Source organism: Carassius carassius, chromosome 8 (assembly GCF_963082965.1).
Source record: "Carassius carassius chromosome 8, fCarCar2.1, whole genome shotgun sequence".
Lineage (NCBI taxonomy): Eukaryota > Metazoa > Chordata > Actinopteri > Cypriniformes > Cyprinidae > Carassius > Carassius carassius.
This window is the reverse complement of record NC_081762.1, coordinates 33,636,077-33,780,255: the sequence shown is the minus strand read 5'-3', so window position 1 is coordinate 33,780,255 and position 144,179 is coordinate 33,636,077. Positions and strand designations below refer to the sequence as shown.

At 42.7% G+C, this 144,179-nt stretch overlaps 1 protein-coding gene and 3 long non-coding RNA genes across 4 annotated transcripts in view; 3 read left to right on the top strand and 1 right to left on the bottom strand.

Annotated features, from left to right (window-relative positions):
* LOC132145724 (uncharacterized) overlaps nucleotides 1-8,409 on the top strand; it is a 13,193-nt gene extending 4,784 nt beyond the window's left edge. Inside the window, exon 2 of the long non-coding RNA XR_009434506.1 lies at nucleotides 8,287-8,409. This is a non-coding gene — a long non-coding RNA (uncharacterized LOC132145724). The remainder of the gene's footprint in view (nucleotides 1-8,286) is intronic.
* A 15,330-nt stretch (nucleotides 8,410-23,739) lies between these two features.
* LOC132145723 (uncharacterized) lies at nucleotides 23,740-36,846 on the top strand. The gene is made up of 2 exons (XR_009434505.1): nucleotides 23,740-23,972; nucleotides 36,724-36,846. It is a non-coding gene; the product is annotated as an uncharacterized LOC132145723 (long non-coding RNA).
* A 37,950-nt stretch (nucleotides 36,847-74,796) lies between these two features.
* Nucleotides 74,797-92,776, bottom strand: LOC132144817 (uncharacterized). Its single transcript, XR_009434414.1, has 2 exons — nucleotides 92,722-92,776; nucleotides 74,797-75,558 (listed from the first exon to the last, which is right to left on the bottom strand). It is a non-coding gene; the product is annotated as an uncharacterized LOC132144817 (long non-coding RNA).
* Nucleotides 92,777-141,870: 49,094 nt separating this feature from the next.
* Nucleotides 141,871-144,179, top strand: part of LOC132144816 (CMP-N-acetylneuraminate-beta-galactosamide-alpha-2,3-sialyltransferase 1-like) — a gene marked incomplete at its 5' end in the record, with an annotated part of 4,723 nt that continues 2,414 nt past the window's right edge. Inside the window, 5 exons of the mRNA XM_059555386.1 lie at nucleotides 141,871-142,116; nucleotides 142,329-142,519; nucleotides 143,255-143,434; nucleotides 143,718-143,763; nucleotides 143,894-144,013. Coding sequence (XP_059411369.1) covers nucleotides 141,871-142,116; nucleotides 142,329-142,519; nucleotides 143,255-143,434; nucleotides 143,718-143,763; nucleotides 143,894-144,013 — 783 coding nt within the window. The remainder of the gene's footprint in view (nucleotides 142,117-142,328; nucleotides 142,520-143,254; nucleotides 143,435-143,717; nucleotides 143,764-143,893; nucleotides 144,014-144,179) is intronic.

Sequence of the window (144,179 nt, the reverse complement as noted above, 5' to 3'; positions counted from 1 at the left end):
TCCTCATCTGTGTATGACGACACCACTTTTAAAAGACAACCAGACCCACAACCGAGCCAACTGTCACGGAAGAAAAAATAAATAAATTAAATACACAACGCAGAGAATCATACACGGGAACTTCAGTCATCCATCAACATGATCAAGATTGCCGTACTAGTAATCATCATGAACATCGCACAAAGTATAGACTCCAGAAACAACATATTCTTAGAGCTGATGAATATGTCAAGAAACTCCTTGTTTGCTGGAAAGAACGTTTGCATGCCACATCCACCTTCTGTAGGAGCAGGAATCCCATGGGTAGCACACCCCATTTCTGACTGTGATACCTGCACTCTATTTGGTGTTGTCACTAATGGAATTTTTAACCAAAGCACATGTCATGACGTGACTATTCCTCAAGCCTCACCATGTTGCATTCCAGGTTTAAGGTCCTGCAATTTGACCTCAACCACACCTGTTATGACAGACTTACTCTTACCAATGACATTTAGTTGGTGTGTTGAACAGCTATCCTTAGACTCTAAAGATTTGGGAAAAATTCCCAGTGCTGCATGTGGTTTCATAATGTCACGGTTGGTAAACCGTGATCTCGGGGTGTTTGCACTTTGTGGTGAAATCTGTGTGTTTCGCGTCTGCACTGATTAGCTTGTGGGCATCTCCGTTAATTGTCATCAGCAACAGCTGTCACTCATTACTCATCCACTATATATTGGCTTGTCTCACGTCTTGTGTTTGTGAGATCGTTGTTATTGGGTCCAATATTATTTAATATTAATGCTTCCACTTGGGCAGATCATTAGGAAACATGGTCTTGGGTATCACTGCTATGCGGATGATACGCAGATTTACATCACCACTAGTCCTGATGTCCATTGCTCATTAATAGCTTTGCGTGGTTGTTTAGCAGAGATCAGTAACTGGATGCATAACAACTTCTTGAAGCTGAATGGCTCCAAAACTGAACTGATGCGGATTGGTACAGTGGCAGCCACACGTAAGGCTGAGCAGATCAGTTTGATTGTTGATTCCTGCACGGTAATCCCCACTTCACAGGTGCGAAATCTTGGTGTCATTTTTGATTCACAATTATCATTTGAAGCACACATAAAACACATCTCTAAAACTGCATTTTTCCACCTGAGAAACATAGCTCGACTTAGACCTTTTCTCTCTTTTGCAGACACAGAAAGGCTTATACATGCCTTCATAACAACTAGGTTAGATTATTGTAATGCCTTGTTCTCTGGCCTTCCAGCTAAATCGTTGAGCAAGCATCAGTATATACAAAATTCTGCCGCTCGTGTGCTCACTTGTACTTCTCCTCTTGAACACATTACACCGGTTCTTTCACAATTACACTGGCTTCCCGTAAATGCGAGAATTGATTTTAAAATTCTTATTTTAACATACAAGGCACTTCATGGGACTGCACCTGAGTATCTTTGTGAACTCATCAGCCCTTATATTCCATCACGCTCTCTTCGCTCTACTAACTCTCTTTCACTTAACCAGCCATCATGCAAGCTAAAGACCATGGGGGAAAGAGCCTTTTCATATAAAGCCCCTAAGCTATGGAATGTACTTCCTCTGCACGTCAGAAATGCACCAACGTTGGATGATTTTAAAATGTTGATTAAGTCACATTTATTCAAGACTGTCTTTCTATAATGAATTGTTGTATTGCTTTTGGTGTTTTGTTTTACTTTATTTATTACTTTATTACTGTAGCGCTTTGGGTTAAGCGCATTACAAATAAAATGTATTATTATTATTATTATTATTATTTGTTTAATGTGGTTTCCCTGTCTGTCTGCTTTAGTGTTGTATGCGTTGGATGTCTGTGTTTACCTTTGAACCTCATCCACTCTTCGCACGTTCACTCAGCCACGGACATTTACCTTCGGCTCTATTCCCCGCAGTTCCTGTGCCATCCTCTCCTGCTGTCTACACGCCGTCATCATTAGGATTACTCACCTTCTCTCCGCCACCATCAGGATTCCTCACCTCCTCACCACCACCACGGAGTGTCGTCGTCTCAACATCATTGTTTGTTTGTGTATTTATCTTCATCTCATCTCATCTCATTAAACTGTTAATCTCGCATCTGCTTCCAGACTATCCTTATACCCACCGTCACATAACGATCTTACCAACATGGAAGCAGCGAGCACCAATACCCTCACAGTATGCATACACCACAGCGTCAAAAGAGAATGGATCAACAGCAGGAGAGCATCTCGAACACCGGACGCGCTGTCCAAGCGCTGGTGGCACAGGTGTCCGAGCTCACCCAGCAGATCCATCAACTCACGTCTCCCACTGCGCCCATCGCACCGCCTGCGCTGTCCGTCCCCCGGGAGATTCCCCAGGACCACTTCCGGCCAGAACCGCGACTTCCGACGCCGGAGAACTATGCGGGTGAGCCAGCGTTTTGCAGAGCGTTCCTAACCAAATGTTCTATGCATTTCGCACTACAGCCCCGCACCTTCGCTACGGATGAATCTAAAGTAGCGTTTACGCTCACATTGCTGTCTGGCAAGGCTGCCTTATGGGGGACGGCGGTGTGGGAAAACCACCACCCGTGTTGTGCCTCGTTCCACGCCCTTTCCGAGGAGATGAGGAGGGTCTTCGACCATGCCACGACCGGCAGGGAAGCCGCTCATCGACTCTCGGAACTCCGGCAAGGCTCTTCCTCTGTCACCGATTACTCCATCAAGTTCCGCACCCTGGCGGCTGCATGCCAGTGGAACGAAGCGGCGGAGTGGGATAGATTCCTGCATGGGTTATCCGACCGTGTTCAGCAGGAGATCTACCTCCTCGAGCTGCCCCCCACTCTCAACGGACTCATCGAACTGGCTTTACGAGTTGACGCACGGATTAATTGCTTGGGCCGCCAACCCAGTCCTTCAAGATCTACCATCTCTCCTGCTAGGGGGCACTTGAGTCGAGAGAACACGGTCGGTTCTGTCGACAACCACGAGCCCATGCAGGTGGGTAGAGCTCGGCTGTCCCAGAGGGAGAGGGAACGGCGGAGGTCCCAAGGACTGTGTTTGTACTGTGGAGGCTCTGCTCATAACACCTACTCATGCCCGGTAAAAGAGCCAGCCCGGTAGTAAATTTGAGGCTACTATCGGGTGGGATCTCCGCTTAGAAGTCCTCACCTACATCATCGACCCTCCTTCCGGTGAAACTGCGGTGGAAGAATCTACATCACGAGTGTCATGCCCTTCTGGACTCCGGAGCTGAAGGTAATTTCATTGATTCTTCACTTGCACATCACTTGAACATTCCTGTCCTTCCTGTGTCTCTCCCCATCCATGTCACCGCACTCAACGGCCAGGAACTGCCTCACGTCACGCACCATACAGAACCCATCACACTGATCACGTCTGGAAACCATCAAGAAACCATATCTTTTTTTCTCATGGACTCCCCTGCTGCTCCCATTGTTTTAGGTCACCCCTGGTTGTCCAAACATAATCCACGAGTGGAATGGGGTTCTAACACTGTCACATTGTGGAGTGAAAGATGTCATGAGTCTTGTCTGGTTTCTGCTTGTTCTGTTGTCCCTGTTTCTGTCTTTCAGAAGAAGAAAATGGTTTCTACACCTGAAGGAAGTGTTCAGTAAGTCCCGTGTTGCTTCTCTTCCTCCGCATCGTCCCTACGACTGTGCTATAGACTTAGTGTCAGGTAAGTCTCCGCCTAAGGGCAAGTTATACTCTCTTTCTATTCTTGAGAGGGAGGCCATGGAGAAATACATTTCTGATTCCTTAGCCTCTGGGTTCATCCATCCTTCCTCTTCTCCAGCGGGGGCGGGGTTCTTTTTTGTGGGTAAGAAGGATGGTTCTCTGCGACCTTGCATTGACTACCGAGAGCTGAACAACATTACTATTAAGAATACCTATCCTTTGCCACTCATGTCTTCAGCTTTCGAGAGGTTGCAGGGAGCATCCATATTCACAAAATTGGATTTACGCACTGCTTATCATTTGGTCCGCATCAGGAAGGAGATGAATGGAAAACCGCCTTTAATACCCCTAGAGGGCACTTTGAGTATTTGGTGATGCCGTTCGGGCTCTCCAACTCGCCCGGGGTTTTCCAAGCACTCGTGAATGACGTATTGAGAGATATGGTAGATCAGTTTATATATGTTTACCTGGATGACATACTGATTTTTTCTTCATCTCTCCAGGAACATGTTCAACACGTCAGACGAGTGCTCCAGAGGTTACTTGAGAATGGGCTTTTTGTCAAGGCGGAGAAATGCGTATTCCATGCACAGTCTGTCCCCTTCCTAGGGTATATCGTTTCGTCCGAGAGAATACGTATGGACCCTGACAAAGTTAAGGCTGTGATAGATTGGCCCTCGCCAGATTCCCGTAAGGCCCTACAGCAGTTTCTGGGGTTCGCCAATTTCTATCGACGTTTCATTCGTAATTTCAGCCAACTAGCCTCACCTCTGACAGCCTTGACCTCTCCCAGTAATCCGTTCAGGTGGTCGGACGCTGCTGAGGCTGCGTTCACTAACCTCAAGAACCGCTTCATTTCGGCTCCCATCCTTGTGGCCTTTGATCCCACACGGCAGTTTGTGGTGGAGGTCGACGCGTCAGAGGTGGGGGTAGGAGCAGTGTTGTCCCAACATGCTGCTTCAGACGATAAGGTACATCCTTGCGCGTTTTTCTCACATCGACTATGTCCTGCCGAACGTAATTATGACATTGGCAATAGAGAGTTGTTGGCGGTCAAACTAGCATTAGAGGAATGGCGTCACTGGTTGGAGGGTTCAGGGGTTCCCTTTATTGTTTGGACCGATCACAAGAACTTAGAATACATTAGAACTGCCAAAATTCTCAGTTCCAGGCAGGCTCGGTGGGCACTTTTTTTGTCGTTTTGAATTTACCCTATCGTACCGCCCGGGTTCCAAAAATGTCAAACCCGATTCTTTGTCACGTCTTTTTGATCCCTCCGCCCGTCCCGTTACTCCTGAGTGTATTTTGCCAGATTAGTAGTCTCAGCACTCGTATGGGAGGTCGAGTCGAAGGTCAAGACGGCCTTAGAAGGGGTAACGAACCGTTTATTTGTGCCGGAGGAGTTAAGGTCCGAAGTTGTTCAGTGGGGTCATTGTTCTAATATGGCTTGTCACCCAGGGATAAGTAGAACTAATGGGTTAGTTAGACAACGATTCTGGTGGCCACGTATGGCTCGCGATGTCCGCGATTTTGTTTTGGCTTGCTCAGTTTGTGCCAGTGGTAAGTCATCTAACCGACCTCCTAATGGGCTTCTTCAACCGCTGTCTGTCCCTTCGAGACCATGGTCACATATCGCTCTAGATTTTGTTACCGCCCTCCCGCCCTCTAATGGCATGACGGTCGTTTTGACCGTAGTGGACCGGTTCTCGAAGGCGGCACATTTCATTCCCTTGCCCAAATTACCGACAGCCAAGGAGACAGCGGTCACTGTTCTAGATCACGTGTTTTGGCTTCATGGCCTCCCGGTAGACGTGGTTTCGGACAGGGGATCTCAGTTTATATCCAAATTTTGGAAAGAGTTTTGCAAATTGTTAGGAGCGTCTGTTAGCTTGTCTTCGGGTTATCATCCCCAAAGCAACGGACAATCTGAGCGAGCCAACCAAGATTTAGAGAGGACGTTGCGATGTTTGGTCTCCAAGAATCCTTCTTCCTGGAGTTAACAACTCTCTATGGTGGAGTACGCCCACAATTCATTGCCAGTGTCAGCTACGGGCCTCTCTCCGTTTCAGTGTAGCGTAGGGTACCAGCCACCAGCGTTTCCCAGTCTGGAATCTGAAGTCGCGGTCCCCTCCGCTCACGCGTTTGTCCAGAGGTGTCACCGCACCTAGACCAGAGCCCGCGAGACTCTGCTCCGGATGAGGGAGCGCACTAAGGCCAAGGCCGATCGCCACCGGTCAAAGCCTCCCGTCTACGTCGTGGGTCAAAAGGTTTGGCTTTCTACCAGTAACATTCCTCTGCGATCCGTTTCTAATAAATTAGCTCCCAAATTTATCGGCCCGTTTACTATCACCAAGATCATTAGTCCGGTGACAGTCCGCCTCAAACTACCTCCGGCATACAGGAGGATACACCCCGCCTTTCATGTGTCCAAAATTAAACCCGTGTTTTATGCACGTATTAATCCGCCTACTCCGGTTCCCCCACCGCCGCGTCTTGTAGACGGGGAACCGACATATTCGGTTAATCGTATTCTGGACTCTAGACGGAGGGGACGCGGATTCCAGTATCTGGTGGACTGGGAAGGTTACGGTCCGGAGGAGAGGAGTTGGGTACCTGCTAGGGACATATTGGATCACTCCCTTATTGATGACTACAATCAGCAGGTAGGCCTTTCTGGGAACTCCAGGAGGAGTTCTTAGAGGGGGGGGGGGTACTGTCACGGTTGGTAAACCGTGATCTCGGGGTGTTTGCACTTTGTGGTGAAATCTGTGTGTTTCGCGTCTGCACTGATTAGCTTGTGGGCGTCTCCGTTAATTGTCATCAGCAACAGCTGTCACTCATAACTCATCCACTTTATATTGGCTTGTCTCACGTCTTGTGTTTGTGAGATCGTTGTTATTTGTTTAATGTGGTTTCCCTGTCCGTCTGCCACGGACATTTACCTTCGGCTCTATTCCCCGCAGTTCCTGTGCCATCCTCTCCTGCTGTCTACACGCCGTCATCATTCGGATTACTCACCTTCTCTCCACCACCATCAGGATTCCTCACCTCCTCACCACCACCACGGAGTGTCTTCATCTCAACATCATTGTTTATTTGTGTATTTATCTTCATCTCATCTCATTGCACTGTTAATCTCGCATCTGCTTCCAGACTATCCTTATACCCTCCGTCACACATAATTAAAAAGGGTAATGTCACTGAAGACAAATTTCATCATCCACACGACAAAAGAATGAGGATGTGGAAGTATGTATTAGGCAAACTCGATCATTCCCTAAGCTATTTAATTTGAACCAATGGTGCAGGATTTCCCCCCCAACAGGCATGTTTTGGCTATGCGGAACCTCAAATCTATAGTGTGCTACCGGTGAAGTTGAATGGCAGGTGCACCTTAGTCTATGCCCTACCTGCAATCAGAGAAAATGTGAAATCCACTCCAGTCCTAATAACAGACAACACCACCTTTCAAAATATTCCACGTTTAAGTGATTCAGCTCCTACCACGAACACAGAAGATCACTGCATTCCAGGACTCACTTGTGCACAAACATGGTGGTCCAGAACTCTTGGAACATTAATCCCATCTTATGGTGTCATACGAGCCCTGGATCAAGTTAGAAGCTTATCGAATTCTGTACAGAAACTGGCCAATGATACGGCTTTGGCCTTGGGTAACATCACAAACACTCTTGCTTCACACAAGATAATGATCTTACAGAACAGAGTTGCCTTGGATTACATTCTTGCAATGCAAAGGGGAGCATGTACCATTATCGGACCTGAGTGCTGCACCGGTTTACTGGATCCAACAGAGAACTTGAACAAAATTCAACAAGACATTATTGAACTTTCATCAAAATTACACCAGATGACTGAAGACAATTTGTCATGGTTCGGAAACCTGTTCGGAAACCTAGACAGACCCTAGCTACATGTTTGTTTCTGTGTCAACATGCCATTCGTCACTACAGACAATCAACACAGAGCAAGTGCTATGTGCCTGTAACGATCACAGGTTACAAGAATGAACTTTTAAATGTTCAATTTTTATTATGTGAGAGTTATTACAACTCTCAACTGGAGGACTGTGGGATTACAAATTTATAAAATGTTAAATCTAGGTTCCAATGTAATAGCATATGAACTGAAAACGTTTTGATATACATTTTGAGGTAAATCAGGAAAATCAGGTGTCTGAGATAATGTCCTTTTGTCTTTGTGCGCTTCCTTGCCATTTGGCTTTTTAAGCTTAAGGCACAGCTGTGCCTTTTGTCTCTATGATAATGTGAAGGTATCAGCGATACTGTCAGGCACCTCTGTATTTAAATGATACTGTTATGCTGATGAGATCAAGGCTGGGAAGATGCCAGTTACTGGCACTTTCCTGATTGCATTTGCATGCTTTGTTTAAAGTGTCTCCACCACTACTGTATGGATCCCTCCCACTTGAATGTATATAATCTACAATGTCTTAAGGACAAGTTAGACTTTTGATGACTACAGCGCCATGCAGAGCGTTCTCAATAAAGAATCCTGCTGAAGATCACCCAAGAGTCTCCTGGTCTTCTTTTCTGAGTTCCCAACACAGGTATAAAGGTATGTTCTCACAGACAGTACTTTGGGTTAAGATTCTTTGAAGGATGACATGCTAACATCACTGCTGAAGAACTGCTACACTGCTACCTTCAATAAATTCTTCTCCCCACAAGAACTTTGGTCAAGCTTACTTATTTTATGTATTAGAGAAATCTAGTAGATTGGAGAGCCACCCAAACTACTTATCAGCCAAATACAGCAAAATCTAACAATTTGGTGAGCCAGCCATGAGAGACTGACAAGAAGAAAACTCACCAACTGCAAAAAGAAGTGAACAAAAGAGTTTTGGAGATTCTACAGTTTTTGTGTTGAAGATCAACAGACTGTGTCTGTGGACATATGTTATTTGAATCAACTTGATCCTGTCTCAAAGATTCTAATTTGGTTAGTAGAACTATCAGCTCTCTAAAAATACTTTAAGAACACTTTTTTCATAAGTAAGCGGATCATTTGATGTATAAATGGAGTCTCAGGTGCCTGAAGAGAGCAGTGTCTGAGAATGGCTGATTAAATAAACAAATCGGACAGATAAAAACTAAAGGTTCCTGATTTTGAGCCTCTTGTGTAATACGGTCTTCTGTGTGATATCGAGATGGGTTTTCAGGGCATTAAATGAGTAAAATGAACATGCACAGTCTTTATGTAAACATGGCAATGGGCTAACTTTTGAATAATGACTATGCTGCAATCGAATGTGTGTGAGCAAGTGTGTTCTGGATTGAAATGAGGCTGTACACAGCTTACAGTCCCAAGCCAACCCTCTAAATCACTACACAAAAATCAAATTTACCTGGAACTTGTTCCAATTTTTGTAACTTTCAACTTGCTCTGCAGAAATCCTAAAAACAAATATAATTTAAATGAAACCTAAACCTCAGATTAAATAAATACACATTTAACTCAGTAGCACTATTTTTTTTTAAGAATTATATTTGCAGGAATGCGTGTCTCACCTTAGGAACAGCAATAGGAACAACGTGGACTCAATAGGCCAGTGAAGTTCCAACTACTTTTATGCAACAAAAGGTCGAAGAAATGATAACACAAAGAAAACTGACAGGACACAGATTTTCATCAAATGATGTGCAGCTGACTCCACCTAATAAAAAAACACATTTTCAGAAAGGCCAAACAGTAAGACTGCATATACATGGCATAATTTAATATCCTTTTTTAACAATCTTTAAAAACAAAAGATAACTTTATTTAAAAGAAAAAAAGAATTTTAACAGGCAGTGACAATGTTAAAAATATATAGGCTTAATTCAAATGAAATAACATTTAACTTCAAATTTATAAAACTTGCATCACTGAGGAAATTTTCATTAACACTTTTTTAATGTTAGTCTAATAAGATTATATTTACAAGAACGTTCTTGTCTTACCTTAGGAACTGGAATTGCGGGAAATATGTAGATTCGACAGGCCTGTTAGATTCAGACGACTTTTATGCACTGAGACAAAGAAAACTAACGTTACACAATACACATAACACAAAGAAAATAGATCGAACACGTATTTTCATCAAATAACCTTCAGCTTACTTCACATAGGGCCTATAGAAAAATACACAACTTAAAAAAAGGCCTAACATAAGGACTGCATGTGCACTGCATTATTTAATATCCTAACGTTAGAGACATTTAGATATGTTTTTACACTTCAACTGGTAGCTAATTGTGGAACATTATTTGAAACAGCTTAATACTTGCCTATTTTTGTAGCCATCGAAATAAAAATGCATTTATTTGAACTGCTGTCGAACCCAAGTGCAAGTGTATTGAAACACGTCTGAGTGCACGTTCAACGATGACGTAACTTTATGGTAAAGACCACCCCTAGAGGGCGAAGGATTGACATTAAAATATTTAATTATGGTTGAATCTATTTTTCAAGTTCCCTAAACTCTTTAACTTTAGTGTAGTTGTAAAAACTCAAAAAAATATTTACTGTTAACTTAAATCTATGATAGATGTTGAATGAACTCAAAAATAATAGTTAGCTAAACTTTTTTGGCAAATTTTGAGTACCAGGTACTTTCCATTATAAGTTACTTATAATATTTGTGTTTACAGTGTGGACATTTCAACTTTAATTCATCTATGGACGTCTTCACGAAGCTAAGCAAAGTTATTTAATTTTACTGCCTAGTGCTATTTTGGCGAACATGCTTCAGACACTGTTTATTGTAAAAGCTATTGTTCAGTTACGTTGCGAGGCATGCTATCGTATTACCACACTGGTAACTCAGTTAAATATACCCACAAGCCTCGTTAATCTGTGGTCAAGGCTGTCGATATTAATGGCTGCTGCTTCAGGCTCATCTATTGGGGATGCTTTCATCAAACATATCTGACTACTTGCATAGGAGGGATTCATGCTTTTGCTGGCTCAACTGTGAGCCTCTGCTGACTGAGCACGCACCTGATCAAACGGTCAAGGCTTCATACGTGTTACATTCGCCGTCGTACAGGGTAATAGTACGGGTGTTCGAATCCTCGAAAATGCTGGAAATTAATCCAGTGTTTTCAGGGTTAATTATATAAGTGCTTGGATTTACATTTACATTACATTTACATTTATTCATTTAGCAGACGCTTTTATCCAAAGCGACTTACAAATGAAGACAGTGGAAGCAATCAAAAACAACAAAAAGAGCAATGATATATAAGTGCTATAACAAGTCTCAGTTAGGTTAACACAGTACACGTAGCATGGGATTTTAAATAATATAATAAATAAAAAGAAAACAGAATAAAAAATAAAAATAAAAAAGAATAGAGCAAGCTAGTTAGAGGTCTTTGCACACACACACACACACACACACACATACATATACAATTGCATAATGAATGAAAAGAAAATAGAATATAAAAAGATTAGAAAGGTAGTTAGATTTTTTTTAAGAATAGAATTAGAATAGTGAGTGTTAAAGTTAGAGGGTCAAATAAAGATGGAAGAGATGTGTTTTAAGCCGATTCTTGAAGATGGCTAAGGACTCAGCTGCTCGGATTGAGTTGGGGAGTTCATTCCACCAGAAGGGAACATTTAACTTAAAAGTCCGTAAAAGTGACTTTGTGCTTCTTTGGGATGGCACAATCAAGCGACGTTCACTTGCAGAACGCAAGCTTCTAGAGGGCACATAAGTCTGAAGTAACAAATTTAGGTAAATGGGTGCAGAGCCAGTGGTAGTTTTGTAGGCAAACATCAATGCCTTGAATTTTATGCGAGCAGCTATTGGAAGCCAGTGCAAATTGATAAACAGAGGTGTGACGTGTATTCTTTTTGGCTCATCAAAAATTAATCTTGCTGCCACGTTCTGAATTAATTGTAAAGGTTTGATAGAATTGGCTGGAAGACCTGCCAAGAGGGCATTGCAATAGTCCAGCCTGGAGAGAACAAGAGCTTGAACAAGGAGTTGTGCAGCATGATCCGAAAGAAAGGGCTTGATCTCCTTGATGTTGAATAAAGCAAATCTGCAGGATCGGACAGTTTTAGCAATGTGGTCTGAGAAAGTCAGCTGATCATCAATCATAACTCCAAGGCTTCTAGCTGTTTTTGAAGGAGTTATGGTTGATGTGCCTAACTTGATGGTAAAATTGTGATGGAACGATGGGTTTGCTGGAATCACAAGCAGTTCTCTCTTGGCAAGGTTGAGTTGAAGGTGATGGTCCATCATCCAGGAAGAAATGTCTGTTAGACAAGCTGAGATGCGAATAGCTACCGTCGGATCATCAGGATGGAATGAGCATAGCAGTGGTATGAAAAGCCATGTTTCTGAATGACAGAACCTAATGATGCCATGTAGACAGAGAAGAGAAGTGGTCCAAGAACTGAGCCCTGAGGCACCCCAGTAGATAGATGTTGAGACTTGGACATCTCACATCTCCAAGATACTTTGAAGGACCTATCTGATAGGTAAGACTCAAACCATTGAAGTGTGGTTCCTGAGATGCCATTTGCCAGTAGGGTTGATAGGAGGATCTGGTGGTTAACCGTGTCAAAAGCAGCTGACAGATCAAGCAGGATAAGTACTGAAGATTTGGATTCTGCTCTTGCCAGTCTTAGAGCTTCAAGAACTGAGAGCAAGGCCGTCTCAGTTGAATGTCCACTTCTGAAGCCAGATTGGTTGCTGTCAAGGAGATTGTTGTGTGTGAGAAATGTAGAGACTTGTTTGAACACAGCTCGTTCAAGTGTTTTTGCAATAAAAGGAAGAAGGGAAACTGGTCTGTAGTTCTCTAAAAGAGATGGGTTGAGGTTGGGTTTCTTAAGCAGTGGAGTTATACGTGCCTGTCTAAATGATGAGGGAAAAACACCAGTGTGGAGGGAAGTGTTGATGATGTGAGTGAGTGCAGGTACAACTGCAGGAGAAATGGCTTGAAGGAGATGAGATGGAATAGGATCAAGCTGGCAAGGGCAAGTTGTAGGGTGATTAGAAAGGATGAGTTTTGAGAGTTTTGAGTGAAGAGAAGGATGTAAATGAGTGTAAGTTTGCTGGTGATATGAGCTTGACTGATTGTGGTGTGGAAAATTGTGCACTAATGTGTTTAATTTTATTAATGAAAAACGTTGCAAAGTCGTCAGCTATTAGAGATGAAGCAGGAGGGGGAGGAGGAAGACAAAGAAGTGAGGAAAATGTTTTAAAAAGCATGCGAGAGTTAGATGAATTGTTAATTTTGTTATGGTAGTATGTCATTTTAGCAGAGGAGACATTAGCAGAGAAAGAAGATAGGAGTGACTGATACACAATAAGGTCAGTAGTATTTTTGGACTTAAATAAGTGCCTGAAAATGCGCGCATTGGGTTAATATTTGCTTCTTACTGAATGGGTAACCATGGTTAATTTTATAAGCAGCTCTGCTCGAGTCTGCGCCTGTGGCTGTGGAGTGCTCTTTTAACACGAGCCCGCCGATAAAGAGAAAGTCTGCTTGGTTTGTTTTCCATGGGAGAGCGTGCGCTCGAGCATATATATATAAAAAAATAAATTAAAAAAATTCCCTGATCAGTCAAACTACATTCTAAGACCGCAATACATACAATCATATGCAGGGTTCCCCAGCATCAGGGTAGGTATTATTGGCATTATACTGTATAATCACACACGGTGTTGAATGCTACAGTCATGTCAGATCATGTGTCACTGGACTGGACTCTCTCGAACATCGGCATCACAACAGCCGAACGATGTAAACAAGAATTAATTTGTGGCAAAGTCCGCAAAATGCAGTGGAATCATCAGTCATCAATCTGGGATATGTTGCACATTCTGTAAATTAAATTCTGAATGGATTAACCATCTGTTATGCTACAAAAATCACATATCGAAGGATGTATGAACATGATGTGTCATTCTCCCACAAACATTAATCGTTATTGTGACAAAATCTAAGGACATCATTGTTGTAAGGACATTCATACAAACTGTTGTACCGGTCCAAATGCGCCGTCTGTTGGCAATTTGATGATTTGTCTAGAACAATGAAATTGCTAATGCACCTTAAAATCCAAACGTTTACAAGTAAGGGTGTCCGTGGGGTATCAGTGCATATGCTTAACTAAGGTAAGAGTATTTATGCAAAAAAAAAAAAAAAAGGTAATTTACCCAGTCTAAAGTGCTGGAAAATGAAATGTCTTTGAAAGTGCTTGGATTTACTCGAGGACGTAATAACCCTGGTGTACCTTTCTCTGAACAACAGAGGGCGACAAAGACTAACCATCCTCTGAAACCATCGGGAATCACTAGTGAGAAGTACTGGCTGCATCCGATCTAAGCAGCTGACTCGCTGAGGATCATGCGTGTTCGACTCACCAGCACTGTGCAAACCGATCGCAATCTGACTGAAGCAGTGCATACCAGGTAGAATATTGTCTGACTGAGACTGCGCCGACACACATGACCGTCAGGTGTGGCATCAATTTTCGCGAGAGTGTTTTGAGAGCAGCTGGCTGATTCAGCCTGCAGTTTCTCCAGAGTGACAGCTGGAGTGCTGATGACGCTGATGCCACAATTCTGCATTTAGAACAGTAAAAGCTTTTAACGTATTCAGCTGTTGTATTGAGTCACGTCATCATCCTACACCGATCAAAGCATATATACCACTCTGTATTATCATTTAAAAAAAACATATGATCATGTGAACTTTATTCTTGAAATATATGGCACCGTATTAAGCAGTGTAGTGTATCTGTGCTCACGAAATGTTCTGAAACGCCTGCGTATTTGACAATTATGCATTTTATTTACTTCATAGTGATAAGTATGTGAGCACCGCGTGAGTGCCATTAACAGGAGCAGAGTGTCCGGCTGACATGTCTGTTTCTCCTCATGAACCGATTTTGGACAGGCTTCTGAAGCAGAGTAATGGTCTACAGCTGATCTACAGCTAAATATAGAAGCGTTGGTTATAACCAGTGGATATTTTGTACTACGTACATTTAATAATAATAAAATACGACACTGACCGCAAGGGAAAGAGGGGAATGAGGAGGAGGATGAGAAGAATGAGGAGGAGGATGAGAAGGAAATAGAGAAGGAGATGAAGAATGAAGAGGAGGATGAGAAGAAGGAAATGGAGAATGAGGAGGAAGATAAGAAGAATGAGGAAGAGGCTGAGAAGGATATGGAGAAGGAGATGGAGAATGAGGATGAGGATAAGAAGGATGAGAAGGATGAGGAGGAGGATGAGAAGAAGAAAATGGAGAAGGAGTTGGAGGATGAGAAGAATAAGGAGAGGAATGAGAAGAATGAGGAGAAGAATGAGGAGGAGGAGGATGAGAATAATGAGGAGGAGGATGAAAAGAATGAGGAGGCGAATAAGAAGGAATGGAGAAGGAGATGGAGAATGAGAAGAACGAGGAAGGAACTGCTGTTTTCTCCAGCTGGAGAGAAAACCCTCGCTGCTATGTAAAAAAAAGGGGGATTCTGTTTATTAATGGAGATGGCGAAGTTGAATGAGAAGGAGATGAAAAAAAAAAATTATATCACCCCTTGCCGCGATACCTGAGGGGGCCACTGTTATCCCTCAAGCGAGGGACGAACTCCCCCTCAGAAGAAAGAGACTGCTGTTCTCTCTAGCTGGAGAGAACACCCTTTGCTTCTATAGCTGCAGGGGACTGCTGTTCATCCATCAGCAGAGGATGAACACCCCTGCTACTTAAATTGAGATGGAGAAGGCCAACTTGAATGAGAAGGAGATGAGAGAGAGAGAGAAAAAAAATATATATATAAAGGAAAAGGGGCTGCTGTTTTCTCCCGCTGGGAGATCACCTGTTGCCGCGATACCTGAGGGGGCCGCTGTTATCCCTCAAGCGAGGGACAAACTCCCCCTCAGAAGAAAGGGACTGCTGTTCTCTCCAGCTGGAGAGAACACCCTTTGCTATCCTTCAGCAGAGGTTGAACACCCCTACTACTTAAAATAAGAGGGCACTTGCTATTCTCTCCCTCGCGTTTCATAGGTGAGAATACCCCTCTCCTACCATAGGCTGCATTAAGTACATCTCATAACATTATCTTTCTCTTTTGCAGGAAGGAAACAAGGACAATTTCGGGGGTCTTCATGCTACTCTCCTACAACTCATACCAAGCTCAGGGACATGCTGCTAATTTGCAGCAAGAAAATACCCCTTCGCTGCTATTACTAGCTACCTTAATTATAGAGAGGCCCGCTATTTTCTGCCTCAATAGAAGGGAGAATACCCCTTCGCTAGCCAGTAGGCTACATTAAGGATATCTCAATAACACTGTCTTTTCTATTGCAGAATTTGAACAAGGTTGGTTTTGGGGGGTTCTTCTTCAGGCAGTAATACCTCTCATTATGTTTTGGGGGTTAATGTTAAAGCTCTTGTATGTTCAATTATTCTGGGAGCAAGAACCCCGATAAGGAACCATACCGCCAAATATAAATTGTGTTCAATAAACTCAAGTAAACTTGCCAAAGTTGTTCCTGTCTGAAATCGAGCGCAGCGTTAGTTCAGTCAGGCCACAGAGGCAAGGCTGTGAACAGCTGATGCGGTCAGCTGTCAAATCGCTCCAATCACCACCTCTCTCCTATTAGACACGGGACATATAAATACGTGGCACTACTGCTCGGTAAGTATGCTCAACGGCTCACAACACTCTCTCCCTCCCTCCCTCCCTCCCCATTATAAGCATGAGCACACGACGGCGAACCTTCTGGCTGTCGTCTTCTTTGTTTCAGATCACTAAGGCTTCCAAAATCTTAGATGGTATGGACCTCACTGCTGAGAGACACCCATCTTCATAACCAGGCTACAGGATAGACGTCCCACTGTCACAGCTACATGATTATCACTGTTTGCTTTAAAGACTTTATTAAATGTCTTAATTGTTATGTATTTTTCAATTAATGGTTCCGGGCAAGAACCCCAATAAGGAACAATACCGCCAAAGATAAATTGTGTTCAATAAACTCAAGTAAAATTGCCAAATTGGTTCCTGTCTGAAATGCAATTTTTAAAAATCTAATCATTTTTTGTATAATAAATACATGAGAACTATTTGCTCGAAACTAATATGGTCATGCAGTTACATACAATTGCATGTAGGCACATAAGTACACCCCTACAAAGATCCGCACAGTTGGTCAAACTCACCATCAGGACTGGACAGGAAAGAGGGTGCTTCTTCAGGTAGGCTTTGGGATTTTCTTTTTCCTTCAACACATGACATATTTCTGGTAGGATAATGTACTTAGAGCAAAAATGCCTCTAATGAGACACATGGATTTTAAATGCATAACATTATTTGATACGTTGGAGAGGTTATTTAAAGTAATGTTGCACAGTAGACTGATACATAAAGATACTGCTGTACCCAGCTGTTCTTGATACAATGATACAATAGCAGCTTTTTATTAATACCAAATTTTGGTTAAAACTTTATTTCTACAATAATGTTAATAAATTGGTAATAAAAATGTACAAGTGTAGTGAAAATGCCTATCCTCTGATGTCCATTTTAAAGCCTTTTACTTTTGGTCATCTTGACCAATAAATTGGATTTATCAGTTTATGCAATGTTTAAACTCACCTTCTAACTCACTTTTTTTTTTACAGTCTGAGCCTGGGCTGCCACTTCCTTCTGTGGACCGATCTAGAATGTTTGCCACTTGAATCAATTCCATACGTGTCTGTTGGCTGCTCAAGACAGCGCCTCTTTGTAGAGCTGCAAAGATTAATCAGCTAATCAATTAGTTGTCAACTACTAAATCAATCCATCTGACTTTATTTGTATAGCAATTTTCATGCAAACAAAATGTAACACAAAGTGCTTAGTAATAAATAGCAATATCCCCCATACACATCCAAAGCAATTACAGGAGGTGAGGGAGATAGATCACCCAGGACATTGACATGATTGATCATTTGAGTCATTTTTCTTTGTTTTTTTGGAATGTCCAAATAGGATTTAAGCTTCTCAAATGTGAATATTTTCTAGCCTCTTTAGATCTCTATGTGAAATTAACATCTTTATGTTTTGGGCCAAACAAGACGTTTGAGGACATCACCTTGACAACTGATAAATTAATCTTGAAAATGATTAACAGATGAATCTTTGATGAAAACAATCATTAGTTACAGCTCACCTTTTGAATGTCTCCCATCTGGAGTTCTTTTTTGGGCGGATCTCACATTTTGCAATCTTTTGTATAGCTGTGAGTACACAGTGACCTGCACAAGACATTTTATACATTTTTCAAATCACTACTAAAATTGTCCAATATGAAACAGTCATCAACTGGGTGTATTTCACTTACCCATGTATGGAGGCCTTGGTCCTGCAGCATGGGGTAGTACAGTACTATTCTCTTTGCCATTGCGGTAATTTCTGGCTTTGATGTATATCTGTGTGATTCTCTATCCCCCTTTTCCCTCAGGATTGCAATCATACTGGTCATGCTGTTTCGAATGAGCCGGCATCTGAGCTCCTTTGACATCTGGCAGCTGCATTGTTCGCATCTCTTCGACAACTCAAAGTCCTGTTGTCAGACCTGCTCAAGCTCTGGATTGTTGTGTAATACATATTTTGGAATGGATAACCTCACAACCTTTTCAGGGGTTGTGTACTTTGGATGTCTGTCACAATTTGTGATGGATTAGAGTAGGAACTGCCCGATAATTTTGAGTGTTCTTGGCCAGACTCCTGCAAAAAGCAAAGATTTTGTTGCAATGTAGCATTGACCCAGGGCTGTATAAACAGTGATACAACTTTATATACAGATACATGCCCAGGTATCAGATCAGTACTCAGTATCGGCCGATACCCTGAGCCCAGGTATCAGAATCAGTATCGGGAAGGGGAAAAGGGTATCGGAACATCTCAACTCTCTACTCCTCACCACAGGGCTTCTCATTGGCTGCGAGTAAATCATTCCGCAAAAACAGCAGTGCCTTGCGTTCTGAGAATATAGTTTCCCAGTTTGTATACGGTTAGAAGATGGCTGTGTCTCATGAGACCTTGTTATTTGTGCATGCTGTGACTATACAAATCACAACATGTAAATAGGAAAATATTGGCGTTATTTTGTCACTTTTTTGGGAGCAGTATATTAGCTGGAACCATTTACTTCCAGTCTTTGTGCTAAGCTAGGCTAGCAGTTGGTGTGTCAGACAGAGTTACGGCACGCATGCAGATAAAAAGGGTATGTGTCGACTTATCTAACTCTGGGGGACACAGTGAATAAGCTAAAGTCCCAAAAAGTCAGCGTGTTCCTTTAAGGTTAATGCCATATATGCTTCCATACAAAGATTCTTGCACTTGCAATACTTGCTTTGTTATGATGTGTAAGCAATAGTTGTGAAAGACAGGCTTATGAGTTTGATGCAATGTAATCAACCACAAATGTTAACAAGAGGGTACACAGGGGTGAAGAGAGCTTGTTGCAACATCAGGCGGAGGTGAGCCAGACAAAGAATATGATGAAAAAGAGGAAGAGTGCGAGATGCAGACAGCAACGTAAGCCACAGAGGAAAGACCACTGAGGTTATAGAACTTGTAACTATGTGCACACACACACACACACACACACATACACACACACACACACATACACACACACACACACACATATATATATATATATATATATATATATATATATATATATATATATATATATACAGAGAGAGACAGAGAGAGAGATGTAATGTTTTACATAAAATATGGTTAAATAACTTCCATGAAAACAGATGATCTTGCTGATTTTTTTTTTTAATGAATCCATGAAAAGCAGCAGCAGACACTGGAAATATTAGGTATGGTTTACTTTTTCCAATCCCAGTGTTTAGATCAGTGTGCTCATAATGTGTTTTTTTTTTATACTGTGTAAAACAAATACAAACTCACATTATTTTACTTTGGCCATTGTCAGTCACTCACATATGGGTATTATATCGCAAAACACGTTAAATCAATATGTTGTTTTCTGTGAAGTAAACAAGATGATTTTTTCATGATCTTCTCGTTATTTTGTCAAGTTAAGTCAAGTCACCTTTATTTATATAGCACTTTAAACAAAATACATTGCGTCAAAGCAACTGAACAACATTCATTAGGAAAACAGTGTGTCAATAAAGCAAAATGACAGTTAAAGGCATTTCATCATTGAATTCAGTGATGTCATCTCTGTTCAGTTTAAATAGTGTCTGTGCATTTATTTGCAATCAAGTCAATGATATCACTGTAGATGAAGTGTCCCCAACTAAGCAAGCCAGAGGCAACAGCGGCAAGGAACCGAAACTCCATCGGTGACAGAATGGAGAAAAAAACCTTGGGAGAAACCAGGCTCAGTTGGGGGGCCAGTTCTACTCTGACCAGACGAAACCAGTAGTTCAATTCCAGGCTGCAGCAAAGTCAGATTGTGCAGAATAATCATCTGTTTCCTGTGGTCTTGTCCTGGTGGTCCTCTGAGACAAGGTTTTTACAGGGGATCTGTATCTGGGGCTCTAGTTGTCCTGGTCTCTGCTGTCTTTCAGGGCTGTAGAGGTCCTTTCTAGGTGCTGATCCACCATCTGGTCTGGTTACCTACTGGATCCGGGTCACTGCAGTGACCCTCTGATCTGGATACAGACTGGATCTGGTGGCTACGGTGACCTCAGAATAAGAGAGAAACAGACTTATATTAGCGTAGATGCCATTCTTCTAATGATGTAGCAAGTACATCAGGTGTTATGGGAAGTGTTCCCGGTTCTGGTTTACCTAATTAATACAGCCTAAAAATCATTTAATGGATTTGGATATTAGAAGCATATTAGTGTGTTATGTGTAAACCAGGTTAAAGAGATGGGTCTTTAATCTAGATTAAACCTAGAAAAAATCCAGAACAATGTTAGGTAGATTATTTCAGAGTTTGGGCACTAAATAACAGTCCACCTCATCCAGCTGCATGTGATGCTCTAATGTTGTCTCGGATCTTAAATTTTGAATCTATGCTTGGATTGGAGGTGGCCACCCCAGTGTTTCAGGAGACTGCTCTTGCCTCTGCTGCTCTTATGTGTAAAGATGTGGATCTTACAGTGTCATACATAGTGGTGGAAAGAGTTCTAAAAAGGCTTCAGGAACTTAGGACTGAAATGAATTCAAGGTTGTCTTTAAAAAAGCCGGAATTGGGTTTCCTGACAAAAAACCTGGTCAATCCAGAACCAAAAAAATACTCTCAAGGTATAAATACAGTTACAAGTCAACAAGAGAAGACCATCACCCTGAAAATGTGGATGAGTTATGCTGGACAAAGGTGTACTACACCTTCGGATACGATCACTCAAGTGATGCTCAGACAATTCAAAGGAAAGGATAATCGCTCAACTGCCATTATCCTCAAAGGCTTACACAGTCTGACAGTAGCATCAAGTGGTTAAAAGAAGTAGAACATAGTGATGTTGAACAAGTCAGAACAGTTATTAGTTCTACGGGTTTGAGGAGGGAAAAGTCAATGTCAATGTCACCTTTATTTATATAGCGCTTTAAACAAAATACATTGCGTCAAAGCACCTGAACAACATTCATTAGGAAAACAGTGTCAATAATGCAAAAATGATAGTTAAAGGCAGTTCATCATTGGATTCAGTTATGTCATCTCTGTTCAGTTAAATAGTGTCTGTGCATTTATTTGCAATCAAGTCAACGATATCGCTGTAGATGAAGTGTCCCCAACTAAGCAAGCCAGAGGCAACAGCGGCAAGGAACCGAAACTCCATCGGTGACAGAATGGAGAAAAAAACCTTGGGAGAAACCAGGCTCAGTTGGGGGGCCAGTTCTCCTCTGACCAGACAAAACCAGTAGTTAAATTCCAGGCTGCAGCAAAGTCAGATTGTGCAGAAGAATCATCTGTTTCCTGTGGTCTTGTCCTGGTGCTCCTCTGAGACAAGGTCTTTACAGGGGATGTGTATCTGGGGCTCTAGTTGTCCTGGTCTCCACTGTCTTTCAGGGATGTAGAGGTCCTTTCTAGGTGCTGATCCAGCATCTGGTCTGGATACGTACTGGATCCGGGTGACTGCAGTGACCCTCTGATCTGGACACAGACTGGATCTGGTGGCCACAGTGACCTCGGAACAAGAGAGAAACAGACAAATATTAGCATAGATGCCATTCTTCTAATGATGTAGCAAGTACATAGGGTGTTATGGGAAGTGTTTCCGGTTCCGGTTTACCTAATTAATGCAGCCTAAAAATCCTTTAACGGATTTGGATAATAAAAGCATATTAGTATGTTATGTGTATGCCAGGTTAAAGAGGTGGGTCTTTAATCTAGATTTAAACTGCAAGAGTGTGTCTGCCTCCCGAACAATGTTAGGTAGGTTATTCCAGAGTTTGGGCGCCAAATAGGAAAAGGATCTGCCGCCTGCAGTTGATTTTGATATTCTAGGTATTATCAAATTGCCTGAGTTTTGAGAACGTAGCGGACGTAGAGGATTATAATGTAAAAGGAGCTCATTCAAATACTAAGGTGCTAAACCATTCAGGGCTTTATAAGTAATAAGCAATATTTTAAAATCTATGCGATGCTTGATAGGGAGCCAGTGCAGTGTTGACAGGACCGGGCTAATATGGTCATACTTCCTGGTTCTAGTAAGAACTCTTGCTGCTGCATTTTGGACTAGCTGTAGTTTGTTTACTAAGCGTGCAGAACAACCACCCAATAAAGCATTACAATAATCTAACCTTGTGGTCATAAATGCATGGATTAACATTTCTGCATTTGACATTGAGAGCATAGGCCGTAATTTAGATATATTTTTGAGATGGAAAAATGCAGTTTTACAAATGCTAGAAACGTGGCTTTCTAAGGAAAGATTGCGATCAAATAGCGCACCTAGGTTCCTAACTGATGACGAAGAATTGACAGAGCAACCATCAAGTCTTAGACAGTGTTCTAGGTTATTACAAGCAGAGTTTTTAGGTCCTATAATTAACACCTCTGTTTTTTCAGAATTTAGCAGTAAGAAATTACTCGTCATCCAGTTTTTTATATCGACTATGCAATCCATTAGTTTTTCAAATTGGTGTGTTTCACCGGGCTGCGAAGAAATATAGAGCTGAGTATCATCAGCATAACAGTGAAAGCTAACACCATGTTTCCTGATGATATCTCCCAAGGGTAACATATAAAGCGTGAAGAGTAGCGGCCCTAGTACTGAGCCTTGAGGTACTCCATACTGCACTTGTGATCGATAGGATACATCTTCATTCACTGCTACGAACTGATGGCGGTCATATAAGTACGATTTAAACCATGCTAATGCACTTCCACTGATGCCAACAAAGTGTTCAAGTCTATGCAAAAGAATGTTGTGGTCAATTGTGTCAAACGCAGCACTAAGATCCAATAAAACTAATAGAGAGATACACCCACGATCAGATGATAGGAGCAGATCATTTGTAACTCTAAGGAGAGTCTACACAGATGTTAAAGTGTTTCATGCATCCTACTCCTTCACCAAAAATGATGTACAGGAAATGCTAAAGTGTCTGCTAAAGTGTTTCCCCTCTCTTTTTGAACTCCTAAAATGTATGCAACATTACCTGTTTCCACTTCTTAGTGTGTCTGCCTCCCGAACAATGTTAGGTAGGTTATTCCAGAGTTTAGGCGCGAAATAGGAAAAGGATCTGCCGCCTGCAGTTGATTTTAATATTCTAGGTATTATCAAATTGCCTGAGTTTTTAGAACACAGCGGACATGGAAGATTATAATGTAACAAGAGCTCATTCAAATACTGAGGTGCTAAGCCATTCAGAGCTTTATAAGTAATAAGCAAGATTTTAAAATCTATACAATGTTTGATAGGGAGCCAGTGCAGTGTTGACAGGACCGGGCTAATATGGTCATACTTCCTGGTTCTAGTAAGAACTCTTGCTGCTGCATTTTGGACTAGCTGTAGTTTGTTTACTTAGCATGCAGAACAACCACCCAATATAGCATTATGAAAGATTATTTGTTTTTAATTAACTTTGGTTGAATGTATTTTCAATCAACTGTAGGCAACTGTACTTTGTTCGCAATAGTGTGAAACAACTGGCCCATATAATCAGCCTCTTAGGTCAACATCAGGTCAATAAATGGGCTCTCCATGGGAGAGATCCTTTCAAGTCATCAAAAGGTTACACTATCATTAGCTCTCCATGGGGTGTTATTGTAGTGTTTGTAGCACATTTGTTAACAGGTGTGGGATACACAAATTTATAAAATGTTAAATTTAGGTTCCAATGTAATAGCATATGAACTGAAAACGTTTTGATATACATTTTGAGGTAAATCAGGAAAATCAGGTGTCTGAGATAATGTCCTTTTGTCTTTGTGCTCTTCCTTGCCATTTGGCTTTTTAAGCTTAAGGCACAGCTGTGCCTTTTGTCTCTATGATAATGTGAAGGTATCAGCGATACTGTCAGGTGCCTCTGTATTTAAATGACACTGTTATGCTGATGAGATCAAGGCTGGGAAGATGCCAGTTACTGGCACTTTCCTGATTGCATTTGCATGCTTTGTTTAAAGTGTCTCCACCTCTACTGTATGGATCCCTCCCACTTGAATGTATATAATCTACAATGTCTTAAGGACAAGTTAGACTTTTGATGACTACAGCGCCACGCAGAGCATTCTCAATAAAGAATCCCGCTGAAGATTACCCAAGAGTCTCCTGGTGTCACGGTTCATTCATTAACTCTCTCTCGTCTAGCGTGTTGTTGTGTGTGTTTGTGTGTCTGTGGGCGTGGTCACTGATCAGCGATGATCAGCAGCGCCAGCTTGGTTTCAATTGTTTGTTCCCTTTATAAGTTCAGTAACCTGTGTTTCATGTTGTCAGATCATTGTTCTCCCTGGTGTGTTCCTGTACCTGTTCCCGTCTGGAGTCCCCGTGTTGTCATCGTTCTTCCCTGGATCTTCACTCAGCACTGGATTACCGAGCACCGTCACGAGGATTATTCACGCACCGGGATTCATTCGAGGGATCATCACTGGACTGAGCACCACCATCCGTTGTCCACCGTAGTCCCTGCATCGCCATTCCACTCTGCCTTGTGTCCGCCCACCTGTGTTGCTGTGCTACTTCGTCATTTCTGACCTTTGTGCTGTATTATAATAAACTACGCTTTGCATTTACATCCTGTTTCTGTCTTTCGTAACACCTGGTCTTCGTTTCTGAGTTCCCAACAGTTTTTGGCGCCGTGACCCAGATAGAGGTAAGTGTACCTCTATCTAAAAGAACCTTTAAAACCAGAACAAATGTGTTATCCTCTGCGCCGTCAGAGAAGAGTTAACAGACAGCTGTAGGGTTTGGTTAACTAAGTTAGTACTAAAGTGCTAGAAGTTTGTGTTATCCTCTGTGTTGGTAGAGAAGAATTGTTAATTTTTGGTTAATTATCCCAGAGCTTACCCTCAGCACGCACACATTTTTCTGAATTTAGAAGAGCATTAATCAGCAAAATGCGTCTCTATGACATGTCGTTAGCAGAAGTCACACAGCTGATGTCACAAATTCTAACTGAATCTGAATTCAACACCTTTGAGTCTGCTGTTACTTCTGAATTACAACATGTCAGTAAAAGCGATTTGAGGGAAGGTGTTTTGAAAATTCTAAAAAATATTATGGGACCCAAAATAGACTGGTCTATAATCACTAACTGTGTGCAAAGGAAAGAAGAAACTGTCAGTGAATTTACAATGGAATAGTTGATGATCCTGAAAGTGTGCTAGATGACAAGGGGCCATTAGTACGCATCTGGTCAGATGGCCTTGTAGCGGAGTACAGAAAAGCCTTGCCATTCCTAGATCTCACTTGGTCGAACAAAACTCTCAGAAGTACTCTAGACAGTTTAGCTACATGGGAAAGAGATGTGGATGTTAAGACAAAAGTGAGAGTAGCAGCAGCAGCTACATTTAGCACAAGGAAACATGACCATAGATGGCCTAAAAGAGAAGGCAAATGCAATTACTGTGAAAGATCAGGTTACTGGGAGAAAGAGTGTTGAAAGAAGTTGAAAGATAGTAGAAGAAATGTTATGCATAATTCTGCTCCTTCTCAGCCCGCCTACAATCCTGAAGTAATTCCTACAATGACCACAGAAACCTTAGGACAGCTTGCTCAGGTTCTTCTAAAAGCACAAAAAGAACAGGAAAAAAAACTAATTGTTAGAGTAGCTACCTTTACCCTGTAATCCATCACAATGACAAAATAATTTTGGTGAAAGGTAGCATACAAGAGAAAGAGATTGACTTTTTGCTTGATACAGGTGCAGAAATTACAGTAATTCCTATAAAATTGGCTGAAGGTTTAAACATCCCATACAAGAAAACTAAACTTTGTTTAACAGGTGTAATAGGTGAAGATTCTGTTTTGTATGAAACCCTGTCCATAGATGTACAATTAGGCCCAAAGACTCTGACTACAAAATTGCTATGTGCTCCATTAAATACAGGTGCAATTCTAGGCATGGATCTACTCAGACAAGTACATCTGACTTTAGACATGTCCTCAGAATCTGCTAGCATAAAAATTTCCTCAGCACAAGTTTCTACCAATAATGTAATAACTCCTGAGTATGCTTTCTTACAGAATCATCCAATTTGGGCTAAAGACAAAGATGATTGTGGGTTTTTGACAGGTTTAGAACCAGTCAAATTGACAGGAACTCCACCTCCTGTTACCAAACAATATCCTATCAGTAAGGAAACTATACAGGGGATAAAACCTATTGTGGAAACATTGCTGAAGCAAGGAGTGCTAGTTAAAACAAACAGTCCCTGTAACTCACCCATATGGCCCATCAAGAAATCTAATGGGACATGGAGACTCACCATAGACTACAGAGTAGCCAATAAACATATTGATAAAATCACCCCCCTAGTGGCAGATCCATCTACAATTTGTAATGACTTACCATTCGATTGTAAGGTTTTTTCTGTAATTGATATGTCTAATGGATTCTTTTCTGTACCCTTGCACTCTGACAGCCAGACATGGTTAGCTTTTACAGTTGACTATGAACAATATCAGTGGACACGTTTGCCCCAGGGATTTCAGAATTCCCCAACTTTATACCATCAGGCTGTCAGACGTGATTTGTGTGACCGAGAATGTCCAGTAAAAAAGTCCACTATGATTCAATATGTCGATGATATTTTGGTAGCCTCTACAGATCACGAGGTACATCAAACTGAATTGGCAGCATTGTTGGACTATTTGCAGAAAAGAGGACACAAATGCAGCTTTAACAAAGCTCAAATTGCTAAAAACCAAGTCACATTTCTGGGTCAAACAATTGGTGCAGGAAATAGATCTATTACACAGGATCAAACCGCTTCAGTGAAAGCCATACCTCCACCTACGACCATTAAAACACTCAGATCATTTTTAGGAACAGCAGGTTACTGTAGACCTTGGATTGAAGAATATGCCTCAATTGCTCAGCCTCTCTATGACTTGTTGAAAGGCCAGGTTAAAGATTCTGATACTGTTTGTATGGAAGAAATTCACCTCAAAGCTTTCAATGATTTAAAGAGAGTACTATGTCAAGCACCAGCATTAGGAATTGCACAATCTAATAAACCCTTTGTGCTTTATGTACATGAACACTTAGACTTTATGACTGCATGTTTAATGCAAGATCATGGGGGCAGTTTACGCCCAATTCATTACTATTTATGTAAACTTGACATAGTTGCTCAAGGCATGGGCCCATGTCTTAGAGCAGTGCAGGCAGTTCATCTAGCTCTTCAGGCTTCAACAGGAATGGTGCTAGGACAGACTATAAATGTAAGATGTCCTCATGCAGTGTCCGCACTAATGAATCAAGCAAAAGTCACTTCTGTCACCTCCTCTCGCTGGGGAAATTTGTTAACGACCCTCACAGCCCCGAACATTGTTTTACAAGGTGCACCAGTAACAAACCATCCTCATGTATGATGTCTGCAATGACTGAAGTTTTGTTAGAGGATGAAGGTGAAATAACTCACGATTGTGTTACGCTTACATATGCAGCTATGACTGACATAAAAGAAACTCCCATAGAGAATGCAGAATTGGAGTTGTTTGTTGATGGTTCAGCTCAAGTCATTGAGGGAAACAGACGAGCAGGTTATGCAGTAACTTCCACCACTGAAGTTATAGCTTCAGGCCGTCTTCCAGATCATTTTTCAGCTCAAGCTGCAGAACTAGTAGCCTTAACTAGAGCATGCACGATAGCTTCAGGATCGATTGCAAAAATCGTGTTGGCAGACTCCACCAGAAGGGGGACACACAATCATCCCAGGTCAGTGGGTCATGATAAAGTCATTCAGAAACAAGCCGTTAGAGCCTAAGTGGCACGGACCACATCAAGTGATGTTGATTACAGCAGCTGCAGTGTTTTGTCAGGGAAGGAAAACATGGACTCATGTTTCACACTGTAAAGTTGTTCCTCCACCTACAGGGATAGGATAGGACACATGGACCAGTGAGGAGCCCAGGAAAGAACCGAATGCAACAGGCTTCGGGGGCCAATCCTGCGGTGAATATTCCCTTTTAGGCATTCCCCCACCTACTAGTCCATCCTTACCTCACTGTTCTTTAGGTGTCGCGGTAATTAAGAAATAGGGAAAGAAAGGAACAACAATAGCAGACTCAAATCGACCAGAGGATACAACCCTAGTGTTTACAGTTTTTTTTTACAACAAATGCTGCTCTGTCGTTGTTTGTTTTCTTTCTTACTCTGTGCAGATACCACTTGATGGCTGTCCCGAGGCCCATACACACCGACCTCCTCATCTGTGTATGACGACACCACTTTTAAAAGACAACCAGACCCACAACCGAGCCAACTGTCACGGAAGAAAAAATAAATAAATTAAATACACAACGCAGAGAATCATACACGGGAACCTCAGTCATCCATCAACATGATCAAGATTGCCGTACTAGTAATCATCATGAACATCGTATAGACTCCAGAAACAACATATTCTTAGAGCTGATGAATATGTCAAGAAACTCCTTGTTTGCTGGAAAGAACGTTTGCATGCCACATCCACCTTCTGTAGGAGCAGGAATCCCATGAGCACACCCCATTTCTGACTGTGATACCTGCACTCTATTTGGTGTTGTCACTAATGGAATTTTTAACCAAAGCACATGTCATGACGTGACTATTCCTCAAGCCTCACCATGTTGCATTCCAGGTTTAAGGTCCTGCAATTTGACCTCAACCACACCTGTTATGACAGACTTACTCTTACCAATGACATTTAGTTGGTGTGTTGAACAGCTATCCTTAGACTCTAAAGATTTGGGAAAAATTCCCAGTGCTGCATGTGGTTTCATAATGTCACGGTTGGTAAACCGTGATCTCGGGGTGTTTGCACTTTGCGGTGAAATCTGTGTGTTTCGCGTCTGCACTGATTAGCTTGTGGGCATCTCCGTTAATTGTCATCAGCAACAGCTGTCACTCATTACTCATCCACTATATATTGGCTTGTCTCACGTCTTGTGTTTGTGAGATCGTTGTTATTGGGTCCAATATTATTTAATATTTATATGCTTCCACTTGGGCAGATCATTAGGAAACATGGTCTTGGGTATCACTGCTATGCGGATGATACGCAGATTTACATCACCACTAGTCCTGATGTCCATTGCTCATTAATAGCTTTGCGTGGTTGTTTAGCAGAGATCAGTAACTGGATGCATAACAACTTCCTGAAGCTGAATGGCTCCAAAACTGAACTGATGCGGATTGGTACAGTGGCAGCCACACGTAAGGCTGAGCAGATCAGTTTGATTGTTGATTCCTGCACGGTAATCCCCACTTCACAGGTGCGAAATCTTGGTGTCATTTTTGATTCACAATTATCATTTGAAGCACACAGAAAACACATCTCTAAAACTGCATTTTTCCACCTGAGAAACATAGCTCGACTTAGACCTTTTCTCTCTTTTGCAGACATAGAAAGGCTTATACATGCCTTCATAACAACTAGGTTAGATTATTGTAATGCCTTGTTCTCTGGCCTTCCAGCTAAATCGTTGAGCAAGCATCAGTATATACAAAATTCTGCCGCTCGTGTGCTCACTTGTACTTCTCCTCGTGAACACATTACACCGGTTCTTTCACAATTACACTGGCTTCCCGTAAATGCGAGAATTGATTTTAAAATTCTTATTTTAACATACAAGGCACTTCATGGGACTGCACCTGAGTATCTTTGTGAACTCATCAGCCCTTATATTCCATCACGCTCTCTTCGCTCTACTAACTCTCTTTTACTTAACCAGCCATCATGCAAGCTAAAGACCATGGGGGAAAGAGCCTTTTCATATAAAGCCCCTAAGCTATGGAATGTACTTCCTCTGCACGTCAGAAATGCACCAACGTTGGATGATTTTAAAATGTTGATTAAGTCACATTTATTCAAGACTGTCTTTCTATAATGAATTGTTGTATTGCTTTTGGTGTTTTGTTTTACTTTATTTATTACTTTATTACTGTAGCGCTTTGGGTTTAAGAAAAGCGCATTACAAATAAAATGTATTATTATTATTATTATTATTATTATTATTATTTGTTTAATGTGGTTTCCCTGTCCGTCTGCTTTAGTGTTGTATGCGTTGGATGTCTGTGTTTACCTTTGAACCTCATCCACTCTTCGCACGTTCACTCAGCCACGGACATTTACCTTCGGCTCTATTCCCCGCAGTTCCTGTGCCATCCTCTCCTGCTGTCTACACGCCGTCATCATTAGGATTACTCACCTTCTCTCCGCCACCATCAGGATTCCTCACCTCCTCACCACCACCACGGAGTGTAGTCGTCTCAACATCATTGTTTGTTTGTGTATTTATCTTCATCTCATCTCATTAAACTGTTAATCTCGCATCTGCTTCCAGACTATCCTTATACCCACCGTCACATAACGATCTTACCAACATGGAAGCAGCGAGCACCAATACCCTCACAGACTGCATACACCACAGCGTCAAGAGAATGGATCAACAGCAGGAGAGCATCTCGAACACCGGACGCGCTGTCCAAGCGCTGGTGGCACAGGTGTCCGAGCTCACCCAGCAGATCCATCAACTCACGTCTCCCACTGCGCCCATCGCACCGCCTGCTCTGTCCGTCCCCCGGGAGATTCCCCAGGACCACTTCCGGCCAGAACCGCGACTTCCGGCGCCGGAGAACTATGCGGGTGAGCCAGCGTTTTGCAGAGCGTTCCTAACCAAATGTTCTATGCATTTCGCACTACAGCCCCGCACCTTCGCTACGGATGAATCTAAAGTAGAGTTTACGCTCGCATTGCTGTCTGGCAAGGCTGCCTTATGGGGGACGGCGGTGTGGGAAAACCACCACCCGTGTTGTGCCTCGTTCCACGCCCTTTCCGAGGAGATGAGGAGGGTCTTCGACCATGCCACGACCGGCAGGGAAGCCGCTCATCGACTCTCGGAACTCCGGCAAGGCTCTTCCTCCGTCACCGATCACTCCATCAAGTTCCGCACCCTGGCGGCTGCATGCCAGTGGAACGAGGCGGCGGAGTGGGATAGATTCCTGCATGGGTTATCCGACCGTGTTCAGCAGGAGATCTACTTCCTCGAGCTGCCCCCCACTCTCAACGGACTCATCGAACTGGCTTTACGAGTTGACGCACGGATTAATTGCTTGGGCCGCCAACCCAGTCCTTCAAGATCTACCATCTCTCCTGCTAGGGGGCACTTGAGTCGAGAGAACACGGTCGGTTCTGTCGACAACCACGAGCCCATGCAGGTGGGTAGAGCTCGGCTGTCCCAGAGGGAGAGGGAACGGCGGAGGTCCCAAGGACTGTGTTTGTACTGTGGAGGCTCTGCTCATAACACCTACTCATGCCCGGTAAAAGAGCCAGCCCGGTAGTAAATTTGAGGCTACTATCGGGTGGGATCTCCGCTTAGAAGTCCTCACCTACATCATCGACCCTCCTTCCGGTGAAACTGCGGTGGAAGAATCTACATCACGAGTGTCATGCCCTTCTGGACTCCGGAGCCGAAGGTAATTTCATTGATTCTTCACTTGCACATCACTTGAACATTCCTGTCCTTCCTGTGTCTCTCCCCATCCATGTCAACGCACTCAACGGCCAGGAACTGCCTCACGTCACGCACCATACAGAACCCATCACACTGATCACGTCTGGAAACCATCAAGAAACCATATCTTTTTTTCTCATGGACTCCCCTGTTGCTCCCATTGTTTTAGGTCACCCCTGGTTGTCCAAACATAATCCACAAGTGGAATGGGGTTCTAACACTGTCACATTGTGGAGTGAAAGATGTCATGAGTCTTGTCTGGTTTCTGCTTGTTCTGTTGTCCCTGTTTCTGTCTTTCAGAAGAAGAAAATGGTTTTGCCAAACGTGCCCGTTGAGTGTCTGCACCTGAAGGAAGTGTTCAGTAAGTCCCGTGTTGCTTCTCTTCCTCCGCATCGTCCCTACGACTGTGCTATAGACTTAGTGTCAGGTAAGTCTCCGCCTAAGGGCAAGTTATACTCTCTTTCTATTCTTGAGAGGGAGGCCATGGAGAAATACATTTCTGATTCCTTAGCCTCTGGGTTCATCCGTCCTTCCTCTTCTCCAGCGGGGGCGGGGTTCTTTTTTGTGGGTAAGAAGGATGGTTCTCTGCGACCTTGCATTGACTACCGAGAGCTGAACAACATTACTATTAAGAATACCTATCCTTTGCCACTCATGTCTTCAGCTTTCGAGAGGTTGCAGGGAGCATCCATATTCACAAAATTGGATTTACGCACTGCTTATCATTTGGTCCGCATCAGGAAGGAGATGAATGGAAAACCGCCTTTAATACCCCTAGAGGGCACTTTGAGTATTTGGTGATGCCGTTCGGGCTCTCCAACTCGCCCGGGGTTTTCCAAGCACTCGTGAATGACGTATTGAGAGATATGGTAGATCAGTTTATATATGTTTACCTGGATGACATACTGATTTTTTCTTCATCTCTCCAGGAACATGTTCAACACGTCAGACGAGTGCTCCAGAGGTTACTTGAGAATGGGCTTTTTGTCAAGGCGGAGAAATGCATATTCCATGCACAGTCTGTCCCCTTCCTAGGGTATATCGTTTCGTCCGAGGGAATACGTATGGACCCTGACAAAGTTAAGGCTGTGATAGATTGGCCCTCGCCAGATTCCCGTAAGGCCCTACAGCAGTTTCTGGGGTTCGCCAATTTCTATCGACGTTTCATTCGTAATTTCAGCCAACTAGCCTCACCTCTGACAGCCTTGACCTCTCCCAGTAATCCGTTCAGGTGGTCGGACGCTACTGAGGCTGCGTTCACTAACCTCAAGAACCGCTTCATTTCGGCTCCCATCCTTGTGGCCTTTGATCCCACACGGCAGTTCGTGGTGGAGGTCGACGCGTCAGAGGTGGGGGTAGGAGCAGTGTTGTCCCAACATGCTGCTTCAGACGATAAGGTACATCCTTGCGCGTTTTTCTCACATCGACTATGTCCTGCCGAACGTAATTATGACATTGGCAATAGAGAGTTGTTGGCGGTCAAACTAGCATTAGAGGAATGGCGTCACTGGTTGGAGGGTTCAGGGGTTCCCTTTATTGTTTGGACCGATCACAAGAACTTAGAATACATTAGAACTGCCAAAATTCTCAATTCCAGGCAGGCTCGGTGGGCACTTTTTTTGTTAAGGAGTTAAGGTCCGAAGTTGTTCAGTGGGGTCATTGTTCTAATATGGCTTGTCACCCAGGAATAAGTAGAACTAATGGGTTAGTTAGACAACGATTCTGGTGGCCACGTATGGCTCGCGATGTCCGCGATTTTGTTTTGGCTTGCTCAGTTTGTGCCAGTGGTAAGTCATCTAACCGACCTCCTAATGGCCTTCTTCAACCGCTGTCTGTCCCTTCGAGACCGTGGTCACATATCGCTCTAGATTTTGTTACCGCCCTCCCGCCCTCTAATGGCATGACGGTCGTTTTGACCGTAGTGGACTGGTTCTCGAAGGCGGCACATTTCATTCCCTTGCCCAAATTACCGACAGCCAAGGAGACAGCGGTCACTGTTCTAGATCACGTGTTTCGGCTTCATGGCCTCCCGGTAGACGTGGTTTCGGACAGGGGATCTCAGTTTATATCCAAATTTTGGAAAGAGTTTTGCAAATTGTTAGGAGCGTCTGTTAGCTTGTCTTCGGGTTATCATCCCCAAAGCAACGGACAATCTGAGCGAGCCAACCAAGATTTAGAGAGGACGTTGCGATGTTTGGTCTCCAAGAATCCTTCTTCCTGGAGTTATCAACTCTCTATGGTGGAGTACGCCCACAATTCATTGCCAGTGTCAGCTACGGGCCTCTCTCCGTTTCAGTGTAGCGTAGGGTACCAGCCACCAGCGTTTCCCAGTCTGGAATCTGAAGTCGCGGTCCCCTCCGCTCACGCGTTTGTCCAGAGGTGTCACCGCACCTGGACCAGAGCCCCGCGAGACTCTGCTCCGGATGAGGGAGCGCACTAAGGCCAAGGCCGATCGCCACCGGTCAAAGCCTCCCGTCTACGTCGTGGGTCAAAAGGTTTGGCTTTCTACCAGTAACATTCCTCTGCGATCCGTTTCTAATAAATTAGCTCCCAAATTTATCGGCCCATTTACTATCACCAAGATCATTAGTCCGGTGACAGTCCGCCTCAAACTACCTCCGGCATACAGGAGGATACACCCCGCCTTTCATGTGTCCAAAATTAAACCCGTGTTTTATGCACGTATTAATCCGCCTACTCCGGTTCCCCCACCGCCGCGTCTTGTAGACGGGGAACCGACATATTCGGTTAATCGTATTCTGGACTCTAGACGGAGGGGACGCGGATTCCAGTATCTGGTGGACTGGGAAGGTTACGGTCCGGAGGAGAGGAGTTGGGTACCTGCTAGGGACATATTGGATCACTCCCTTATTGATGACTACAATCAGCAGGTAGGCCTTTCTGGGAACTCCAGGAGGAGTTCTTAGAGGGGGGGGGGGTACTGTCACGGTTGGTAAACCGTGATCTCGGGGTGTTTGCACTTTGTGGTGAAATCTGTGTTTCGCGTCTGCACTGATTAGCTTGTGGGCGTCTCCGTTAATTGTCATCAGCAACAGCTGTCACTCATAACTCATCCACTATATATTGGCTTGTCTCACGTCTTGTGTTTGTGAGATCGTTGTTATTTGTTTAATGTGGTTTCCCTGTCCGTCTGCTTTAGTGTTGTATCCATTGGATGTCTGTGTTTACCTTTGAACCTCATCCACTCTTCGCACATTCACTCAGCCACGGACATTTACCTTCGGCTCTATTCCCCGCAGTTCCTGTGCCATCCTCTCCTGCTGTCTACACGCCGTCATCATTCGGATTACTCACCTTCTCTCCACCACCATCAGGATTCCTCACCTCCTCACCACCACCACGGAGTGTCTTCATCTCAACATCATTGTTTATTTGTGTATTTATCTTCATCTCATCTCATTGCACTGTTAATCTCGCATCTGCTTCCAGACTATCCTTATACCCACCGTCACACATAATTAAAAAGGGTAATGTCACTGAAGACAAATTTCATCATCCACACGACAAAAGAATGAGGATGTGGAAGTATGTATTAGGCAAGCTCGATCATTCCCTAAGCTATTTAATGTGAACCAATGGTGCAGGATTTCCCCCCCAACAGGCATGTTTTGGCTATGCGGAACCTCAAATCTATAGTGTGCTACCGGTGAAGTTGAATGGCAGGTGCACCTTAGTCTATGCCCTACCTGCAATCAGAGAAAATGTGAAATCCACTCCAGTCCTAATAACAGACAACACCACCTTTCAAAATATTCCACGTTTAAGTGATTCAGCTCCTACCACGAACACAGAAGATCACTGCATTCCAGGACTCACTTGTGCACAAACATGGTGGTCCAGAACTCTTGGAACATTAATCCCGTCTTATGGTGTCATACGAGCCCTGGATCAAGTTAGAAGCTTATCGAATTCTGTACAGAAACTGGCCAATGATACGGCTTTGGCCTTGGGTAACATCACAAACACTCTTGCTTCACACAAGATAATGATCTTACAGAACAGAGTTGCCTTGGATTACATTCTTGCAATGCAAGGGGGAGCATGTACCATTATCGGACCTGAGTGCTGCACCGGTTTACTGGATCCAACAGAGAACTTGAACAAAATTCAACAAGACATTTTTGAACTTTCATCAAAATTACACCAGATGACTGAAGACAATTCGTCATGGTTCGGAAACCTGTTCGGAAACCTAGACAGACCCTAGCTACATGTTTGTTTCTGTGTCAACATGCCATTCGTCACTACAGACAATCAACACAGAGCAAGTGCTATGTGCCTGTAACGATCACAGGTTACAAGAATGAACTTTTAAATGTTCAATTTTTATTATGTGAGAGTTATTACAACTCTCAACTGGAGGACTGTGGGATTACAAATTTATAAAATGTTAAATCTAGGTTCCAATGTAATAGCATATGAACTGAAAACGTTTTGATATACATTTTGAGGTAAATCAGGAAAATCAGGTGTCTGAGATAATGTCCTTTTGTCTTTGTGCGCTTCCTTGCCATTTGGCTTTTTAAGCTTAAGGCACAGCTGTGTCTTTTGTCTCTATGATAATGTAAAGGTATCAGCGATACTGTCAGGCACCTCTGTATTTAAATGATACTGTTATGCTGATGAGATCAAGGCTGGGAAGATGCCAGTTACTGGCACTTTCCTGATTGCATTTGCATGCTTTGTTTAAAGTGTCTCCACCACTACTGTATGGATCCCTCCCACTTGAATGTATATAATCTACAATGTCTTAAGGACAAGTTAGACTTTTGATGACTACAGCGCCACGCAGAGCGTTCTCAATAAAGAATCCTGCTGAAGATCACCCAAGAGTCTCCTGGTCTTCTTTTCTGAGTTCCCAACACAGGTATAAAGGTATGTTCTCACAGACAGTACTTTGGGTTAAGATTCTTTGAAGGATGACATGCTAACATCACTGCTGAAGAACTGCTACACTGCTACCTTCAATAAATTCTTCTCCCCACAAGAACTTTGGTCAAGCCAAACTACTTATCAGCCAAATACAGCAAAATCTAACAATTTGGTGAGCCAGCCATGAGAGACTGACAAGAAGAAAACTCACCAACTGCAAAAAGAAGTGAACAAAAGAGTTTTGGAGATTCTACAGTTTTTGTGTTGAAGATCAACAGACTGTGTCTGTGGACATATGTTATTTGAATCAACTTGATCCTGCCTCAAAGATTCTAATTTGGTTAGTAGAACTATCAGCTCTCTAAAAATACTTTAAGAACACTTTTTTCATAAGTAAGCGGATCATTTGATGTATGTAGTGTATTCATAATAACCAGTGTAGCACTGTTTAAGAAATGTTTGGCTTACGCCTTTCTCTTGAGTCTGTAGGAACCTTTTAAATGATTTAGTTAATTCTCCAGAGACTGTAGGATCTATAGAAAAAGTGTTTATAGCTTGGTCCAGTCCTCTTGAGTTTATAAGAATCATTCAAGAAAGAGGTTTAGTCCGTTCTCATGAGACTGTAGGAGCCATAGATGTGCAATTATAGGTTTAGTCCTGTTCTCTGGGTTCTGTAAGAATTGTTTAAGAAACAATTTAGTCCGTTCATCAAGAGACTGTAGAAGCAGAGGCTTGGTCCTTTCTCTTTATGTCTGTAGGAATTGTTTAAGAAACAATTTAGTCCAGTAATCAAGAGAGTGTAGAAGCAAGGGCTTGGTACTTTCTCTTTGTATCTGTAGGAATTGTTTAAGAAACTGTTTAGTTCTGTAATCAAGAGATTGTAGAAGCATAAGCTTGGTCCTTCCTCTTTATTTCTGTAGGAATTGTTAACAATTTAGTCAGTTCATAAAGAGATTGTAGAACCAGAGTCTTGGTCTGTTCTCTTTTTGTTTGTAGGAATTGTGTAAAAAAACAATTTAGCCCATTTCTCCAGAGACTGTAGGAGCCATAGATAGAATTGGGACTGATGTTGCTGCAAGAATTGGGAATTCTTGACTGGCGGGGGGGGGGGGGGGGGGGTTCATAGTTCAGTGTTGCCTGGGGCAGAAGAGGAGAGGGGGGGCAAGTTCGGGAGGGAGTTCAGCTTCCTGACAGCCTGATGGATGAAGCTGTCCTTCAGTCTGCTGGTCCTGGCCTGAGACTCCGCAGTCTCCTCCCTGATGGCAGCAGACTGAAGAAGCTGTGTGATGGGTGAGTGTGTGTACCTGTGATGCAGAGGGCTTTGCTGGTGAGACGGGTTCCATAAATGTCCTGGAGGGAGGGGAGAGAGACACCAATGATCTTCTCCGCTACTCTCACTATGCGTTGCAGTCTTTTGGCAGGACGCGTTGCAGGCGCCATACCACACAGTGATGCAGCTCGTCAGGATGCTCTCGATGGTGCCTCTGTAGAAGGTGTACATGATGGGGGCCGGGGCTCTGGCTCTCCTCAGTTTGCGGAGGAAGTAGAGACGCTGTTGTGATTTCTTGGCCAGTGCTGCGGTGTTTTCAGTCCAGGAGAGGTCCTCTGTGATGTGCACACCCAGGAACTTGGTGCTGCTCACTCTCTCCACAGTCGCACCATTAATGGTCAGAGGAACGTGCTGAGTGTGTGCTATCCTGAAGTCTACAACAATCTCCTTTGTCTTCTCCACGTTCAGAGAGAGATTGTTGTCACTGCACCACTTGGCCAGGCGGCTCACCTAACTCCTGTAGTTTGTCTCATCTTTGTTGCTAATGAGACCCACCACAGTCGTGTCATCTGAAAACTTAATAAAGAGTTTGGAGTTGTGTGAAGGTGTGCAGTCATGGGTCAGCAGAGTGAAGAGGAGGGGGCTCAGCACACATCCTTGGGGGGCCCCAGTGTTCAGTGTGATGGTGCTGGATGTGTTACTGCTGACCCGTACTGCCTGAGGTCTTCCAGTCAGAAAGTCCAACAGCCAGTTGCACAGCGAAGTGTTGAGCCCCAGCTGAATCAGTTTGTAAATGAGCTGTTGAGGGATGACTGTGTTGAATGCTGAACTGAAGTCTATAAACAGCATTCTGACATATGTGTCCTTTTTGTCCAGATGTGTGATTGCTGAGTGGAGGGTAGTGGCGATGGCATCATTGGTCGACCGGTTGGACCGATATGCAAACTGGAAAGGGTCCAGGGGGGGGGCAGACTTGATGTGGTGCATGACTAGCCGTTCAAAGCACTTCATGAGGATGGGGGTAAGTGCAACAGGACGGTAGTCATTGAAGCAGGATGGAGATGGGTTCTTCGGAACTGGAATGATGGTTGTAGTTTTGAAGCATGTGGGAACAACAGCCTGACTCAGTGAGATGTTGAAAATGTCTGTGAAGACATCAGTGAGTTCTGCTGTGTACACGTCCAGGGATGTTGTCAGGACCGGGAGCTTTGCGTGCATTGATCCTGCTGAAGGATCTCCTCACGCTGTCTGAGGTCAGCGTCATCACCTGGTCGCCGGGAGGAGGTGGAGTCTTCTGTGCAGTGGTGCTGTTTTGTTGCTCAAAGCGAGCAAAGAAGGTGTTCAGCTCGTTCAGTAGAGAGATGTTGCTGTCACAGGTCCGTGGTGGGGGCTTGTAGTCCGTAATGGTCTGTATCCCCGTCACATGTTCCTAGTGTCTCTGCTGTCGCTGAATTGATGAGCTATCCTCCTGGAGTGCTGTCTCTTAGCCTCTCTGATGCCGCGGGACAGGTTGGCCTTAGCTGTTCTCAGGCCCACCTCATCTCCAGCTCTGAAGGCAGCGTTCCGTGTCTTCAGGAGTCTGTAGACCTCCCCTGTCATCCATTGGCTTCTGGTTGGCCCGGACACTGATGGTTTTTGTGACCGTTCAATACACTTGTTGATGTAGGCAGTGGCAGTATCTGAGTACTCCTGGAGGTCAGTGGTGTTATTGCATGTGGCAGCCTGCTTAAACATGTCCCAGTCAGTTGTGTTGAAGCAGTCTTGAAGAACCTCTGATGATCCTTCTGGCCACACTTTAATCTGTTTGTAAACTGGTTTGGCGACTTTAATGAGTGGTCTGTATGCAGGCATTAGCATGACAGTGATGTGGTCTGAGGCTCCGAGGTGGGGGAGGGGGAGGGCTCTGTAAGCTCCTCTCTGTGTGGTGTAAACAAAGTCCAAAATGTTATTACCTTGTGTTGGAAAGTTAATGTGTTGGTGTATTTTTGGAAACACACTCTTTAGGTCAGCATGGTTGAAATCCCCAGCTATGATGAGAAAAGCATCAGGGTGTGCTGTCTGCTGCTCACTGATGTGCTGGTACAGTTCATTTAGTGCGTCGTTCCTGTTGCTGACGATGTTGAACGGGGGAATATACACCGAAATAAGCAATATAGCAGTATATTCCCTCGGTAGATAGAACGGCCGGCACTTAATAATCATAAACTCCACCAGGGGTGAGCAGTGTTTGCAGATCACAACAGTATTGCGGCACCACACGTCATTGATGTAAACACAAAGCCTGCCACCACGGGTTTTTCCTCCCGCGACGAGAGCTCTGTCTGCTCGATAGCACGTCAGCTGGTCGAGCTGAATAGCGCAGTCTGGAACGCTGTTGCTGAGCCATGTTTCCGTGAACACAAAAACACAACAGTCTCTTACAGTCCTCTGAGTTGAGCGTAGTAATCGAATGTAGTCCAGTTTATTGTCCAACGAGCGTACGTTAGCGAGTACGATGGTGGGGATAGATGGCTTGTGTGGGTTAGCCATTAGCCTAGCCCGGATACCTCCGCGTTTACCCCTCTTCTGCTTCCTCTCACACCGCTTTTGGCACCTTAGCTGTGGGCGAGATGCAGTAGTGGGGGTCGGTGATGGTGAAGGCCTCCTTAACAGACCGAGATCCCGCAGCTGTTCTGCGTGCGCGGAGTTTAACCCTCTGGAGTCGATTTTGAGTCATTTTCTCCTGAAAACCCAGAAAAGAACTTAAATTACACTTTCAGTTTTAATCGTACAGATAAGAGCAATACATCAATCGAATCTGTAAAGGGTCTACTTTTTTTGGATACAGACACAATAACAACAAAACTTTGTGCACTTATAAAATAAAGATAAAAAAACAAGGTGTGCTGTCTGCAGCCTTTGTCTGCGCTGATCTTCATTTACAAACACGTCATTAAAATGAACTGTAACTCCGTGAATACTCAACGAAGAGACATGAGAGAGATATCTATAGAAAGCTTGACATGTCTACTTTTAAACTAAACAAGTGCCGCCGAAAACAGATATTCTGTGATAAAGTAATCCATATGAAAACAACGCGATGTCTGTTTTTCATTCTCCCTTCATTATATCTAATGTGACCACGCCCCCGCGCTGAACACGCTATTCAGATTCAAACTGAAGCGCGCGGCTTGAATACGCCCATAACAGAAGAAAAAGCAGCCAGAATGTTCTACAAGATTTTATTTTACTGTTTGCTTCTCGATGAGAGGAATAAGACATAATTCACCCCAAAAAGATGTCATGTGGTTGAGGATTTGAGAAATGGATTTCCTCAGAAAAAAAGAATGAAGCACTTTATTCAGCAGAGATCATAAACATGAGTAAGTCTCTTTTTATTTATTTATATACTTGTACTAGTTTTCACATATAGTGTAAACATTTTACTAGTTAGACTTTTTCCAAAGACTTTTTCCAAACTATAATTCCTGACTAAATATATAATCAAGTGAAACATTATGAAGTTTCAATAACAATATACAATACAATACCATTCAAAAGCTTGATGTAAATAATATAAATGTAACAAATAAATAACTGTAGGCTAACAAATGTAAAAACAATGCTGTTCTTTCAATTTATTCCCCATAAAAAACAAAAAAATATTCTCAGCTCTTTTCAACATTAATAATAATAATAATAATGATAATAATAACAACAAAAAATGCTTTTTTGTAGAAAATAAGATTGTTAAAAGGATTTCTGAAGGATTGTGTAACTGGAGTAATGATGCAATACAATTTGTTTGAAAGTCAGCTTTGATTGTTCCTGATAAACTGTTTAACTGCTCCCCCAAGTGGATATTAAAGTATGTTGTGGGATAATTAAATATATTCTAAATAAACTACAAATATAAAATTATATAGATTTATTTTGTTCTTGCATTCTTTCTTGTAACTCCTTCCTCTCAGTGGCACAGATGACTGAATGGCTCATTATGCAGCTCATTATGCAGCTCATTATGCGGCCCTTTGTCTTCTCAGGTGTAAATCACAATGATATTCATGATAGTTGACGCCTACTCGCATATGACTTTTACCAACAAAAAGTGTCTTAGAAAATTTAAATCAATATATTGTTTTCTGTGAGTGAGTAAACAAGATGATTTTCACATCATTTAGAAAGAAAAATTCTAGGCTACAAGCTCCAGTTCTCAAAAATCCTGGGAACCATTGTTCTTTATGTGTTTTATGGCCTTATTCAAGTGATTTAACAGTTTTAGTTTTTCACTAACCACGCATAATTTTTTGTTCTCAAAAATACAATCATGTACATGCATGCATTTCACATATTATTATAGCCCAGTTTGTGCTGATTACAGTGAGATTAGACTTTACCCATTTAGATATTTATAAGAAACTGAAAAAAGCACAAATGTCAGGGCATGACAAAACTTCTCCAGGCCCCAAAAATACCCTTAGACTCCAGAGGGTTAACTGTAAAAATGCGGTTCTGCCTACATCGAGCAGAAACTCGCGACTGTATTTGCGCTTACAGACAGGTAGACGCGATGATGACGTACAAAAACACTGCGACTCACAAGACAAAAAACACGAAAACACCGTTCTGTCGGGACAGAGATAAGCCACTGCGTGTGGACGCGCCGCCATGTTATACATCTAAAACACATATACTGAAATTGCAAAGGACAAACTGAAAGTTAGACTTGCTCCTGTAATTATTAAGAACAGAAGGACTGAAGTTGAAACTGAAAATGAAGTGGAGTATGAGGAAGATGGTGAACGACGAACTCGCACAGTAAAAAAGGTAATAAAGAAATATGTTCCATACAGAACATACCAGCCAGCTACTCCAGATCAATTTGACAAATGGTCAAAAGAATTACCAGATGTGTAAAAGCAACCACGGAAAGTATGGAAATTTCTTCAACGCTTGCAGAAAATCTACAATTTACATCCACTGGACAGTGTGATGATTGTTAATGTGAACTTAAGAGACAATGACCAACAATGACTTACAGAAAGTGTTGAAAGAAGGATCGGTGAATCTAAAGAAAACATTGAAGCTGGATGGGAAGCGGTTAAAACCTTCTTATTTGAACTGAAACCTGCAGAGGTTAATTGGGCTAAAATTACCTCTTGTGTGCAGAAGACAGGAGAAAGTGTTGCAAATTTTGAAGAACCCTTCAGACAAACTTGGATGGGACATGCTGGTTTGAACAACAACACTGAAGAACTCTTTGAAGACTTACTAGCATTCCTCTTAAAACCAAATTTGTGAATGGACTGAAACCAGAGGTTTCTAAAACTCTTAAAATCAGGTATGATGACTGGGACAGCACTGGAACAACATTTATGCAGATTGTAGAATGGTCAGCAAATATCGAAAGAACACAGGAAGTCGATATCAGAGTTTTACAATCCAAAACCTTGTCGTGCAACAACAGGACAATGGGATACAAAAAAGTAAATATCAGAGACACTCAAGAGAGAAAACTCAGGGAAGATTTAGACATTGTAACGAGGAAGGACACTGGATTCATGATTATAAGCTGAGTTTGAGACATCAAAGTGATGATGACAACCTGTTGAAGAGGTTTCAGCAGTTGCCAGCCAAGCAAACACCGACTCTGCTAAATGCTGTGGAGCCACAGGGAAACTGAAGAACCTCTCTCTGCAGCACCTGCTAGTTACATCTTATCCAACAGCTGATGGACTCCATGAAACCTCAACAACTGAAGCCAAAGAGGATGTCTTAGTAGGCAGTGCTGCTTACACTTTGTTGGCATTAATGGAATTGCATTAGCATGGTTTAAATCATACTTATATGACCGCCATTAGTTCGTAGCAGTGAATGAAGATGTAGCATATCGATCAAAAGTGCAGTATGGAGTACCTCAAGGCTCAGTAGTAGGGCCGCTACTCTTCACGCTTTATACTGTATGTTAACCTCGGGAGGTATCATCAGGAAACATGGTGTTAGCTTTCACTGTTATGCTGAAGATACTCAGCTCTACATTTCTTTGCGGCCGGGAAAAACACACCAATTTGAAAAACTAATGGAATGCATAGTCGATATAAAAAAACTGGATGACGAGTAATTTCTTGCTGCTAAATTCTGAAAAAACAGAGGTGTTAATTATAGGACCTAAAACTCTGCTTGTAATAACCTAGAACACTGTCTAAGACTTGATGGTTGCTCTGTCAATTCTTCGTCATCTGTTAGGAACCTAGGTGTGCTATTTGATCGCAATCTTTTTTTAGAAACCACGTTTCTAGCATTTGTAAAATTGCATTTTTCCATCTCAAAAATATATCTAAATTACGGCTTTTGCTCTCAATGTCAAATGCAGAAATGTTAATCCATGCATTTATGACCTCAAGGTTAGATTATTGTAATGCTTTATTGGGTGGTTTTATCTGCACGCTTAGTAAACAAACTACGGCTAATCCAAAATGCAGTAGCTAGAGTTCTTACTAGAACCAGGAAGTATGACCATATTAGCCCGGTCCTGTCAACACTGCACTGGCTCCCTATCAAACATCGTATAGATTTTAAAATATTGCTTATTACTTATAAAGCCCTGAATGGTTTAGCACCTCAGTATTTGAATGAGCTCCTTTTACATTATAATCCTCTACGTCCGCTACGTTCTCAAAACTCAGGCAATTTGATAATACCTATAATATCAAAATCAGCTGCGGGCAGCAGATCCTTTTCCTATTTGGCGCCTAAACTCTGGAATAACCTACCTAACATTGTTCAGGAGGCAGACACACTCTTGCAGTTTAAATATAGATTAAAGACCCATATCTTTAACCTGGCTTACACATAACATACTAATATGCTTTTAATATCCAAATCCGTTAAAGGATTTTTAGGCTGCGTTAATTAGGTAAACCGGAACCGGAAACACTTCCCATAACACCCAATGTACTTGCTGCATCATTAGAAGAATGGCATCTACGCTAATATTAGTCTGTTTCTCTCTTATTCCGAGGTCACCGTAGCCACCAGATCCAGTCTGTATCCAGATCAGAGGGTCACTGCAGTGACCCGGATCCAGTACGTATTTAGACCAGATGGTGGATCAGCACCTAGAAAGGACCTCTACTGCCCTGAAAGACAGCGGAGACCAGGACAACTAGAGCCCCAGATACAGATCCCCTGTAAAGACCTTGTCTCAGATGACCACCAGGACAAGACCACAGGAAACAGATGATTCTTCTGCACAATCTGACTTTGTTGCAGCCTGGAATTGAACTACTGGTTTCGTCTGGTCAGAGAACTGGCCCCCCAACTGAGCCTGGTTTCTCCCAAGGTTTTTTTCTCCATTCTGTCACCGATGGAGTTTCGGTTCCTTGCTGCTGTCGCCTCTGGCTTGCTTATTTGGGGTCACTTCATCTACAGCGATATCATTGACTTATATTAATAGTGTCGCAGACACTATTAACTGAACAGAGATTACATCACTGAATTCAATGATGAACTGCCTTTAACTATCATTTTGCATTATTGACACACTGTTTTCCTAATGAATGTTGTTCAGTTGCTTTGACGCAATGTATTTTGTTTAAAGCGCTATATAAATAAAGGTGACTTGACTTGACTTGACTTGACAAACAGAAGGAGACGATCCACCGGAAAAAAAAAATGAATGAAAGATAGTTTATTTGAATTTTGGCGCTCCCTCATGACGCACTCTGACGCACCTGTCAGCTGATGGAGGCAGAACTTATAGCGATCGCCTTTTTCTTTGTTTGTTTTATTTTTCAACAGTTTTTATATATGTGAGAGTGTGTTTTATGTTAAATGTGAATGTATCTGCATGATTACCATCTTTTTGAGTGCAAATCAGCCCAAATCTGCTCGCTATTACTGTATGATCACGGCTATCAAAGTGAACGCATCGATATGAATAGAGAGAGTGGATTATTTACTATATGGCACATTTATGTTATTACCATTTGTATTAGTGGCCATCAGCACATCAGCACTTATTTGCATCGTAATTCATTGTAAATGCTGCATTTCTAGAAATCTAAGGATTTTCTGTAATTGGCAAACAAAGTTAAATATTTTCTTATTTTTCTTATTATTCTTATTTTTCTTACTCAAATTATTCTTATTGTATTTTTCTAGTGCTCAAATAAATCACTTATATGATGTCTAAGTTTCTGTCTAGTGTTTTATAATTGAAAAACACTATGCAGTGGTATGTTTACTGACTAAATAGTTTGTAGAAGCCTTCAATACTATTGGGAAATATATTTTCTTATATTTGGGGGGTGGGGGGTCTAAACATAGTCTCATAAAAATATTTGCAGGAGTCTCATTTTTCATGATATCTTATTCAGATTTGAAATAGAAACTCATGAGACATGTGGCTTTCAACCCATTACTTTTTTGGATTGCTCCAGGACTCATTTCATGTATTTTTATATCAAATAAAAAAATATTTAAGTGTGGTAAAAAAAAATTTCAAGGCACTTCAGTGTCTATAACTTTTAATATTCTTGAGCATTATCAAATCTGGTTGATAAAAAGTAAAGCCCAAAGTGTCTTCTTTCCAAAGACACCAAAATTATGTTTGTAACACACTGAAGTAGGAAACGGTTACAATTATAAGTTAGGTAGAGCACTTTCAGCTGTGAGTCCCATAATGGGGGGTGCTGGCTAACAGGTTAAAGTACCTTTTGTGGTTGTGTCTATGATCCAACAAGTACAGACTTGTACATATTGTTTTCTTTATTTATTTTTGTTTTGTTTTGTTGTGGGAGCTACACTATCCGCGCAATAAACTCACCTCCACTGGAATTTCCTGTCGCTGTGGTCTTATTATGCCTCCAATTGCGAGTGCCATCCCTAACAGGTAATACGAATTTATATTGTTTGACCTGGTGTGCCTTTTTGTTGCACAAAACTGTTTTAATGTCTCATGTTTTATAATAAATTTTTCTACTTTGTTTAACGATTTCAGATTTTTAATTTGTAATGTTAAGTTGTAAAATGTAGATCTTTTAGTACAGGGAACAAGGCAATCAGTTGCCACAAAATATTTAAGTAACATTACTACTAAAATTTAAGTTACATAAATTATATTATTTAATAACAAAGTGTAGATAAATTTACATTTTTTTATTTATATATGAGGGATATTTTAATTAATTGAAGTTGTCAGTACTCAAAACTTTGAGTTGCACTAAAATAAAGATTAACAAAACACTAAATATGTATTTTGATTTAAATTAATGTTTATTTATAATTTACAGTTACTCAAAATAACTAGCTATATGCTTACTGATAATATTTAAGTTTGCAAACTAAAAAAATAGCGGCAATCAGTTGCCTCAATTTTTTTGAGTTAGTATAACTTATCCGGGTTTACAGTGCAGTTATTTGTGAATACTTTGATTTTGTTGAATATATATAGCTTCTTCCAGCGGGGAGCAGATCTCGTGTAAAGTTGTGAGTTGGTCGTATTAGTGCATTCTGATGATGAATCGCGTGCGAAGTATCTATATCAAGAGCTCGCTCATATCAATTCAGTCTGTTGCTTGACAAACAACACGGCAAATTTGTTTAAGTTCACAACTGAAATCTGACGAGATACACTGTGGGAATCCTGCCAAAACCTGATTTAATGCTTCCTATGGAGATATATTCGCCGTCTGATAGTTCCTGAGCGAGCAATGGCTCTCGTAAGCAGTTTGAGCCTTGCGAGCCGTTGAGCATACTTTACAGAGCAGCAGTGCCACGTATATATATATGTTGCATGTCTAATAGGAGAGAGGTGGTGATTGGAGCAATTTGACAGCTGACCGCATCAGCTGTTCACAGCCTTGCCTCCGTGGCCTGACTGAACTAACGCTGTGCTTGATTTAAATGGTTAAAATTCCAAAAAATGAATAGGTATTTGGTAGTTCCGATCAGGGCTGATAGTTGTTAAAATAATGAATTCCATGAAAGTTTAATCTAATATTAATGTATGATTTTTATTGCAGATTTTTTACATTTTTGTCAAAAAATACACAATGTTTCAAATACCAATTTCATCTTAAATGATATTCAAATGTCTGTATTGGTATATTTGATATTTCATAGGTGATGGAGGAGCTTCAACAAATTTTGGACATTGATAATATCAACTTCATCGATGAACTGAAGGGAAGATGGCATGACTTCTGCCAGAAGGTGCAGTTTTTTGGTTAAATTTAAAATGTATGCATTTAGCAGACGCTTTTATCCAAAGCGACTTACAGTGCATTCAGGCTATCGATTTTTACCCATCATGTGTTCCCGGGTAATCTAACCCCCCACCTTGCGCTTTATAGTGCAATGCTCTACCAATTGAGCTACAGGAACAGTTTTTTTTTTTTTTTTTGGTGTATGGAAAAAGGCGCTGAAACCCCCAATGGGCATGGACAAAGGTAGGGAATGTTATTTTGGTGTTATTAGTGAATAGGGTTTAGGGTGGAAATTCAGGCATGTTTCTAATCTTATTTCAAGTAGGTGGTGGACTTAAATCTAGAACAGTGTAACTATTATAGAACTAAAAATTTGTTTAAATACACTTGAAACAAACAGGGTGACAAAAAGGATGCTACTTTTGTGTGGAAAATACTATTTTTGAGCATCACAAGCTTATTATGAGAGACAAAACATCCCAATACTAGTAAAATAAAGCTAAAAATGAGTTTTCCCAGCTAATTTCAAGATCAGTCTTATCTTGTAAGGCTTAAATATAATGTATTATTTCAAGAAATCTAACCAAGAGAATTTTCACTTGTTCCATTGGCAGATTTTTTTTTGCTTATTACTAGCAAAAATGTTGTGTTTTAATTAATGAATTTTTTTTTGCCTATTTTTGGAGTGGCCTTTTTTCCAGTGAAATAACAGCTGTTATGGATAAAATTGCGCACAACACATGTTTTTTAGGAGTGCTTCTTGGCGATTATCTCCCCAAAGCGCCAATTAAGAACTGTACAGACCCCTCCACAAAACCGGGGCAACACTGGGTCACTATCTACATAAACAAGGACAGTGTGCTCTGCTTTTTTGATACCTTTGGTGGATCTCCAAATGACCCCCCTTTTCCAAAGACCGTACAAAACTTAAAAAAAAAAAAATTCTATCTGTGCAATACTCTAACAAACAGGTTCAAGACTTCACATCAGATACTTGTGGACAACATTGTGTTTTTTCTGTATCACATAATTATGAAAATGTTGTTAAAGTGTATCATGATGACCTGATTAAAAATTATAACATGGTTGCTCGATTTGTAAAGAGACTGAAACCTTCTCTCTGCGATACGTTTAATATGAGAAGAAACAGCCGAGCAACAGAGAAGGACCGCAGCGTTTTGTCTTGTTTTCTCATTAGACTACTGTGCGATCGTCAACTAGGAAAGTTTTTGGTTTAAATTGTGTGTGTCTTCTATTGCTACTCATTCCGGTCTCAACCTCATGGCACTGACTGAGACTTGGATCAAACCTGAAGACACTGCCACTCCCGCAGCCCTCTCCACTAATTTCACCTCTTCCTACACTCCTCGTACCACTGGGAGGGGTGGAGGTACTGTTCCCCTTATGTCAAAAGAATGGAAATTTGATCTTCAGCCATCACCTACAGGTAATGATTAATTTGAATCACATGCCATTACTGTAACCCAACCTGTTAAAATCCACTTTGTGGTCATTTATCATCCCCCAGTTCAATTAGGAAAATTCTTGGAGGAGTTGGATGTGCTGCTATCAAACTTTCCTGAAGATGGTACTCCTTTGGTACTGCTCGGTGACTTCAACATCCACCTAGATAAACCCCAGGCTGCTGACTTCAAAACTCTAATCACCTCATTTGATCTCATGCAAGTGTCTACTACAGCGACTCACAAATCAGGCAACCAACTGGATCTCATCTACACGCGCTGTTGCTCTGTGGACAACTCTTCAGTTGCTCCACTGCACACCTCAGACCACTTCCTCATTACTGCTAATCTAGCATTTACTCCTGAAGTGGCACACACTCCAATACAGGTCACCTTTCGACGGAACCTACGCTCACTCTCTCCATCTCGCCTATCTTCTGTGGTTTCATCCTCGCTTCCTGCACTCTGCTCTGGACACGAACAGTGCTACGGACACTCTTTGCTCCACTTTAACATCTTGCTTGGACAACTTTTGCCCACTGTTGTCTAGACCAGCACACACCACCCCATCTGCCCCCTGGTTGTCCGAGGTTCTACATGAACATCGCTCTAAACTCAGGGCTGCAAAAAGGAAATGGCAGAAATCAAGAAACTCTACTGAACTCAGTGTGTATCAGTCTCTCCTCTCTTCTTTCTCTGCAAATGTCTTCACGGCTAAAACATCCTACTACCACAACAAAATTAACAGCTGTTGTGACGCTCGGACACTCTTCAAGACTTTCTCTTCTCTTTTTAATCTGCCTTCACCACCTCCTCCATCGATTCTTACAGAGGACGACTTTGCAGTTTTCTTCACAAATAAGACAAGAACCATCAGTGACCAATTCTCCACAACGCAGACTGAGGACAACTTCACAATGACCAACGCACACTCTTTCTCCTCCTTCTCCCCACTCACAGAGATGGATGTTTCCAAACTTCTCCTGTCCAATCATCCTACTACTTGTCCACTTGATCCGATCCCCACTCACATCCTTCAAGCAATCTCTTCTTCAGTCATACCTTCGCTTACTCATGTTATCAACTCCTCTCTTCACTCTGGAACATTTCCCTCAGCATTCAAGCAGGCTCGGGTAAGCCCACTGCTCAAGAAACCATCTCTAAATCCAGCGCTTCTTGAAAACTACAGACCGGTATGCCTTCTTCCATTCATTGCAAAGACACTTGAGCGAGCGGTGTTCAACCAGCTTTCTATGTTCCTTGTACAGAACAACCTCCTGGACAGCAATCAATCTGGCTTCAAAAGTGGCCACTCAACTGAGACTGCTCTTCTCTCGGTTACTGAAATAAAAGTCAAAGTCACCTTTATTTATATAGCGCTTTAAACAAAATACATTGCGTCAAAGCAACTGAACAACATTCATTAGGAAAATAGTGTCTGTGCATTTATTTGCAATCAAGTCAACGATATCGCTGTAGATGAAGTGTCCCCAAGTAAGCAAGCCAGAGGCAACAGCGGCAAGGAACCGAAACTCCATCGGTGACAGAATGGAGAAAAAAACCTTGGGAGAAACCAGGCTCAGTTGGGGGGCCAGATCTCCTCTGACCAGACGAAACCAGTAGTTCAATTCCAGGCTGCAGCAAAGTCAGATTGTGCAGAAGAATTATCTGTTTCCTGTGGTCTTGTCCTGGTGCTCCTCTGAGACAAGGTCTTTACAGGGGATCTGTATCTGGGGCTCTAGTTGTCCTGGTCTCCGCTGTCTTTCAGGGATGTAGAGGTCCTTTCTAGGTGCTGATCCACCATCTGGTCTGGATACGTACTGGATCCGAGTGACTGCAGTGACCCTCTGATCTGGACACAGACTGGATCTGGTGGCCACGGTGACCTCGGAACAAGAGAGAAACAGACAAATATTAGCGTAGATGCCATTCTTCTAATGATGTAGCAAGTACATAGGGTGTTATGGGAAGTGTTTCCCGTTCCAGTTTACCTAATTAATGCAGCCTAAAAATCCTTTGGATATTAAAAGCATATTAGTATGTTATGTGTATGCCAGGTTAAAGAGATGGGTCTTTAATCTAGATTTAAACTGCAAGAGTGTGTCTGCCTCCCGAACAATGTTAGGTAGGTTATTCCAGAGTTTAGGCGCCAAATAGGAAAAGGATCTGCCGCCCGCAGTTGATTTTGATATTCTAGGTATTATCAAATTGCCTGAGTTTTGAGAACGTAGCGGACGTAGAGGATTATAATGTAAAAGGAGCTCATTCAAATACTGAGGTGCTAAACCATTCAGGGCTTTATAAGTAATAAGCAATATTTTAAAATCTATACGATGTTTGATAGGGAGCCAGTGCAGTGTTGACAGGACCCGGCTAATATGGTCATACTTCCTGGTTCTAGTAAGAACTCTTGCTGCTGCATTTTGGACTAATTGTAGTTTGTTTACTAAGCGTGCAGAACAACCACCCAATAAAGCATTACAATAATCTAACCTTGAGGTCATAAATGCATGGATTAACATTTCTGCATTTGACATTGAGAGCATAGGCCGTAATTTAGATATATTTTTGAGATGGAAAAATGCAGTTTTACAAATGCTAGAAACGTGGCTTTCTAAGGAAAGATTGCGATCAAATAGCACACCTAGGTTCCTAACTGATGACAAAGAATTGACAGAGCAACCATCAAGTCTTAGACAGTGTTCTAGGTTATTACAAGCAGAGTTTTTAGGTCCTATAATTAACACCTCTGTTTTTTCAGAATTTAGCAGTAAGAAATTACTCGTCATCCAGTTTTTTATATCGACTATGCAATCCATTAGTTTTTCAAATTGGTGTGTTTCACTGGGCTGCGAAGAAATATAGAGCTGAGTATCATCAGCATAACAGTGAAAGCTAACACCATGTTTCCTGATGATATCTCCCAAGGGTAACATATAAAGCGTGAACAGTAGCGGCCCTAGTACTGAGCCTTGAGGTACTCCATACTGCACTTGTGATCGATAGGATACATCTTCATTCACTGCTACGAACTGATGGCGGTCATATAAGTACGATTTAAACCATGCTAATGCACTTCCACTGATGCCAACAAAGTGTTCAAGTCTATGCAAAAGAATGTTGTGGTCAATTGTGTCAAATGCAGCACTAAGATCCAATAAAACTAACAGAGAGATACAACCACGATCAGATGATAAGAGCAGATCGTTTGTAACTCTAAGGAGAGCAGTCTCAGTACTATGATACGGTCTAAATCCTAACTGGAAATCCTCACATATACCATTTTTCTCTAAGAAGGAGTATAATTCTGAGGATACCACATTTTCTAGTATCTTGGACAAAAAAGGTAGATTCGAGATTGGTCTATAATTAACTAGTTCTTTGGGGTCAAGTTGTGGTTTTTTGATGAGAGGCTTAATAACAGCCAGTTTGAACGTTTTGGGGACATATCCTAATGGCAATAAGGAATTAATAATAGTCAGAAGAGGATCTATGACTTCTGGAATCACCTCTTTTAGGAGCTTAGATGGTATAGGGTCTAACATACATGTTGTTGGTTTAGATGATTTAACAAGTTTATACAATTCTTCCTCTCCTATGGTAGAGAATGAGTGGAACTGTTCCTCAGGGGGTCTATAGTGCACTGTCTGATGTGATACTGTAGCTGATGGCTGAATGGTTGCAATTTTTTCTATTATAGTATCGATTTTAGAAGTAAAGTAGTTCATAAAGTCATTACTTGCTTTGGTGTTGGAAAATTTCAACACTTGTTGAGGCTTTATTTTTCGTTAATTTAGCCACTGTATTGAATAAATACCTGGGGTTATGTTTGTTTTCTTCTAAAAGAGAAGAAAAGTAATCGGATCTAGCAGTTTTTAATGCTTTTCTGTAGGATAGGTTACTTTCCCACCAAGGAATACGAAATACCTCTAGTTTTGTTTTCTTCCAGCTGCGCTCCATTTTTCGGGCTGCTCTCTTTAGGGTGCGAGTATGCTCATTATACCATGGTGTCAAACTGTTTTCCTTAACCTTCCTTAAGCGTAAAGGAGCAACTTTATTTAAAGTGCTAGAAAAGAGAGAGTCCATAGTTTCTGTTACATCATCAAGTTGTTCTGAGGTTTTGGATATGCTAAGGAATTTGGTTACATCAGGAAGATAACTTAAAAAGCAGTCTTTTGTGGTAGAAGTGATGGTTCTTCCATACTTGTAACAAGAAGTAGAATTTACAATTTTGGCTATATGAAGTTTGCACAGAACTAAATAATGATCTGAGATATCATCACTTGGCTGAATAATTTCAACACAATCAACATAAATTCCATGTGACAGTATTAAATCTAGAGTATGATTTCGACAATGAGTAGGTCCTGAAACGTGTTGTTTAACACCGATAGAGTTCAGAATGTCTATAAATGCTGATCCCAATGCATCTTTTTCATTATCAACGTGGATATTAAAATCACCAACTATTAAAACTTTATCTGCAGCCAGAACTAACTCGGATGTAAAATCACCAAACTCTTTAATAAAGTCTGTATGGTGCCCTGGTGGCCTGTATACAGTAGCCAGTACAAACATAACAGGGGATTTATCATTAACATTTGTTTCTCTGGATAATGTTATATGAAGCACCATTACTTCAAACGAGTTATACTTGAAGCCTGCCCTCTGAGAAATCCTGAAAACGTTGTTATAAATTGAAGCAACACCTCCACCTTTGCCTTTTAGACGCGGCTCATGTTTATAACAGTGATCTTGTGTGGTGGACTCATTTAAAATAATATAATCATCAGGTTTTAGCCAGGTTTCTGTCAAACAGAGTACATCTATATTATGATCAGTGATCATATTATTTACAAAAAGTGTTTTCGTAGAAAGGGATCTGATATTCAATAAGCCAAGCTTTATCATTTGTTTATCCATATTGCTTCTGTTTTTTATTTGTTGAACCTCAATTAAATTGTTAATCTTAACTTGGTTTGGACGTTTTTTGTATTTTCTAGTTCGGGGAACAGACACAGTCTCTATAGTGTGATATCTAGGTGAAAAAGTCTCTATGTGCTGAGAATTAACTGACCTCTGTGACGGGAGGCAGCTAGCAGACGGTCAGTTTAGCCAGTCTGTCTGCTTCCTGACCTGGGCTTAGACATCCAGCCATTGAGTGAAGACAATCTGCTATGCATCTCATCACCACGGTAAGCAGGGAGGGGACCAGAGCATATTACAGTGTGCTTTCAAGTTCACACACCTCTTTAATGTTATTTTTAGTGATCTCCGACTGGTGAAGTCGAACATCATTAGCGCTGGCATGAATAACAATCTTACTGTATTTACGTTAAGCCCTGCGACTGGCAAGAGCAGCTTCAAAATCCTCAGTACTCATCTTACTGGACCTGTTTGCTGCTTTTGACACTGCTAATCACCAGATTCTCCTGTCCACCCTCAGAAAGATGGGCATCTCTGAAACCGCACTCCTGTGGGTCAAGTCCTACCTCTCTGACAGATCCTTCAGTGTGTCTTGGAGGGGTGATGTTTCTAAGTCACAACACCTACTACTAGGGTTCCTCAAGGCTCAGTACTTGGATCCACTTCTCTTCTCCATCTACATGACATCATTAGGATCTGTCATTCGGAAGCATGGCTTTTCTTATCACTGCTATGCTGATGACACCCAACTCTACTTCTCATTCCAACCAGATGACCCGACGGTAGCTGCTCACATTTCAGGCTGTCTGAGTGACATTTCTAGCTGGATGAATGACCATGACCTTCAGCTTAACTTTACGAAGACAGAACTCCTGGTGATTCCAGCCAACCCATTGCTTCATCACAACTTCTCTATACAGCTGGGTTCGTCAACCATTACTCCTTCGAGGACATCCAGAAGCCTAGGAGTTGTGATGGATCATCAGTTAAGCTTCACAGACCACTTTGCTACAACGACCCGGTCCTGCAGATTTGCCTTATACAACATTAGGAAGATTAGACCTTTCCTGTCAGAGCAAGCCACCCAACTTCTTGTCCAAGCTTTTGTTCTCTCCAGACTGGACTATTGTAATGCTCTCCTGGTGGGCCTTCCTGCATGTACTGTCAAGCCTCTGCAGTTGATCCAGAATGCAGCAGCGAGGGTTGTCTTCATTGAGCCAAAAAAAGCTCACGTTACTCCTCTCCTCATCAGGTTACACTGGCTACCAGTAGCCGCTCGCATCAAATTCAAGGTACTGATGCTTGCCTATAAGACAACCACTGGTACGGCACCAACATACCTAAACTCACTGGTTAAATCTCATGTGCCCTCCAAAAGTTTACGCTCTGCAAGGGAACGGCGCCTTGTGGTGCCATCCCAAAATCACTCTCACGGACCTTTTCCTGGCCTGTGCCCAGCTGGTGGAATGACCTCCCAATCTCAATTCTTACAGCTGAGTCTTTACTCATTTTCAAGAAACATCTAAAGACTCGTCTTTTTCGACAGCACTTAACCAACTAATACTAGCTCTTGTCTTGTCTTTTCATTTATAAAAAAAAAACCTGGCTATGCATTCTGTACTAGACTAACTGAGACTTGTCAATGCACTTGTATACTGTTGTTGTTCTCTTGTTGACCTGACTGCTTCTATTGTTCTCATTTGTAAGTCGCTTTGGATAAAAGCGTCTGCTAAATGATTAAATGTAAATGTATTCAGTGTGTACAAAATTGTAAAACGTGTCTGTAGTTCACTTAGAACTGTCCTATTACTTCATGTTTAATAAATAAAAGACTATGTAATCATGAGTGTATTAATAATATGGATGTTCTGTATAAATAAAGACAGCGTATAGCCAGACTTTTTCCGCCTTTTCATTAACATCAAGAGCTTAACATGTAACATAATACAAATATTTCAAACATATTTACATATTAAAAAGCGATTTCCTTTTAAGGGTCTCAACCGTGTGTTTAACCTGTGGGTTGGTGATAGTGGAAAATGGTATAGTTAAAGAAGCAAAAGCATCCAGAAATTCGCTCCAACCATGTGGTCGTGTGAGGCGGTGTTATACTTCTAACCAAATCGTGATTACACTCCCTTTAAATACAAACTCACCAGAATCTGTCCATGAAGACACTTGTTTAGCATTAGACATTTATTCAAAATGAGTTTGATGTTTTTAAACTCCTTTTGTGGCACATTGTTTGAGATTTTGTTGACAATTTGATCCTCACCATCATCAGGCGACAGGGTAGGCACGCTGGCAGGTGCAGTACCAGGTGCACTAACAGGTGCATTAGCAGGTGCATCAGTATGAATAGTGTCCGGTTTCGGTAGTGTAAGAGTTAAAGTACTACTCTCCAAATCTCCTCGTTTCATTATAGTTAAAAACCTCTGTAAGATGATGCAATAAAGTTTAGCCTTCCCTTGTTAATCTAAATCAGTCCTCTGCAATACATTTCTTATAGCTGTATCTAAATCGTTCTCCACAGTTTGCTGAATTGTCTAACGAACACCACCCATTCTTAATTTATTCATCTGATTCTTATTTAACCTCTGGAGCTGGTTGGTGTTTAAAGGGGATGTTACTGTGGAGTACACATATCATTAGTAGCCATAAGGAAGAGTGGTGTAGTCAGGTAGTAGCACTCGCTTGTCATACAACTTTGAATCTTTTCAAAACTGACCTATTATGCAGCATGAACTTCTTTTTATTTCGCACAATGGTCTCTGTGCGAGTGAGCAAGTGGGTAGTGTCACTTGATGCTACTTAACCATGTATCAGACATATCATGCTTTCTAGGGTGACAACTTTCGCATTAGTAGAATGAAGCGTGACACCTTTAGCTTTAAGAGTGACTTTATTTATGCAGTTCTAAAGCTGTAAAATTTGGTCTGGTCAAAAGCCGTTATATAATCTGCTGCATCAAGTTCATCTGTCAGCTCACCAAGATATGCACCTGTTTTAGGGGACCAATCTTCATCTTTCGATATGAAGATAACACTGGCTGTATCTTTGTAAAAAACACAGGGCCCTAATTGATCCATAAGATTGTATAATTGCAAACGACCATAAGCGGTGGTAAATGCGGCAATAAACATTAACATCCCACCCGGGGTGGGGGGGGGGGGGTTGTCTTTGTCCGCATAACACCACTGCACTAATGCTAGATGTAGCAGATGAAATCTTCAGCCTCTGTTAAAAGCTCTGCTGTAGGTAGATTGCACCTAAGCCCAAATCTCCCCCAAAGCGAGTTCAAAAAATATTTATTTATATTTCTGCAGGATTGAGTGCATTTTGTCAATGTCGAGCTGAACTCCCTCCTTCTCAAAATATCCTTTGACATAAGACTGCTTGCAGCGTCTGTCACTACGTGCGATGTAAAACCTGAAGCCTCCTGTTTGAATCTGAGAAATGTCTTAACATTCCTGCTGAATAAAGTGTCTGATGTCTGTGGAAAATACCAGACTTGCTCAATTCTGACTATCGAATAACCTTTATCAATAGCTCTGGAGAGTTCAACAGACGTCCAAACTCGTGAAATAACTCTTTCTTCATCACCGTGCTGACACTGACGCTGATATTGAGCCTCAGCACAGGTGCGACACAACACAAACAATAATTTACCCTGTGGAGATTTGAAAGGTAAAACCAGGTGGAGTAGTTTATGTGGGGGGAGTACGCTGCATTTAATAAGTCCGAAATACGATTTGACCGGATCAAAATCTTTTAAAATTATTTACGGATGGCCGATAGGTTAAGTTTTACATGACTGTATGTAAGGATATAGAGATGTGAAATCAAGATATGACATGTGTTCACCCTCGCTGGTCTTGTGGTATACATGGATGGTAATAACATACAATAATGCAAGGAATAAATCAAACAATAATAAATTTAACAAATAACCAATGATAATAACAATTTGTTGTCAATAACAAACAATTATAATAAATGTAAGAAATAACCAATGATAATAACGAATCAATGTCAATAACACAAAACAAAAACAACCAACAATTCAATACATATCACAGACAATCTCTCATCATAGGATTGAACAAATCTGTTAACATTCTTTGAATAAGATTTAAATGTTCAGTCATTAGGGATAAAGCATTAACCATAAGAAGTTGTTCGATTTGTACCTCATGAATATCCTCTGGTACACTGCTCTTGCTCTTCTGAATTCATCATACAGCTGTTGGTGGCAATTGTCTCCAAAATTCAGCTGCATGACGTAAGGATACATTGTGTTGTTGTTAACATGCTATGATATTTCTTAAAATCAATACCACATCACTTTGTGCACTGACTAGCAACAATGTCTTCTGCTTCCCAATAAGATAACATTCGTCTGCTCAAGTCGAAAAGTCTCTCAAAGTTCGAATTAACACGGCTCAGCACATCACAAACGAGCCTTCTGTTTAAGTGCCCAGAAAAGCGCTATACAAATATAAGTAATTATTATTATTATTAAAAAAGGGGGGCTTGAAAGGTCTCATGGTCATGCCAGACAGTTGACACTTTGTGGACAATGAGGAAAACTATGGTCAGGTGGTTAGGGATTACAATATGATGAAAAATATAGATTAGAATTCATGACATGCATGACACTTGCTTGCATTGATAGACGTATTTAAGGATTCATGTCATGTAATAAAAATGAAAATGTGTGCATGTATCCTTTGTTCACTTTCCTTCTGACTTGAGTAACTGATTACACATTTTCCCCTATATGATTGTTGTTGTTGTTGTGTGTATTTCTGTCTGCATTATAATTTGACAGATGTCTCTCCAAATCTTTAAACAGGATTTTGTTGACTATTTTGTAATCAGATTCAAATCTCTTCCTAAGAAACCACCATAAAGCCTGAGGCAGAGGGCGGGACATTCTCCTGACATTCTCCTCCTCTTGTCTGCTCTTTCTCTCTAAAAGTGTGCTTTGGGAATTACATACTCATAGCATGTTAATAACCACATTTAAGATTAGTAGCTTATTAGCATAGTGTAAGGGGGGAGAATATGTCTTTCTTGAGGTCAAAATGAGATTATGAGTGTGTGTGTGGGGGAGAATATCTCTTTCTTGAGGTCAAAATGAAGTTATGTGTGTGTGTGTGTGTGTGTGTGTGTGCAACATAATGTTTCCAGTAACATTTTATTTTGATAGTTTAGAGGTTCTACCAGAGATGGGCACTCAAGTTAATGACTCTGACTTTTATAGACTTGAAATTACTCCAGACTTGACTAGACTCGAGGAAAAGGACTCATGAATATTTTAAAAGCAACTTGAGTCTAAATCCTTATAGCCTAACTGATATTCAAAAGGCAGACTGCATCCAAACCCAGTCAGCCATCCATACCGCTAGCCGTTAACAGCAGCACCATTTTAAGTGAGGAGCATGTCAGAATAGCGGAGCGGATCACATAACAAGTGCTTTGGCCATTTATGGTAAAAAATCGTTCAGTCCTATACTCTAGTATTGTTCATCTAAAGCCAAACGTGCTTTATTCAAGCCCTTTCAGCTCCATGCATTTTCTTTCTTGGGACGCACATCAGCTTGGATGACGTGGTTATTTTAACAACACCAGAAACACAGAGAGCAGGATAGATTACTTTCACTTAAACACAGCAGAAATAATTCTGCTGAATATGTATACCCCTAACTTCCAAATATATATATACATATACATATTTGCATATGTACATTATCTGAAAGCTGGATAAATAAGCTTTGAATTTATATGTGGTTTGTTAGGATAGGATAATATTTGGCCAAGATACAATTTGAAAATCTGGAATCTGAGGGAAAAGAAATAATCTAAATATTAAGAACAAGGGTCATATGATGCAATTTTTCCTTTTGCAAGTTTTCCTTTTTCTTTGGAGTGTTACAAGCTGATTGTGCATGCATAAGATCCCTGAAGTGGCAAAGACTAAAGTCTCAAAACTAAACTTATCAAAATTAAGACTCTGCCATACCCCACTAAAATGGCTTGTTCAAACATGCCCCCACATATCTATGTCACTCTGTGGGAAGATTTGCGTAATGCCGCCCAAACGTTCACGCAAAGAAAGAAGGTGTGGTTTCAGAAACCGCAGTTAGTGTTGAAGCAGCCATGTCAGGAAGATGCTGTGTGTATTGAGTTTAAAGCAAAAACACTTTTTTGATGAGGTTCGACACAGTTATGAACAGGAAAGAAGAAGACAGGGGTCGGCTTGTTGCTGGGACGCTCGTTTTTATTTCCAATAATAAAACAATACTGCGCCTCAAGCGCGATCAGTGTGCCCTTTGCACTATAATACTAAAATAACTCAGACTTCTGGTCGTTGTCACTCCCGAGCATCGTCACGAGGTCCCAGCTTGTCTCTCTCCCTCTATCTGTGTCATGCTCCGGCTTATATCCGTTCTCTTCACGCCAATTACTGAAATCAAACACACGTGTTCGTTATTTGCACATGACCTACTTACGCCTCGCTCTGCTCCATCGTCCCTCTCCCGTTACAGACTGTGCCAAACCACGCCCCTTCGCCGCATACCCCCACCGCCCGACTCAGGCCGGGGAGCCATCCGGCCTGCAGCCCCCCCCCTCCTCCTGGAGAGGAAGTCAGCCACAGTCATCTGTACATCCGGCCTGTGGATCACCTGAAATTTAAAAGGTTGTAAAGTGAGATACCAACGGGTGATCCGCGCGTTGGTATCTTTCATGCGGTGGAGCCACTGCAGGGGAGCGTGGTCCGAACAGAGGGTGAACTCCCGCCCCAGGAGGTAATACCGGAGGGTAAGAACAGCCCATCTGATGGCCAGACACTCTTTCTCTATGGTGCTGTACATCGTCTCTCTCTTAGAGAGCTTACGACTGATGTACAGCACCGGCCGTTCTTCTCCCTCCACCTCCTGGGACAGGACCGCGCCCAACCCCCTGTCCGACGCGTCTGTCTGTAAAATAAATGGGAAGAGAAAAATCAGGAGCATTTAGGAGTGGTCCGCCACACAGAGCAGCCTTTATCTGGGTGAAAGCCTGCTGACACTGCTCCGTCCACTGGACCCTATCTGGTGCCTCCTTTTTAGTTAAATCAGTCAGCGAGCTGGCAGTGTCCGAAAAATTAGGTACAAACCTTCTATAATAACCTGCCTCCTTTTTGGTCTTGGGTCTTGGACAAGTCGCAACTGCTGCCGTCTTGTCAATTTGGGGACGCACCTGTCCATGACCCAAGTGGAAACCCAGATATCTTACTTCCACCCGCCCAATTGCACACTTCTTCAGATTAGCCGTGAGCCCCGCCCTCCTCAGCATCTTCAGGACCGCTCGCAAATACTGCATATGTCGCTGCCAATCCCCACTGTAGATGATGATATCATCCAGGTAGGCTGCGGCATATGCAGCATGCGGCCGGAGAATTTTGTCCATCAGACGCTGAAACGTTGCAGGAGCCCCGAACAATTCGAACGGAAGAGTAACAAACTGATGTAATCTGAACGGCATTGTGAAAGCGTTTTTTTCTTTGATCACAGGAGACAAGGGTATCTGCCAACAACCCTTAGTTAAGTCCAGTGTCGAATAAAAGCGAGCAGTGCCTAGTCGATCAAGCAATTCGTCCACCCTGGGCATTGGATATGCGTCGAATTTCGACACAGCATTCACCTTTCTGTAATCCACACAGAACCGTACTGAGCCGTCCGTTTTAGGAACTAACACTATCGGGCTCGCCCAGTCACTGTTGGACTCTCCTATTACTCCCATTTCTAGCATCGCTTCTAACTCTCCTTGAACTATTTTTTTCTTATGTTCTGGTAATCTATACAGCCGCCGGGGAACCACCATGCCCGGCTCAGTCTCAACATGGTGCTGAATGAGATTCGTTCGGCCAGGCAGGGGCGAGAACACATCAGCAAAATCTGCTTGTATTGCCTTTATATCAGTGAGCTGCGAGGGCGAGAGGTGGTCTCCTCCAGGGGCCAGAGCGAGAGATTGAGACTTTTAACTCACTTCTGGACCGAGATCCTCCTCCCCACTCACTACCGTCGCCAGCATCACTGATTCAGCCTCAGACCATTTTTTAAGCAGGTTGAGGTGATATATTTGATGTGCCCCGCCCCTAACTGTTCGCGCTACCTCATAGTTGAGATTGCCAACTCGCCGTGTGACCTCGAAGGGTCCTTGCCACTTCGCGAGTAATTTTGAACTAGACGTAGGGAGTAATACAAGCACTTTATCTCCCGGTGCGAATTGACGTAGTCTAGCCCCCCTGTTGTACAACCGACTTTGTTTGTCTTGAGCCTGTAACAAATTCTCCATTGACAGCCGCCCCAACGTGTGGAGTTTTGTTCTCAGGTCCATGACGTATTGAATTTCATTTTTGCTATCAGAAGGCCCCCTGCTTGATTTATTCTAAAGAAAGGCCCTGTATGTATGTCTGACCATATGTTTCTCATCAGTTTTGTACATTCCAGCACGTAGCTTTCTATTACATATAAGTTTATAATGGAGTAATAACTAGCAACAAAAATGGCTAGATTCACATTGATTATATACTTGATTAATTAAAATCTTACTAGTAATAATCTTCCACATATTCTCCCCTTTGAGACTTAATAAGTCTCACATTTGATTATTCTTATCCAGAGTGCTACTCCATAATCCAGTCATATTAGTTACACTACCTAGTGACTAAATAAGTCACATTGTATTACCACCAGTGGCTAGATCATGAAATTCCACTCTGAGGGATTACTGGACCAAACATCTCTCTCCTTTTTTGACGAGGAGGGAGAAAAAGATACAGTCTCCCTAATTCCTTCTGTAATAGTACACAATGTTATAAGCGTGAGCGTGTAATTGGTTCAGCATTTGCCTGTGGTTATCACAGTTATGTATAAAAGGCATAAAATACATACATTACATCAATAATTGAATATCACAAGATTATAAAAGTTGATCTACAGCTCAGATACCTTATGTATCATAGAGAGCCTCCCTGGGCCAAAGTTAAACTGGCACTTATATCCAGGGTATGGTTCACCTTTACACATCTTCATCATCCTCGTTAGAGTCAATAGAACTATCGTCAAAAGTTTGCTCATTTAAGTTCAGTTTGTTTAGCCATCCTTCATAATATTCCTCCAGACTCCTTTCAGTGATCCTTTGTTGATTATTCGGGACTTTTATCACTTCCATTTGCTTAACAGTAGCATTGACGATTAATGATCTTAATAAAGGTAATACACAGCAAAATAATAATCCTCCTATTAATATCGCAACTCCTAAAAACATTCCTAGTTTAACAAACCACGCTCCCCATGCTCCAAATTTCACATCAATCCAATCCCAAATGTGTTGGTCTCTTCCGGCATTTGCTGTAACTTCATTTCTTAATTTTTGAATTTTTGTCATAACTTCACTGAAAGCTCCTCCAGGGGCGGTGTTATTTGGGATAAATGTGGATAAACATTGATCTCCAAACATAACACAAACTCCTTCCTTGTCTGCCAAGAGCCAATTAAGAGCCTGTCTGTTTTGCCATGTCATTCTACTTGTTGCATGCACTTGGTCGCCTAATAAGGTTAACGCCTCATCAGTATAATTAATGAATCTTTGTTGATTATAATAAATATAATTAATCCACTCTGTATTTTTGTTTGGTGTGATCCACACCAGGATTGACTCAAAACCTCCTTTTATTTCATTTCTTGCCTTAAATTTATTAGGAATTCCTCTTGGCTGTCCAATTGAGTCTAAATATACATTGGGATCTGCCTCATATCCTCTTGTCTTCCTTGTTCGTGCTCTGTTCTGTTCCCCATTGTGCCATGCTAACTTCTTGAAGTAATCATACTCTTACACATATACCTTTCCATCCAACTGGTAAAGAAGGCCATAATAATTCACTTCCGCAGATCCAAAAGAAATCTGCTATTACTAATGATTGGTCTTCATAAATTTCTATTGGGGGTAAGGCTATAGTTTGATTTTCACATTTTTCAGGTGCTATCTTACTTCCTTTAGTTGTTCCGAATGCTAAAAGTTTTGGAGCTCTAGCAGGAACTCCTGATTTCCAAGAATTTTTCTTATCTATATACCTGTTACATACCTGGACTCATTTAGTGTGTTTTTGCCCCTGTGACCCAGTTTCTGTCTTCCGTATTTGGTTTGATTAGTTCCCAGGTGTGTCTATTCTATTCCCTATGTGTTCCATGTCCCTGTTAATTTAGTCATGCCATCCACCTGTGTTTCCCCAATTATCCCTTGTACATAAGCCTTGTCCTTTCAGTTCTGTTTTGTTGGGTCTACTTACTACTTACTTGCTACTTACGTGTGTCTTCCTCTGAGTTCCATGTTGGATATCCCGTGTTGGATATAATAAAGCCTTATTTCGTTTATTCCTCGGCTCTGTGTTCCTTCCGGCAGCGTAACCTGTAACAGAAGACCCGACCTAAAAAGTTTAAAAACTGCGTGTTTTCCCTCCGTTTTGTTTTCCGTTTTTTCAGTCTTTTTCTTTCCGTAGTGTGTTGATGGATCCCCTCTATAGCCCCGAATTCCTCCTCCTCATGCTGGAGCAGGAAGGATGTTCCCTTGAGGACCATACCAGATGGTTTCTTCTGCTAGCGAATGCCACCAGCTGCCCGGACTATGTTGTCACCCGAAGATGGTCCTCGGGAGGAATTCGCCGCATTCGTGGAGTGGACTCTGGCGAGTCCCACTCCCGACCCAGAGACCAGCCAGCCACCATCCCGCCACACGGAGCCAGAGCCCACCGCAGCCGCAGAGCCCGAGCCATCCAGTGACAAGGAGCAGGATCTCGAGAGCGCGACTGACCAGGTGTGCGAGCCGGCAACACCGTGCATCGTGGAAGTCCTCGTGGAGATCGAGGGCGTGGAGGAAAGCCCTGCCCACACCCCTGCGACTGAAGGTGAGCTGTATGCGATCTCGGGAAAAAACATGGAGCAACTTCTGGATCTTATGGACTGGTCTATGGAGGTAATCCCTAATTTTCCTGTTTCTCCGTTGGTTCCGTCAAGCCCTGATCCCCCTGTATACCCTCTCAGTCTCCCACTCCTACCTCCTCCAGTCAGTTCCTATGCTCCATTTCCGCTGGTTCCGCCCAGCCATGAATTTTCTGTTTCTCCGCTGGTTCCGCCCAGCCCTGAGTTTTCTGTTTCTCCGCTGGTTCCGCCCAGCCCTGAATTTTCTGTTTCTCCGCTGGTTCCGCCCAGCCCTGAATTTTCTGTTTCTCCGCTGGTTCCACCCAGCCCTGAGTTTTCTGTTTCTCCGCTGGTTCCGCCCAGCTCTGAATCTTCTGTGTCTCCGCTGGTTCCGCCCAGCTCTGAATCTTCTGTGTCTCCGCTGGTTCCGCCCAGCTCTGAATCTTCTGTGTCTCCGCTGGTTCCGCCCAGCTCTGAATCTTCTGTATCTCCTGTGTTCCCTCCCAGCCTCCCTCTCCCGCCTCCTCCTGGACCTGCCGGTCCCTCTGCTCCACTTCCTCTGGTTCCGTCCAGCCCTGATCCTCCTGTCTTTTCTCCCATCCTTCCTCTCTCTCCTCCTCCTAGACCAGCCAGTTCCTCGTCAACCCTGCTGGTGCCAGTCAGTCCCGCTGCTCAGCCTCAGTCCGCGCCATCTGGGCGCGACTGTTCGCCGCTGGACTGCCAGACTCCAGCTCTGCCTTGGCGCATTAAGGCCCTGTCTCCGCCTCCAGCCTCCGAGCCCTGGACTCCTCCTCGGTCCTTCGACCCAGTGGCTCCGCCTTGGCTCTTAGCTCCCTCGTCTCCACCGTGGCCTGGCATCCCACCTGCTCCACCGGGCTCCCTCGTCCCTCCGGCTCCACCTTGGTCAGTCGTCGACCATCCCCTGCCTCGGGACTCCATTCCTCTGGTTTCACCTCGTCACTCTATCCCTCCGGCTTTGTCAGGCTCCTCCTTCCCTTTGGTTCCACCTCCATCCTCGGTCGCTCTGGCTCCACAGCGGCCTTCCAGGACCCCGCCTCCGCCTTGGTCGCCTGAGCCTTCTGCTCCACCTAGGCCCTCTGGATCCTCGACATCACCCTGGCTCTGTGGCTGTGCTGCTCCATCTTGGGCTCCTCACCCACTGGTGCAGTCTCCGCCTGTCGGCCCCCTGGTGTCGTCAACCCCTCCTTCACCATGGCTCCTCCCGCCATCGACTCCACCATGGATCTCCGTCCTGGCTGGTCTCTGGTGGACCATCTGGCTCCTCCTGCTCCTGTCTCCTCCCTGGCTCCTCCCTCCGTCGTCTCCTCCCTGGCTCCTTCCTCCGTGGTCCCTGTCTGCTGGCCCCCTCCTGGGAGTCTGTCCTCCACCGGAACCTCCTCCCAAGTTCCCACCCACGCCTCCCTCTGTTGTTTCTACGGTGCGAGGACGCACCTACCGGGAGGGGGGAGTACTGTTACATACCTGGACTCATTTAGTGTGTTTTTGCCCCTGTGACCCAGATTCTGTCTTCCGTATTTGGTTTGATTAGTTCCCAGGTGTGTCTATTCTATTCCCCATGTGTTCCATGTCCCTGTTAATTTAGTCATGCCATCCACCTGTGTTTCCCCAATTATCCCTTGTACATAAGCCTTGTCCTTTCAGTTCTGTTTTGTCGGGTCTACTTACTACTTACTTGCTACTTACGTGTGTCTTCCTCTGAGTTCCATGTTGGATATCTCGTGTTGGATATAATAAAGCCTTATTTCGTTTATTCCTCGGCTCTGTGTTCCTTCCGGCAGCGTAACCTGTAACAATACCAAATAATAGCACATCTTCCTTTGAATTTACCCACATCTTGGGTTCCTTTTGGTTTATGGAAACACTCATATTCTTGTTTATAATCTATGCTATACCATTTTGGAATCTCTACTTTTTTTTCCAATTTTTATATTTTGACCGATATCTGAATACTGACACCAAGATCCCCAGAGTGGTCTAAAGAAATAATCTGTTAATTTAGGATTTCCTAAAAATCCTAGGCATTCAGCAATACAATATGGCCTGGTAAAATCTGTTAAATGACAAAAGTTTCTCCCAAATTTGGCACAGTTTCGGTAATCATATGGATTTGGTATGGCTATTACTTTGTTTAACGGAGATTTGGAGCACAGCAAGCAATTTTCTTTTCCTGTTTCTTTAGCTGTAAAGGCTGCCCATTTATACCATTTAGTATTTTGGGCTGTATCCCATAATGCATCAATTTGACTAATGTCTTCATCACCTTGAACATCATAATCAATGTCTCTACGATTTTTGAGTTGATAACATTATCACTTTTGTTCAAAAGTTGAAAAGTCAATTGAAGGGAAGTCAGGTTGCTTTCTATTGGTTGAGTTTGAGTCTGCATTATGAGATGCATTAGGCATAGGATGGTCTTCAGACATGTTGTTAGACTTATTCTCTGTCCTCTCCAGTTTGTCTGACAGGAGGAAAGAAGCTCCTTGTGTATCTTTTGGTGAGCTCTCGTCAGTTTGCACTTCATCATGTGTCTCTGATTTTTCCTCATTGCTCTCTCCTGCATTGTCTGGTTGCCTGTTTTCCTTTCTTTCTGCCTTTCCTGTGGGAACTCTAGTACAGTGGTTTAGATGATTCCAGGTTGTGCTTCCCTCCACTTGGACTGCTGTTGGAGTAGCTCTCACCACGGTGTAGGGTCCTTCTCTCCTGGGCTCATTCCATTTTCTCCGGAATACCCTCAGATAAACTTGGTCCCCTGGAACAACTGGACAGGCAGTCTCCTCTATAGGCTCTTTTCTTTTTTCCTGTAAATAGATAGCTTTATGTATGGCAGTTAATTTCTTCATATAAGAGCGAAGTTCCATTTGTAATTGTTCCAGAGGCGGTCCTTTATAGGGACCTCTACAATATGGCACAGGCATGGGTCGACCTGTAAGCATTTCATGCGGTGTTAAATGCGTGTTCCTGTTAGTTTGCATGTGATAGCTCATTAGTGCGAGCGGTAATGCATCAATCCAATTAAGTTTAGTACTTTCACATATTTTGTTTATTTTGGCCTTGATAACTCCATTAACCCTCTCCACTGACCCTTGTGATTGAGGTCTATAAAAGCATCCTAGTCTCTGTTTTATTCTTAATTGTTGCAATACTTGTTTCACAGTATTTTGTATGAATGCCGACCCATTATCTGAACTTATTTCTGATGGAATTCCAAATCTAGGAATTACCTCTCTTGCTAGACATTTAATTACAATTCCTGCTCCTAGATCTGCGGTTGGTACCGAGTCCACCCATCTGCTAAACCTGTCTATGATAACAATCATGTACCTTTTGCCTTGTACACGCTTTATCATATCCACATAATCGCATACAAGATGTTTAAAGGGGCCTTCAGGTGTTGGAATATGGCCTATTGGTGTCACTATGCCTTTTCTTACATTGTATTTAGCACATACTTCACATGTGGACAAAAATTCATCCACCATTGCATATAAATAAGGAGACCAATATCCTTGCTGTTTAATTTTTCTTACTACTTCTCCCCTTGCACAATGGTCAAAACCATGTGCACCTGTAATAAAAATATTCAACAGTGAAGTAGGTGCAACAATGTGTCCTTCATGTGTACGCCAGATGTTTTGTGAGTCTTTTTTAGCTCCCCTTTGATGCCACATTGATTGTTTCCATCAATTGGTTCGATTGGTTCGATAAGTACAACAGGTGCTAATACTGCTACTTGACACCCTGAAGCTTTTTTAGCTTCTAAATCTGCTGCATTGTTTCCTTTAATGACATAGTCATTTCCCTTCTTGTGTGCTTGACATTTGATTATTGCTAGTCGTTTTGTTAGCATCATAGCAGAAATCAATTGCCCTATTTGTTCACTATGTTGGAGTCCCATCACTCTTTTTGAAACCTCTTTGTTTCCACACTGCTCCGAATAGATGATATACACCATGAGCATATGCTGAATCTGTAAAAATGTTAGCAGATTGTCCTTTTGCTAACTGACATGCAGTTGTGAGAGCTTTTAATTCTGCTAATTGAGCAGAGCAAGGCTGTACACAATGTTGTGATATTACAGATTCATATTCTTTTTTGTTTTTCTTCACTACTGAATATCCTGTATGATTTCCTTCGTGATCTCTAAAGCTAGAACCATCTACAAAGTAAGTAACTTCTGCTTCAGATATAGGTTTTGATTCAAGATCTGGTCGTAATCTAGTAAATGCCAAGGACTCATTCACACACACATGAGGTTCTCCTTCAAAAGCCAAAGGAATTAATTCAGCTGGATTAACTGTCTGGCATCTTTTAATGGTAACATCTGGATATGTGAGTAATGAGGAATAGGCTAGAATTCGAGCTTGTGTCAGAACAAATTTCCCTTGTTCTATTAATTCCACAACTTTGTGATGGGTATATATAGTTACTGGGTACCCCATAGTTATTGTGGATGCTTTTTCATAAGCATAATACACTGCAGCTAAACCCTGTTGGTAACATGGTGGGTATCCCTGGGCTACGTTGTCTAACTTTGTGCTGTAGTATGCTATAGGCTGTTTTTTCCTTCCACTACAGGTCTCTTGCATCAATACAGCTGATGCATAACCATCAACTCTATTTGCCACATATAGATGAAACATTTTATCATATTCTGCCATTCCCAGGGCAGGGGCCAGTTGTAATTATTTTTTTATTGCTTCAAATGCTAGTGAGGCATCTGTGTTCCATTTTAATGGATTGCTTAAATGTTGTAATCCTGCTTGTTTTATCATTTCTCTCAACGGCCCTGTCTTTACTGCATAGTCTTCTATCCAGTCGGCACTAAAGCAAGTCATTCCTAGAAAAGTCATAATTTGTCCTACTGTCTGAGGTAACGGTGTTTTACTTATACCTTCTAATTGAGCTGGAGCTATAGCTCATGTGCCAAATGCAATTAATCTTCCCAAGTATTCCACTTGAGTTGGCAATACTGCAATTTGATTTTAGACACCTTGTGTCCTCCTTGTGCTAATTTTGTCAACACCTTAATTGAATCTTTGTGACATTGTTCTAGTGAGGTAGAACAGATAAATCATCCATGTATTGTAATAGTGTACCGTCTATTACGAGGTCTTCTAAATCAGCCTTAAGAATCTTGTTGAATATATGTGGTGAATGTTTATATCCCTGATGAATTCTAGAATATGTATATTGTTTATTTGCAAATGTAAATGCAAACAGATATCTACTCTCTTCTGCAAGCGGTACACTGAAGTAGGCAGAGCAAAGATCAATTAAAGTAAAGTATTTGGCATCAGGAGGGACATTTGTCAGTAAAGTGTACGGGTTTGGTACCTCAGCTGGCATATTTTCCGTTATTTCATTTATTGTTCGTAAATCATGAACAAGTCGCCATCTGTTTTTGTCTGATTTGATTACAGGCATAATTGGAGTGTTACAGTTACAAGTAGTTTCTATCAATACTCCTGCCTTCACTAAGCCTTCAATTGTGTCCTTTATTCCTGCTTCAGCATCTGCCCGTAAAGGATATTGTGCTTTTCTAGGTAGACGTGCATTTGGTTTAAGTTGAACTCTTACTGGATTTGCTGATTTTATTAATCCAATATCTGTGTCATGTTGAGACCATAGTTCAGTTGGTACCTGACACTCCATTTCCTTAAATAATTCAGTCTCAGTTGGGTTTATTAAATCAGATGCTGTAGTCATCTGTGTCTCTTTCTTTTGGCTGATAACTACTTCCTGTGGAATTCCCAGCAAACTGGTTGCACACAAAATTTTGATGTAATTTTTGTCAGCTAAATGAAAAATTAATTAATGGGTTTTCTGTTGATTCCCATTTGCTTTGTTCTGCCCTTTTCATCATTGGTCCTAAATCTTTTGCTTCCCAATTTTTTTCTACATATACTGCAATATGCGGGACAGAGTTATTTACATTGTACCATTTTTTGACAAATTCACCTTCTGGTATATTTAAAGCTGCTCCCTGTTTACCTATGATGATGTACTGGGAGACTATCTCAATCCGCTGTCCTTTTGTTTCTTTTTGCCATTTCTGTTTTATATTTTCATCCCTTTCTTGATCATACATCATTGTGCAATGAAATTCAGACTTTGATAGCTGTGCTTCAGGTATCTGTGCTTCAATAAACTTTCCCCATTTATTGACTGTCTGTCTCACATCTGGTTCTATCTGTCCTATCCAATAAACATTTGCTTTTGGCTCTGCAACCATCATTTGTGTTTCTGTTCCTATTGCATCAATATATATCCCTTCTGGAGAACACCAAATTTGTAGTCCTAATTTACATAATGCATCTCTTCCTAACAAATTAATAGGAGTTTGATTTGATACCAGAATGGGCATTGTTATACTTTGATCTTTTGTTTGTAGACACACTGGAGCTGTTATGGGAATCAATTGCATTTTTCCCGAGAATCCTATCGTCTTTGCAAATTTTCCAGACAAGGGGAGATGTGAAGCATATTTCAAATTAATGCAAGTTAGATTTGCGCCCGTATCAATCATCATCGGAGTATCTTTTCCCTCTATTTTAATCTGCATAATAGGCTCTTGATCAGCTTTTGTTGATAAAATTGGAAGCTGACTCTCCCCTTTAGGATTCTCTGGGCACCCCTAATAGCCTGGATTGGGACCTCCCCAAGGGTTTACTGGACCCTGCACTGGACCCTGGTTAGGCTGTTGCCAGCTCACCTCCCTTCCACCTTGAGGTTGCTGTGGCCATTGACGAGTTGGACAGTCAGCTTTATTGTGCCCGGGCTGTCCACAGCCCCAGCACAGACCTGGAGGCCTGCCTCTGCCTCTGCCTCTTTGGCCTTGCTGTATGGGTTTTTTTCTCCATCCCATTTGTCCTGGCTGTTGGGTATAAACATTTATTATGGGCACAGAGTTCAAGTGTTCATTTGGAGGGACTGCTGTAAGTGGGCTTGACTGAAGAGTTGGTTGTGGAGCAATTACTGGAGGCACTATAGTCATTTGTTCGGCTGCTGCATTTGTTATTGAAGCTTGAATATTTTTCTTATTTTTCTTTGTGAGTTCTTCAAGCTGTAATTGAGTTAGTTTACGTCGTAACTCTTTCTCTTGACTTTTGAGTTTTTGTTCATTTTTTCTGTGTTGTTCCGCTGCATGAGACACATGGTCACAAAACTCTTTGTGTGTTTTAGAAGTTAAACCGACCGGTAAACCGGCATAGCATCAATCACAGCTTGTCTAAACAATGTTGCCATTAATGGGTCTCCCTCGGGATCCCCCTCAGTTTCTTGTTTCCACCTTTTCAGCTGTTTCTGAACATATGTGGTTGGATTCTCTGTGTCCCCCACCTCTTCTCCCTTCAGTGATTTAGGATTCAGTCTGATTGGATACTCCGCACACAATGCCTGCCATACTGCTGGGCGGAATGCATCAAAAACAATCCCATCCATATTATGAGAGTTCACTGCTCTGTTTAGAGTCGTTATAAGAAGAATTTCATCCATCTTTGTCCCTCCAATAATTTTAGCCAGCAGAGCTTTAACATCACCTACTGACAATAGCTTTCCCATTTTTTCCTCCTCAAACATCCTAATAAATTTACCCGCCCCCTCATGAATATCAGGAAGGCGAGTGACAAGCCCCTCTAGGTCCTGTGAAGCCCAGGGGACATACTCTCCCTGCTCACCCTTGATTAAAATTGGGAGCTATGCGGCCAGTGGTCTAAGTGTCCCTTTTTCTCTGCCCTGTTCCCATTTACCGTTATCAAGTAACTCCTCTGCCTGATTCTCATCCTCACTACCATAGAACAACTTACTCTTTCCTCTCTCCAACTTATTTACCTCTTGTATCTTTTTCCCTGATTCTCTAATTTTCTCTTCCATTTCTTCTTCCATAGCTTGTACTTGTGCTACAATATCACTATCTTTCCTCCTCTTTTTTCCTAATCCTTCCTCAAACCAGGTTTTATCTTCCTGATTAGCTTTCATTTTTTCTAATGCTGTACATGCTTGCCTGTAACAATCAAGATGCAAACTTTCTGCAATTTCCTTTCTGGGTTGCCTCTGTGTTTTTACAGCTTGTTCCTCTCTATCATCCATCTCTATCTGCCCTTCTAACTCTAGTTCTCCTGTTACTTCCACTGTTCCCTTGAGTATTGGGAACTTTCCTTGTACTGGCAAATAGGGGGGAGGCTCTGAAAATAACTTTTCTTTTCTCATGTTATCTTTCTCTGCCCCCTTCAGGATTTTCCTAGCCTGTTTTATACTCTTCAACATATCCTCACCTTCCTTTTTAAACAGGGCAATTACTTCTTTCTCTTTTCCCTCTTTGTTTCTCTTTTCATATTGATGCTTTTAGTTTTATAGTTTTTTTATCAGAGTTTCCATTTCCTCACACAATGCCACATCAAATGTCCCTTCCTTTGGCCATTTTGTCATCATATTTTTTGTTCTCTTCTGCCATTTTTTTTAGATTTTGTTTATTTGCTCTTTACACAGTGGATATTTTAATCCAATTATTTCCACTGGTGTGGCTGCCATATCTTTATTTATATTATTACCATCAAAAATCAACTTTTTAGTTTTATATAGTAACTTGGTTACAATCTCTTCTTTTACTTTCACTTAATTTAACTATTTTTTTTACCAATTTCACCCTACTTTTTATTCTTTACTGTGTGTCATACTTCTTTGAATTTAGTTTTTTATTTTGTCTGATACATTTACACCTTTTTTATATTATTTGACTGTCTATTTTATTTGCTCTATTTTATTATCACTTTTTAGATAACAATTTCTAACAATAATTCTTTATTTTTTACTTCTCTTTCCTTTTTTGTCCACCCATGTAATACAACTTTAATGTAGACACTTCATCCCTTGCTCCCACTCCCACTGCACTGGGCTCAAACAATTTTCCCCCCTTTCACACAAACATCCCAAATGCAAAAACCTATTATAGATCTTGATTCAAACTTTATTGATACTATTTTCCTAAACTCATTCACACTTTCTACACTCTTTATTGAGCCAGAGTGCTTATTCGTGCATACTTTTTCCCTTTATCTAAGGGATAATCAGTCATTATTTGTCCTTTTATTATCAAGGCTCATCAAATATTCATCCCTCTCAAGTGGATACTAGTTGCGTCCAACTCCACCCAGCCACCCTGAAGTGACGTTCCAAGAATGGTGCGCAACTTTTACCCACCCAATACGGAATTTATTTGTTCATACATTCATCATCGTTCACACATTCATTCGTCCGGACACAGTTACATCCACACAACAAAACACCGCTCTTCCTAGAGCGTCCTTAAGGGCCCACATATTCTGACCTTTGAGACCTTTCACTTTATACTTTCTCAAAGCGGTATCCGTGGGGCTTTTCCTCGAGATTCCTTAACTAATTTGCTTCTCCATTTATTACTGTCCTTCCTAAGCCCAGTTCTCCAATAAACACAGACCATTGCATACAATGTCTTTCTGCCTACACCATCTTTGTTTTAAATCAAGGTTACCTTCCAAGGCTTTCCTATTAATAAACCAAATATGTGCATGCAGTTATTTCTTCTGGAGTAAAACCCCTTTTTCAATTTAGATATCCTATTATTTTTCTAAATTTGGAAGAGCAGATTTTAAGTGTCCTTACCACTCAGAACTGACCTCAACCAACACAAACAAATTTTATAAGCAAAAATGCTTACCTTATTTTATGGTGGCCACCCGGTTGTGTTGATCATCGGTCAGCTCAAAAGCGGTTGTCCACTCTGTTGCTCTTTTCCAGTCCCATCTGGGGTGCCAAATCTGTGGTGTCGTCTGCCGGTTCTCCGAAGAATCACACTCAGTAAGGGATTTTTCTCTCAGAAGAAAAGACATTATTTTAAAGAAAATAAAGTGAGAGTCCTTGCAAGGAGATCTCCCGAATGTTATTTGGTATCTCCTTATATACACTGTATGGGGCGGTTCCACATAGTCAAACTTTTCCTTATGATTACAATTTTAATACCTCCCTAGAGAGGAGAGGCCCCCTGCTTGATTTATTCTAAAGAAAGGCCCTGTATGTATGTCTGACCATATGTTTCTCATCAGTTTTGTACATTCCAGCACGTAGCTTTCTATTACCTATAAGTTTATAATGGAGTAATAGCTAGCAACAAAAATGGCTAGATTCACATTGATTATATACTTGATTAATTAAAATCTTACTAGTAATAATCTTCCACACCAGCCCATCTGTCTGTGGGTGATAGACACTTGTTCGAATCGATTTAATGCCCAATAACTCGTAGAGCTCGCGAATAGTACGTGACATAAACACCGTGCCCTGATCGGTGAGGATCTCCTTCGGAATCCCCACCCGGGAGATTAATTGAAACAGTGCGCTCGCAACACTTTTAGCAGAAATAGTGCGGAGAGGCACTGATTCAGGATATCGCATTGCATAGTCCACCAGAACTAATGCAAAGCGATGTCCTCGCGCTGACCGCTCTAATGGCCTGATGAGGTCCATACCAATTTGTTCGAAGGGGACCTGCATTAAAGTTAAGGGGCACAATGGTGCTTTTGGGGTGGCCGGTGGATTCACCAACTGACATTCACGACAAGACGTTCACCATCTGTGCACATTCTCGTGAATGCCCGGCCAAAAGAAACGGGCCATGAGATGGTTTAGTGTAGCCGTTTGCCCTAAAAGCCCGGCCATTGGATTACAATGAGCCGCCTGGAAAAGCATTTCCCAACGGCTTCTAGGTATCAGTAACTGGGTTGTATCTTGTTTTGTCTGGGCGTCGTGGGTCACCCGATACAACTTATCTTTTAAAATTGAAAAATAAGGATAGGAGAGCGGTTGATCAGGGTGAAGAAGCTGCCCGTCAATAGAACGAACCTGATCAAAGGCGTTTTTCAGCGTTTTATCCCGGGACTGTTCCAGGGGAAAATCATCGCGCTCAGGAAGGATGTTCCGCTCCAGAGCAGTCTGTTCCCCTGAGACAGGCTCCGGAGGTTCCGGTTCAGCCTCTCCCAACTGCGCAACCGCTACTCTAACCTTCTCTCTTTTCCCCCAAGAGAAATCCGCACATAAATATTCCAATAATTTATTAAACGAGGGCCAATTAGTACCCAAAATTATTGGATGCCGGAGCTGCGGATTAACTGCCACCTCTATTCTATGCTTTTCTTCCCTGAATTGAATATCCACAGGCAAAATAGGATAATTCACCACTTCCCCGTGTACACACCGAACCTTAACCATGCGGCTATTATCCAATGCCCTCGGATGGATCAGACTTTGATGGATGGAGGATTGGTTACATCCTGAATCCACCAAAGCCTGATATGTACCCCCCTTGATACTCACTGGTATTTGGTATAGGCCAGCTTGATCGAGGGCAGCCTGTGGCGCATCGGGGCGCGGATCAATGTCCCCACCTCCATCAATGGACATCTATCAATGAAATGTCCTTGGTCCCTGCAGCGCCAACAGACCGGCCCAGACTTTACCGCCGTCCCGGCAGCAGGAAGTGGGTCAAGTGATTGGCGTGGAGAGAGTGGAGAGGGTATGGGTTGTGTGAAGAGTCCCGTGGGCGAAATCCCTCCCCTGGGAGGAGCCCGGGGTGCCGCTGCTGGCTCGGCTGCATAACCCGTCCTCCACCTGGGCGCTGGCTTCGGCGGAAGCCCTCCACGGGACCTAGGAAGAGGGACAGGTTTGGAGAGAGAGAGGGGAGGGGAAGGGAGAGAGAGAGAGATGCCGATGGTAAGGGATTGCGACCCCTGAACACGCCACCATTTGGTCCTCCACCAGCTGGATGGCCTGGTTCAGAGACGTCGGGCGGTGGCACTGGACCCACTGCGCCGTCTTTCTTGGCAGCTTGGCCACGAACTGCTCCAGCACCACGTGATCGATCACATCCTCAACGTCGCTACTGTCGGCCATCAACCACTTGCGGCAGGAGTCCCGGAGCTGCTTTGCCCTTACGAAGGGCTGGCCAGACTCTTCCAGGGTCAGGGTCCTGAACCTCTGGCGATGTTGCTCCGGGGTCCGACTGACCCGCTGGAGGATGACACGCTTGAGGTCCCGGTAGACCAGGAGGTTTTGGACTGGCAGTTGGTGGGCGGCTACCTGCGCTTCTCCTGACAGAAGAGGGATGAGTCGCATGGGCTAGTCCCCGGGGGGCCTTCCTCGAGCCTCTGCCGATTTCTCAAGGAGATCCAGGAAGGCCTCCGGATCGTCCTGAGGCCCCATTTTGTTGAGCAGCAGAGGAGATGTACTGTCCTTGGACGAGGGGATGGCCCGGACCTCCCGGTCTATCCAGCTCCGGAACAGCTCGCGGTCTTCATGCTGGGACGTTTGTCCTGCTCCTCCTTGATCGCCAGCATGTGCTGATAAGACCCGCGAGCGACTGGATGATGTCCGCAAATGGTGTGCCTGACGGGGACTGCATGGCGGCAGTGATCTTCCTCCTTCCCAGGTTTGGGCACCAGTGTGATAAGGTTCGACACAGTTATGAACAGGAAGGAAGAAGACAGGGGTCGGCTTGTTGCTGGGACGCTCGTTTTTATTTCCAATAATAAAACAATACTGCGCCTCAAGCACGATCAGTGTGCCCTTTGCACAATATTACTCAAATAACTCAGACTTCTGGTCGTTGTCACTCCCGAGCGTCGTCACGAGGTCCCAGCTTGTGTCTCTCCGGCTTATATCCGGTCTCTCCACGCCAATTACTGAAATCAAACACACGTGTTCGTTATTTGCACTTGACCTACTTACGCCTCGCTCTGCTCCATCGTCTCTCTCCCGTTACAGACTCTGCCAAACCACGCCCCCCTCGCCACAACTTTATTTGTCCTTCCGAAAGTAGATGCATTTAGGGATCTTTAAGATTACTTACAACAGACAGCAACGCATTTTATGGACGACCGTTTTGTGAACCTAGGAGAGGGGTGATTCTGACTTTGCTACGACAATCTGGTCACTCACATCACAGTGGAGTCAGTTGTCTTAACCGTCCGTGGCTTATGTACTGCAAACACATACAAGCTTCATCACTGTGTCTGTCACACCACTCTTTCGGGCTTGAACTGATGGTAAAACTAAGGGCATTATTAATTATCTTTACATTTATTTTGAAAGATGCTTCCGGTGTCATACTCACTTGCGGTGTTCGGGCTGTCACAATGCACTGGGTCAGTTGGCCAATCAGAGCAGACTGCGCTTGTCAGAAGGAGGGACTTTGTAGAAAACAAAGAATTTGAGAGAGGCAGGGCATAGAGGACCTTGGAAAGGGTTTTGGTTGGAAAGTGTTTTCTCTACTTCCTGTTGGCCTTCTGTAGCTAATCGTAGCTCCGTGTAGCTGTTTTTATTTTATTTTTTTCTCTAGAATCTCTATCTTACTATCACTCTCTGTTTTTTAAAGTGGTAAAATATAACTTAATTCACACCATATTTCTGATATTATCGATCAATCTTATCAGATTTGAATCGTTCATTTTTATTTTATATCCGTGAGTGCAGTACACCTGCAAATCGTTAGCACTCGTTAACTTGTCATTAGCAGTTTTCTTTTCTCCTCTCCTCTCTCTCGCTCCAGTTTTTCACAAGTTCATCAAACAACCGCAGTAAGAATATTTCATCAAACACGGTGAGTAATGGCTTCTCCTGCTATTGTTATTTGCACCTCTTGCCACATGTACAGTTTATCTATCTCTGTCGCTGATGAGGGATTCACATGTGATAAATGCAGGGAAATAGTTAGGCTGACAGAGAAGCTTTCAGAATTAGAGACACGCATCCAAACTTTAATTGAGGACAGTAAGAATGTTAGGGCTCTAGATACGGCTTTGGATGCGTCTAGCTCAGGGATTCCTGTACATTGTTCGGTTCCGGAAACAGAGCCCCTGCAGCAGGGCAACTGGGTGACGGTGAGGCAGCGTAGTCATGGGTCGAAACACCGCTCTTCTGTTCCGATCAAAACATTAAACAGGTTCTCCCCACTCAGTGATGCACCCACTGAGAAACCTGATGAAAGTGCTCTAGTTATTGGTGATTCTATTGTACGGAACGTGAATATAGAGACACCAGCCACCATAGTCAAATGTTTACCGGGAGCCAGAGTGCCTGACATCTTGGCAAATTTAAAAGTGCTGGCTAATGCTAAACGTAAATACAGTAAGATTGTTATTCATGCCGGCGCTAATGATGTTCAACTTCGCCAGTCGGAGATCACTAAAAATAACATTAAAGAGGTGTGTGAACTTGCAAGCACGATGTCAGACACTGTAATATGCTCTGGTCCCCTCCCTGCTTACAGTGGTGATGAGATGCATAGCAGATTGTCATCACTCAATGGCTGGATGTCTAAGTGGTGCCCACAGAATAACATAGTGTGCAAAAGGCGATAAAGAGAGCAACAGAGTGCTGCTGCATTGAATCTGTTGAGGACTTTGATTTTGAAATACGCGCATCACGTATCGGTACGTGTGCGTGCATACGTGCAGACGTCAGTATGAACCAATTGACAGTCTGTGTCTGTGACATTTAGCGATCGGTCTCTCTGCATAACGAGTGCCAGAAACTACCAGGACTTATTTAACATTCAACAATGATAAGCCATGGTTTACAGTAAAACTCAGACACCTTCGTCAGGCCAAAGAGGATGCCTACAGAAATGGGGACAGGGTCTTGTACAATCAGGCCAGGAACACACTGAACAAAGAGATTAGAGCGGCTAAAAAGACCTATGCTAAAAAGTTGGAAGACCAGTTTACTTCCAACGACTCTACTTCAATTTGGAGAGGACTGAGAGCCATCACAAACTACAAGACACCATCCCCTTGCACTGAGGCTAATCAACGACTTGCTAACGACCTGAATGCGTTTTATTGTAGATTTGAAACCCCCAACACCCACTCTGACCATCTCCCTACACAACCATTAACACCTCCTGCAATCCCCCTCTCCATACCTCCTGCTCTTCAAATCTGTGAAGATGATGTGCGCCAGGTCTTCAAGAAAAACAAAAGAAGAAAAGCACCAGGCCCAGATGGCGTTACACCAGCCTGTCTGAAAATCTGTGCTGACCAGCTGGCCCCCATCTTTTCACAGATCTTCAACAGATCTCTGGAGTTGTGTGAAGTGCCTTCCTGCTTCAAACGCTCCACCATAATCCCCATTCCAAAGAAACCCAAGATAACAGGACTTAACGACTACAGACCTGTGGCTCTAACGTCTGTCGTCATGAAGTCGTTTGAAAAACTGGTTCTGGCTTATCTGAAGGACATCACTGGACCCTTACTGGACCCCCTGCAGTTTGCGTACCGAGCAAACAGGTCCGTGGATGATGCAATCAACATGGCATTGCACTTCATCCTGCAACATCTGGACAAAACAGGGACTTATGTGAGGATCCTGTTTGTGGACTTTAGTTCGGCTTTCAACACCATCATCCCAACAACCCTCCAGACCAAACTGACCCAGCTCTCTGTTCCTAGCTCTATCTGTCAGTGGATCACCAGCTTTCTGACAGATAGGCAACAGTTAGTGAGACTGGGGAAATTCATGTCAAACAGCTGCTCCACCAACACTGGTGCCCCTCAGGGATGTGTTCTCTCCCCTCTGCTCTTCTCCCTGTACACCAACGACTGCACCTCTAAAGACCCCTCTGTCAAGCTCCTGAAGTTTGCAGACGACACTACAGTCATCGGCCTCATCCAGGACGGTGTCGAGTCTGCTTACAGACAGGAGGTTGAGCAGCTGGCTGTCTGGTGCAGTCTTAACAACCTGGAGCTGAACACGCTCAAAACAGTGGAGATGACTGTGGACTTTAGGAGAAACCCCCCTGCACTTTCCCCACTCACCATCATGAACAGCACTGTGGCTGCAGTGGAGTCATTCAGATTCCTGGGAACCACCATCTCTCAGGACCTGAAGTGGGACAATCACATTGGCTCCATTGTGAAAAAAGCCCAACAAAGGTTGTACTTCCTTCGCCAGCTGAGGAAGTTTAACCTGCCACAGGAGCTGCTGAAACAGTTCTACTCAGCCGTCATTGAGTCAGTCCTGTGTACTTCAATTACTGTCTGGTTTGGTTCAGCTACAAAATCAGATATCAGAAGTCTACAGAGAACTGTTCGGACTGCTGAAAGGATTATTGGTGCTCCCCTGCCCACCCTCCAAGAACTGTACACATCCAGAGTGAGGAAAAGGACTCAGAAAATCACTCTGGATCCCTCACATCCAAGTCACCCCATCTTTGAACTTTTGCCATCTGGCCGGCGCCTCAGAGCCGCAAATACAAGAACAGCAAGGCACAAGAATAGTTTCTTCCCCCAGGCAATCTACCTCATGAACAGTTAAATGTTTCCCACTTAAACTTATGCTTATGCAAAAATGTGCAATATCCTTATATTTATTTGTTACCCCTCCATCCTAGAACATTCCTGCATCTCACTCATTCCTATTCCATTATCATTTATAGCACAATTGTTTATACACTTATTTATTTGCCAATTTGTAATTCTCCCGTAATTTTTTTTTTTTTTTTTTTTTTTTTTTTTTTCTGTGTGTTGTTGTGTGTCTGTTTACTGGAAGCTTATGTCACTAAAACAAATTCCTTGTATGCGCAAGCATACTTGGCAATAAAGCTCTTTCTGATTCTGATTTCTGATTCTGAAACGTTCATTATCATTTATCAGCCTCAGCTTGACTGTGTTTGTGCCGTGTGCGTCCTGTAGGAGTGAGTAACAATCGTTTTACACTGTTGTTTGGTTTATAGTTGTTTGTTAGTTGTGACGCAGTTATTGCACGAGATGTGCTGCGTCTGAGGTAGTTATGATTGCAGTTGAAGTTACAATGTTAACACCCATATTATAGATCATGTAGATATCAGTGAATGTGTTGTTATATTCAGTGTTTCTACTATTGTATTACAGCCTGAGGGGAGCAGCCTATAATGTATGTCAATATGTTAGTTTATTATGTTAATTACTCATGCGCGTAATTTGCACGGGGGTTACGGGGGTCATGACCCCCCCAAAAATCAGATCCAGCTAATATAACCTCCCCAATATCATCACATCATTCAGATTAAAATAGATATGAAATATTCAGAATGAATACTTTTGTTCATTTTCTTTATTAATTTCATTTGCCAGCAAGAAAGATAGTATCATATTTTAAATAATCTGTAATGTACCCCCCGCCCACCGCACCGATTTGGTATTACCAAAGTCTCTGGTATTACCCAACCCGCTTTCTGTACCAAGTTTGTTCACTATTTTGCGCAGTCGATGGGATGAATGGTTGGAGAAAGCTGACGGAAAGATGAAAAGGACACTGAAAGGCAGCCAGACAACGATTTTTTATTGTTTGTCGACACCAGCCAAAAAAAAAGAAAAAAGAAAAAAAAAAGAAAAACGAAAAATCCAGACCAAACGGAGGTACCCTTAAGTTAGCTGTTAAGTTAGCTCAGCGTTTCTCAAAGTGTGGGGAATAGAAACATGACAAACAGGTTTTGTGCCCATCTTTTAAATTCCGTTATTTATTGACCATACACTCAAAACAAAGACACATTTAAATGTAAGCCTTGACGTTACTTAACCTCTTCACACGTAAGTTTAAAAGTATTTCAAGGCTACCGTTATTGATCGTAGTATCGCTTTATGGTTCCCATGGAGACGCGCCATTCATTGCTTGTCACACCGTAGCCACAATAGTGCTGAATGACTGATGATCTGCTTTTATTTCCTTTTTTATTCAAAATTTCACAAATGTGTTAGCTATAGCAGGATATATCTGATTTTCCGATTGTCAAATATGTGCAAGTGGATGTGTTTTGTTGTTCAAACACCTTTATAACGATCGCATTACTTGAGCTGTATGCGCAACGTATTTTAGGTATCTATCTTATTAAAATACCTAAAAAAATACGTACATTATTAGGAATTTACCACCTCTGGTTCAATTTGAGATTATTTTTATTTTTTTTGTTTGTTTGTTTTTTTGTTGTTCTTTTTGCATGGATTTTGCAAAGTGTCAAAATGAATCAAAGCACAACTAGGTTAATGTTAGTCCACACTTGTATTGATGTTATCAGAAGCTAAATGCAAACACAATTATTATTATTTTTTAATCTAATTTTGAGTCTTATTTCATGCAAAGTGATAATATAATTGCACTTTCATTTTCTTTATTTGAAATTTTTTAATGCTGTTATTTGATGTTAAGTTTTTAAAATGTGATGTTAATAAAATACATTTTAACAGTTAAACTTAAAGCCTAGTTTATTAACATTTTGTTGGGGTGATTGGGGACAGGTGGGGCTCGGAACCCTTTCCTACCTCTGAAGTGGGGAATGGCAGAAAAGTTTGAGAAACACTGAGTTAGCTGATGATTTGTTTTGTTGACTGGAGTTGGCTGGCTAGATGTTCGTTTGCCAGTGTCCTATGAGGTAAAGCCAGAGGGTGCCAGGGACTGTGTAGAACCAATGTCACTGAATTGTAACTGCTGCTTGCTCCAATACAGTCACCCGTTTTGGGGGGGATTGCATAATTAAATTATGCAAATTAGCATGTTACCTTTTACACAAGAAAATAATACAATAAATTAATAAATAAATAAATATGCCGCGAGTTTAACCCCCCCAATGGTAGACCCAAAGTTACGCCCTTGTAATTACTGATGTTAGATTCCTGTTCTTTGTGTTTGTAGGAATAAACCACACACATCCACAAACTTGTATGCATATGTCCAGCACATATCTACAATACATCAAGCTCTCATCCTTTGATAATCATTCAGCCTGTCGTGAGTCAAACCAACTGCAGCAAAAGATCACACAGTGGATAGCCTGTACATTTGATTCCCTTCTGGAAGTATATAACTTGCACTTGATTCAGCTTCATCATCTCGATCGTCTCAGATGCTGCCATTACAGAGATTGAACAGAGCTAAGAATATTCATCTAATCTGAGTATTATACAGCAGCCCGTTGACTGAACAAAATACCCAAACCTCTCATCGTGACAGAGGCCATGTCCACCCGGCCTAAGCGTTTAATCAGACAGCCCTCTTATTTGAAAGACTATGAGGTCAGTGCTATGCATTACCAGAGACAGAGTTCAGTGGCACCGCCCACACCAAGAGAAAGCCAAAGCTCACAATCTCATGTGACATGGAATGAGCTTTACCCGCCTCCAGATGATAACTCTTTAAGCTTCGAGGAGAGCTTCCTAGACACTTCCAGACAGTCTTACACCCCTATGCCTAACAGAGCGGAGGGAGTACCACAGAGCAGGTTACTGAGTGAGAGTATGCGGTATGATTCAGTTTCACATCATGATACTAGAGAGGGTAAAATGACAGCCTCAGCCAGAGCGCCATTAGCAGTACAGCGAGATCAGTCCAGAGAGAGATGGCCCATGCCACCCCTTGCTATATCGGATGACTTTCAGGCTTCAGAGGCAGAGGAGCCTAATGAAGAGTTACCTCCCCCGCCGTGGCCTACAACAGATTACCCTCCGATGTGTGCAGTTGGTGAAGAAATGCGAGTGATCAATGTCTTGGATCGGATGATGAGCGAGTTGCAGCTCATGAAAGATAGTGTGGCCTCTAATATCTTGACTCCCACTCATTCTCACTCCACCCCGAGAGTAGTAGGCCCTTCCCAGACTAGGGGAGGGTTTGATCAGTACAATGCCAAGGTTTTTACTCCGAGGCCAGCAACATATTCTACTGTTTCACATCCACCCCCTGTTTATTATTCAGATGTGGGCTCTGCACGGAGGAGTGGAGTCCGACCTGGCATGAATCAGTCATACCCTACTCGAAGTACACATTTCTCCCCTGGGTCAGTGACTCTGGTAGGGGAGTACCGGGGGCCTCCGCCGAAGATTCCCCTTTTCATCCGTAATGACCCGATGGAGTTCTCTCGTCTGAAGTTAGCCCTAACTAATCTGTTATGGCCATCCTCGCCGGGAGAGGTGTCAGGACTTGATACCTCAGAATACAGGAAGCCAATTTCATGTGGAGTGGTATGCAGTGTGGATGGAAAAGAAGCCACTCTAGGCCAGTCATTCTCATCTTGGAAAGCTCTGGTAGAAGCAGTAGCAGAGGAGGCTCATGGGGCGGCTGGCCTGAAGAAGCCCTTGTCTGCAGAGGACTATCGGCAAGCAGAGTTGACGGTTTTCCGTAGAAGTCAATCAGAGTGCTTTGCAGAGGAGCTGAGTCGTCTCAAAGCTGGAAGGATGGTATGTCGGAGTAGCCGGCTCCTTACCCTCTCCCCAGAGCTAGACCCGGTGGAGGGAGTGATTCGAGTAGGAGGTAGACTCCGACGTGCAGAGTTGCTGGACCCAGCGTTCAAACATCCCATTCTTTTGGACCCTTCATATTGGACAACTAAGCTGCTTATCCAGGATTATGATGCACGTTTGTGTCACCCAGGAACAGAGCGGGTCTTCGCAGAAATACGGCGTCACTTCTGGATCTTCCGAGGTAGAGAAGCGATTAAGAGGGTTCAGCATCAATGTCAAGAGTCCAGGAGATGGAAGTCCAGGCCATCAATCCCGAAGATGTCTGATTTACCAGTAGCCCGTTTACGGTTATAAGTGCCTCACCACCCGAGCAGTGCACTTGGACCTCACACACGGGATGGATGCCGACTCCTTTCTGATGAGTCTCAGAAGATTCATTGCCCGCCGAGGGACTCCAGCGGAGCTCTACTCAGACCAGGGTACGAATTTTAGAGTAGGCGAGAAGGAGCTCAGTGAATGCTTCCGCAGTATGTCCTCAGATCTCAGACAACTTCTTGCCAAACAGAAGATTGACTTCCATTTCAATCCTCCTGCCGCACCTCATTTTTGGGGTACGTGGGAGCGGGAAATCAAGTCTGTCAAGGCAGCTTTGTAAACAGTCATAGGAGTTCAGCCAATCTCTGAAGAGGTACTGCACACTGTTCTACTCAAAGTTGAGGCTATCTTAAATTCGAAGCCGCTGGGTTACACCTCGTCTGATGTTGTTGACTTGGATGCTATCACCCCAAATGTTCTCCTCATGGGGCGGCCAGATGGGGCACTGCCTCAAGTAGTGTATCCTAAGAGTGAAGGACTGAGCAGACGAAGATGGCGACATTGCCAAGTTATAGCGGATCACTTCTGGGCCAGGTTCATTCGGAGTTATTTGCCAACCTTGCAGCACAGGCAGAAATGGCATGGAGCCCCAGAGGATCTGGCAGTGGGCTCAGTAGTTCTGTTGATAGACCCACAGTTCCCCAGAGCACTCTGGCCCATTGGTAGAGTAGTTGCAGTACATTGTAGTGCAGATGGTCACGTGAGGTCTGCAGATATCCAAGTCAAGGATAAGGTTTATACCAGACCAGTTGCTCGGCTGATTACTCTTCCAACCATACCTGACTCTGAAGTGGATAAACGATGCACTCCAGGTGCAACAGATTCAACTTAGCCTTTTACAGAGACAAATTGCTCACAATTTGGGGGCGGCTGTGCAAAAGGCGATAAAGAGAGCAACAGAGTGCTGCTGCATTGAATCTGTTGAGGACTTTGATTTTGAAATACGCGCATCACGTATCGGTACGTGTGCGCGCATACGTGCAGACGTCAGTATGAACCAATTGACAGTCTGTGTCTGTGACATTTAGCGATCGATCTCTCTGCATAACGAGTGCCAGAAACGTTCATTATCATTTATCAGCCTCAGCTTGACTGTATTTGTGCCGTGTGCGTCCTGTAGGAGTGAGTACCGATCGTTTTACACTGTTGTTTGGTTTATAGTTGTTTGTTAGTTGTGACGCAGTTATTGCACGAGATGTGCTGCGTCTGAGGTAGTTATGATTGCAGTTGAAGTTACAATGTTAACACCCATATTATAGATCATGTAGATATCAGTGAATGTGTTGTTATATTCAGTGTTTCTACTATTGTATTACAGCCTGAGGGGAGCAGCCTATAATGTATGTCAATATATTAGTTTATTATGTTAATTACTGATGTTAGATTCCTGTTCTTTGTGTTTGTAGGAATAAACCACACACATCCACAAACTTGTATGCATATCTCCAGCACATATCTACAATACATCAAGCTCTCATCCTTTGATAATCATTCAGCCTGTCGTGAGTCAAACCAACTGCAGTAAAGATCACACAGTGGATAGCCTGTACATTTGATTCCCTTCTGGAAGTATATAACTTGCACTTGATTCAGCTTCATCATCTCGATGTTCTCGGATGCTGCCATTACAGAGATTGAACAGAGCTAAGAATATTCATCTAATCTGAGTATTATACAGCAGCCCGTTGACTGAACAAAATACCCAAACCTCTCATCGTGACCAAGCTCATATTACAGTATTGACATTTAACAACTGCAGTTTATGTAAAGGCTGTCTCCCTCACTAATGTTAATCATCATACTTTATGATTATAAAACATATTGAAACTGATGCTCTGCTCTGCGTGTTCTGACCGACACACCTGGTTCACATAGGTTTCATAGACAATTGGACGAGCTTTTGGGGCAGACCTGACCTGTTGAAAAGAGAGGGTCTTCATACCTCCCGAGGTGGCGCCACTCTTCTCTCTAGAAATATGGCAAATAGTCTTAGAGTTTATACTTGACTAACTGGGGCCCAGGTCAGGAAGCAGACAGACTGGCTAAACCGACCGTCTGCTAGCTGCCTCCCGTCACAGAGGTCAGTTAATTCTCAGCACATAGAGACTTTTTCATCTAGATATCACACTATAGAGACTGTGTCTGTTCCCTGAACTAGAAAATACAAAAAACGTCCAAACCAAGTTAAGATTAACAATTTAATTGAGGTTCAACAAATAAAAAACAGAAGCAATATGGATAAACAAATGATAAAGTTTGGCTTATTGAATATCAGATCCCTTTCTACAAAAACACTTTTTGTAAATAATATGATCACTGATCATAATATAGATGTACTCTGTTTGACAGAAACCTGGCTAAAACCTGATGATTACATTATTTTAAATGAGTCCACCCCCCAAGATTACTGTTATAAACATGAGCCGTGTCTAAAAGGCAACGTTTTCAGGATTTTTCAGAGGGCAGGCTTCAAGTATAACTCATTTGAAGTAATGGTGCTTCATATAACATTATCCAGAGAAACAAATGTTAATGATAAATCCCCTGTTATGTTTGTACTGGCTACTGTATACAGGCCACCAGGGCACCATACAGACTTTATTAAAGAGTTTGGTGATTTTACATCCGAGTTAGTTCTGGCCGCAGATAAAGTTTTAATAGTTGGTTATTTTAATATCCATGTTGATAATGAAAAAGATGCATTGGGATCAGCATTTATAGACATTCTGAACTCTATTGGTGTTACACAACACGTTTCAGGACCTACTCATTGTTGAAATCATACTCTAGATTTAATACTGTCACATGGAATTGATGTTGATAGTGTTGAAATTATTCAGCCAAGTGATGATATCTCAGATCATTATTTAGTTCTGTGCAACTTCATATAGCCAAAATTGTAAATTCTACTTCTTGTTACAAGTATCGAAGAACCATCACTTCTACCACAAAAAAGTGCTTTTTAAGTTATCTTCATGATGTATACAAATTCCTTAGCATATCCAAAACCTCAGAACAACTTGATGATGGAACAGAAACTATGGACTCTCTCTTTTTTAGCACTTTAAATAAAGTTGCTCCTTTACGCTCAAGGAAGGTTAAGGAAAACAGTTTGACACCATGGTATAATGAGCATACTCGCACCCTAAAGAGAGCAGCCCGAAAAATGGAGCGCAGCTGGAGGAAAACCAAACTAGAGGTATTTCGTATTGCTTGGCGGGAAAGTAACCTATCCTACAGAAAAGCATTAAAAACTGCTAGATCCGATTACTTTTCTTCTCTTTTAGAAGAAAACAAACATAACCCCAGGTATTTATTCAATACAGTGGCTAAATTAACGAAAAATAAAGCCTCAACAAGTGTTGACATTTCCCAACACCACAGCAGTAATGACTTTATGAACTACTTTACTTCTAAAATCGATACTATTAGAGATAAAATTGCAACCATTCAGCCATCAGCTACAGTATCACATCAGACAGTGCACTATAGACCCCCAGAGGAACAGTTCCACTCTTTCTCTGCTATAGGAGAGGAAGAATTGTATAAACTTGTTAAATCATCTAAACCAACAACATGTATGTTAGACCCTATACCATCTAAGCTCCTAAAAGAGGTGCTTCCAGAAGTCATAGATCCTCTTCTGACTATTATTAATTCCTCATTGTCATTAGGATATGTCCCCAAAACCTTCAAACTGGCTGTTATTAAGCCTCTCATCAAAAAAACACAACTTGACCCCAAATAACTAGTTAATTATAGACCAATCTCGAATCTCCCTTTTCTGTCCAAGAAACTAGAAAAGGTGGCATCCTCAAAATTAAATTCCTTCTTAGAGAAAAATGGTATATGTGAGGATTTCCAGTCAGGATTTAGACCGTATCATAGTACTGAGACTGCTCTTCTTAGAGTTACAAATGATCTGCTCTTATCATCTGATCGTGGGTGTATTTCTCTATTAGTTTTATTGGATCTTAGTGCTGCATTTGACACAATTGACCACAACATTCTTTTGCATAGACTTGAACACTTTGTTGGCATCAGTGGAAGTGCATTAGCATGGTTTAAATCGTACTTATATGACCGCCAACAGTTCGTAGCAGTGAATGAAGATGTATCATATCGATCACAAGTGCAGTATGGAGTACCTCAAGGCTCAATACTAGGGCCGCTACTCTTCACGCTTTATATGTTACCCTTGGGAGATATAATCAGGAAATATGGTGTTAGCTTTCCCTGTTATGCTGATGATACTCATCTCTATATTTCTTAACGGCCCGGTGAAACACACCAATTTGAAAAACGAATGGAATGCATAGTCGATATAAAAAACTGGATGACAAGTAATTTCTTACTGTTAAATTCTGAAAAAACAGAGGTGTTAAATATAGGACCTAAAAACTCCGCTAGTAATAACCTAGAACACTGTCTAAGACTTGATGGTTGCTCTGTCAATTCTTCGGCATCAGTTAGGAACCTAGGTGTGCTATTTGATCGCAATCTTCCCTTAGAAAGCCACGTTTCTAGCATTTGTAAAACTGCATTTTTCCATCTCAAAAATATATCTAAATTATGGCCTATGCTCTCAATGTCAAATGCAGAAATGTTAATCCATGCATTTATGACCTCAAGGTTAGATTATTGTAATGCTTTATTGGGTGGTTGTTCTGCACGCTTAATAAACAAACTACAGCTAGTCCAAAATGCAGCAGCAAGAGTTCTTACTAGAACCAGGAAGTTTGACCATATTAGCCCGGTCCTGTCAACACTGCACTGGCTCCCTATCAAACATCGTATAGATTTTAAAATATTGCTTATTACTTATAAAGCCCTGAATGGTTTAGCACATCAGTATTTGAATGAGCTCCTTTTACATTATAATCCTCTACGTCTGCTACGTTCTCAAAACTCAGGCAATTTGATAATACCTAGAATATCAAAATCAACTGCGGGCGGCAGATCCTTTTCCTATTTGGCGCCTAAACTCTGGAATAACCTAGCTTACATTGTTCGGGAGGTAGACACACTCTTGCAGTTTAAATCTAGATTAAAGACCCATCTCTTTAACCTGGTTTACACATAACATACTAATATGCTTTTAAAATCCAAATCCGTTAAAGGATTTTTAGGCTGCATTAATTAGGTAAACCGGAACCGGAAACACTTCCCATAACACCCTATGTACTTGCTACATCATTAGAAGAATGGCATCTGGCAGAGCCCCAGATACAGATCCCCTGTAAAGACCTTGTCTCAGAGGACCACCAGGACAACACCACAGGAAACAGATGATTCTTCTGCACAATCTGACTTTGCTGCAGCCTGGAATTGAACTACTGGTTTCGTCTGGTCAGAGGAGAACTGGCCCCCCAACTGAGCCTGGTTTCTCCCAAGGTTTTTTTCTCCATTCTGTCACAGATGGAGTTTCAATTCCTTGCCGCTGTCGCCTTTGGCTTGCTTAGTTGGGGTCACTTCATCTACAGCGATATCGTTGACTTGATTGCAAATAAATGCACAGACACTATTTAACTAAACAGAGATGACATCACTGAATTCAATGATGAACTGCCTTTAACTATCATTTTGCATTGTTGACACACTGTTTTCCTAATGAATGTTGTTCAGTTGCTTTGACGCAATGTATTTTGTTTAAAGCGCTATATAAATAAAGGTGATTTGACTTGACTTGACCTACATTAATGTTTTTTTTATTATTATTAAAGCATGTCACCATATTCTGTTACACTAAATACACAAAATAATGCTCTTTAAAAAAGCATCAGATAAACCCGTTAAAGTTGTCCAAATGAAGTTCTTCGCAATGCATATTACTAATCAAAAGTTACATTTTTATATATTTATGAACTCTATTTCATTATCTACATCAATATTAAAATCAGTGGTGTAGCTACAGGTGGGCACGTCTTATTTTGTAGTGACTTTATATATTTATTAAAGATTTTCATGGTCACTTACAGGTAGTTTCTTAGTTTTCCTCTTCCTATATGTGCATACCATGTGCTTATCAAAATTATGATGATTGATTCATCAGTTTCTGTAATTACCACCCACAATGTTATGTTCACGGCATAAGGATATAATAGTAAATTGCATGCATTCATAAAAAACCTTATAGAACACCTGTGGGTGCTGGATTTATGGATAAGACACTTCTGAACCATGCGTATTTGATTGAAGCATCATATTATTATAGGTACAGTGTTTAATCCACTAAGCAGATGCATTCTGTTTCTGTTCTGTCACTTTTCCACTGAATGCTACAGCATGGTACAGTTTGGTACGGTTCACTTTTGGGTGGTTTTCTACTGGGTACAGAACCTAGTGTAGTGTATTTTCATCTGCCATGGATCTGAGGAATCACACAGTCTCAGGGTTTTGTTTCCAGAAGAAAGACTTTATTTCAGAGAGAAACGAAGCCGAGATGTTCTCTGTGAGAACATCTCCCGATTGCTCGTTGCCATGTCATTATATACCGTATACAGGGCGTTCCAAATAGTCAGACTTTTCCTTATGCTTACAATTTTGATACCTCCCTAGGGAGAAGGGGCCGCTACTTGTTTTTGAATAAAGAAAGGCCCTTTCTGTATGTCTGACCAGATGTTTCTCATCTAGTCTGTACAATCTGGCCACGTAGACAAATTCCTTTCTATACTTAACCCATGGGATTATAATGGAATAATAACTAGCGACAAAAATGGCTAGATTCACATTGATTATACTTGATTCATTAAAATCTTATTAATAAAAATCTTCCACATACCTAGCACTTGGTACTTTTTTTAGCACCACTTCGGTAGCGAACACAACTGTTTTGAATGGGCGCACCTTTTTTAATAACCAAAAAATAGCTGTTTCATTATCTGTTGAGGAAGTAAAGACATTCCTCTCATTGATAGCAGAGGAGAGGTTTCAGCGATAGCTTGATGGGGTGACGTGGAATGAAAACGTTTTCACAAGTCACAGCAGTAGAACCGGTGCAACAATAACAACATATGAATAATCTCGCCCACTCTAAAGCAAGACTAAATTGCAGTGGAAATGCAAACCAAGCCAAGTCAAGCCGTGCCATGCCGTACTGTACTGAGCTGTACTGAGCCGAGTCGTACCATGCAGTGGAAAAGCACCATAAAGTACTTAAGAAAATTACACAAACACATACACAAACAAAACATAAAACTCTGAAATGTCCTGTAAAATTCTTGATTGCAAAGATTCTGCACAATCCTCTTTTTTCTAAGGATGAACCAATAAGCAGAGAATCTCTTATGTATTGAAGCACAATAATAAACACAGTATGAGACAAACAGCCCCAGACCAGCTCTGAACTAGGGGGAGACAGAAAAACGGTCACACAGACAAGTGTCCGAGTCCAGTAGCTGAAAACCAAATTTTTGGTTGAGAATCAAAGTCAGACAGGTGAGAAGGTCAGGTGAGGTACAGACAGACCCAACCAGGCAATCCAAAACTCACAGTCCAGAACAGCCAGACGATGATAACAGCAAAGCAGACCAGAAAGGCGAACAGAACCCTGGGGAATCCAAACTCCAGTATTAATAATAGTCCATTAAGTCAGCAACATAGCCGGTGTTGTCATGCCACTGGGTTGAAATAGCCTATGGATGCTGTCCTTAGGATGCTTGCACTCACAGCAGCCCCACTGTGTTTTATTTATTATTTTCTCGCAGCCCCACTCACAGAGTGCAGCCTGCAGGTAAATGATAGGGTTTCCAACTGTTCAGTATAAAACTAAATCATCCCATATTTAAAGCATCAAAGAAGCTTACCATATAAAGCTATGTAATGCAGTTTGTCCTGTATTTGCAGACATATGAAATAACTATGACAACCAAATTCTCAGTTGATAACTAATCATTCTTTTTGCAAAAATCCTTGTCTTATTTGTGAACGTAGCCATTTGAGGAAGGCTTTAAGACCAAACAAAGTCCTCTGCAAAATTCACAGCGAGCGGAACTAGTGCTAGTGGCACTTGCCTTCACCACTTTGGATTTTGCTAAATTAGTTTGGCCGAATGGATACAACTTTTTGATCATGAGCCCAATATTCAATCTACCTGAAGGAAGACGATGTCTTTCACTAATGTAAGTTAATGCTGTTAATAAGCAATAAAATAAAAAAATAAAAATAAAATAACTTCCAGCATATTCTTAAACTTGGACATTATTATTAAAGAACAAATTCAAAATTTTGAAATAATATGCATTTTCATTTATTCATAGGCTATATAATGGTTGCAATAAAAGTTTAGTTCAAACATTTAAGTGCCAGTGTTTTAAAAAAAATGCTTTATTGACTGAAGTTTCATAGACGTTCAGTTTTGCTTTCAGAGTTCATGCGATTTGTTTGTCATTTTATAGTTTCTAAAAACCTGTGCAGTCAGTACAGTATAGTAAATGGTACAATTTACAAAAAATAAATAAAAAATTGTATGACATTAAAATTATTTTTAGAATAATTTTACATAAATGGGTTAAGCAAAACAAATGTGATTATTTCAGAATAACTTTTTATCCGCAGGCAGGCATACACTGCAGTACAAATATTTTGAGAGTTCCTTATTATGTCCCATATTTGTTAAAAATTTAAATACATCAACTACTGGTGAATGGAGGCCACCATGATCAGAGCTGCTTTTGTTGTGTGTTTTGGGTTTCGTGATAATGGAGATGGAATGTAAATGCACACTTTACTTAACTAATGGAGCGCAGCTGGAGGAAAACAAAACTACAGGTATTTCGTATTGCTTGGCGAGAAAGTAACCTATCCTACAGAAAAAGCATTAAAAACTGCTAGATCCGATTACATTTCTTCTCTTTTAGAAAGAAAACAAACATAACCCCAGGTATTTATTCAACACAGTGGCTAAATTAATGAAAAATAAAGCCTCAACAAGTGTTGACATTTTCCAACATCACAGCAGTAATGACTTTATGAACTACTTTACTTCTAAAATCGATACTATTAGAGATAAAATTGTAACCATTCAGCCGTCAGCTACAGTATCGCATCAGACAGTGCACTATAGACCCCCTGAGGAACAGTTCCACTCATTCTCTACTATAGGAGAGGAAGAATTGTATAAACTTATTAAATCATCTTGTGGAGGCGGAGGCGTGGTTTAGCGAAGTCTGCAGCGGGAGAGAGAATTGGGAGACGAACGGTGAGTGACCGGGCTGAACGGAAATAATCAACATCTGTCTCTTGTTTCAGTAATTGGCGTGGAGAGAGTATTTAACGCCAGGAGAAGCAGGTGTAGAGAGAGAGAGACCCGCTGCTGACGAGCGTGAACGCCAGAACCAAATTGCCAGATTTTTTCTGTTTATGGTGCGAGAGGCACCGTCTTTGTTTGGTATTGTAAATAAAACTGTCAGCATTAAAGCCGACCCCTCGTCCTCTTCCTTTCAACCCCTGAACTCCTCTACACTGGTGCCGAAACCAGAGAAGGAAGAAGGACCGCAGCCGCCATGCAAAGCCCGTCCTCCACGCCGCTTGCCGACATCATCGCCTCCCTCGCGGTCCTGCACCGCGAACAACACCAGGCCCTGCTGGACTTGAGGACCGACCAGGAGAGGCGCTTCCAAGCCATCGTCCAGGCCCAGCAGGAGGACTGCGAGAGGTTCCGGAGCTGGATCGATCGGGAGGTTCGCGCCAAGGCCGCCGGGCCGCGCCCATGCATCTGCCGATGCACAAGATGGGGCCCCAGGACGATTCGGAGGCATTCCTGGAGCTGTTCCAGAAGTCGGCGGAGGCGTGCGGGTGGCCCCGCGAGCATTGGCCGGTGCGCCTCATCCCCCTGCTCTCCGGCGAAGCCCAGATGGCCGCGCAACAACTCCCGGTGGCGAACCTCCTTGTCTTCGACGACCTGAAGAGGGCCATCATCCAGCGGGTCGGCCGGTCGCCCGAGCAACATCGCCAGCACTTCCGGTCCCTAGACTTGGGCGAACCCGGTCGGCTCTTCGCCATGGCCCAACAGCTCCGGGACTCCTGCCGCAAGTGGCTACTGGCCGAGGGAAGTGACGTGGAGCATGTCATCGACCTGGTGATGCTGGAGCAGTTCATCGCTCGGCTACCCAAGAAGACGGCCGAGTGGGTCCAGTGCCACTGCCCCACGTCGCTGGACTCAACCATCCACCTGGTGGAGGACCACCCTACCCTCTAACTCCCCCCCCCCCCCCCCCCCCCCCCCCCCCCCCTCCTCGCCCTAGGTCCCGGCCACCCGGCCCTCCTCGAGTCCCGCCCGACTGACCAGAGGTCTTTCGCGGGTTCCAGAGCCCCGCCCAGGGGGGCGGGACTAATGACCGCTGGAGGGGACAGCTCCTCCGTTTCTCCGCTCTCTCCACGCCAATCGTTCAGCCCAATCCCCGTCGCTGGGGCAGGGGGAAGGTCTGGGCTGGCCTGCTGGCGTTGCGGGGATCCGGACCATTTTGTGGACAGGTGTCCAATGATGGACGTGGGGACAATGATCCGGAACCCGGACGCCCCGCAGGTCACCCCCGGTCAGGCTGGCGAATACCAAATACCTGTGAGTATCAAGGGGGTTTTTATCCGGCCTTGGTGGATTCAGGATGTAACCAAACCTCGATCCATCAAAGCCTGATTCAACCGGGGGCATTGGATACAAGCCCCGTGGTTAAGGTGCGGTGTGTGCACGGGGATATAAGGGAATACCCAGTAAGGCCTGTCGTCATCCAATTTCGGGGTCAAAAGCATAGCGTTGAGGTGGCAGTTAGTCCGCACCTCCGGCATCCGATAATTTTGGGTACAAATTGGCCTGCCTTCGTGGATCTATTGGGGTCATTATGCCGGATGCCTCTTGGGGAAATAAGGCACGGTTTGGGGGCGCGGGTGCAGGTGGGAGAAACTGAGCCGGGATCGCCGAGTCCTGCTTCAGGGGAAACGCGTGGAGTTGAGAGTGGGGGTCTCTCGGAGCGGGATGATTTTCCCCTGGAGCAGTCTCGAGACGAGACATTGAAACATGCATTCCAGCAGGTCCGTACCATCGATGGCCAGCTTCTCCATCCTACCCAACCGCTCACCTTCCTGTATTTTGCCATTTTAAAAGACCGGTTGTATCGAGTGACCCAAGACGCTCAGACAAAAGATGATACAACCCAGTTGTTAGTTCCAAGGAGCCGCAGGGAAATGCTTTTCCAGGCGGCTCATTCTAATCCAATGGCGGGTCACTTAGGTCAGGCTGCCACTCTAAATCATCTCATGACCCGATTTTTTTGGCCGGGCATTCACGAGAATGTGCGCAGGTGGTGCGCGTCTTGTCCTGAATGCCAGTTGGTAAACCCACCGGCCACCCCAAAAGCGCCTTTGCGCCCTCTTCCGTTAATGCAGGTCCCCTTCGAGAGAATTGGTATGGACCTCATTGGGCCATTAGAGCGATCGGCATGGGGACATCGCTTTGCATTAGTCATAGTCGATTATGCAACACGATATCCTGAAGCAGTGGCCCTCCGCAGTGTTTCCGCTAAGAGTGTTTCGGACACCCTGTTTTGTTTAATCTCCCGGGTGGGGGTTCCGAAAGAAATCCTCACCGATCAAGGCACGGCGTTTATGTCACGTACGTTACGCGAGCTTTACGAATTGTTGGGCGTTAAATCGATTCGGACCAGCGTCTATCACCCACAGACTGACGGCCTGGTCGAACGCTTTAATCGCATGCTTAAATCAATGGTTCGTAAGTTCGTCCGGGAATATGCCAAAAATTGGGATAGGCAGTTAGAGCCCCTGTTGTTCGCCATGCGAGAGGTCCCACAAGCCTCCACGGGGTTTTCCCCCTTTGAGCTTCTCTACGGACGACAGCCCCGCGGGGTGCTGGATGTCCTGAGGGAAACTTGGGAGGAGGGACCGTCTCAAAGCAAAAATGAAATTGGACTTGAGCACAAATGAAATTGGACTTGAGAACAAAACTCCACACTTTGGGGCGGGTGTCAAGGGAGAATTTGTTACAAGCCCAGGACAAACAGAGCCGTCTATACAACAGGGGCGCTAAGCTATGCAAATTTGCACCGGGAAAAGTGGCAGGGGCCGTTTGAGGTCGCACGACAAGTAGGGAATCTCGATTATGAGGTTATACGGTCGGATAGGACCTAAAAACTCCGCTTGTAATAACCTAGAACACTGTCTAAGACTTGATGGTTGCTCTGTCAATTCTTCGTCATCAGTTAGGAACCTAGGTGTGCTATTTGATCGCAATCTTTCCTTAGAAAGCCACGTTTCTAGCATTTGTAAAACTGCATTTTTCCATCTCAAAAATATATATAAATTACGGCCTATGCTCTCAATGTCAAATGCAGAAATGTTAATCCATGACCTCAAGGTTAGATTATTGTAATGCTTTATTGGGTGGTTGTTCTGCACGCTTAGTAAACAAACTACAGCTAGTCCAAAATGCATCAGCAAGAGTTCTTACTAGAACCAGGAAGTATGACCATATTAGCCCGGTCCTGTCAACACTGCACTGGTCCCTATCAAGCATCGTATAGATTTTAAAATATTGCTTATTACTTATTAAGCCCTGAATGGTTTAGCACCTCAGTATTTGAATGAGCTCCTTTTACATTATAATCCTCTACGTCCGCTACGTTCTCAAAACTCAGGCAATTTGATAATACCTAGAATATCAAAATCAACTGCGGGCGGCAGATCCTTTTCCTATTTGGCGCCAGACACACTCTTGCAGTTTAAATCTAGATTAAAGACCCATCTCTTTAACCTGGCATACACATAACATACTAATATGCTTTTATTATCCAAATCCGTTAAAGGATTTTTAGGCTGCATTAATTAGGTAAACCGGAACCGAAAACACTTCCCATAACACCCTATGTACTTGCTACATCATTAGAAGAATGGCATCTAAGCTAATATTTGTCTGTTTCTCTCTTGTTCCGAGGTCACCGTGGCCACCAGATCCAGTCTGTGTCCTGATCAGAGGGTCACTGCAGTCACCCGGATCCACTACGTATCCAGACCAGATGCTGGATTAGCACCTAGAAAGGACCTCTACATCCCTGAAAGACAGCGGAGACCAGGACAACTAGAGCCCCAGATACAGATCCCCTGTAAAGACCTTGTCTCAGAGGAGCACCAGGACAAGACCACAGGAAACAGATGATTCTTCTGCACAATCTGACTTTGCTGCAGCCTGGAATTGAACTACTGGTTTCGTCTGGTCAGAGGAGAACTGGCCCCCCAACTGAGCCTGGTTTCTCCCAAGGTTTTTTTCTCCATTCTGTCACCGATGGAGTTTCGGTTCCTTGCCGCTGTCGCCTCTGGCTTGCTTAGTTGGGGACACTTCATCTACAGCGATATCGTTGACTTGATTGCAAATAAATGCACAGACACTATTTAACTGAACAGAGATGACATAACTGAATCCAATGATGAACTGCCTTTAACTATCATTTTTGTATTATTGACACTGTTTTCCTAATGAATGTTGTTCAGTTGCTTTGATGCAACGTATTTTGTTTAAAGCGCTATATAAATAAAGGTGACTTTGACTTTGATAGGAATGGGGCATGTCAGATATACCACCTCAATCTCCTTAAAAAGTGGAAGGAGGTGGAGCCAGTGATGTTGGCGACGGTGATTAGTGAAGAGGACGATCTCGGGCCCGAGGCGAGTGTCAAAACGCAATCCCTCACCCTGGCCCCTGGGGGAGATCACCTCTCGCCGTCCCAGCTCACTGACGTCACAAGATTGCAGGCTGAATTTGCCGACGTGTTCTCGCCCCTACCCAGCCGTACAAACCTAATTCAGCACCATATCGAGACAGAGCCGGACGTAGTAGTTCGCAGCCGGCCGTATCGCTTGCCTGAGCATAAGAAAAAGGTAGTTCAGGCTGAATTAGGCACAATGCTTGAAATGGGGGTAATAGAAGAGTCCAACAGTAACTGGGCGAGCCCGATAGTTTTGGTTCCAAAGCCGGACGGCTCGGTCCGTTTCTGTGTGGACTACCGCAAGGTGAATGCTGTGTCGAAATTCGACGCGTATCCAATGCCGCGGGTTGACGAGTTACTTGATCGGCTCGGCACGGCTCGCTTTTATTCGACGTTGGACCTAACGAAGGGTTATTGGCATATCCCCTTGTCTCCATTATCCAAAGAAAAGACAGCTTTCACAACGCCATTTGGTTTACACCAATTCGTTACCCTTCCGTTCGGGTTGTTCGGGGCTCCGGCCACCTTCCAGCGCCTCATGGACAAGGTCCTGCATCCCCATGCTGTCTATGCCGCTGCCTATTTGGACGACATCATTATATTTAGTAATGATTGGCAGCGGCATATGCAGCATTTGAGGGCGGTCTTGAAGTCGCTGAGGGGGGCTGGACTCACAGCCAACCCGAAGTGTGCGTTTGGGCGGGTGGAAGTAAGGCATCTGGGCTTCCACTTGGGACATGGACAGGTGCGTCCCCAAATTGATAAGACAGCCGCGGTTGCGACCTGTCCGCGTCCCAAGACCAAAAAGGAGGTGAGACAGTTCTTGGGTCTGGCAGGATATAATAGACGGTTTGTGCCTAATTATTCGGACCTCACCAGCCCCTTGAATGATCTTACTAAAAAGGAGGTGCCTGATACAGTCCAGTGGACGGAGCCATGTCAGCAGGCCTTTACCCAAGTGAAGGCTGCCCTATGTGGCGGGCCGTTATTACACGCTCCTAATTTTTCTCTCCCTTTTCTGTTGCAGACAGACGCATCGGACAGGGGGTTGGGTGCAGTCCTGTCTCAGGAGATGGAGGGAGAGGAATGGCCGGTGCTGTACATTAGTCGTAAGCTCTCTAAGAGAGAGACTAAGTACAGCACCATTGAAAAAGAGTGCCTGGCCATCAGGTGGGCCGTCCTCACCCTCCACTACTCTCTCCTGGGATGGTAGTTCACCCTCTGTTCGGTCCACGCCCCCCTGCAATGGCTCCACCGCATGAAGGATACAAACGCGCGGATTACTCGGTTGTATCTGGCTCTACAGCCTTTTAAGTTCAAGGTGATCCACAGGCCGGGTGTTCAGATGGCTGTGGCCGACTTCCTCTCCAGAAATGGGGGGGTGGGGAGGCTGCAGGTCAGATGGCTCCCTGGCCTGAGTCGGGCGGTGGGGGTATGTGGAGGCGGAAGCGTGGTTTAGCGAAGTCTGCAGCGGGAGAGAGAATTGGGAGACGAATGGTGAGTGAGCGGGCTGAACGGAAATAATCAACACCTGTCTCTTGTTTCATTAATTGGCGTGGAGAGAGTATTTAACGCCAGGAGAAGCAGGTGTAGAGAGAGAGAGACCCGCTGCTGACGAGCGTGAACGCCAGAACCAAATCGCCAGAGTTTTTCTGTTTATGGTGCGAGAGGCACCATCTTTGTTTGTTATTGTAAATAAAACTGTCAGCAGTAAAGCCGACCCCTCGTCCTCTTCCTTTCAACCCCTGAACTCCTCTACACATCTAAACCAACAACATGTATGTTAGACCCTATACCATCTAAGATCCTAAAAGATGTGCTTCCAGAAGTCATAGATCCTCTTCTGACTATTATTAATTCCTCATTGTCATTAGGATATGTCCCCAAAACCTTCAAACTGGCTGTTATTAAGGCTCTCATCAAAAAAACACAACTTGACCCCAAAGAACTAATTAATTATAGACCAATCTCGAACCTCCTTTTCTGTCCAAGATACTACAAAAGGTTGTAACCTCACAGTTATATTCCTTCTTAGCGGAAAATGGTATATGTGAGTGTCACAGTCTGGGGTGGCATCTCCCCGTGTCTCACACCAGCCCTATAGAGGTAAGTAATGGGGCAGACACTGGTAAGGAATTCATACAGCGGTTCCTCTTCGGGCAGCCAGAGGTAAGTAATGGAGCAGACACTGGTAGGGGATTCACATAGCGGTTCCTCTTCCGACAGCCAGAGGTAAGTAATGGAGCAGACACTGGAAAGAGGTTCACACAGTGGTTCCTCTTCAGGCAGCCAGAGGTGGGTAGTGGGGCAGACGCTGATAAGGGGTTCACACAGCGATTCCTCTTCGGGCAGCCAAAGGTAAGGAATGAAGCAGACACTGGTAAGGGATTCACAAAGCGATTCCTCTTCGGACAGCCAGAGGTGAGTAATGAAGCAGGCACTGGTAAGGGGTTCACACAGCGATTCCTCTTCGGACGGCCAGAGGTAAGTGATGGGACAGACACTGGCAAAAGGGTTCGCACAGTGATTCCTCTTCAGACAGCCAGAAGTAAGTAATGGAGCAGACCTGGTAAGGGATTCACACAGCGGTTCCTCATCAAATCAGACAGTATTCAGGTACTCACGCCAGAGATCTTCTTCAGTGTGGACAGCTAAATAGACAGATAATACTTCCTCCTCGAGTCAGGGAGTCAAACAGCAATGCATGAATATTCAACAAATCCTCTTCAAATCAGACAGTTATCAGGTACTCACGCCAGAGATCTTCTTCAGTGTGGACAGCTAAATAGACAGCTAATACTTCCTCTTCGAGTCAGGGAGTCAAACAGCAATGCATGAATATTCAACAAATCCTCTTCAAATCAGACAGTAATCAGGTACTCACGTGAAGGATCTTCTTCAGTGTGAACAGCTCATTAGACAGATAATGCTTCCTCTTCGAGTCAAGGAGTCAAATAGCAATGCATGAATATTCAACAAATCCTCTTCAAATCAGACAGTAATCAGGTACTCACGCCAGAGATCTTCTTCAGTGTGGACAGCTAAATAGACAGATAATACTTCCTCTTCGAGTCAGGGAGTCAAACAGCAATGCATGAATATTCAACAAATCCTCTTCAAATCAGACAGTAATCAGGTACTCACGTGAAGGATCTTCTTCAGTGTGAACAGCTCATTAGACAGATAATGCTTCCTCTTCGAGTCAAGGAGTCAAATAGCAATGCATGAATATTCAACAAATCCTCTTCAAATCAGACAGTAATCAGGTACTCACGCCAGAGATCTTCTTCAGTGTGGACAGCTAAATAGACAGATAATACTTCCTCTTCGAGTCAGGGAGTCAAACAGCAATACATGAATATTCAACAAATCCTCTTCAAATCAGACAGTAATCAGGTACTCATGCCAAGGATCTTCTTCATTGTGAACAGCTCATTAGACAGATAATGCTTCCTGTTCGAGTCAGGGAGTCAAACAGCAATGCATGAATATTCAACACATCCTCTTCAAATCAGACAGGATGGAGGCGCAATACTGTACAGCATACACTCAACACACAGCAATTAGCTAATTTCAATTCGGCACTCGAGACCAGCGAGTATGCCAACTGGGGGACACGAGCAGAAACAAAATTATATTGTCCACACCTGTGCATGCATCAATCACTTCAAATAGTCACAAGTGTTCACTTCACACTAAGCACTGCAACTCACAACAACTCACAGTGAATAAGGTCTCCACTCATGGTTCCAGCCAACTCCCTCCTCTCAATTGACGATACTGTACATCCAAAACTGTGTGGGAAGTGTACTATGAACACACAACGGGCATTAGAGGCTTCAAACCTCGGATTTCAATAAACTCCAGGGCAGTTTCACCAAACTGTTGTATACAGCGGGTACTGAAGGCATTTGGTTTCCTAATAAAAATTACAGATGTCACTTAACTGCTTGACGAAGTAACATAGATCCACTGCCTCTCTTCCTCTGTTAGCATTATCTCCCTTTATGAATCCAGATCCATCAAAACCGCCGATTTAAGGCTACTTCCTCCTAAGATGCAGTCTCTCCCCGCTCTGTGTCACCCCCTCTCCACACAAACGTGTCCTTTTATAATCCCTCTCACGAATACGTGTCTCTCTCGCGGCTCAATCGCCGTTCGTTACACGGCTGATGCTCATTTTCCCACTTACTAAGCCCGGCCGGACTGTTTACACGGAAGGACCCGGAACCGGCCTGATGTTACATTGAAATCGCTCCCACAGGGAAACAACATTGGGCAAAAACAGTTCCGCTTCACGTCACCCTGTGACATCCTTCCCCACCAATCAGTTCTAGTCCCTAGAACGAGGCTCCGAAACCCAGTCCCCATACCTATCAGGGGGCTGTCCTCTGTTGTCCCGTTGGGAACGTCTCAGTGGAGAGGCGGGGTCTACCCCTCTTGGCTTGACATTCGGGCCCCTCAGAACCACTGCCCAACCTACTAGGGGTTACCTAGGTGCCACAGGAACTGCAGGAGCCTCCACCGTAGGCTTTGGATAGTTCGGGCAGGGACGTATTAGATTTCTGTGTATAACCCGCTCTGGGCCTGGCTTTCCCTCAGGGCGGATGGTGTAGACCGGCTGGTCGGGCCTCCCACCGATCACTCAGTTTGCCCTTTCCTTGGCGCCGATTGTCCCGTACCAAAACTCTCTCCCCAGGCAATAGCGGGGCCTCTCGTGCCGTCCGGTCATACAACCGCTTATTCTTAGCAGCGGCCACGTTTATTCTATCAGTAACCCGTTCATACGCCGAGTGGAGTTGCTGATGATGATTGCCTACCCAATCAGTCAGACTCGAACCCTCTCCAGCCACAGCCGTTCCAAGTAGTAAATCTTTGGGCAGATGCACGTGTCTCCCAAACATCAGGTACGTCGGAGCATACCCAGTGGTGCTATGCACATTATTGTTGTAGGCCTGTACCAGAGCGGGAAGACTATCCACCCAATTACTCTGACGATCCATGTCCAGTGTCCTCAATAGGCCCAGCAAGGTCTGGTTAAACCGGTCATCCCCCCGTTTCCCTGGGGGTGGTATGGCGTGGTGTGAGTCTTCTTACACCCATAGAGCTGACACAATTCCTGAACAACCTTGGATTCGAAGTTTGGCCCTTGATCTGAATGAAGAGTCTCTGGACACCCAAACGGCTGGAATACTGTCTTCCACAGAGCAATTGCAGTGGTGACGGCGGTCTGGTCCAGGGTCGGAATGGCCCAAGCATATTTTGTGAACAGGTCAGTTACCACTAGAATGTTCTGGAAACGATCCGTCGGTCGACCTAACGTCAAGTAGTCCATGGCCACGATGTGCAAAGGGGCCTTGGCCCATATGGGGACCAGTGGGGCTCGCACCTCCTTTCTAGTCTTGAAGAGTGTGCAGCGTGGACATTTCTGGATGAACGAGTTCACATACATCTCCATCCCTGGCCAATGGAAATGTCTCCGCAACAAAGACACCGTCCTCTCTTGCCCTTGATGTCCTAACTGGGTGTGGTAAGCCTGTAGAAGGGCCTGAATCTGACCCTCGGGTACCACCACCTGGCACACAGTTTCGCCCAGCACTGGGTCTCGGATGGACCGACAGACCACCCCATCTCTCAGATAGAGCCTCTCCCACTGCCCGATGAGTTTTCTCACTAACCATGTCTGGGCCCGGCGTTCCGCCACCTCCGGCCATAACCCCTGTGCCAACCAGGACCATATTGCCATCAACCCAGCATCTCCCTCCTGCCGTTCTTTCCACCGCTGCGGGTCCCAGCTCCAACTAGCAGAGGCATCCTCTTGCTGGAGCCCAGGTGCTTCCACAATTCCAACCATAAGCCCCTCCTCGCACCCATCCGTAGACCCCAATGGAGGGCCCCGGCCCTCGGCCTCAGGGAGTCTGGACAGCACGTCGGCATTAGTGTGTTCCCGGCCCGGACGATACTGAAGTTGGTAGTCATAGTTAGCCAGTTGTGATACCCACCATTGTTTGACTGCCCCCAATTTGGCAGTCCGTAAGTGGACCAGAGGGTTGTTATCAGTTATTACAAGTACCTTGGTTCCCCACAGGTAATCCTTAAATTTCTCACTCATGGCCCACTTCATGGCCAGCAATTCGAGTTTAAATGAGCTGTAGTTGGAATCATTTCTTTCAGTGGGGTGAAGACTTCGACTTGCGTAGGTGATGGCTCGCTCCTCTCCCTGCTGCCGCTGGGCCAGTAATGCTCCCAGGCCAAAGTTACTAGCATCGGTGTACAGAACAAAAGGCTGGGTAAAGTCTGCGTACGCCAGGATTGGGGCCTGTAGCAGCTCTTGCTGGAGCCTATGAAAGGCCACGTCGCATGCGGAGTTCCAAGCGACGGGAGGGGACCCACGACCACGAGGATGGCCTGAACCCGTGAGGAGCTGATTTAACGGTTTGGCGATCTTCGAGAAGTCTTTAATGAACCGCCGATAATACCCCACGAAGCCCAGGAAAGATCTCACTTGCCGCACTGTCTTAGGCGCACTCCATCCTTGGACAACCAACACTTTTTCGGGATCCACAGAGACTCCAGAGGCACTTACGCAGTGGCCCAGAAATTTCACTTCTTTGCGGAACAGCTGGCATTTATCTGGCTGCAACTTCATTCCGTACTTCTCCATTGCCTGAAACACTTGTTCCAAATACTGAAGATGGAATTCAAAGTCAGGGGAGTAAACAATGACATCATCTAGGTATACTAACGTAGTGTCCACCAACTGGCCGCCCAGACACCCCTGCATCAGCCGTTGGAAGGTGGCTGGAGCGTTACAAAGGCCGAACGGCATTCGGCCCCACTCAAAGAGCCCGAAGGGAGTAGTGAACGCAGTCTTTTCTCGATCTCCCTCCTCCACCTGCACCTGCCAATACCCGCTGGCCAGATCTAAGGTGGAATACAAGGCGGCTTGAGTCAGGCTGGTGAGAGAGTCCTCAATCCGCGGCAGTGGAAAGGCATCCTTCTTGGTTACTTGGTTCAATCTACAGTAGTCCACACAGAACCTCTAAACTCCGGTCTTCTTTCGTACCAGGACGATCGGAGCCGCCCAAGGGCTACTACTCTCACAAATGATCCCCTTCTCCAACATCACCCGCAACCGGGTACGAACCTCCGAATAAAGTGTTGGTGGCACTGGACGATATCGCTCCCTACTTGGTGCGGCATCACCGGTAGGAATCTGGTGTTTCACAATGTCGGTACGGCCGTAATCCTCGTCGTGTGTGGAGAATACATGATGCCATTTCGCCAGGAACGCCTGGAGCTGTTGTGTCTGACTCTCTTCCAGCCCCTCTCCTCGCAGGGACTCCCCCAGAAGATGAACCGGCATCCCCACTCCCGAAAAGTCCATGGGCTGGTCCTCCCTCGTCAGGGCCACCTCAACCACCGTAGAGCTCACTTGGCAGAAGCTAACTCCCCGACCTTCCCTCACTTGTTGGAGGCTCACCGAGGTAACTCGGGCCAGTCGTTGATGGCGGTACAGGTGGACGGGATAGAGATTTACATTCCATACTCTCACAGCGACTCGGCCCCGACGAGCAACGGCTAGACCTTGAGCCACCTTCACAATCTGACAGTCCAAATGGGGCTCAATGAGTACCCAATCTTCTGGTCCATACATCTGAGTGGGCAATCGCGCCCAGATAACAGCCTCACTCCGGGCCGGAATAGAAAGGCATATCGACAAGCAACCCGGCCGGTACCTTCACGGTCTCCTTGGGAACTGGCCATGCGAACCCGGCGACAATCCACAATGATGCATTCCCATTCCCGTTTCTCAGCTGGCGGAGCAGTTCGAATAGGCCTAGCTTGGAACAATTCCACCCAACAATCTTCAATGACATTCATGCCCAGAAGGGCTCGATGCGTCCCCAGACAAGGGTCCCGGACAACCACAAAACTCCCTTGTGTGGTACGGTGGTCCAATGGATCTCCAAGTCAATGACCAGGTATCCGATGTAAGGAATGTCCAGACCGTTTGCCCTTCACAAGGTCAGCCAGGGAGCCTCCACTTCCTGTAAACATTGAACACTGAACAGTTCTTTAGCCAGGCTTTTGGAGAATAGAGTAACTTGGGACAGGTATCCACTAGGCACCGGACTTTGACGCTGTTCACCTGAATCTCCACAAGGGGGCAATGCCCGAATAACCAGTCTCCAGGGGCGGTGAGCAAAGAAGGGTCAATAAAGGGTGTCCCGACCACTTGACCCACAGTGGCCGGTAACTCTAAAAACCCCCCTGCGAACCACTGGCGTCTATAGTGTCCAGGCTCTCCACAGCCATTTCAAATCGGGCGACCCTGCTTGTCCCACTGGAATCTAGGGCCTACAGGCCGGAATGGGCGCCTTCCTGGGTTTTGGCTCCCGTCCGAATAAGAACGTTCTCGAGGCAAGGGCAACGGATTTGGCCGCACCCGGCCGAAACTCCTCCAGAAGGGTCTTGGACAGCTCGGTCATTTGTTCCCGGACATCCTTCATGAGTTCAGCACGTAAGGTCTGCTTCCAATCAGATGGCCCAGAGGAAGTAGAATCGCTCGTACCACTGGCGGCCATACAAACGGAGGAATCCGCCGTCTCCGCATGGTCCCGCTCTAGAGCCAAGGAGCCGTCAGCTCAGGATCTTGGAGCTGTATACGCAAGCTCTGACGAACAGGGCCCTCCCGGAGCCCCAAGAGAAATTGATCCCGCAACAAGGTCTCTTCACCTCCCAGACCATGGTCGCGCCTCCCCTTCAGTCTAGTAAACTGCTCCTGTAATCGTAGAGCAAAGGCCCGTATAGCTTGCCCTATACTGGTCCCTTATACTGGTACCTGTTTACAGTTAAAGAACTGAGTCCGGAGGACGGCTACTGGAGTGGCATCGCCATACTGCCTGGTCAAGAAATCAAAGACAGCTTGTGCCATAGCTCGAGTCGCTTCCGGTGCGGCCTGTACCTCTCTCCTGGCCTCTCCTTCAAGTGAATTCAGAACGAACTGTAACATCTGTGGGGTGCTTAGCCACTGAAGTCCCGCCAGATACTCAACCTGGGCCTTCCATTCCGATAAGCTCAATTCCGACCCTGGTCCTCCATATCTTTGGGCCCAAGGGGCTCCCATAAAGATGGGCATAACTTGAGGCCGGGCCGCCGGCAAATCTTCGTCTGCCATCAGGGGTCTCTGGTCGCTCAACTCGAGGTGGAAACCCTGTCGACTATGCCAATTTGTCACAGGCCGGGGTGGCCTCCCCCCATGTCTCACACCACCCCAATTAAGCTTACCACCTCGAGGAGTTACCCAAAGACACCACAAGACCAGACAAGGTAATCAGTCTTAAACGTTGTATTTTATTGAATTAAAATAGGCTAAATCCTAAACTAAAAAGACACAGGCTGATCCGACTCTCTTCTTCGTCAGGCTGCGTAGGAAGTTCACACAGCGGTTCCTCTTTGGGCAGCCAGAGGTAAGTAATGGGGCAGACACTGGTAAGGAATTCACACAGCGTTTCCTCTTTGGGCAGCCAGAGGTAAGTAATGGGGCAGACACTGGTAAGGAATTCATACAGCGGTTCCTCTTCGTGCAGCCAGGGGTAAGTAATGGAGCAGACACTGGTAGGGGATTCACATAGCGGTTCCTCTTCGGACAGCCAGAGGTAAGTAATGGGGCAGACACTGGTAAGGAATTCATACAGCGGTTCCTTTCCGGGCAGCCAGAGGTAAGTAATGGAGCAGACACTAGTTGGGGATTCACATAGCGGTTCAGCCAGAGGTAAGTAATGGAGCAGACACTGTTAAGGGATTCACAAAGCAATTCCTCTTCGGACAGCCAGAGGCGAGTAATGAAGCAAGCACTGGTAAAGGGTTCACACAGCGATTCCTCTTAGGACGGCCAGAAGGTAAGTGATGGGACAGACACTGGTAAAAGGGTTCGCACAGTGATTCCTCTTCAGACAGCCAGAAGTAAGTAATGGAGCAGACCTGGTAAGGGATTCACACAGCGGTTCCTCTTCAAATCAGACTGTAATCAGGTACTCACGCCAGAGATCTTCTTCAGTGTGGACAGCTAAATAGACAGATAATACTTCCTCTTCGAGTCAGGGAGTCAAACAGCAATGCATGAATATTCAACAAATCCTCTTCAAATCAGACAGTAATCAGGTACTCACGCCAGAGATCTTCTTCAGTGTGGACAGCTAAATAGACAGCTAATACTTCCTCTTCGAGTCAGGGAGTCAAACAGTAATGCATGAATATTCAACAAATCCTCTTCAAATCAGACAGTAATCAGGTACTCACGTCAATGATCTTCTTCAGTGTGAACTGCTCATTAGACAGATAATGCTTCCTCTTCGAGTCAGGGAGTCAAACAGCAATGCATGAATATTCAACAAATCCTCTTCAAATCAGACAGTAATCAGGTACTCACGCCAAAGATCTTCTTCAGTGTTGACAGCTAAATAGACAGATAATACTTCCTCTTCGAGTCAGGGAGTCAAACAGCAATGCATGAATATTCAACAAATCCTCTTCAAATCAGACAGTAATCAGGTACTCACGCCAAGGATATTCTTCACACTAAGCACTGCAACTCACAACAACTCACAGTGAATAAGGTCTCCACTCGCGGTCCCAGCCGACTCCTTCCTCTCAATTGACATCCAAAACTGTGTGGGAAGTGTACTATGAACACACAATGGGCATTAGAGGCTTCAAACCGGAGCTCAATAAACTCCGGGGCAGTTTCACCAAACTGTTGTATACAGCGGGTACTGAAGGCATTAGGTTTCCTAATAAAAATTACAGATGACACTTAACTGCTTGACGAAGTAACATAGATCCACTGCCTCTCTTCCTCTGTTAGCATTATCTCCCTTTATGGATCCAGATCCATCAAAACCGCCGATTTAAGGCTACTTCCTCCTAAGATGCAGTCTCTCCCCGCTCTGTGTCACCCCCTCTCCACACAAACGTGTCCTTTTATAATCCCTCTCGCAAATACATGTCTCTCTCGCGGCTCAATCGCCGCTCGTTACACAGCTGATGCTCATTTTCCCATTTACTAAGCCCGGCCGGACGGTTTACAAGGAAGGACCCGGAACCGGCCTGATGTTACATTGAAATCGCTCCCACAGGGAAACAACATTGGGCAAAAATAGTTCCGCTTCACGTCACCTAGTGACATGAGGATTTCCAGTCAGGATTTAGACTGGATCATAGTACTGAGACTGCTCTCCGTAGAGTTACAAATGACCTGCTCTTATCATCTGATCGTGGTTTTATCTCTCTATTAGTTTTATTGGATCTTAGTCCTGCGTTTGACACAATTGACCACAACATTCTTTTGCATAGACTTGAACACTTTGTTGGCATTAATGCAAGTGCATTAGCATGGTTTAAATCATACTTATATGACCGCCATCAGTTCGTAGCAGTGAATGAAGATGTATCATATTGAACACAAGCGCAGTATGGAGTACCTCAAGGCTCAGTACTAGGTCCGCTACTCTTCACGCTTTATATGTTACCCTTGGGAGATATCATCAGGAAACATGGTGTTAGCTTTCACTGTTATGCTGATGATACTCAGCTCTATATTTCTTCGTGGCCCGGTGAAACACACCAATTTGAAAAACTAATGGAATGCATAGTCTATATAAAAAACTGGATGACGAGTAATTTCTTACTGCTAAATTCTGAAAAAACAGAGGTGTTAATTATAGGACCTAAAAACTCTGCATGTAATAACCTAGAACACTGTCTAAGACTTGATGGCTGCTCTGTCATTTCTTCGTCATCAGTTAGGAACCTAGGTGTGCTATTTGATCGCAATCTTTCCTTAGAAAGCCACATTTCTAGCATTTGTAAAACTGCATTTTTCCATCTCAAAAATATATCTAAATTACGGCCTATGCTCTCAATGTCAAATGCAGGAATGTTAATCCATGCATTTATGACCTCAAGGTTAGATTATTGTAATGCTTTATAATATAATGCTTTATAATATAATGGTTGTTCTGCACGCTTAGTAAACAAACTACAGCTAGTCCAAAATGCAGCAGCAAGAGCTCTTACTAGAACCAGGAAATATGGCCATATTTGCTCGGTCCTGTCAACACTGCACTGGCTCCCTATCAAACATCGTATAGATTTTAAAATATTGCTTATTACTTATAAAGCCCTGAATGGTTTAGCACCTCAGTATTTGAATGAGCTCCTTTTACATTATAATCCTCTACGTCCGCTACGTTCTCAAAACTCAGGCAATTTGATAATACCTAGAATATCAAAATCAACTGTGGGCGGCAGATCCTTTTCCTATTTGGCGCCTAAACTCTGTAATAACCTACCTAACATTGTTCGGGAGGCAGACACACTCTTGCAGTTTAAATCTACATTAAAGACCCATCTTTTTAACCTGGCTTACACATAACATACCAATATGCTTTTAATATCCAAATCCGTTAAAGAATTTTTAGGCTGCATTAATTAGGTAAACCAGAACCACGAACACTTCCCATACCACCCGATGTACTTGCTACATCATTAGAAGAATGGCATCTACGCTAATATTAGTCTGTTTCTCTCTTATTCCGAGGTCACCGTAGCCACCAGATCCAGTCTGTATTCAGATCAGAGGATCACTGCAGTCACCCGGATCCAGTACTTTTCCAGACCAGATAGTGGATCAGCACCTAGAAAGGACCTCTGAAAGACATCCCCGAAAGACAGCGGAGACCAGGACAACTAGAGCCCCAGATACAGATCCCCTGTAAAGACCTTGTCTCAGATGACCATCAGGACAAGACCACAGGAAACAGATGATTCTTCTGCACAATCTGACTTTGCTGCAGCCTGGAATTGAACTACTGTTTTTGTCTGGTCAGAGGAGAACTGGCCCCCCAACTGAGCCTGGTTTCTCCCAAGGTTTTTTTCTCCATTCTGTCACCGATGGAGTTTCGGTTCCTTGCCGCTGTCACCTCAGGCTTGCTTAGTTGGGGTCACTTCATCTACAGCGTTATCGTTGACTTGATTGCAAATAAATGCACAGACACTATTTAAACTGAACAGAGATGACATCACTGAATTCAATGATTAACTGCCTTTAACTGTCATTTTGCATTATTAACACACTGTTTTGCTAATGAATGTTGTTCAGTTGCTTTGACGCAATGTATTTTGTTTAAAGTGCTATATAAATAAAGGTGACTTGACTTGACTAAAGAAAAGCATAAGGTTGAGCTAAGAGACGAAATCTCCTATGACAACTTGCTGTGTTACATATCAAGGCTGAGAAAAGAACACAACACTGCAGACAACAGGTAAATGTTGTTATTGCTACTTTCCATGTTCACGAAGTAAGTATTTTTACAGCTCTCAATGCATGTTTTGTCCTTCTGGAGCTTCATTCATTCATTCATTCAAGTTTATTTGTACTATAGTGCTTTTTACAACACAAATCGTTACAAAGGAACTTTACAGAAAATTAAGTTTCTACAATATTTAGTAGTAGCTTGTAAGTGGTGACTGTCAGTTTGTGCGCGTATGACAGTATTTTTCAGAAGAAAAAAAAATGTATACAAGTCGTAGTCAGCCAGACGATGAACATTATTAACACCAATTATTATATGATGCTGTCACACTTGTAGCAATATTTGTTAGTTATGTTTGTTGATTCAGGGTTAGCATCATCTGGGGTCCTCTGAGGGTCAGCATCATCTCTTCTCAGGTGTTCTGGATCCAGACTGGAGCTTGTGTAAATCCTAGATGTAAATCCTGTGGCAAAACTGAGAAACAAATAGAGACATCATTAGCGTAGCTGCTGTTCCAACAAAGCAAAACTAATTAGTTAAACCCAAGCTAAAGAATAAGAATGCACATTTATCAGATACAACTGCAGTCACAATTTAAGAGATGCATTATTCGAATGCTTGGCGAAAGAGATGAGTTTTTAATCTAGATTTGCACCGAGAGAGTGTATCCGAACCCCGAACATTATCAGGAAGGCTATTGCAGAGTTTGGGAGCCAAATGTGAAAAAGCTCTACCTCCTTTAGTGGACTTTGCTATCCTAGGAACTACCAAAAGTCCAGCGTTTTGTGACCTTAGGGAGCGTGCTGGATTGTAACGTGGTAGAAGGCTAGTTAGGTACACAGGAGCTAAACCATTTAGGGCCTTTTAGGTAAGTAATGATAATTTGTAACTGATACGGAACTTAATAGGTAGCCAGTGCAGAGACTGTAAAATTGGGGTAATATGATCATATTTTCTTGACCTGGTAAGGACACTAGCTGCTGCATTTTGGACTACCTGTAGCTTGTTTATTGAAGATGCAGGACAACCACCTAGAAGTGCATTACAATAGTCCAGTCTAGAGGTCATGAATGCATGAACTAGCTTTTCTGCATCAGAAACAGATAACATGTTTCGTAGCTTGGCAATGTTTCTAAGATGGAAGAATGCAGTTTTTGTAACATGGGAAATATGATTTTCAAAAGACAAGTTGCTGTATAATATAACACCCAGATTTTTGACTGTAGAGGAAGTAGCAGTGCATCCGTCTAGTTGCAAATTGTAATCTACAAGATTCTGTGTACTGTTTTTTGGTCCAATAATTAATATCTCTGTATTATCTGAATTTAATAAAAGAAAATTATTGGTCATCCAATCTTTTAAATTTTTAAAACACTCTTGTTAGCTTGGATAATTTAAAAGTTTCTTCTGGTCTCGTTCAGATATATAGCTGAGTATCATCAGCATAACAGTGGAAACTAATCCCGTATTTTCTAATAATATTACCAAGGGGCAACATGTATATTGAAAATAGAAGGGGACCTAGGACGGATCCTTGTGGCACTCCATATTTTACTGGTGATAAATGAGATGACTCCCCATTTAAATAAACAAAATGGTAGCGATCGGACAGGTAGGATCTAAACCATATTAGAGCCTGCCCTTGAATACCTGTATAGGTTTGTAATCGATCTATGAGTATGTCATGATCTATGGTGCCAAACACAGCACTAAGATTAGGTAAAACTAGCAATGAGATGCAGCCTTGATCTGACACAAGAAGCAGGTGATTTGTGATTTTAACAAGTGCAGTTTCTGTGCTATGGTGGGGCCTGAAACCTGATTGAAATTCTTCATACAGATAATTTTTTTGCAGGAAGGAGCTCAATTGAGCAGACACAACTTTTTCTAAAATTTTAGACATAAATGGATGATTTGAAATAGGCCTATAATTTGCCAGTTCACTTGGATCTAGTTTTGGTTTCTTAATAAGAGGCTTAACTTAACCGCTTAACCGCCAGCTTAAATGGTTTTGGGATGGGACCTAAAGATAAAGACGAGTTAATAATATTGAGAAGCGGTTCTTCCGCTACAGGTAACAACTCTTTCAGTAATTTAGTGGGTACAGGATCTAATAAACATGTTGTTGGTTTAGATACAGTGATAAGTTTATTTAGCTCTTCCTGTCCTACAGTTGTAAAGCACTGCAGTTTATCTTTGGGTGCGATGGATGAAACTGAAGTGTTAGACGCTGTAGAATCTACATTCGCTATTGTATTTCTAATGTTATATATTTTATCAGTGAAGAAATTCATAAAGTCATTACTATTAAACGTTGATGGAATATTTGAATCAGGTGGCATCTGGTAATTTGTTAATTTAGCCACTGTGCTAAATAAAAACCTTGGACTGTTTTGGTTATTTTCTATGAGTTTGTGTATATGCTCTGCCCTGGCAGTTTTTAGAGCCCGTCTATAGCTGGACATACTGTTTTTCCATGCAATTCTACAAAAAAACTAGCAAGTTAGTTTTTATCCATTTGCGTTCAAGACTACAAGTTTCTTTCTTGAGAGAGTGAGTATTACTGTTATACCATGGCACAGTATGTTTTTCTCTAACCTTTTTCAATTTGATGGGGGCAACAGCTTCTAATGTATTAGAGAAAATAGTGCCCATGTTGCCAGTCATTTCGTCTAGTTCATGTGTATATTTGTGTAACCCCCAGGGGGCGCTCACACCCAAATTTGTATAGATAAACTAGAAACCCCAAAAACCCACACTCCCTTCTTAGATATTGAGGCAGGTGGTATCCAGTGAAGGAAGGGACATGGGACTGATGTACTCAATTATAAATTTATTAAACAATCAATATAATAATTGGCAGTAAAAATAGACAAATATTCCCTCCAGGTAACAGTAAGCAATTTTACAATAAATAGATCACAGTGAGTTAAAGCATCATAGTGCATGGATACAGGATATAAAGTCTAACAATATCAAATCTACAGTGCATAAAGTCTACTAAATAAGTACTGCTCACAGAACACTCAAACACTGCAAGAAATACTCCAAACCAATACTACCATACAGACACACACAACACAGCATTTCACACTTCACTAGTGAACATTACATTACAAAATGGATACTGTTTCCAAGTGAAATATTGCACAATGCCCATAGGCCGAATGTTAGAATGGCTTAAGCCCAACTAGATCCAAGTCATCACTGGTAGTAGCCGCTCCTCAGGACGCACACATACACACACAAAAATAAAAAAATAAAACAATGATTAAGCTCAGGAAAAACAGTGGCTAGTGACCGACGTGGGCAATCCTCCTATAAATCACAAGTAAAGATGGTTTATGATGCTATAACAATTTAAAATAACTGATTAGAAAATTAAGGCAAAAAGCTGGATAAAACTTACATTTTTCTTTGCATCAAAGTCGTATGCCCCATAGCAATTTAATTAAACGATGTGGATGACTGAAAGCTGTGCACACTCTCTATTGTTGCTTCTATTCATACATATTAACAAAACAGGAAACAATCAGCGCTAACAATTATACATTTTATCTAAAAGGAAAAAAAAAAGGTCAGCGTTACTTACGTTGCTGCAACACCTGCGTAAGATCACTACGCTAGTTCTGTAAGCTCTTTACTGCTGGTACCATTTACTGGACACCATAAACACAGACCCCAGACCGAGCTACAAAACAAACAAACAATGAGCTGTGGTAAGCGGCTCAATGACTTTAATATCACGCAACGAACTGGCGTGAACTTCCACAAAGACTTGCGCCACTTACGTTGAGCGCAACACCTGTGTAAGATCACTCCTTACTATGATGACCGCAAGTTTCTGTACGTGCTCTACTGCTGGTACCATTTACTGGACACCATAAATGCAGATACCAGCCCGAGCTTGCTGCAACACCTGCGTCCAATCACTTGCTATTGTGAAAGCAAGTCTCTATAAGATAGTCACTGCTGGTTCCATTTACTGAACACCATAAAAGCAGCTGTCAGACCGAGCTCCTCCCGTTTGCACAACTGATACACAATAAGACTCACCCTTCAACTCACACCGCATGTTTTTCCTGTTCATATCTCCCCACATTTAAAGGGACACGTCACTTACGCCACCTGATCCCAATAATCAGCAAACCTTAAAGGTACACTTCCCAAACTCACCACCTGACCCACTACATTCACCGCCCCTAAAATGTCACCGTCTCGGTGACAGATGGCAAGTACTACAACCAGGGCCTAAAAACAACATTGTGGGAGCAAACGATTGAATGGGCTTCCCCATGCTCGTCTTCAGGTGATTGTCCAGTTAATGTACACGGGAGGTTAAAAGGGTTTGAATGGTAACCGGCTGTTGTTCTATTGGTCCGCCTTGGCACAAACTCTCGCTCCGGTATTGGCATTTCAGCTGCTAGAGCATGTTCCACAGGCGGATCCTGCCGGGTCTGCTCCTGTTGCACAAAAGTTGAAGGTGACTGGTCACCAGCTGAAGTGGGGACATGACTAATCTGCCCCTCTCTGCCAGGAGTGTCTAAGGCTACCAGTAGTGCCAACTCACCACTGTCATCACTGCTACTGTTTGAATCCTCGGAACCCAGATCAGACTGGTCTAATGTGGGCTCTACGACTGCTAAAGTAGACGGGGGTTGACAGGGGTCCACCGGAAGGGGACGCAACTCCTATCTATGAATGTTCTTCTCTGGACCCTGCTGGTCCCTTGGTCTAATTTTATAAAGGGTGCCAACCTCATCCAAACAGTTCACCACTTCATATACTACCTGGTCCCAGTGGTCATGAATTTTATGACGACCAAGCGGGTGACTCCGTCGGTACACCAAGGTACCTGATGGTAGAATGGGCAAAGGAACAGCTTGATGCTTTGCTCGCTGCCTGGCGGCTGCCTCAAGATTAGCTTGCGCCCGCCTATAAACTGACGACAAATGTTCCTGATGTTCTCGAACCCACTCTTCTGTGATCAGTTCTGCTGGGGGATCAACTGCACCCAAGAGGGAGTCGAGAGGGAGGATGGGCTTCCGCCCGAACATTAATTCATATGGTGAAAACCCTGTTGATTTATGGGCTGTAGTATTATATGCAAACAGCACCTGAGGCAGGTGTTGAGGCCACCTTTTCTTCTTTTCTACAGGCAGGGTACGAAGCAAATTGTGAAGTGTATGATTAAATCGTTCACACTGTCCATTGCCTTCCGGGTGGTATGGACTTGTACGGGACTTATGAATACCATATAGTTGACACAGTCGCTGAAACAAATCTCCCTCGAATTGACGACCCTGATCTGTATGGATACGTTGTGGAACCCCATAAGTATAGAACCACTGTTCGGTGAGCACCCGCGCTACAGTCGTGGCCTTTTGGTCCACGGTGGGATAAGCTTGCGCAAATTTAGAAAACACGTCAGTTATAACCAAAAGATTTTCTTTTCCATCACTAGACTTTTCCAGTGTGGTAAAATCCATGGCTAGAATTTCTAAAGGCCTAGACGCAAGAAGACTACCCATGAATGTTCTCAGCTTTGGCTGCACCGCTTTTGCCACTACACACCGTTGACATTCTCGGCACCAGCGCTTGATGTCTCTCCGCATAAGAGGCCAATAACAACGTTGACGAACAAGTATATTGGTCCTTTCCACCCCCTGGTGTCCATGATTATCGTGCAAAGCCGTCAAAACTTCCTCTTGTAGCAGCTGAGGCAGCAACAGTTGCATTATTTTTACATTACCACCGGGGACATGACTTTGCCGGTAAAGCACACCATCTTGTTCCTGTATGTTAATCCACTGACGCACCAGTTCCACCACCGCAGGGGACTCTTTAGCCCTTTCCAATGCTGTAGGGGGTTTACCTCTCCTCCAGTAAACTAAAAAGGCCCGTAGCACCGGATCTTCTGACTGAAGAAGCTGGAGATCGGCACTAGTTCTCACTGGGGAGGCATCCATAGCCTGAATGTCAACAGGCCCGGAGAGGTGAGTTGCCACCACGCCTTTAATCTCCGTAGGGACAGAGATTCCTGGTGCTACCGCTTCAATAGAGTCTAAAGCTGGGGATGTAGGCAAGCGAGACAATGCATCTGCATTTCTATTACACACACCTCGGCGGTATTCAATTTTAAAATCAAAAAGAGCCAGCTGTGCTGCCCAGCGTTGCTCTACCGCTCCCAATTTGGCCGTCTGCAGATAACAGAGGGGGTTGTTATCGGTCAGAACCGTGAACTTTACACCTAATAGATAATCTCGAAATTTGTCTGTTACGGCCCATTTAAGGGCCAGCAACTCAAGCTTCATGGCGGAATAATTGTCCATATTCCGTTCTGTTGGTCGCAACCCCCTACTTGCATAGGCCACTGGCCGCCGCTGTCCCTCCCCCTGCTCTTGTGACAAAACAGCACCCAACCCAAGCCCACTCGCATCTACCTCAAGGACAAAAGGTTTGCTGAAATCTGCATAGCCCAAGACCGGTGCAGTTATCAGTTTCTCTTTTAGGGTTTCGAAAGAACTTTCACAGCCCCAATCCCAGTGGTCTCGCAAAGTAGCATTAAACCCTGCTCTCTTCCTTGGGGCTGGCTGTAATTTTGCTACCAACTTATGCAGTGGCGCCGCATACCTTGCAAACCCCTCAACAAAACGTCTATAATATGACGCAAACCCAAGGAAGGAGCGCAATTCTGTGATGGTAGCTGGGACTTTCCAGTCCCTCACTGCACTGATCTTATCAGGGTCAGTTGCAACTCCCGAAGCTGAAATAATGTGTCCGAAGAACTTCACCTCCGCCTGAAAGAAATGGCACTTCCCCAAATTAAGTTGGAGGCCATGAGAGGCCAACCTGCCTAACACGAGTTCCAGTCGTTCCAGATGTTGCTGGAACGTGGATGAAAACACCACCACATCGTCAAGATACAAAAGAAGGGTATGGAACCGCTGATCTCCAAAGATTCTTTCCATTAGTCTCTGGAAAGTTCCTGGGGCGTTGCACAATCCAAATGGCATCCTCTGAAACTCAAAGAGACCAAATGGTGTGCAAAATGCTGTTTTTGCCCTATCCTTTTTTGCCACCGACACTTGAGTATAACCGCTTGCTAAATCAAGAGTAGAAAAAAAACGAGCACCTGAAAGGGCATCCAAGGATTCCTCAATCCGAGGCAGCGGAAAGGCATCTTTTCTAGTCTTCGCATTCAATTGTCTATAATCAACGCATAAACGGATAGACCCATCTTTTTTTTTAACCACCACAATGGGTGAAGAGTAAGGGCTACAACTGGGTGTTACTACTCCCTGTTCCAACAACTCTTGAATGTGGGCCTTCACCACATCATACTGCGACGGTGGCAGTCTACGGTAGCGTTGCCGCACTGGTATCTCATCGACTAATGGAATCTCGTGTTCAATAAGGTCTGTACAACCCAACTCCCCTTCCCCACAACTAAAAGCTGCACTGTGCTTTTGGAGCAAGGACTTCGCCTCTTGCTGCTCCAAGTCTGTCAAATTAGGCCACGTCGTATTGGCAAGACCAGGAAGGCGAGAGGCAGTAACCTCCACAGACTGGATGACAACAACAGAGCCCTGGTTGTCATCCTCTTCCTGAAAACAAATGGACTTATTAGCAGAACATACCTCTATCATATGTATTTGCCCTAAGATGGTGCGTGGCCGTATCCACCGATCCTCCTTTCCCACATTGACGACCGGAACATCAACTGTGCCATCACCCATGGGGAGTAAAGAACTGGGAATGAGCAAATCTGGTGGCAACTGCCACTCTAACTCTCCTGGTTCTATCAACACTGCGGAAATCAACGGGCAAAGCCCTTGCCTGCATAAAGCTGGAATTAACTTCATTGATCCAGCAGGCACAAGAATAGAGGCCCCTGGGGGGGTGGAAACCTTACCCAAGAAGCCAGAGTTTGCCAAGTCTTCAAAGCTTTGACACGCCAACAGAGCATGTTTCCAGATTGAAGGAACATCTGCAGAAGAAGCAAACAAACTTGTGCTCCCTTGACAGAACATTTCTCGCAGACAACAACGAAGCACATTCATTCCAATAAGACCTGGGACAGTGTTTTTTTTTAATTTTGACCCGAGATTTGGTGGGTCATGAACGACCAGAATACCTACAGAGGGGAGCACCTTACCCAGAACTTCTATGTCCAGCTCTAAATAGCCGCGATAGGGGATATCCAACCCATTGGCTGCTTTTAACTGCAGCCATCCACAGGAGCGTAACTGGTCTTGCCCCTGAACTTGGAAGTGCTCTTTAAAAAAAGATTCTGTGATTGTAGATACCATAGATCCGGTGTCAACAAGGCACGCGATAGGCACCCCTCCCATTTTAACGTCAGCCACCGGACACTGTCCTATAAGTACAGAATGAGAAGGTGGTATCGGGCGGAAAGAAACTGAGCCTGTTGAGGCCCCGTCTAGTGTTTGGCTCCATGCACTAGAGGGTGCTAGTTTCCCTGCAACCCACTGGATTGACTCTCAGCTGCCCTCTGACCAGAATCACTCCGTACCCATGGTCCCTGCCGACGAACTGTCGAACAGTCCCTGGCCATATATCCAGCCTGGTCACACCGCAAGCAAATAGGCCGACCATCAGCTTCAAATCTGTAACGTCTGGATGGATTACTTGGTCTGCTATTTAGATTAGAATTTACTGGACCGGAAGACAAATGTTTCAAAATGGTGTCCAATTGAGTTTGTTGCCTACGCAAACAATCTTTAAGTTCAGCTAATTCATCGTTTGGTTTTGCAGCTACGGCCTGGGTTTCCGCTCCCCATTCCCCTACTACCCCCGAACTAACATCGCAAGAGAAAGCTCTAGCGCGCACGGGGCGGGCACTCTCCCCATCATCAGCCCAACGAAATGACTCTTTACGCACCTCCAAAAACTGCGAGTTAGGATTAAGGCGAATGAATTGTTTCAATTCTCTACGCAACGTTTTGTCTCGAACATTTTCCACAAACTGATCACGAAGAACTGAGTCAGGGTTTGAAATAGCAGTTGAATTTTTACGCTGACAACTTTCCATTAGGACCATTAAGGAATGGGAAAACTCACGCAACGATTCTCCCTCACGCTGGCGGCATTGGAAGAATTTTTGCTGGGCCTCAATATATGAGTGTGCACAGCCAAACGTCTCCAATAATATCGAAAAAATTCTCTCGGGGTCAGCCCTATCGGTAGCTGGACGAAGTTTAATCTCCAATTTAGCCTCCCCCTCCAGGAGATCATATACGAAGTATGCCTGTTCGCTAGGGGACATAGGTCTAGCCTGTAAACATTTACGAACCTCTTCAACCCATTCCTCCAGAGGAGGACATTCCGGACCTGGACTACCAGAAAATTTGGGATATTTGCGTTCTCTGGGCACATAGACATACCTCATACCGGATGGACCTGGCACTGCCCGACTCGGCTCTCCCTGATTTGTATCCACTGAGGGTACTACATTTCCCTGCCGAAGTCTTTCATTGTCTGCTTGAAGTTGTTGGATCTGCTCAGTTAAAAGTCTAACCTGATCCTCCATAGCCTATAGTATTTGGGCAGAATAGAAAAACACCAAAGAAACAATTAAACCCCAAACACAAACCACTTTATATGTTTAGAGTGTCGTCGTCCCGGCACCTCTCCCCAGCCACTGTTTTTCCTGTAATCAATATAACCTTGGTTATTAACACAAAAAAAACAACCACAACAAAAAAAAAAAGTACATAAACAAAAACAAAATTCACAGATATTACACCAGTCCCAATTACCCTGCCGACTACGCCAAATGTAACCCCCAGGGGGCGCTCACACCCAAATTTGTATAGATAAACTAGAAACCCCAAAAACCCACACTCCCTTCTTAGATATTGAGGCAGGTGGTATCCAGTGAAGGAAGGGACATGGGACTGATGTACTCAATTATAAATTTTATTAAACAATCAATATAATAATTGGCAGTAAAAATAGACAAATATTCCCTCCAGGTAACAGTAAGCAATTTTACAATAAATAGATCACAGTGAGTTAAAGCATCATAGTGCATGGATACAGGATATAAAGTCTAACAATATCAAATCTACAGTGCATAAAGTCTACTAAATAAGTACTGCTCACAGAACACTCAAACACTGCAAGAAATACTCCAAACCAATACTACCATACAGACACACACAACACAGCATTTCACACTTCACTAGTGAACATTACATTACAAAATGGATACTGTTTCCAAGTGAAATATTGCACAATGCCCATAGGCCGAATGTTAGAATGGCTTAAGCCCAACTAGATCCAAGTCATCACTGGTAGTAGCCGCTCCTCAGGACGCACACATACACACACAAAAATAAAAAAATAAAACAATGATTAAGCTCAGGAAAAACAGTGGCTAGTGACCGACGTGGGCAATCCTCCTATAAATCACAAGTAAAGATGGTTTATGATGCTATAACAATTTAAAATAACTGATTAGAAAATTAAGGCAAAAAGCTGGATAAAACTTACATTTTTCTTTGCATCAAAGTCGTATGCCCCATAGCAATTTAATTAAACGATGTGGATGACTGAAAGCTGTGCACACTCTCTATTGTTGCTTCTATTCATACATATTAACAAAACAGGAAACAATCAGCGCTAACAATTATACATTTTATCTAAAAGGAAAAAAAAAAGGTCAGCGTTACTTACGTTGCTGCAACACCTGCGTAAGATCACTACGCTAGTTCTGTAAGCTCTTTACTGCTGGTACCATTTACTGGACACCATAAACACAGACCCCAGACCGAGCTACAAAACAAACAAACAATGAGCTGTGGTAAGCGGCTCAATGACTTTAATATCACGCAACGAACTGGCGTGAACTTCCACAAAGACTTGCGCCACTTACGTTGAGCGCAACACCTGTGTAAGATCACTCCTTACTATGATGACCGCAAGTTTCTGTACGTGCTCTACTGCTGGTACCATTTACTGGACACCATAAATGCAGATACCAGCCCGAGCTTGCTGCAACACCTGCGTCCAATCACTTGCTATTGTGAAAGCAAGTCTCTATAAGATAGTCACTGCTGGTTCCATTTACTGAACACCATAAAAGCAGCTGTCAGACCGAGCTCCTCCCGTTTGCACAACTGATACACAATAAGACTCACCCTTCAACTCACACCGCATGTTTTTCCTGTTCATATCTCCCCACATTTAAAGGGACACGTCACTTACGCCACCTGATCCCAATAATCAGCAAACCTTAAAGGTACACTTCCCAAACTCACCACCTGACCCACTACATTTGGGTATAAATAGCAGTTGAAATAGATCAGGCAGGTTATTTGCGAATCTGTCTTTGGTGGCTGGAACAATAGTTCTGCCCAGACGGTAATGCTGAGACATATAGTTAATATCAGTGATACGCAGCATGCACGATACAAGGAAATGGTCTGTAACATCATCACTTTGAGGTACGATATCTAGATCAGTAAGATCGATTCCATGCGATATAATTAAATCTAGTGTATGATTAAAAAGATGAGTGGGCCCGGTGACATTTTGCTTGACTCCAAAAGAGATTATTAGGTCAGTAAATGCAAGTCCTAATGCATCATTTGTATTATCAACGTGAATATTAAAATCTCCCATGATAAGCACTTTATCAACTGTAACCAGAAGGTCTGAGGAAATCTGCAAATTCTTTTAAGAATTACACGGCCCTGGTGGTCTATACACAGTGGCCAGAGCAAGAGATACAATAGATTTATTTTGCATATCTGACAGTGTAATATTAAGCAGAAGTATTTCGAAAGAGTTAAACCTGTATCCTGTTTTCTGGGTAACATTGAGAATATCACTGTATATTGTTGCAACACCTCCGCCACGACCAGTCTGACGGGGCTCATGCTTATAACAGTAGTTTGGTGGAGTCGACTCATTTAGACCAAAATAATCATTTGGTTTTAGCCAGGTTTCAGTCAAGCAGAGTACATCAAAACTATTATTTTTGATCATTTCATTTACAATAACTGCTTTGGGTGTGAGTGATCTAATATTTATGAGCCCAAATTTTAAAAATAGTTTTTGTTCATTTACTTTACCTCTTTCTGGTTTAATCACAATAAGATTTTTTCTAGATCCTACATTAAATGTATATTTTGACCTCACTATTCGAGGAACAGACACAGTCTTAATAGATTGTACAGCGCAAGTACTTTTATAATTTAAGCGGGTGGAACAAAAGTCATCATAATAGTTATTTGAGAATTGTCTTACTAGTCACATGGAGCGAAGTGTCCTGGAGATGTTATCTGAGAGCAGCTCCGCTCCGACTGGGGTGCAGGCCATCAGCGCGAAACAGCCTAGGACGCTCCCAGAAAAGATTCCAATTATTAACAAATAGCAGTTTCTGTTCTTTACACCATGACAGCAACCATTCGTTTAAAGCAATAAGTCTACTGAACCTTTCGTGTCCTCGTCGATACGTGGGCAGTGGTCCTGACACGATGATCGGGTGTCGTGCTGCGAACCGTCTCGATCAGGCTGCTGAAGTCCCTCTTCAGCATCTCCCTCTGCCGCAGCGTGGTGTCGTTAACTCCGGCGTGAAGCACGACCGCTCTGGGGCTCTCGTCGGCCTTCAGGATCGCGGGTATCTGCGCAGAAAAATAGAGAAAACAAGCACCAGGGAAACAATGAGTGTGCACTTTACCTTCGGCTAACGTAGCATGGATGTGTCGGAAGATGGAGTCTCCGATGATCACAGCGTCGCGTCCTGTTGCGTCCCCTCCCATCGTGTCCCATCTCGTGGAGGGGAGCGAATCGTTTCCGGGTGAAGATCTCGAAGGCCGGAGAGGGAGAAGTCATCGCCTGGGGCCTGGCTCGTGTCCTCCGCTGTGGATGCACCCAGGGTCCGTGGTGTCCCGGCACCGGAGTGAAGGACATCTGGGAAGATCACGTCCTGGGTGCACCGGGCCTGTGCAGAGAAACACACGGTGTCCTCAGTGTGAAAAGATGGATTTTAAAATCATACAATTATTGTTGGAAAAGGTTCAAATACACAAAGATGCTGGAAAACCAGAGAATTTGTGGGAGCTGAATGATTTTTCTGAAGAGTAGCAGGCAGTTTAACTGTTCAGGACTCATGAACAACTATCACTAAACAGAACAAAAAAAAACACAGCTGTGTTCATTCAGCTACCAACACAGTATTAAGAATTAAGGGGATGTAAACTTTGGAACAGAGTTATTTTTATATTCATATATATACAAAAGTATTATTTTTTCTTGTGGACTTGAGGTCCTTCTCAAAAAATTTGCATATTGTGATAAAGTTCATTATTTTCCATAATGTAATGATAAAAATTTAACTTTCATATATTTTAGATTAATTGCACACCAACTGAAATATTTCAGGTCTTTTATTGTTTTAATACTGATGATTTTTTTGGCATACAGCTCATGAAAACCCAAAATTCCTATCTCAAAAAATTTGCATATCATGAAAAGGTTCTCTAAACGAGCTATTAACCTAATCATCTGAATCAACTAATTAACTCTAAACACCTGCAAAAGATTCCTGAGGCTTTTAAAAACTCCCAGCCTGGTTCATTACTCAAAGCCGCAATCATGGGTAAGACTGCCGACTTGACTGCTGTCCAGAAGGCCATCATTGACACCCTCAAGCGAGAGGGTAAGACACAGATAGAAATTTCTGAACGAATAGGCTGTTCCCAGAGTGCTGTATCAAGGCACTTCAGTGGGAAGTCTGTGGGAAGGAAAAAGTGTGGCAAAAAACGCTGCACAACGAGAAGAGGTGACCGGACCCTGAGGAAGATTGTGGAGAAGGATTCCAGACCTTGGGGGACCTGCGGAAGCAGTGGACTGAGTCTGGAGTAGAAACATCCAGAGCCACCGTGCACAGGCGTGTGCAGGAAATGGGCTACAGAGAAGCAGCACTGGACTGTTGCTCAGTGGTCAAAAGTACTTTATTCAGATGAAACCAAATTTTGCATGTCATTCGGAAATCAAGGTGCCAGAGTCTGGAGGAAGACTGGGGAGAAGGAAATGCCAAAATGCCTGAAGTCCAGTGTCAAGTACCTACAGTCAGTGATGGTCTGGGGTGCCATGTCAGCTGCTGGTGTTGGTCCACTGTGTTTTATCAAGGGCAGGGTCAATGCAGCTAATTATCAGGAGATTTTGGAGCACTTCATGCTTCCATCTGCTGAAAAGCTCTATGGAGATGAAGATTTTGTTTTTTGAGGACGACCTGGCACCTGCTCACAGTGCCAAAACCACTGGTAAATGGTTTACTGACCATGGTATTACTGTGCTCAATTGGCCTGCCAACTCTCCTGACCTGAACCCCATAGAGAATCTGTGGGATTTTGTGAAGAGAAAGTTGAGAGACGCAAGACCCAACACTCTGGATGAGCTTAAGGCCGCTATTGAAGCATCCTGGGCCTCCATAACACCTCAGCAGTGCCACAGGCTGATTGCCTCCATGCCACGCCGCATTGAAGCAGTCATTTCTGCAAAACAAAAGGATTCCCGACCAAGTATTGAGTGCATAACTGAACATAATTATTTGAAGGTTGACTTTTTTGGTATTAAAAACACTTTTCTTTTATTGGTCGGATGAAAAATGCTAATTTTTTGAGAGGAATTTTGGGTTTTCATGAGCTGTATGCCAAAATCATCAGTATTAAAACAATAAAAGACCTGAAATATTTCAGTTGGTGTGCAATGAATCTAAAATATATGAAAGTTTAATTTTTATCATTACATTATGGAAAATAATTAACTTTATCACAATATGCTAATTTGTTGAGAAGGACATGTATATGTAAACATATTTTATGTGAAATATCTTATTCAGGTCAGTACTAAATAAACAATAACATGCCTTTTGTATGATCCCTCTTGTATTGGTAAAATAACTAACATTTTGCAGATTCAGCCAGGTGTATGTAAACCTTTTAGTTCAACTGTATATGTATTGTTGGTGTAAATATGCTCATGTTAATCAAGTTAAATTCAAATCAAAATTTTTAACGTTACTTGATTACATTTCTAAACTAAAATATCCTTGTGATGGAAAAGGGAGGTTGTTATGCTTTTTTTATATTTTCTTCCATTCATTGTGTAAGCTGTTTGTAAATGTAAAAGGTCAGCACAATAAATGAAGTTATTGTTTCCCAAAAGAAAGAATCCATTCTGAATCTGAACAGCTGAAATGAGTCGTCAGTAATTCGAGGCTCATCTCCATAAATTATCTCCATAATTTGCATAATGCCAGTTTATGGCTTATCATTGGCTGCCCATGAACAATATTGTCGTATATTTCACAGTAACAAACTTCAGGACCTCATGTTTGGGCGTACAAATCTCTTTCTATTAAAGGGATATTCCATCCCAAAATGAAAATGTTGTCATTAATCACTTTACCCCCATGTCATTCCAAACCTGTAAAAGCATCGTTCATCTTCAGAACACAATTTAAGATATTTTGGATGAAACCGGGAGGCTTCTGACATCCCCTGAATGCAAGCTGCATACACTCTTCTGTGTCAGCCTGTCAGGAATGTGAAGGGAGAGAACTCAAATGCAGAGGATTTCTGCAACAGTTTATTTGCCACAATAGAAAATCCAATAAACATCCAATGTGTAGTGACACACACACACAAACAGAAACTTGATGTAACAACTCCAGAGCCGTCCGTACAGACACCTGCAGACACAGGCTGTGGAGACCACCTCAGGTGTAATGCCCAACGCCGTAGAAACGAGACTGAGAATATAGGGCACACGGCCAGCAGAAAGACTCCTCATCTAGGCGTCTTGAGAACAGCAGCAGAAGAAGATAAGACAACAGACACACAGAACACTCACAAACGTACATGAATGACAACATGAAATCTACTGACAATAAGGGGCAGACACAGCAGAGAATAAAACAGAGAACGCAAACAAGCGACAAGTGAGGGCAATCAGCTGAGACAATATCGCCCCCGCCACCACCTCTGATGCATCCACCTCCACAACAAAAGATGAAACGGATCGGGAGTAGCAAGAATGGGAGCTGAAACAAAGTTACTTTCTAAGTTTGAAAATGCAGCCTGAGCCTGCGGCGACCAACAGAAACATCTTCGAGTGGAGGTGTGATCCGTCAGAGGAAGGGCGACCTAGCTGAATCTCCAAATTAACTGCCTGTAAAAATTGGCAAACTCCAGAAATCGCTAGACTGCTCTAAGACTCTCTGGGGTAGGCCAATCAGCAACTGCTTTTACCTTGGCGGGATCCAAACACGGCATGTCACAATCTATGAAGAATCTGGCGAGAGCCAATGAGTGTTTGATGTCGGCGAGCATGGTTTCACCAAGTACAACATGTTCCTGGATCAACATCCCAGCCATTTTATCATACTGAAGGCTGGTGGAACAGGATTTGATGATATTTTCCACTTGACATTATAGTGGGCAGCACATTCCAGGGCCAAGTTTATGGCGGGGCCCCTCTCTGACCACAGTTGTGGACAAAGGATTGCTACATTTTGATTGCATCTTGGTGGACTAACATAATCGAACTGTCCAACGCCATTAGATGAAGATGCCAGAACAACAGCCAGATATCTCTTAGAGGGCAAGAAAAAGACCTTTTGGTACAAAGCCCAGAAAAGACGGGACTTCCTATTGGTCAAAATGCAGTTTCTGCACCTTCACCCACCAAAAGAGTGATTCCTCAGGTAAAAATGTATTGGAACCTCTGGATGTGGCAGCATTAGGTGAAACAAAGAGGTATCAAAGAGTTCCATCCAAATCCATTCACAACTATGTTCTTAAACCTTAAACTGATGCCAACTACAACACATGTCTCATACTTATTCAGATAAATAAGTATTCTCAGTGACAGCGACATGTGGTGCAACATCTTACCCAAACTCAGCTGTTAATGGACTAATGAATTCATGCATAACAGTTTTTTCTATCATGTTTGGACTTAATGTGTTCGTAACATTGCCAAATGTATTCTGGTTGTGGTTTGGTAAGTGAATAATGCATTGGTAAAGATTTAGTGACATTTTCCTACATGTGTGTTTGGAGCATGTAAATAAGTTCCACAGGAGGAAAGAAGGCAGGGCCACACCGTGTCCCCCCAGTCTGAAGGAAACAGCAAATCACAGCCTGGAAATGGAGAAGCCCCAGATTGCAATCTCCTCCTCATCAGAAAGAGATAACAGTACCTTCCCAAAACACACTCCTCATTTTGAGTCTGAGTCCTGAGCAAGTTCTGAGTCTGAGTACTGCAATGGAAACGATGTTAACAGATACACTGTTCTGAGTCTGAGTCCTGTCAGGTAGAGAGACTAACAGAGCAAGTTCAAAGTCTCCAGCCTGCAAGGATGAGACAGCAATAGAAACAACCCATTCTGAGTCTGAGTCCTGTCAGGGAAAAGACAATAACAGAGCAAGTTCTGAGTCTCCAGCCTGCAAGGGTGAGACAGCAATAGAAAAAAAACATTCTGAGTCCCCAGCCTGTCAGGGAAAAGACACTAACAGAGCAAGTTCTGAGTCTCCAGCCTGCAAGGGTGAGACATTAACAGATACACTGCTCTGAGTGTGTGGTGCATCCAGTGAGTAAATTGCAGATAAACCACCGTTATGAGTCTGAGTTCTGTCAAGGAAAGGACTGTGAAAGATCACCAATGCTCTGTGCCTCTGACCCGTGAGGGTGAGGCAATAACTGATACCAAGTCCTGATTCTCCAGCTTCGAGGCAGTAACAGATACGATCACATTCTGATCTTCCAACTTGTGAGGAAAGGGATAATCTAAGTTTAATTCGTAACTTTGGATAGAAACATATTGGTGTATTGGACGGGCACGCGCTGCTGAGGGTGCAAACAGCAGCACAAATATAATTTAGATCATAAGGATTCACACATCGTCACATTACGCTCATGCAGTGCTTCTAGGGACAAAAACTGAATAAAACAACATATAAAGGAAAAAAATAATTGGTCTTAAAATAAATATATTTTACTAAAATAACTTAAATTATTAACATATTAACAAAACCAAATAAAACCCTGTGCGACAGGTCTACACTGAGTTCTGGTTCGTTTTTGTGACTGTGCCACAAGCTCAAGGAAACAGAGAACACTGAAAGCCTACACTACTTGTTTTTTGTTTTTGTTTTACAAAAGCCTTAAGGTTTTCATTGTTGTTGTTGTTGTTGTTGTTTATTGTGAGTGTACACAAATAAAGGTTAACCTTTTAAAGTTCCAAATAATGTCTTATTCTTATCTATATGACCAAAAATGACATAGTAGTTTACCTTGTTTCCGCTACTATAAGGAATAAAATGAACCCTCTCAGCATACAGGCGGTGAGTCCCATGAATCTACTGATTCTCAACCGTTTATACCAAGTCTAGAGGAACAAGCCAAAACTGATCACCACACTAATCGATGGCACAAACAGGGAGCGAGACCCAAAAGAACACAAGACATCAGATTGTCACAAGTTTCTCATATCGCTGACATAGCATCGTCTACCCCAGGTTCGACTATGACAAGGCTTGTATTCTACCACCCCCTTTACATCTTGAGAACAGATTTGAAGCATCTGCGGGTGAGGAATCCCCAAATGTGATTAAACATGGATCGGATCAGCCAGCAGTTAACACCGCTACTAACAGTCACTCAAGGTCGAGCAGACAGTGGCATTCAGCTCAGAGCGCAGCTGAGCCCAGGACTCTGATAGTGGGTGACTTTATTATACGAAACATCCGTAGCAGGACTACAACAACACGCTGCCTTCCTCAAGCAACGGTCTCTGATGTGAACAAGGAACTTCAGAACATTCTAATGAAGCACAAGACTGCAAATCGAATCATCATCCATGTGGGGAAGAATGATATTCGGAAAGAGCAGTCAGAACTCCTTAACAAGAACTTCAGTGAACACTTTGAACACTCCTTACAGACAGACTGTGATGTATCAAAACAGCTCCAAGTCTCAACACCCGAGGACAACTTTCTGGAAAACAGCCAGGGAAGCCAGGACAACATATCACAGTCATTGGGAATACCAGAGCCACAGCCCCGCTTACCAAACGGCAGGCCCCCCCCAACCACCAAAGCCTGTGGGCTCTGCTCTTGTGAGAGCTCTCCGACTGCTGCCACAACGCCAGGGTCCAAACCCTCAATCTGCTGAAGGTGAACAAAAACAACTGATAGCAGCTCCCAGCGATATGTGTCGGGTCCCTGCTATAATAGCAGCAACATTCACAAATGTTTACAGAACAAGCAGGAACCCAGTGTGCCTGTAGCTTTCTCTATTTTATTACATGATAGAAAGCCTTCCCAAGCCGAAGGACAAACTCATCTAATCTGTGGCCTATTAGTGAAAGTGACATGACATTCAGCCAAGTATGGTGACCCTTACTCAGAATTCATGCTCTGCATTTAACCCATCCAAAGTGCACGCGCGCCCAGGGAGCAGTTGGGGGTTCGATGCCTTGCTCAAGGGCACCTAAGTCGTGGTATTGAGGTTGGAGAGAGCACTGTACATGCACTCCCCCCACCTACAATTCCTGCCGGCCCAAGACTTGAACTCACAACCCTTCGATTGGGAGTCCGACTCTCTAACCATTAGGCCACGACTTCCCCCATATGCATCAAACTAAGATTGCTGTAAAGACACAAAGCACTGCCATCAAATTATCATTTTTAAACATTCGCTCACTAAAAAATAAATAATTTCTAATCAATGACTTTATAACCACAAACAATCTGGATTTTATGTTTCTAAATGAAACATGGCTAGAAGACAGCTGCAGTGCAACAGTCCTCAATGAAGCAGCGCCTCCTAACTTCACTTACATGAGTGTCTGCAGCAGGGGCGTCGGACTGGAGGTACCACTGAATCTAGATCTGTCTCTGTCAGAAGGAGATGCATTAATGAGAACACTAATGTGCTGTTTATGGAGGCTACATCTTTAACACCAAGCATTTCTGCAGACTCTGTTGATATTCTCCTTGATTCCTTTAACTCAAAAGTTAAGACTGTTATTAATGTTATTGCTCCAATAATAGTCAGTAAGAAAATTAGCAGACAGAAATTAGTTTGGAGAAGATCAACAGCAGTTAAGACTATGAAAAGACAATGCAGAAAAGCTGAGCAGATGTAGCAGAAGACGAAACTTGAAATTCACTATAGCATCTAAAAATACAGCCTTCATGCTTTTAATGTGAAACTAGCCACAGCTAGACAGAATTTCTTCTAAAACATTATAAACAGTAATTTAAACAACACTCATACCCTTTTTGCCACTGTCGAGAGACTGACAAACCCCCCAAGTCAGATTCCCAGTGAAATGCTCTCAGACAGCAAATGCAATGAGTTTGCTTCCTTCTTTTCTGAGAAGATTATCAATATCAGAAAGGAAATTAGCACATCCTCAAGTAATGCAGAAGTCAGACAGATTCGGCTGCAATATCAAAGAGATACTATGTCTATTTCTGAAGCAATTGATTGCAAAATTTTGGAAGAAACAGTGCAGCCGTCAACCTGCTATCTTGACACACTTCCCACATCTTTTTTCAAAAGTGTGCTGAACTGTTTAGAAGCAGATCTCTTAGAAGTGGTAAACACCTCACTTCTTTCTGGGACATTTCCAAACTCCCTGAAAACTGCAGTTGTTAAGCCCCTCCTGAAAAAGAGAAATCTTGATAACACCATTTTGAGCAATTATAGACAAAAACCATAATTCCTCAAATAAAAACCGGTAGTCAAATAAACGCCGGGCCTCTTATAGAGGCCGGGTTCGTGGTCAACACGGACAAATAAAGGCCGGTCTTAAATAAAGGCCGGGGGAAATTTGTGCAGCAGAGCCAGATAATGAATGTACACGCCCACTGCCGGAGCGTTTCTCGTTCTCGAGACAAGAACCGGTTGCATCGGTTTTCAGATCACCAGTACACTGAACCGAGAAGCGTTTCTGTCGGACGCTGATGATACTGCGCATGTGTGATTCAGCGTGAAGCAGACCAACACACATAGCGCGTCTGAACCGAACTGATTCTTTTGGTGATTGACTCTGAACTGATTCTGTGCTAATGTTATGATCTCTGTCCACTGGAACGCTATCGCTTTTAATTTAAAATGGGTTATTTAAAACAATTACTTATCAAACAGATGGAATTAGAAATAAAGGCCTGCCTCTAATAAAAGCCTGCTTCAAATAAAAGCCTGTTCCCTTCTGCAGTTCAGGTAAATAAAGGCCCCGGCTTTTATTTGAGGATTTACGGTATCTAATCTTCCTTTAATAGGCGAAATTATTGAAAAGGTAGTTTTTAGTTAGCTGAACAAATACTTAAACTCAAATGGATACCTGGAAAATCTTTAAATCTGGTTTTCGACCACATCACAGCACAGAGACAGCACTCATTAAGATAATAAATGATATTCACTTAAATTTTGACTCTGGCAAAATATCGGTGCTGATATTGCTAGATCTCAGTGTTGCATTTGATACTGTCGATCATAACATACTACTAAAGAGACTGGAAAACTGGGTCGGGCTTTCTGGGATGGTACTCAAATGGTCCAGGTCATACTTAGAAGGGAGAGGTTATTATGTGAGTCTAGGAGAGCATAAGTCTAAGTGGACGTCCATGACATGTGGAGTCCCACAAGGCTCAATTCTTGCACTGCTCTTGTTTAGCCTGTATATGCTTCCACTAATTCAAATAATGAGAAAGAACCAAATTGCCTATCACAGCTATGCTGATGATACCCAGATTTACCTAGCCTTATCTCCAAATGACTACAGCCCCACTGACTCCCTTTGCCAATGCATTGATGAAATTAATAGTTGGAAGTGCCAGAACTTTCTTCAGTTAAATAAGGAAAAACTGAAGTCATTGCATTTGGAAACAAAGATGAAGTTTTCAAGGTGAATGCATACCTTGACTCTAGGGGTCAAACAACTAAAAATCAAGTCAGGAATCTTGGTGTGATTCTGGAGACAGACCTTAGTTTCAGTAGTCATGTCAAAGCAGTAACTAAATCAGCATACTATCATTTAAAAAACATTGCAAGAATTAGATGTTTTGTTTCCAGCCAAGACTTGGAGAAACTTGTTCATGCCTTTATCACCAGCAGGGTGGCCTATTGTAATGGGCTCCTCACCGGCCTTCCCAAAAAGACCTTTAGACAGCTGCAGCTCATCCAGAACACTGCTGCCAGAATTCTGACTAGAACCAGAAAATCTGAGCATATCACACCAGTCCTCAGGTCCTTTCCAGAAGAGATCAGAACACTGATCTCAGAACACTAAAATATCAGCTACTTTTAAATCTAGGCTCAAAACTCATTTGTTTAGCTGTGCATTTATTGAATGAGCACTGTGCGATGTCCGAACTGATTGCACTGTATTTTACGTATTTACTGTATTTTATGTCAAATAATTTTCTATTTTTAACCTTTTTAAATTCATTTTTAAAAAGTAATTAAAAAAAGTTTTTAAGTTTTTAAGTTTTTAAATTGCTTGTTTTATTTTTGTGATTATTTTTCTTCATTATTATTTTACTTTCTTTTATGTAAAGCACTTTGAAATACCAATGTATACGAAATGTGGTATATAAATAAACTTGCCTTGCCTAAGCTTGCCTAAGCGATCGCGTCTGGAGCCACTTGTGGGAAATATTTGCATTTGTGCTGAATGAGAGATAGATGTGTGTATAGATGTGTGTGACGAGTGGGGTGGGGCCGAGAGACGTGGGAACAGGAGCGAGGCCGGTGGAGTGATTGGAAATGAGCGACACCTGCTCGACCCACCGGTCTCGAGTCCCACGGAGGAGATGGAAGGATATAAAACAGGAGCGACGACAGTGAAGGACGAGAGAGGACCAGGCCTGAGTTTTAGTTGTGTTTGGTTTTTATTTGTGCGCAACAGTCGTCCGCGAGGGGCTGTTGCGCTGTTTTGTGTTTATTTTAATTATTAAAGTTTCAGTTGATTGTCCACCGGTTCCCGCCTCCTTCTTCCCATAGTTATGGAGTTTTTTTTGCTACAATGTGTTTCCGTTTATTTTTAAATTCATTTTAGCTAGACTCTTATATATTCTTTTTAATGAATGCAATCATATATATATATATATATATATATATATATATATATATATATATATATATAATTTGTCTGCTTCTTAAATTTGTTTTGGTTATAATTTTATATGTTTTTTTTAATGAATGGCATTATAATTGGTGTTTTAGTTTTATAATTTGTCTTAAATTAAATTAGTTTTGGTTAGACTTTTGTATGTTGTTAATGCCATTCATTTGTGTTTCATCTATTCATTGGTATATATGTTTGTACTATGAATTTTACGGTTTTCAGACAGAGGAACATAAAAATCTGAAAATATGAGCAGAAAATTTAAGGATTTGTCAACAACGTCTGTTTTTTCTGACATCACAAATTTTGTGTTATATGTTTATATCTTTTCATTTAATTCATATAGTAAATGTTTTAAAAAATATTTTAAGAATTTACTTATTAATGTATTACATACTTTTAAAGTTGATTTTATTTATTGGGTAGTTTGAAAAGTAAAACATTGTCATTCATTTGTTGTATTTCCATTTGTAATACAGATGGCAAAAATAGTATAGTGTAGCATATAATCTGCTTTAATATAGAACTTGATTCAAGGTATAAAGTTCTATATATAATTAAAGGAGTCATATGATGCTTTTTTAAAGATCATTATTTTGTGTATTTGGTGTAACAGAATATGTTTACATGCTTTAAAGGGTTAGTTCAGCCAAAAATGAAAATTATGTCATTAAGAACTCATGTCTTTCCAAACCCGTAAGACCTCCATTTATCTTCGGAACACAGTTTAAGATATTTTAGATTTAGTCAGAGAGCTCTCAGTCCCTCCATTGAAACTGTGTGTACGGTCTACTGTCCATGTCCAGAAAGGTAAGAAAAACATAATCAAAGTAGTCCATGTGACATCAGAGGGTCATTTAGAATTTGTTGAAGCATCGATAATACATTTTGGTCTAAAAATATTTTTACAAAATACATTTTGGTCTCTCGGACTAAATCTAAAATATCTTAAACTGTGTTCAGAAGATAAACGGAGGTGTCACTGGTTTGGAACGACATGAGGGTGAGTTATTAATGACATAATTTTCATTTTTGGGTGAACTAACCCTTTAAGTAAATTCTTGGTAATATACTGCCTTATAATCCTTTTAGGATTTTTTTGCCACATCCAGCTGTTAATTTCATGAATTTTTGTAAGACGCTTTAGGTTGGTATTTTGTGTAACTACTTCATATTTTTGTATGTTATGAATTTCTCCCTAAAGACAGAAACAGCTAGCAGTACTCCATAAGACTAGATGTAAGCTAGACACGATCTTCAGTTCATCACTAAAAACAAACTAAATAATTTGGAGGTGATACTCTCTTCATAAAGCTGGGTGTGTCTCAAAGCAAGTCAAATTCATGGAAATCCAGTGAGTTGTGAGCATATGATGTTCTGCTTTGACTCACAGCAGTTCTTCTACCACACAAGAAATCTGGTATTTAACACCTAAACCTGGAAATAACAAACTACTACAATTGTTGAACACTAGATATATTTTTTTAATTAATCATAAGAAATGTTATAGGAAGTATTATTTTATTACAATTATTTAGTAATAATAATTATTATTATTTATTAATTAAACAATATTAAGATATTGTGCTATGACTGAGTTACTAAGCAGATATATCTTTGCCATATGGGCCTGCTTAGTAACTTATCTGTGACTCTGACTAGATCTCCATAATTTCTTTTTGTTTTTGTTTTTTTGCTCCCTTTGTAGCAATCAAATGCAAATGGTTTGGTCTTTCCCATACTGTAACATATATTAAATTTCCCTATATGAACTGTTATCCTATAAAGTAGAAATGTGTGAATGTATGAAAACAATTAGAATCTGGAAACACTTGACATATTACATAGAGAGAATGTATGTGTGTGATAATATATCACCTTACAGGTAAACATGGCAAAATCACTCTTAATATAGGGAAAATCAAGAGTTTGCATTTACATAGGATTTAGCAAATAGTAAGTATATTTTGCATGCTGTCCTGAAGGTGGGCTCCGAGCTCTGAATATAGCCCGAACCCAGAGAACTCCCCCCATCCCTAGTATGGGATGAGAATAGTTTAAGAGTGAGGCGTTGGACAGAGGTGAGTTGGCTGTATGTGTGTGTGTGTACGTACATACGTAAAAATTAAACTTTTATATATTTTAGATTCATTGCACACCAACTGAAATATTTCAGGTCTTTTATTGTTTTAATACTGATGATTTTGGCATACAGCTCATGAAAACCCAAAATTCCTATCTCAAAAAATTTGCATATCATGAAAAGGTTCTCTAAACGAGCTATTAACCTAATCATCTGAATCAACTAATTAACTCTAAACACCTGCAAAAGATTCCTGAGGCTTTTAAAAACTCCCAGCCTGGTTCATTACTCAAAACCGCAATCATGGGTAAGACTGCCGACCTGCGAGAGGGTAAGACACAGAAAGAAATTTCTGAACGAACAGGCTGTTCCCAGAGTGCTGTATCAAGGCACCTCAGTGGGAAGTCTGTGGGAAGGAAAAAGTGTGGCAAAAAACGCTGCACAACGAGAAGAGGTGACCGGACCCTGAGGAAGATTGTGGAGAAGGACCGATTCCAGACCTTGGGGGACCTGCGGAAGCAGTGGACTGAGTCTGGAGTAGAAACATCCAGAGCCACCGTGCACAGGCGTGTGCAGGAAATGGGCTACAGGTGTCGCATTCCCCAGGTCAAGCCACTTTTGAACCAAAAACAGCGGCAGAAGCGCCTGACCTGGGCTACAGAGAAGCAGCACTGGACTTTTGGACAAATTTTGCATGTCATTCGGAAATCAAGGTGCCAGAGTCTGGAGGAAGGCTGGGGAGAAGGAAATCCCAAAATGCCTGAAGTCCAGTGTCAAGTACCTACAGTCAGTGATGGTCTGGGGTGCCATGTCAGCTGCTGGTGTTGGTCCACTGTGTTTTATCAAGGGCAGGGTCAATGCAGCTAATTATCAGGAGATTTTGGAGCACTTCGTGCTTCCATCTGCTAAAAAAGCTTTATGGAGATGAAGATTTCGTTTTTCAGCACGACCTGGCACCTGCTCACAGTGCCAAAACCACTGGTAAATGGTTTACTGACCATGGTATTACTGTGCTCAATTGGCCTGCCAACTCTCCTGACCTGAACCCCATAGAGAATCTGTGGGATATTGTGAAGAGAAAGTTGAGAGACGCAAGACCCAACACTCTGGATGAGCTTAAGGCCGCTATCGAAGCATCCTGGGCCTCCATAACACCTCAGCAGTGCCACAGGCTGATTGCCTCCATGCCACGCCGCATTGAAGCAGTCATTTCTGCAAAAGGATTCCCGACCAAGTATTGAGTGCATAACTGAACATAATTATTTGAAGGTTGACTTTTTTTGTATTAAAAACACTTTTCTTTTATTGGTCGGATGAAATATGCTAATTTTTTGAGACAGGGTTTTCATGAGCTGTATGCCAAAATCATCAGTATTAAAACAATAAAAGACCTGAAATATTTCAGTTGGTGTGCAATGAATCTAAAATATATGAAAGTTTAATTTTTATAATTACATTATGGAAAATAATGAACTTCATCACAATATGCTAATTTTTTTAGAAGGACTTGTATATATATATTAGTGCTGTCAACGTTAACGCGTTAACGCATGCGATTAATTTTTGTCTGGTTTAACGTGTCAAAATATTTAACGCAATTAACGCAGCATCCATATTTTCTGCCATCCATTGGCTAGCTTTACATTATATGATCACGCTCTTATGCATTTAAATGCTTTTAAACATTTCAAGCGCGGCAAGACAAAAGATAATGCGCTGTCTGTGAATGCCCTTATGTGACACATACACACGTACACACACACACACACACACACACATACACAATGCATAGACAGGGCGCCAGAATCCAGTTCTCTTAAGCGCTTGAACTAACAATAAACATCCCAAAGTGCTAGTTTTGTCGATTATCCTCATAAGAGCAATCTTAAATGATTTATATAAAGTCTAAAATGAACAAAAAGAGTTGTGAGAGAATGAGGCGAGATCCATAGACAGTATATAAACGGTGAGATCCGCGTGTCTGTCTGCTCTTAAAGGGACAGCAGCCAATAAAGCTTCCTGTCAGTAAAGTTAAAGAACAAAGGGAACAGAGAAAATGACTCGCTGCTCTTGACTAAATAACTTTTGTAGCTTTAATAAGGATTAACTATTTAATTTATAGTTTATGCAGTGCAGACTGCATATAACTTTGATAACTTTATTAAATTTCTGTATATTTCCTAACTGTTAAGACAGGAAGGGCAGGAGTAAACATGACATTTATTATGGGTTTATGTTAGCATTGTTTTAAGTTTACTTAAATTAAAAACTGTTATATTTTTGAAGCCTAATAATAAATGTAAAAAAAAATAAAAAAAATCAGTAGCTGTATTAATATCAGTCATACTGGCCTTCATTCATAAAAAGATGCCATTTAAACAATTATTTAAAATATTCTGTCTTTATGTTGTTTCTACATTAATTTGATTAACTGTGAAATTATTACATTAAAAAAATATATTAAAAACGTACAAAAACATTTCTTTTTTTATTGCGATTAATTGCGATTAATCACAGAAAAAATGTGTGATTAATCTAGTTAAAGTTTTTAATCGATTGACAGCACTAGTATATATATATGCTACATTTCATGCTAATTAAGTTGATATCATTCATTGTCATGTTACATTTCTAAAACTAACAGTTTCTTTACTGTCATTCCTTGAATGTGCATTCACAATTAAGGCATCCAAAAGACCATTTTGTAGTAGTTAAGCTCTATTTGAGCATTTTTAACTTTAAGTTGAAATAAAAAGTCAGTGTTTAACTTTGAAGGTCAAAGAATAGATGTCCTGTTGAAAAGAGAGAAACACACAGGAATTTGCCAGGCATATTTGTAGTTATTCAAATATTTCCATTGCTATGTAAAGGCAGACACACGCTCCCACACTTACACAAACGTTCAAACCATTAACTACCTGAACATCAGGACTCACTGCTGAGATATAATCTATGCTACTGAAAGTAAGATTAATAATGAAACACTTGAGATGCGCATCTGTACTTCTGCTCTCCACATCTGCACAGGTGGGTTGAAACTCAAAGCTTTATTTACACAATTAAGCAAATCAAAGATTAGGGATTCTGATCAAAGAAGTTCAACCTTTTTACAAGACAGTTACTATAGGTAAAAGTCATTTTGAATGACAGCAGTTTTTAGTTGCTGGAATACTGTTATTTATTCCTATATTGGTTTGATCAGCTCAGCTAAAGTGCAATTCTGGGGGACAAATTTACAAATGTAACCTGAACTGTTATAACTTTAAAAGTTCAAACAATATAGCTTGCTGGTTTGGCATGCCTGGGGCAGGGCTATTAATGTAATTGAAGTACTGTGATAAGAATATTATATATACATACTCTTATTACTAAAATACTTTTCTCGCTGAAGGGCTCAAGAGATGTGTAAAAGATGCTGTGCTCTGGGGCCAAAAGAACCCGAAACATCATCTTAAGTGTGAGTGTGGTCATCTGTGTATTTCTATTCTCCCGAGCTTCTGTACAAAGACTTCTCTTTGGAGCGTGTGCATGTAGTCCGTGTGTGTCAGACATTGCTCATGACACCTGGTTCCAGCAGCGCTACGACCCCTACGCCCAACCCTTACTGACTAAGGAAAACTGCATACTCAGCAATGCCCTTTATTGGTGGTGGCAAGTAAGTGTCTTAGCCGATTTAACCACAATTTTAGGATTCTTTATGCTGTGTCATCACTGGCATTAATTATTACTGCCAAATTAAGTGTGTGATACCTCGAAAGAAAAACAACCTAGTTGCTTGTACTACTGGAAACCATTGGTTTAAACTTGTAGTATAGCAGAGAAGACAGCTCTGTTACTCATGACCGTTCTTCCGTAATATTTGAACAGAAGCTACAATACAAGAGTAGAGTGAACTACGAAGCAGTAGCTGAGATGTTATTTGGCATCTTCCCGAATGAAGAAGATTACTCTGATGCTAGCCCAGGTCGCTGCAGAACATGTGCTGTAGTGGGGAATTCTGGGAACCTCAATGGATCCCACTACGGTGCGCTCATTGATGACCATGATCTTGTCATTAGGTGAGTGAGAGAGCTGTTCACTGCATGTGGTCTATAACTAGAATAACCTCTCCGTACGTTTTCTTACCTGTCTTCTCTCTACATATAGACTCCATAGTCCTATAATGTTAAGTTCATCTAAGGTTTGTGTTGTATATTATGCATTACTAGCATAGCAAGTTGCATATTAAAACAAATGCTAAATCAGCCACAATATAATTGTAATGGTAACTTGGTCTGGGTGTTGTTGTATGCACAATGTAGCAAATGTTTATGTTTTACTGTGGAGTGAACGTCTCTGGGCAGTTCTAACTTTGCATAGAGATATTTGCATTAAATAGTACATTTAAATAGGAGCCATGGGGTGTATGCTTCTAAAATACAATATGTTTCCAAAACTCCTGAAATATCTCACAGGAATGCCTCTGCAAACAGAAACAGTGCATGTCAGAGCATGCACTAAGGTCCAGAAGGACCAACATGTAGAAGACAGTCCTCAAAAGACTGCGAAGTGTTCAGAAGAACTGGACTTATTAACCAAATCAGATACAGAATATGAATTTGTTAGTGTGAAGACAGTCATGATTACTATGAAGGTCCTGACAAATCGTATGTTCTCACCAAATATAGACATATAGCACATACACACAAAATGCCGGAATGAATTAGACTTGAATTAGTGAATGAATAAAAAGGAAAACAGGTGTGTACTGCATCAAAGGGCACATGAAACATTAGCCTTCATCATTTTGTCAGGATAAATAAGGGCCCAACCGAAGGCTTTGAGCGGGACGTGGGGACTAAGACCACTCACCGTATCATCTACCCTGAGAGCGCTGTGGACATGGACAACTCCACTCACCTGGTGCTGATCCCTTTCAAGACTGTGGATCTGCAGTGGCTCATCAGCGTCTTCACGACCAAACACATCAGTCGGTGAGACCACTTTAACAAATGAGCACACATGACAACGCTCTTGTGAATTCAGTTTTGTGTAAAATTTGTCATTACTTTTACTTTGAAGCATGCTTCATCAGTTATACCATAAAGACATCACTTTATTTCATCAGTGCCTACTCTCCTGCTTCAGCCTGTAGGTTTATTCTTATTTCTTTATGTTGACCACTATTCACCTTTACATACAGTAAATACATTTTGCCCTAGAAGCACCGCAATTGTTCAAAATATGCCATAACAGCATTATTTCCTTTCTCTTTAGAACGTATGTTCCAGTGAAACCCAGTATAAAAGCAAACAGGGATAAGGTAGCCAGTGTTTCAACATGTTGACCAAAATATAAAACAACCTATCATACATTCACCCAGAAGAGTGACTGTTTGATGTGAATAATACTTATATATGTGATTTTGGTCGGATTTCTTTTTACGGCATCAGGTGATGATCCTCCATCCTGGCTTTCTGAAATATATTCAAGAGCGCTGGCTGCAGAAACATGGCAGATACCCATCCACTGGTTTTATTACACTCGTATTTGCCTTGCACATCTGTGACCAGGTAAAACTGAGAGAGTATTAACTTGTAGATTATTAAAAGAATGCAATACAGCATTCAAACACTAGGGCCCAATATACAGTACAGTTTTATAAGCATCATGGGACTGAATGATAATGTCCACTATGGTTTCAGACACCACAAATAGTTTACTATAGAAGGGTTTAGG